This window comes from Bubalus kerabau, chromosome 10, assembly GCF_029407905.1.
Source record: "Bubalus kerabau isolate K-KA32 ecotype Philippines breed swamp buffalo chromosome 10, PCC_UOA_SB_1v2, whole genome shotgun sequence".
Taxonomy (NCBI): Eukaryota; Metazoa; Chordata; class Mammalia; order Artiodactyla; family Bovidae; genus Bubalus; species Bubalus kerabau.
Window position 1 is genome coordinate 68,261,883 of NC_073633.1, and position 144,179 is coordinate 68,406,061.

At 36.2% G+C, this 144,179-nt stretch overlaps 1 long non-coding RNA gene and 1 pseudogene across 1 annotated transcript in view; one reads left to right on the top strand and one right to left on the bottom strand.

Annotated features, from left to right (window-relative positions):
* The window catches only part of LOC129620608 (uncharacterized), a 12,060-nt gene extending 4,286 nt beyond the window's left edge, over window positions 1–7,774 (bottom strand). The window contains exon 1 of the long non-coding RNA XR_008698596.1: window positions 6,902–7,774. This is a non-coding gene — a long non-coding RNA (uncharacterized LOC129620608). The remainder of the gene's footprint in view (window positions 1–6,901) is intronic.
* Window positions 7,775–25,597: 17,823 nt separating this feature from the next.
* On the top strand, window positions 25,598–118,271 carry LOC129622112 (voltage-dependent anion-selective channel protein 3-like; annotated as a pseudogene).
* Window positions 118,272–144,179: the final 25,908 nt, after the last annotated feature.

Here is a 144,179-nt window from a genome sequence, read left to right on the forward strand (position 1 = left end):
CATAATGTCTTATTTAAAACTGTACCCCACCACCATCCTCAGTATTCCCAACCTCCCTCTTCTACTCTACTGTTTTTTAGAGCAAAAACCACTTTCTAATATACAACATAATTTACTGCTTTTTATTATCTCTCTGTCTCTGCTGTGTCCAACTAGAAAGCTCAACAGCAGTCTGAATCCTTTTCAGTTTCTGTTTAATGATGTACCTCAAGAGCCTAGCACATTGCCTAGCACATGGAAGATAATTAATATTTACTGAGTAAATAATAAAATTCTAGACTGTGCAATGTCTATTCTTAAATAAGCCTTCAATGGCTACATGAGTTTTTGCATTGTCATGTAGATATACCAGAGTGTAATCCTTAATAGTATGAGAAATGGAGGGTGAATTGTCAAAGAAAAAATCGGAGAAAGGATCTGCACTCCCCAGAAGCAGTGTTGTTCTGAGATAAGGTAGGTAGGGTATGATGTTCTAATGCCACAGTTCTAGTTCAACATCTCCAGTAACAGTTGTAAAAATTGTCTGGAAGAGGCATAGGGCTAAGAATGAGCAGCATGACATTTTAACTTACCTCACTTTCAAATAAATCCCTATTTAAAAACTCTGTCTTACAAAATTGTTATTTAAGGGCGTTCTTATGGATTTACTACTAATTTTTTTTAAATTTTAGTTAACAAGTTTATTTACTTTGAGGTAAGAATTTTTCAAACAAGTCTCATTAAAAAGCTTTAAGTGGTTAATACAAACTAGAATGGTATGATGAAAGTGATTTTTGGCCTATATCCAGTAGTAAATTAAAAAAAAAACCAAAATAAGCATGCATTAAGATTGATTGCCAGTGTCTCATGAACAAAGGACGTACGAGTGTGCCTATGTTTAACATCCTGGGCCTAAAAGATTTCTAAGGTCCCTTTCAGATGTATCATTCTCTGTGAAAGAAAAAGTATTGTTAGCAGAAATTCTGATAGGGGAAATTTCAAGTGAATATATTAAGGATCATAATTCATTGAAAAGTAAAGCAATGAAAATAAAGCATCATTGAAGAAAGAACTTCCATGTTAATATATGGGCTTACTGATATATATTACTTAATATATGAGGTCTCTTCTCATCTCATTAAAATATACCTGAAAAACAATCAAAAGACAGGAGGGGTGTGTATGTGTGTGTGTGTTCCTTTTTCACTTATTTATTATCTATTTCTCCAATGAGGCTGTATGTTTCATAATGGCAGGAACCATATCTGATTAGTTCTCTAGTCTCTAAGCATAACAGAAATTATTAAATATATTTTAAATGCATGAGTTGTAAAGATTGGTGCTTTTGCAACATGATCTAAAGGAGGAGGTCATAACATTTTGGTGGGAAAATAGTGGCAAGAAAATCATCATTTTGATTCAGATTTTTTTCCTTCTCTGACAGCTGCAATTATAACAAGTGTTTCTATTAACAAGTCATAGACCAATAGTAAATAGTTACTTTTTTCAATTTTTCACTGAGAAGTATTAAGGAAGTATTAAGGAAGTCCTAGGAGTAGAGAAAACTGGAAATTCATTCATTATGCTGTGCCCTACTCCAATTATGTGTAGCATCATTTGGGTTTCAGTTTAAATACATTTATTTTAAATGCATATTTCTAAGCAATTAACTTCAAAAAATAAATTATTAAAATATGCGAAAAACTTGACAACTTCCAAGAAATTAAAAATAAGATTTCTACCTAGCAAACTAAAAAGAAAAGCCAATTAAGCAAAGTTTACAAATTTAAAGGCAGAAGTAAAGAGTAGGTAGTAAGCAAAAAAAAAAAAAAAAAGAAGTTTTAAAACTGAGATTAAGTATATTATGACATTTATATGTGAGTTAAACTCCTCTGTTAACAGCAAATGCAAAAAAGAAAGAAAGAGATGGAGGTAGAAGTCACAATAATAATATCAAAATGGAACTCAAGGGGAAAAAGATATTGAACAAGACAGTGGAAAATTCTACTGATAAAATCCATTATAAAAGGATAACAGTAATAAATCTCCATGAAGACAAATTATAGCAAAAAATATTAGAAATAATTTGACATAAAAAACAATTACAGTAAAGTGCCTTTGCTTAGTACTATCACACTATGACTAATCAAGACACAAAGTGATTATGCACAGACACTTATGAGTAATATCACTGTATACTCACAGATAGAAAATATATATTTTGTCAAATGCCTGAGGAATGGTTATAAAATTATTCATATCTAAAGCCATTCAAAAACCTCAACTTTCTGAAAAATGGAAACTGGATGGGCAAGATTACATCTTTTGTCCAAGAATAAACAAAACTAAAAATTAATTAAGATTCCATTAGATACCAATTTACTTAAAGAGGGAATAGAAATGCAATTAAAAAGTATTTAGAACATAATTGGATTGAGAATAGTATGTATCAAAATTTCTGGGATAGTTAAAAATACACACTCAAAGGTAAACATATTCTTAGGTGCTGTCATTTAAGAAAGATAAAATAAATGAAATAAGCATTTTTATGAAGTTAGAAAGTTTTAAAGAAGGCAGCCCCAAGGAAAGCAGGAAAAACCAGTTAGAAATTACTAAATAGAAAAAAGTGTGGATAGATAAAAATTTGTAGATTTTTCTTAAAAGGATATTTTTGGGAAATATAATTATTAAAAAGAAAATTATTTTAAAAATAAAGTATTAAAAACAAAGGGGACAGATTTTAACTTTACACAACAACTTAATGTATAGTTGTATACAAGTATACCAGGAAGTCCTAGGAGTAGAGAAAACTGGAAATTCTTATTATATATGTAGCTATAAAAAGCCCTTGGTTAAGAAATTTTTACAAGCAAGTTTTTCTGAGTTTGCAAGAAACAGGTAATTACAGTGTTATGTGAAAAATTCCAGAGCCTTAAAAATACATAGAAAACAAACCAAATAATTTGTTATCTTCATATTGAAAGAAAAAAAGTATATACTTTTGTATACCCCATTTTTTCTTATGAGTACATATTACTTTTATAATCAGAAAAAATATAGGGCCAAATTTAAATGACTGAAGGAAATAAAGTTGATTCAATTGTAATACTTTGGTTTATAAACTTGAGGGCAGTATTTTGCATAGTATGAGTTGTGCCTATTTATAGCTTTTTTCTGCTAAGAAAAATAATAAGAACTTATTTCTTAGGATTGTATAATCATGAATTAAGACTTAAGAGGCTTGCCTAAATAGACATCACTTACTTGTATAATGGAGAAGGCAATGGCAACCCACTCCAGTACTCTTGCCTGGAAAATCCCATGGACGGATGGAAAATCCCTGGTGGGCTGCAGTCCATGGGGTTGCTAGGAATTGGACACGACTGAGTGACTTCACTTTATTTTTTCACTTTCATGCATTGGAGAAGGAAATGACAACCCACTCCAGTGTTCTTGCCTGGAGAATCCCAGGGACAGGGGAGCCTGGTGGGCTGCCGTCTAACAGGAATTAAATAATTACATTCTGATTATATTTAATGTTTATACTAATATACTAATATCAATTCAATAACAGTTCTACACATCTTTATTTCTTAATCCAATAAAGAGATTGTATTTTTGTCAATCTATTCAGTTACATCAACATAAAATTCTCTCACAATTCTGTTGGGTTTTTTAGATCAGACTGCTTTTTAATGGATACCCTTAGGAAAATTCCAGGGTACAGGAAAGAGTATGAAGTCCTACAGTTAGCATTTATATGATTGTGATGCCATAAAGCTAAATGATAACTCTGTAATGGGTTGGGTATGTGCAAGGGTAGTAGAACCCATTAAAACCTTATTGCCTATATTCATGGGGCTTCTCTGCCTCCACTTCAGAACATCCTGATTGAGTACTATCATTGGGTTGTTATCACCAAAAATAATTATGATAAAAAACTGGAGCTCAGATTGTCTTGATAATAGTTAAAAGAAACAGAGGTTTTTGTTGTTGTTGGGAATATTTCCTTATGTAGGTGTCCAAGAAAATGCACATATTTTATTGGGTTGGTTAAATTTTTATTAGTGCATTATAGTGATTCTTTATATGATTTGGATATGAGTCCTTTGTCAGATAAATGTATCACAAATATTTTTTTCTCAATGGATCATCCTTTCATTTTCTTGATAATGTTATTTGAAGATAAGAAGTTATTAATGTTGGTAAAGACTGTTATCTGTCTTTTTATTTCACAGACAATGCTTTTTATATCTTATCTCATAAATTTTTGCTTACCCCAGGGATATAAAGGTTTACTCTTGAATTTTCTTTTTTCATGTAGGTCTGTTGTTCATTCTGAATTAAATTTTGTGTATATTGTGATATTGGATTGAAATTAATTAATTTCTATAAAGATATTCAATTGTTTTAGCACATTTGTTGGAAAGACTTTTTAATTCATGGAACGGAATTGATATTTCTTTGAAAAATTATTTGACATAAATGTGTGGTAAAGTCAAGTAAAGTGAAGTGAAAGTCGCTCAGTTGTGTCTGACTCTTTGCGACCCCATGGACTATACAGTCCATGGCATTCTCCAGGCCAGAATACTGGAGTGGGCAGCCATTCCCTTCTTCAGGAGATCTTCCCAACCCAGGGATCAAACTCAGGTCTCCAGCATTGTGGGCAGATTCTTTACCAGCTGAGCCACGAGGGAAGCCCTCATGGTATGTACGGTATGTTATGTATATATGTATATATTATGTATATGTATATTATGTATATATGTATGGTATGTTAATGGAAACTATATTTTGTTTCCATTGCTCTGTAAGCTTACCTTTATATCAATACAATGCTATCATGATTACTGTAGCTATATTCTAAGTCTTGAAATCAGGTAGTGTACATCCTTGAACTTTGTTCTTTTTTCAAGATTGTTTTGACAATTCTAAATCCTTCACTTTTCTATATGAATTTTATAATCAGGTCATAAACAATAACAAAAAAATGCTGCTGTAAATTTGATTGAGATTTTATTAACTACATTGATCAGTTTGTGGAAAATGAACATTTTATCAGGTTTGAGCCTTCCAATTCTTGAAAATGGTTTATTTCTGTTTATTTAAATATTCTTTCAATGCCTCTCGATGCTTTTCAGTTCTAAGTATAGAGTTCTTACATGACCACACCATCATGGTTATCCAGGTCATTAAGAACATTCTTGTATAGTTTTTTTGTGTATTCTTGCCACCCCTCCTTAATCTCTCTTGCTTCTGTTAGATCTTTACCTTTCTTGTCTTTATTGTGCCCATCCTTGCATGAAATGTTCCCTTGATATGTCCAATTTTCTTGAAGAGATCAATTTTTTCCCATTCTATTGTTTTCCTCTATTTCTTTGCATTTTTCATTTAAGAAGCACACACATATTTTAACATATGAAAAAACAGGTGATCTGGTTGGTTAGTGAGGTAAATGGCTTACATATTTGAACCCTTATTAATGTTACCCTTTAAATGTTACTTTTAAAGTATTAATATCTATCAACTCAAACATTACATTTTTGAGCCTTTAATAAATTAAGGGATTTAATACTAGTATTTTGAAGAGATGTGGTCATAAGGGTACATGGAAGAGGTCATTCCCAAAACTTTTGTGTTATTTTTAAATTTAACAAAGTACTATAGTTCTCTAAAAGTTCAAACAGGAAAGAATAACAACTGACAAAGACTGACTAACAACATTATGTTTTCATGAAACATCACTATATTAAGGAATTTGGGAAGTTTATCTTCCAGATACATATGCCCATTATAAGTTTGTGATTCTTCCATTTGTACCAACCAGGAAAGTCAAGACAATCATATTATTATCCTTGCTTTCCCTGTATCCCAAATTCCCTTCATTACTAGGAATCTTTGGCACCAATTATTACACTGTGCCAGTGGCCCCATTTGTATTCCCTATAAACTTGTGAACCCTCATCTCCACCATGAGCTTTGTTTCTCACTTCTCCAGGCCTGTCTCTGGGGTGTTCTGATCTGACCTCATGGGGGTTACGTGAATGACTCCTTTCCCTTTTTGCCTTCAGTTTGTTTATGGATAAGGGAAGGGAAAGTTGGAAGCTAAACTCACAATATTTACTAGACGCACATTGGAAATACACATTTGTGTCGTCTATAGAATTGGTCTTAAGTTCTGTAGATGTAGAACTTTAACTTTAGAAACAAAGCAGGAATAAAAATAGTTCTATTGAAGAATCGGGAGCTTGCAAGAAGTTACCCCATCCTTTATGGGAGATTCCTGACATCCGGAGAGTTGGCAAGCTCAGGCAGTACTTTTGTATTTGAGAACAAAGAGTGTAAATCCTTTTATAAAGTTAGGCATCCCTGTATTCACAAAATAATCACATCCTATTTTATCTGTTTGTAGCTTTGGATTTTTGTATTCTAAGTTAAAGCCAAGCACACCCACGGTAAAAACAAAAGTATACTGCTTTGTTCTGTAGTACTTTAAAGCCTCTATTTCCTATGATCAAACTACAGGGCAGCATACAAATGCGTTCAGTATATGTAGAAACTCTTTTTTTTTTTTTTTTCAGACAATACACAAATATTTATTACTTTTGTTTTTAATTACCTGCTTACTGACTTTAAATGAGTTCTTCCTCTTAATATTTCACTTGTAAAGCTTTCATATACTATTTTTTTTTTTGGTTTCTTTTTTTTTTTTTTTTATTTTATTTTTAAACTTTACATAATTGTATTAGTTTTGCCAAACATCAAAATGAATCCGCCACAGGTATACTCTTAACATGTGTTGGGAAGATAGATTCCTTTCCAGGTTCATCTCAGGCAGAGCGACTCCCACTTCCTATACCAGACCCCACCACACATTCCCTAGTTTGTTTTCTGTTGTAATTATAAACAACAAACTTTTTACCTCTGAATTGTTATCCTCTTTAAAATCTCCATTATGTTTCGTAAGCTGTTTCTGCCATTTGGATTGTCCTTTCTTTCCTTTTTACTGATTAATTCTCAACCAGTTCTTAAGATCTCAGGTAAAATTTTCTCATCTCTGAATCCTTCCCTGAATTGCTAGTTGCTATTGGAATCCCAGTAGCAGACTAAACCCATTTTTATTGGGTATTTACAAAACAAGAGTTTGGCTCTTCCTGTTGTTCACATGTGTTAACTAGATTAAGCAGGGCATGTCTACTGAGACTATATTCCAAATGCTAAGGACAACACTGATGCTTGGGAAGTGCTGGCTGAGTGACTGAATGAATAAATGAATGAATTTTTAATTTTTCTTTCTTTTGCTTTCTTGAACTCTCATTTGCTCTAAATAGTTTTCCATGCGCTTAACACATTCTAAAATATTATGTACTTTTGTTATTTATTATATTTGTTGTCAATGTCTTCCCATTAAGGCAGAGTACCTCTCTTTAGTATGTGTTAAAATTTATTTAAGGAATGATTAAAGTAAATCCTACCGAAGCCCATGTACTCTGGAGCCCTTGAGTCACAACTAGAGAATGTGTGTGCTGCCACTAAAGATCTCCACATAATGCAACAAAGATCTCACATGCTGCAACTAAGACCCAGCACAGCCTAAATAAATAGTTCTTAAGACTATGCTGAATTTAAGTATAATTCTTATTCCTAGTTGCCCTTTAGGTCTAATATGTGCATGTCTGCTCAGTCATGTCTGACTGTGACCCATGGACTGTAGCCCACCAGGCTCCTCTGTCCATGGAATTTTCCAGACAAGAATACTGCAGTGGGTTGCCATTTCCTTCTCCAGGAAATCTTCCCAGCCCAGGTATGCAAGCAGGGTCTCCTGTAGATTCTTTAGCACTGCGTCTCCTGGGAAGCCCTTAGGCCTTAGGATCTAAAATTCCTTAGCATTTACACAGGAAACTTTGTAAAAAACGTTTTGAGTCTCTGTTAAATATTTAACTATCAGCTGAATGTGGCTTCGCTGATGGCTCAGTGGTAAAGAATCTACCTGCAATGCAGGAGCTGTAAGGAGAAGCAGGTTCAATCCATGGGTCAGAAAGATCCCCTGGAAAAGGGCATAGCAACCTACTCCAGTATTCTTGCCTGGAGAATCCTATGGACAGAGGAGTCTGGCAGGCTACAGTCCGTGGGGTGGCAAAGGGTCAGGCACTGACTTAACACTCAGGCACTCATTAGCTGAACATGATCACCTTTTTATCAGCCTGAACAAGTTAACCCAAATAAGTTTATCAGATTGGCCCTAATAGGAAACAAAGCAGGGTAAAGCACTCTTTCATTCACCTGATATTTCTCTAGCATTGCCTCTGTGCCTCTGTTCAGTAAATTGGGCACGGTATACTCTCACAGAGGGCTTCCCTGGTGGCTCAGTGGTAAAGAATCCGCCTGCAATGCAGGAGACCTGGGTTCAATGCCTGGGTCAGGAACATACCCTGGAAAAGGAAAAGGCAACCCACTCAGTATTCTTGCCTGGAGAATCCCATGGGCAGAGGAGCCTTATGGGCCAAGGTCTGTAGGATCACAAAGAGTTGGACATGACTGAAGCATCTTAGCACACATGCATGCACTCTATATCAAAGATTGAGCACCGCTATATACATCAGCATGGATTAATTTCAGAAATATATTTTCTGGTGAAAGATAAAAATCACCAAGAATACATAGGTAGGATTTAATTTATGTATAAAATGATCACTATAGATTAAGAATCTGAGAATATTGATTATACTGGAAAAAAGCTAAGGAGATAATTAACTCCATATAATCAAATTTGTATTATTTATGAGTGGGCTGGGTAGAGTGAAGGTTGTTAGATAAGTGAGGCGAACACAAGGTCTTCAAAGTGTTGGTCATAGTCTATTTCTAGAATGGGGTATGGGAATACAAGGATCCTCAGTTATTACTCTTTTTACTTCATTATAAATATAATTTCAGAAATATTTGATAATTAATAAAACCATTAAAAATCAAAACAGACTAACACCACAATGAAAAGAAAGAAAAAATATTAAATTGTACTCCAATTTAGCAAATGACTAGACTAAAATTTCATATATAAACAAATTCTTCTCAAAAAGCTAATAGATCTTGGCCATTTTCTTGAGGGGTATAAAACTTGTATGTAATCACAAATTTTCTGAAAATTGCCATGCAACTTTCTTGCCTCATGTTCTATTAATAACATACTAATTAAATATTAATAAAAGATTCGTAAATGGTTAAACACATTTAATGGTGCAATTTGCTTAGGAAATTTTACTGCAAGGTATACACACAACATATTTTCAGAGGCATATTATCTTTGGTGTGTTGTGTGTGTATTTGTGTGGGTGCCTGTGTCTAATTTCTCTATAAGACTCACAAAAAGATGCAGAAATTCAGAAACCAACCAAACTTACCTGTCTCTAAATTGTTTTCACTCTGCTTCCTAGAAAACGTTTAAACTCATCCTCTCCTCCACATTCAGACTGTCTTTACCTTGGTTTAGTAGTCATTTCTGGTTTTTACTATTTACATTGCTTCATAGCTATTTTCCCTGCTCCATCTCTTTCTCTGCCAATTCAGCTTTCACAGAACTTCTAGCCAGATTGATCTTCTAAAACACAAATCCTGCCTTAAATTCCTAATTTTCTACAAAATAGAACCTAACCTCCTCAGAAGAACATAAAAGTCTTTTAGAAATCCAGGTACAGTCTATTTTTCTGAGTCTTTGTGCTTCAGCTTTACCAAACTACTTCCCAAATAGTTCTGCTTCCCCTGCTGTGCCCTGCAGTTTCATGCAAGATCACCCCTCTTGGCAGTTAACTGTCATTGGTGCACTCTTAATGTTGGCGGCTCAGAAAGTAAAGACTCTGCCCATAATGAGGGAGATAAGGATTCAATCCCTAGGGCAGGAAGATCCCCTGGAGAAGGCAATGGCTATCCATTCCAGTATTCTTGCCTGGGAAATCCCATGGACAGAGGAGCCTGGAGAGTTACAGTCCATGGGGTCCCAAAGAGTCAGACATGACTGAGCGACCGACACTTTCATTGTTGATTAGTTTGTTTTTTGTTTTTTTTTTAATGAACCCATATCTAAATTTCTAAAACTTGGCTGCATTTTTACCTCCCTTGTTCTTATCTCTTCTAACCTTAACCCATCCTCTAGCACATTTAGGCATTTTTGTCTCCTGTACTTCCCTAATATGTAGGACATATTTCTGTGATAGAGTTTTTAACAAAATGGTGGAATCATTACTCCTTTGTCTCTTCCTCTGGGCTTTGTGCACCTTGGGAGAACAGATTGAAACCTATTAGTATTTCTGGGTCTAAACATTATCTGGAAAATAGTTTTGCTGAATAAGTAAGACAATTAAGGTGGTGAGACCAATGAAGAGGGAAAATATGGATGTGGAATTTGGCCTAAACATGGGAAGAAAGAGACATATCATGAATTTCAAGCTAAGGAGTAAGGAAATTAAACAGAGGACACAGTTAAAAAAGGTTTCATTCATTCAGCGTGAAATATTCCTTATTGGGTACCTTTTATTGACTAGAACACTAAGAAAAAAAATCACTAAACAATGACAATGAGTCCAGACAATTGATGGTTAAAAAAAAGAAACAGAAAAGAAATAAAAAGATTTTATTTTTGGTGCCTTCAATCTGTGTCTAGAAAATGCCAAGCCAATATTTTGGGAAGAAAACCAGTGCACATAGGTGCAGAAGCTTCTTTTTGGGCAAACAGAATCTATGTGATGAAATGTTTGATCAAAATGTTTATTTGAAATGGTGGTGTTCTACGAGGCAGAGGAAAAGTTTCTATCCCAAACATTTGCTTTTTGTCATTGTAAAAGAGAGTTCAGTGAATCCAATTAACTGAGCAGAAAAGAATACCTAAGGCCAGATATACTCCTTTATTCCTTCCCAGAGGGTTAATACATTGTTAAGCTTATTTGGGCACTCTAGCATTTGTCTGGGCTTCTGAGACGTCAGCTAGACTGTATGTACTTTCTGGGAGGAAAAAATAAATAAATAAATAAAGGAAGCACCTAGAGCCTGCTTGATCTGTGTAAACTGTTCCGAAGTCTCACTCTGTGGCTTCTGTCTGCAGCCCCACTAGCTACCATTTAATACAAGCCCACCTATGCCAGGCACTGTGAAAAGCACTTTGCATATAATTATGGTCTCATTTAATTGGCACAGCAGTACTGTAAGGAACAACATTTACCTCCATTTTACAGAAAACAATTTCAAGTTAAATGAGTTGCTTAAGGTCACATTTCACAACTAGTTAAGCAGTTGAGGTAAGAATCGAGCACAGGACTTTCTGAGTTAGTTGCAAGGTTTAGCAAATACAGGATACTCAAGCATTGCTTACACTACAAAATTAGTCATTGTTTACTTTAAATTCAAGTTCAATTGGGTGTCCTGTATTTTTCATAGCAGGCTTCCCAGGTGGCTCAGTGGTAAACAATCCACCTGCCAATATGATGCCCTGGAAGAGGAAATGGCAACCCACTCCAGTAGTCTTGCCTAGAAAATCCATGAACAGAGGAGCCCGGCAGGCTATAGTCCATGGGGTTGCAAAAGGGTTGGACATGACTGAGTGAGTGAGCATGCACACGTTTGCCTAACAACCTTATTTTGAGTGAGTCTAACACCCCTATCACATGGTCGCTCTGTCGACTGCTTTGGAAGATAATTCCAGGGATAGTTCTGGGTGAACATATTGACAAAACACAGTCAAAGAGCAGGCAAATCTGGAACTAACAATGAGTTGCATGTCTTCCATGTGACAGATGCAGTCACTTACCCAGGTTTTTACTACCTGTGAGTCTTGAATTAGGACCATGGGTTGAAGAAATTGAAATTCAGGATCAAACCCAGTTACAAAGGTAGATGCCTATGATGTTGATGAAGATTCGGGGCTCACTTGCATGGCCCATAGTCCCCATTTTATTTTGTTTTCACATAGAAGATCCCATAAATTATACAAGCTTTGGACCCCCCCCCCCCAACCTCAGTTTGTCCTATACAATATGTTTATGTCAGAATCAGAATGCAAAGCCAAAAAAAGCATACTCTTCTCCAAATCGTTTGCTTTTCAATTATTTCTTAAAACTAGCTCATCCCCATACCAAAAAAGTATTCAATGCATGTTTGGTAAATGGATGAATAAACAAATGTATGGATAGAATATTTGATAAAACTTCAGAAAATTCATGCTTTTAAACACACTATTGAGAATTTGGTTATTCACATTTTTATACAAGTCATGATCACCTGACTTTTTTCTTCATATTGTGCCATGTTTTCTCTCTGGAGATAAGTGCAGTTATTTAACAGTGTAACATCTGTTATGAAGAGCATGATTAAAAATGGGACCCTCCTTCATCCCATAGGCCTAGTGGATGGTGGTTACAAGGTGGTCCCAGAGTTGGTCTCTTCTGTGGCTATACTTTCTATTAATTAAGCTGGGATGTCCCAACATGATTCTATTGCAATTTCATTTGTGTTACAAGGGGGTTTCCCACTTGCTTTTACCTTATTAGACTGTTTAGAATTTATCTTCTGCCTAGTTACTCTTAACATTATAGAATGTTTGGATAAAGCTTCATCTAATATGGACTCTAGGCATATTTTTTACTCAGTTAATTACTTTCCTGCACATTGGGATAATTGCATGTTTTGCCTTCCCTAGAGCAAGGACATTCAAATCAGTATTAGGAAGGCTGGAGAGACAGGGGGACAAGTTAGGCATGGTAAGCTTGATCTTATATGTACTCAATAACCATGCAACCGGTGCAGAGTTGAAACTTGGTAATGAAGATCCTGAAGCCACCTCCCTTATAATTTGTCCTCCCAGTACTGCAATCTGGCATCATAATAAAGCAAGATTCTGTAAAGACATATAGCCTCAAATGGTAAAGTTGAAACTAAGCTATATTTAACTTTAAATCTCTTTCTTCCACCAATAACCAAACAAACAAAACCCCAAAAACCTGTCTGTCAGAATCCTGTCAATTTTAGAAATATCTGTCTAATTTTATTCTGATATATTACAATATATTTATGCATACATAGTAGATCTGTAAAATATAGAAGAGCACAGAGAATAAAATAAAAATCAGCTGTATTATCTAATAGCCACTAACACATGTATGTTGTTTTCCAATATTTTCACACTTACATATGTACATGTGAACTTTTTTTAGAGTTGAGATCATATATTATATTGAGGTTACTATAATTTTTATTGCATTCTCTTGTACAATATGTCTAGTAGAACTTAAGAAATAAGCAGGACATTAGTTTGCAAATGGGTGTGAGCCAACTTAATAATTAACATCATGTGAATACTTAGATTGTTCACTGCAATCCTCTGTTTAAATTCAGGTCTTTAATGGTTTATCATCCAATGATATCTATCAGTAAAAGAAAATATGCATAAATGTCTGGATTTAATGACTTTAATTTCATTAAATTAACCTAAATTTAAAGTATTTTTCCCTCTTAAACCTGCATTCAAAGAATGGGGTGTTACCCAATCTATAAATAACTCTGTTGCATTAGAGGTACAACTAGAACCACAATAAATGTGAAAATTATTGTTGCTTTTCAGTTAAGAGTATTAGTATTCATTCAGAAATCTGTTAATAGACTAAAAATATATAATGTGTTACTTAATTTAAAAGGATCCCAAAGCCAGTTAACACTTATGCTTTGCGAATTGACTTCTAATCTGATTTATCCAGCCATTCTTTTCTTTTTTTTTTCAAATGAGTCACAACCTAGATCCTGACATCTGAGAATTCTTTGATTAGGTTCTCACAATGGGGTCAAGGCTCTACCTTGGGCTTCTTAGTCTTCAAACTCACATAACTGTTAAGCAATAAATTATGATGTCATTGATGAAAGTAATGCCAAAAATTGTTTCTTCGTATTTTGACACCCATATGGATTAGATAGGCTGCAGAACTTTTTCTTTCAAAATTGCAAAGTAGAGCAAGGCAATGAGGTCTCTTTACCATTGCTGTTTCTAGCTATGGTTGCTTTTGTGGTCATGAGTCCTGTCAGAAGTTTGGTAGCAGCTCCAATCAGAGACCAGTAGAAACTTATGCGCATTTGCTACCATGCACAGTAATGCTATCAGGTTACAGACCAATAGCAACTCTATAAATAATTATGTATAGTATTCTACTGCTAATCTGAAAAACGTTTCAGAGTATACCATATTTATACCAGTTTCCTAACATATAGTAATTGTCATAAGAACAAATTTTAGCCTCCCCAGCTATATAGCCAGATTGTAAATATTTTAATAATTTCTATTTCAATTCCTCCATTCTCTAACTTATACCTTAAATCTTCAAAAAAGAGACTTATGGCTTAAATTAATTGCATATATATAATAAGACTTTTGAAAAAATATAAAATCATAAGAAAAGGGAAGAAGCATATTTTATAGTTAAGAAATATTGACAATGGTTTAACTCTAAATTGGGGTCTAAGTATCCTAGCAGTTAAGACAAAACTAGAAGCACAAAATGTTCTATAACCTTTTTTCCATAATAAAATAAAATCTATTAATTATTCAAGACTGACAAAAATTTCCTAGTACAAATTAGTGGAAAGAATTTATTGCAAGAGACTTTAATGAGAGGACTGTAATTGAATTATTTTCAATAAGCATTTTACAGAAAATGCTAACATTACCTCTAAAAGTTACCTTTTTTTTTTTTTTCCAATTGGCCGTAAGTTGCAGTCTTGAGTTTATCATACTCCTAGTAATTGTATATGATTTTTTTAGTGTTTGGCCTTCAAAATCAGGAATATATATATATATAAATGAAGATTTTCCAGTGGTCATGTATGGATGTGAGAGTTGGACTGTGAAGAAAGCTGAGCGCCGAAGAATTGATGCTTTTGAACTGTGGTGTTGGAGAAGACTCTTGAGAGTCCCTTGGACTGCAAGGAGATCCAACCAGTCCATTCTGAAGGAGATCAGCCCTGGGATTTCTTTGGAAGGAATGATGCTAAAGCTGAAACTCCAGTACTTTGGCCACCTCATGCGAAGAGTTGACTCATTGGAAAAGACTCTGATGCTGGGAGGGATTATGGGCAGGAGGAGAAGGGGACGACAGAGGATGAGATGGCTGGATGGCATCACTGACTTGATGGACGTGAGTCTGAGTGAACTCTGGGAGTTGGTGATGGACAGGGAGGCCTGGCGTGCTGTGCTTCATGGGGTCGCAAAGAGTCGGACACGACTGAGCAACTGAACTGAACTGATATCAATGAGGAATGATTCTAGTAAGCATGTAGCTTTCATATGATACAAATTAATAGAGGTCTAAAGAGCAGCATAGAAAACATCTTTCATGAATAAAATTAGTCTTACATTTGTTACTCCAGTGATCTTCATGCTGGAATATATACTTTCCCCTGGGAGTCCATGTTCCACCAGGTCCTTAAGCAAGAATAGCTTTAAGGAAATCTATTTCCAAATATTCAACATGCCACATGTGTAGTTTCCTAGAATGGATATGCCTGACAGTTTTCTGGTGGCCAATGCATCATACTGAAAGTTTCTTGTCTGTTATACTTTCTCAATTTCTCTTTTCTAATTGTTTTTCTCCCAGTTTGCCATAGGAAGTCATAAATTTCATACAAAGGGAATCTTCATATGGTACATTGCCTCTGTGAGAGGGCCCAATCAAAGGGATAATTTAAATGATACTAATGACTGAGAAATGATATCTTTTGCCAGTCAAGTGGCTTCTAATTCTTTGCTTTTGATAAAACTGAATGAAGAAACAAATCTAGTAATTAGATCATTACACACATATTTTTAATGAGAGATCAATATGTGATTTTGCCTTATAACTTGAAAGGAGTTCAATGAATTGTTTCATTGCCATAATGAAATTCTTTGAATTCTCATCTCTTTAGAGGAGAGCAAGTTATCTCACTGAATATGTCAAGTAAAAAATAGAAACAGAAATGAGTCTGAATTTTTAAAAGAGGGTGCATAAACTAATTGAAACAAGAGCATCCATCATGTATTTCATTAAGAAATGCATTCTTAATTATATTTTACTTCCTATCCTTAGTGATTATTGAAATTAATGATAAATTTATTTTGCTTCTGTCAACATAGATGATCATAGAAAATTATAAACAAATATATTTGTTCATATGTACAAGCTAAAATTAAGGGTTATAGGATTATCTAGAGAAGACTTTCATACATTAAATTATTTTATAAAGAATAGATTGTATATGGAAGTAGAATGGAACTATATGAACAAGATCCAAAAGGAATGATGGTAGATTTTCAAAAAAATACCTTATTCATTTTTTCTTCTTTCATAGAGGATGGTGGACATTAAAATCACAATGATAATTAGATTTCCTTGAAAATATCTGAAATATGTTTCAATTGTTTGAAATCTAATAATTTTGTTTCTTAAAGTTAGTATTTTAAAAAACACCAGATCTTATACATTTGAAGTAGTATTTTAAACTTAAAATAATGACAGGAAATTCTAGATGTCAACTTAAAATGTGCAAGGCGATTCATAGGTTTGCAAGATTATTTTAGAGAATATAAATAAAATGTTAGAAAGTCACTATTTTCATCTATGGTGTGTAGATATCATCTCTTTCACCTAGACATTTGATGAAGTATAGAAGTGCAAGGCTTTTTCATCTCAAAAGAACCAGCAGTGTGGAATTCTGTAATCCTGACTGATCTACTCTAAACACGTAAAAAGCCCAATCAGGATACAAGGTCATCATAGCTTGGTATTAAATGAGCCAATGTTTCGCCCAACAATGAAGCATCAGATCCTCCTAAAAACAAGACTTTGATCCAAAACCCACATGATTTTTGTTTTGTGTCTACAGTACATGGAGTCTTTCTCTTTTTCCAATACAACATCTTTTTCTAAGGTACACCCACTTTATCCCCAAATTTCATGGTTTAATGTTATGTATTATTTTTCTTTAAATATGTTGCTCTTGGCAAACACTATTGACATTTCTGAACTTCAATAATAAAGTAAAATTTGCAGGTTCTTCCAGACTGAAAAATCAAGAAACCTCTTCAGTGCTCACATTCCAAATGAGGGCATTCTTTGCTGTTCACTGGTTCTGTGTCCATTGGTCCTGGTCATATGTATTGTTGCATTTCTGTGGTTAGCTCTGTAGAGTGCCTAGCCTTCCCTACAGGGTGGCTCCCCGAAGGCAGTGTGGTACAGCAGAAGAGAACAAAATCCAGAGGAAGGAGATTTGAGATATTTAATAGATTTGACACTACTGAGGTAAGTAAGCATGCGTACTTTTCTACACTGCACATGACCTTGGCTTCCTTATTTATAACATAAAGACATTGGATAGATGCCACAAAATTTTCTTCAAGTCTTAAAAGTTTGTGACTTTATGTGGGAACATTTTAGGATGATGAAATGTTCTATTTTATGGTGATTGTCATGGTTATGTTTTTGTATACATTGTAAAAATTCACTGGTGAAGTTGGTTGTACAGCTGACAAAAAAATTGTGACTTTCAGAAATAACACTAATAGTAACACTTAATGACTGTTGTGTGTCAGCTACTAATTTCTTTACATGTATTGTTTCATCAATGTATCATATATTCTCTAAAAATTTGATACAATTTTTATCCCCATCCTAGTGAGGGGTAACACTAAGATCTAAAGATGCTGGTGACCTGACCGAAATCTCACACATGGTGAGTGGCAACGCCAGAACTCAAATATATGTCTGCCAATCCAAAGTCTGTGCTTAAATGATTTCTTTACTATTAGAAGAAAACCAGAGAATGGGGCATATTTACTGACTGACTCCCTCCCAGGTCCACATATCAGGAGCAAGACAACATTTTTGTTTGTTTCTTTATTTTGCTTTGGTTTTAATCCTTACCAAGGATTAGTGAGCATTTCTAGGATCATCCTAGTTTTCTCAGCAGGCCTAGGAATCCATTCCTTTCTTTGTGGACTCAAAAACATCACTACTTACATGGAAAAATGCAGAAAATGGGGCATGCAAACTGAAAAAAAATCATAACAGAAATTTATGTTTTTGTTGTTGATGTATATACATGTTTTAATTTAAGATGCACTCAACTGATTGTAAATCAGTGTGTACACATAGAGCCTTAAGGGAATGCTAAACTTTGCCTCCTTCCTAACCTGTATGTTGTCATATTCCCCTATAAATCAACTCTGCAATGTGTGCTTTTGTCAGAATATGTGCTGTGTCAGGCGGTTTTAGCAGTGAACTTCTATAATCAGCAAGGTTATGTGGGACCTTATTTTAAGTAGCAGCAGACAAACATGTCTAAAATAACCTATAGACGAAGGCTTGGCTAACAAAACCAAGTTCCAAAAAGTGGCCATTGAATTTTTTTTTTTTTCCCACTAGAATTCCTTATAGCAGCCCATATTGTTTTGGGTATAGTTAAATGCCTTTTTGAAGAAAAATGTAATGATAATATATGTATTTTAGTGATATATGGCATGAAGCAATGACTAAAATACTCTTTTTACAAATCAACATGAAAGATGCCTAAATTGGGAGAACTGATGTGTAGTGTTCAGGGGGACTGAAATGTGTCTACACATTAAAGATTGATACTGGGAGTCTTTCCCAAGAGAACATTAACTGTATTTGAGTTCTAAAAGTTCCACCCTCAGTAATTTTGTCTGAGAAAGTATCATTGGATTTCTTTGGGTCATTGATTTTCCTAAAGTACAAGTGCTATCTGTTTCAATCTTTGAGATCTAATTATACTCATTCTTACAAATTAAGAGTAAGTTTTTATATTATGCCCAGAAATTCTTAAGTATAATTTCATATTGGGGTTCTAGAATTAAATCTAGAAGATTTAATTGGTAATGTTAAAATACATTTAGAAGTATTACAGGTTATCTTTTTTTGGGGTTGGGGCAGAGGAAGCTAAGATTACGTTAAGGTTAATTTACAAAATGTGCTAGAAGGAAAAAAAAAAAAAACAAATGCTCTCATTCGATTTCTCAAAATTTAGTGTCATCCATGTTAAAACCACCCAGTGAGATTCTCAAAGGACATGTCCTACCCTTGGCTTGCTTTTAAATCAAGCCTTATTTTTGTGTGCAGAAGCAGAATGAATTATAAATGATTATAACATTTAAATTCTAGGTTTATTTTCAAGTGTAGTTGATTTGACTTAAATGGGAATTCTGTAGCTATTTAGTAATTAGGAATGATAGTTCTCTGCAATTCATAATTGGACCCAAAACAGGTGTTTTCTTTCTTTTTTTAAAATTAGAAATATTTTCAGCATTGCCAGAAGAATATATTTTCAAGTGGCTATGAGGTAATGAAATTTTAACTGAATGTAAAAGACAGAAGGTTCCACTTTTGCTATATTTTTAGAATGTATTTTTATTGAACAAATCAAAGGAATCTGCATTCCTAATTAACCAGTTTAAATAGCAGTTAATCAGCTAGAGGTGGTGGTTTAAATGGGCATTAAATAATAGTGATAAGAAAATTAAAAGGAAATAAACTGATACAACTATGTGTAACTGGTTATTCCAGAATATATAAATATATGTACTCATGTGTGTAAATTTGAACTATTCATGTTATGAACTAAGTGTTAATTAGAATAAACACATATTATTTCACAATCAGAGTCAAAATCATGGATTGTAATTTATTTGAGACCATTAATGACCAAATGAGTCTAAGAATTATGTAATCCTAATGTTATTAATAAATGGCCCTCAGCAATTTCCCAACCTAAATTGTCAATTTAAAAACAGTTTAGATTGAGTATTTCCAATTACATTCCCAAAGTAGGATATACTTAAATGGTTTCGGACCACAAAATAGAATTAAGAGGAAGGTTATTACAAACTAGACCTATGAAGAGTATTCTTCCCCTCATTCGAATGCACCCTTTTTTACTAATAATACCAGTTGGCTCATGAGACTGTTCCCAAGATTGACCACAGAAACAAAACAGATAGTCTGCAACGAGCAATGTTACCGAGATAAAGATTTCCTTCTTCTTTCAAAGTAATGTAAAATAAAAAGTCTCTGATTTACATGAAATGATGAATTAGGAACCAATGACCTAAACTAAAGATGTTTACTGGAAGGTTACAGAGATTTGTCAGATGGTAGGTCATTCCTCTTCCTGTTTTGCTTCATTATGTATCCAAATAGTCATATGTATGCTGCTGCTGCTGCTGCTAAGTCGCTTCAGTCATGTCCGACTCTGTGCGACCCCATAGACGGCAGCCCACCAGGCTTCCCTGTCCCTGGAATTCTCCAGGCAAGAATACTGGAGTGGGTTGCCATTTCCTTCTCCAATGCATGAAAGTGAAAAGTGAAAGCGAAGCCACTCAGTCGTGTCTGACTCGCAGTGACCCCCGTGGACTGCAGCCTACCAGGCTCCTCCGTCCATGGGAGTTTCCAGTCAAGAGTACTGGAGTGGGTTGCCATTGCCTTCTCCGGTCATATGTATAATGTCCATTTAAAGTTTCCCTGTAATTAACTACTTTTCTGTGTTTAGAATTTACCATATTTTAAAGTTTTCTTTGGCTTTTCCTCTTTGAAAAATTAGAGCAGACTCATTTGAAATATTCTAAATATAGAGTAAAGCAGAAAAAAGAAAAGAAAACCCACAAAGGGTCTTTTTTCTCAGTGATGAACATTTTGAAGAATTGTGTGATTTAAATGATTCGGAAAGCCCCTGATATTAGTACTATACTGTGTAAATACAGACTGTCGTGTTATCAACTGTATGTCCACAGGTAGAGCATAAATGACTACAGAATTAGAGACAGGTACAGGGGTTGTTTGGACTCAGTTCAGTTCAGTCGCTCAGTCGTGTCGGACTCTTTGCGACCCCATGAATTGCAGCACGCCAGGCCTCCCTGTCCATCACCAACTCCCGGAGTTCACTCAGACTCACGTCCATCTGGTGTTATCTGCATATCTGAGGTTATTGATATTTCTCCTGGATTCCAGCTTGTGCTTCTTCCAGCCCAGTGTGTTCTCATGATGTATTCTGCATATACGTTAAATAAGCAGGGTGACAATATACAGCCTTGACGTACTCCTTTTCCTATTTGGAACCAGTCTGTTGTTCCATGTCCAGTTCTAACTGTTGCTTCCTGATCTGCTTTCAGGTTTCTCAAGAGGCAGGTCAGGTGGTCTGGTATTCCCATCTCTTTCAGAATTTTCCACAGTTTATTGTGATCCACACAGTCAAAGGCTTTGGCATAGTCAATAAAACAGAAATAGATGTTTTTCTGGAACTCTCTTGCTTTTTCCATGTTCCAGCAGATGTTGGCAATTTGATCTCTGGTTCCTCTGCCTTTTCTAAGTTGGGACTAGGTGTCCATTAAATTGAAAGGGATCACTCTGTAAGTCACCCCATCTACTGCCAGTATCCTTAATTAAGGGGAAAAGGCAGGGGCAAGAGGGAATAGCTTTGAACCATTCTTGGGCTGTCTTAAGTCCAACCACATTGCTTTTCAAGGCAACAGTGCTTTCTAGCATACTCACTGGTGGTTTTATTCTAATTCCCTTTTCACATATTTTACATTCAGATTCTAGCTAAGTGAGAACCCTTGGGCTCTACATAGAATTATGACCTCGTCCTGGTTAGTGATGCTAATCATAGAAGAGGTATGAATGAATTTTCAAATAGGTTAAAGAATGATCTGAGAATTAACCAAATTGTATCACAGTCCTGACATAAATTTATTAAAATCCTAGTATGATAACCCATTGGGCAAAACTTTCTCCTCCTTTCAGTTGCTGCCTTATAAAATATCTATTCTTTTTTGAGCTTAAGAAATGCAGTAGCCTCAGAGAAATTCCGAATAATTCTGCTAATACTGAACATAATGGCTAAGACAAAGTTCATTCCAGAACTCTAAAAAGCTCATCTTGCCAGACAGACACCAGATGTATATAGTTTTGTATTAAACAGAATTCCTCCTGCTAGCAGGGTTTCTCAGGTGGCACTGGTGGTAAAGAACCTGACTGCCAATGCAGCAGACTTGCAAGAGGTGGATTCGATCCCTGGGTCAGGAAGATCCCCTGGAGAACGAAATGGCAACCTGCTCCAGTATTCTTGCCTGGGAAATCCCATGGACAGAGGAACCTGGTGGGCTACAGTCCTTGGGGCTGCAAAGAGTTGGACAAGACTGAACACACACACACACACACTAGCCTTCTAGCATACTGGTTATTGAAATATGAAATATACTGTGATCTGTTTATATTGGATCTTTATCAGAGCACACACCTTAGTCAATGTCAGAATGTTGCTGTTGTTTAGTCACTACTGCTACTGCTAAGTCACTTCAGTCGTGTCCGACTCTGTGCTACCCCATGGACAGCAGCCTACCAGGCTCCCCCGTCCCTGGGATTCTCCAGGCAAGAACACTGGAGTGGGTTGCCATTTCCTTCTCCAATGCATGAAAGTGAAAAGTGAAAGTCAAGTCACTCAGTCATGTCTGACGCTCAGCGACCCCATGGACTGCAGCCTACCAGGCTCCTCCATCCATGGGATATTCCAGGCAAGAGTACTGGAGTGAGGTGCCATTGCCTTCTCTGTGTTTAGTCACTAGGTCATGTCTGACTTTTTTGCAACCCCAGGAACTACAGCCCACCAGGCTCTTCTGTCCATGGGATTTCCCAGGCGAAAATACTGGAGTGGGTTGTCATTTCCTTCTCCAAGGGATCTTCCTTACCCAGGGATCGAACCCATGTCTCCTGCATTGGCAGGCAGGTTCTTAACCACTGAGCCACCTGAAGCCCCAGTGTCAGAAGAGTGAAAGAAAAACCTAATATTGTGTCTGAGGCCTACCACTAGGAGACTAAGAGTTTGAACAGCTTCCTAGTGACATTTTCCATGTCAAGGTTTAAAAAAGAAGAGAACAAAGGTCACTTTGACAACTTACTTGATTGAATTACTTGGCTGAACCCACAGTATATGAACATATTGATGAATATTTTTCCATGATAGACAAAAATGATAATCCTCAGGTTTGTTTTGAAAAATGGGTTTCCATCTTATTTCAGCTCCTAACCAAAGAATCAGCCTATTTCTCAAGGAAATTTGTCTCTTGGCATTTCTGCCTTCAATGCATCAAGCTTGTACTCATATATATTTGTGTCTGGCCTTTTAACAGCTATGCCATCTAGCAATCAAGTATCTGATTTGATTTTCTTCAAATATCTAATCTCAGGTACTGTATCCTCACAGCAGGCAATTTTTATGTAAAATACTGGTAGCAAATCTAATGGATCTGATGACAGTTTTAAAACCTTTCTACATTAATGACCTTTCTATTGTATTTGTGTCATGTCTTCTATATGCTGTGATGAATGAAACACTGCCATTATAATGTCCTAAGTAACCACTCTGAATGGGACACCATCTATTCTTCAAAATTGTGATTACCTAATGCAATATATTGTTACAATTTATGACTTCCAGGGAGAAAAATATTCCTTTAACTTAGATGAGTATTTAGTTATAAATGTGTGATTATGTGGTTACTTTGTGATCTGAATATATTTAGAAAATGTAGACCTGTGAGAACTGGTCCTGTTTTGTTATTAGAGCTCCATGTATTGATTCTGTCGTGAAGTCTTCAAATTCCTCTTTTGGGAGAAAATATGGGACAGGTGATGTAAGGGATATTAGTGTGTTGTCAAATATGCAGAACTAAATTTAGCAATACAATGTAAAACAAGCAAGCTTCATTGAGTTATATGTGTCATAAAATAAATTGTAAGCACTTAAATCGTATAATTTGATCAGTATTGATCTATGTGTACACCCATGAAACCATTACCACAAAAGAAGGAACATATCCATCATCCCCCAAAGTTTACCTGTGTCCCTTTGTAAATCCTCAGTTCTACTCTCTTCTGTCAACCTCCAACCCATACCCAGGTGACTACTGATGTTCTTTCTGTCAGTATTGATTAGCTTTTCATTTATAGAGCTTTAAATACATAAAATAATACAGAATGCAGTATTTTTTGACTGACTTCTTTCATGGAGCATAATTACTTTTAAAATCCAGATATGTTCTTGTGTTTCTATCAATAATTTCTTCTTTTTACTGCTGAGTAGTATTCCACAGTACAGAGACCAAAATCTGTTTTCCTATTCATGTATTGATGAGCATTTGTTTGAGTGGTTTCCATATCTGATTGAAACAAATAAAGCCTCCTAATCCTACAAAACACTGATAAAAGAAATACAGTTTCTGCTATGTATGCCTTGAGATGAGAGAGATATAATCTGTGTTCTGGAATTGAAGATGAGAATTAAGATGTCACTTCTCTCCAGTTTGATCTATATATTTATCTCAATATCAATGAAAATTTCAGCAAGCATTTTTATAGATATTGACAAGAAGATTCTGAAATTTATATGGAAAGGCAAAGCAACTAGAATAAATAAAATGATTCTGCATAAAAGTATGAGGTTAGAGCATTCAAAATACCTAATTTCAAGATTATTCATAAACTGTGGTAACTAAAAAAGTATGGGGTTGTTGAAAGGATGTAATGCATAGAAAATGGAACAGATTACAGAGGCCAGAAATTGGCCCACACATATATGATCAGTTTATTTTTGATAAAATTGCATAGGCCAGTTAATGGACAAATGGTTGTCTTTGAACAAATAGTGTTAGAACACCTGGATATCTCCATACTTAAAAAAAAAAAAAAAGATGGGAGAAAGAAAAGAGAAACCTCAACACATATTAACACATGTTTCACACTTTAAATGAGAACTGACTTGAAATGACCCACACCAGTCTTCTTGCCTGGAGAATCCTATGGACAGAGAAGTCTGGTGGGCTACAGTCCATGGGGTCACAAAGAGTGGGATCTCCCCCTCCCCTCCCCTTCCCGTGTTGCTCCTCCCACGGATGATAGCTTCTCCAGGCGCAAGCTGCACCTGCGGAGCTCCCTGGTGAGCGACTGGGCACACCAACTGTAGGTTAGTAAAGCTCTGTGGTTTAAGAAATGCCTGCAATGAAGGAGATGTGGTTTTGATCCCTGAGTTGGGAAAATCACCTGGAGGAAGGCATGGCAACCCACTCCAGTATTCTTGCTGGGAGAATTGCATGGACAGAGGAGCCTGGCAGGCTACCATCCATAGGGTTGCAAAGAATCAGATGTTACTGAAGTGTCGTAGCATGAGCAATTATGTATATATTTTGCTCATGCATCTATTTCATTTCCTTAGTGAAGACATACTTTGAATTTATTGTTGGAATTCTCAGTGGTTTATTCTCTCTTGCATGTCATTAGAAAGGCTACTTAGCAGTGTACCAAAAGGCATTTTAAATGAAATGCACGTTTGTCTTAACCAGTTTTTGAATATGAGTTATCTTAGAAGAAAATGGTGGTGAGGTATTTCTAATTAAGTTGGCCTGATCCATGTCACTTTTCCAAGTCTCTTTCTAAAGAAACTTGTTGCTTTCCTTCTTAACGCATTAGAATTTTGCAAACAAAGAATGATTTTAAGTAATCTGTTTTTGAAGAGCAATGTAGAATACCTCCTAAAGTTTAAGACGAGCATGCTCTATGATATATTGTACGTGTTTAGTCACTAAGTCGTGTCGGACTCTTTTGTGACCCCATGGACTGTAGCCTGCCAGGATCCACTGTCCATGAAATTTCCCAGGCAGGAATACTGAAGTGGACTGACATTTCCTTCTCCAGGGAATCTTTCCAATCCAGAGATCCCCAGGGATGGAACCTGTGGCTCTTGCCTCTTCTCCTGCATTGCAGGCAGATTCTTTACCACTAAGTCACTGGGGACGCCCCTATGATATAATAATTTCTCTTATTTTCTATCCTAGAAAAAATTTTGCACACATATACATATAGTAGGATTTCTTTATACAGGAACATTTTAACAGGAAAAATTGCAAACAACTTTTTAATAACACAAGATATATTTAATCAACCAAATATTACACTGAAATCAAAGTGATTTAACTAGCTCTACTGGCTTTTTCTCTGGGTGAGGCTAGACTGCAGAGCCTGTCTTGGTGTGGGACCTCTTGGAGGCCGTGTTCTGGGCAGAGCTCAGGGACAAACCACGCCCCTCCAAGGCCTCCCCTGCGCTTCCGGTCTTCCGGTTGCTCCTCACCTGATTGATAGCGTCTCCAGGTGCAACCGGCACTTGTGCTCTCTGGACGCAGCTATGACCGCTTCCCTGTGAAGGCCTGCCCTGTGAGCGTCCCGCCGCCACGACGACTTGGTCTTGGCACCCGAAGTCCTGTGGTCCTTGGTCGGTGTCTACAGGTGCGACTCCCTATCTTCTGAGCTCTGGGTCAGGTAGTTGGGGCACGCAGGAGGGGGAATGGGAGGAGACGAGGTTTTCCACCACGCGCATTTGCCCTGGCAATACTTCTGGAGCCTCCCCACAATTCCTAGTCTGGATCCGTGAGTTCTGAGCTCCCAGATTTCTTCTTCTCAAGTTGTCCCCTCAGGTTGTCTTGTCAGGCTGACTGTTCAGGATGCCTCCGGTAACCTAGCCAGACTCAGATGAGGTTTCTTGGCTTTTTGTTTTTTCCAAATCTATACAAATAAAATTCAAAAACCTGATACAGAGTGAAAAAAAGTTTTTAAAAAAGAGAAATGCCCTTTATGTAAATAGCCGCCCCACATGTATTGTTTCAAGATGCCTACATACTTAATAGAACTATATAAACACGAATTAAAATCATATTTCCTAGCCTTATGATAGTAGTTCCCTTTTAGAAGAGAAGAAGAGAAATAGATCTGGGGTGGGTTTAGCTGTATCTGTACATTTTTATTCCTGTAAATAAAGAGTATAATCTGAAACAAATACAGTGAATTATAAGTGTGGCTTAAATATGAATAGTACTTACAAGGATTTTTGTTACATAATTTGTTATATGATAAATAGTACTCTGTGCTTTAAAATGAAAGGTATGTTAAATAAATAACCTGTAACTTACATATCAATTTATTTGCCAGTCCAGTTGGAAGCTTCCAGATACCTTTGTATTCCACTTATTTTGAGAGCACAACCCTTAGTGGTCTTACAGTACGTTAATTCAGTTTTTAAAATTCATTCATTCATTTTTGGCCATCCTGGGGCTTCATTGCTGTGTGCAGGCTTTCTCTAGTTGCGCCAAATGGGGGCTACTCTTCCTAGCGGTGAGTGGGCTTCTCCTTGCAGTGGCTTCTCTTGTTGCAGGACATAAGGTGTGTGACTTTCAGTAGTTGTGGGGCAGGAGCTTAGCTGCCCGGAGGCATGTGGGGTCTTCCCAGACCAGGGGTACAACCCATGTCCCCACATTGGTAGGTGGATTCTTAACCACTGGACCATGAGGGAAGTCCACAATTTTTTTATTGTCATAAAATACACATACAATTTTATCTTAAGCATTTTTTAAGTGTGCAATTCAGTGGCATTAGGTAAAATTCACATTTTTGTGCAGCCTTTATCACTATCCTTTCCAGAACTCTTTTCTGCTTTTCTTCTTACAATACTGAAACTGTGCCATTAAACAATAACTCCCCATCCCATTTCCCTGAGCAACTATTAATAGTATTTCATTTTCTATCTGTGTGATTTTGACCTCATATAAATGGACTTACATAGTATTTGTCTTTTTGTAACTGGCATATTTTACTTAGTATATGCCCTCAGTGTTTGTTCATATTGTAGCATATTGCAGTGTTTCTTTCCATTTCCTTCCTTCTTTTACTGCATTTGCTTATCTGTTCATCCGCCAATGGAGACTTCAGTTGCTTCCACTTTTTACTATTGTGAGCAATGTTGCTATGACCATGGATGTACAAATATCTCTTTGAGATTCTGCTTCAAATACTTTTCAGTATACATCCAGAAGTGAAATTGTTTGGATCATTTTATGATTTTTATTTTTTTGAGGAAGCATCATACTGTTTTCCTTAATGGTTATATCATTTTGCATTCTCATTAGTAGTGCACAAGTGTTTACAGTTTCTCCACGTCCTCACCAATGTTTATTATTTTCTGTGTTTGTTTTGATAGCAACCATCCTACTAGGTGTGCGATAGTACTTCATTGTATTGAATAGTTTTGCTTTGCATATTCCTAATGATTGATGATATTGAGCATCTTTTTGTGTGTTTGTTGGCAATTTGTATATCTTCTTTGGAGAAATGACTGTTCAAGTTCTTTGCCTGTGTTTGAATTGCGTTGTTTTGTGTTTGTTTTTGAGTGTTAGGAGTTATCTATACATTTTAAATATTAATTCCTTATAAGAAATGTGATTTGCAGATATTTTCTCCCATTCTATAGGTTGTCTTTGTACTCTGTGGATAGTGTCTTTGGATATACGATTTTTTAAAAAACATCATGAATATGTTTATTTTTCCTCTTGTTATCTGTGCCTTTGGTGTCATACCCAAGACATTGTTGCTAATCTGACATTGTAAAGCTTGGATCATGAATCTGTTTTGAAGTAGTTTTTGTATATGGTCTTAGGTTAAAATGCAACTTTTTTTTTGCATGTGAATATCCAGTATTCCTGCAACCATTTGTTGGAAAAACTGTCTTTTTTCTTAATGGTTTTAGCATCCTTACTGAAAATCATTTGAATATATTGACCAGTACTATACTCTTCTGATTACTGTAGTTTTGTTTTGCACTTAGCTTTAAAATCAGGAAATGTAAGTCCTCTAGCTTTCTTGATCTGTTTTAGGATTCTTTTAGCTATTCAGTGTCCCTTGAGATTTCCCATGACTTTTAGCAGGGGTTTTCCATTTCTGCAAAAAACTCACTGGGACTTTGATAGGTTTTGTATTAAATCTGTAAATCGTTTCAGGTAATATTATCATTTTAAGAATGTTAAATAATATTAAGTCTTTTAATCCACTAACATGAGCTTTATTTCTATTTTTAAAAATATCTTTAATTTCTTTCACCTGTTTAATAGTTTTCTTTGTATGCTTTTCAATTCTGTGGTTAAATTGATTCCTAAGTATTTTAATCTTTTTGATACCATTGAATGTAATCATTTTCCTAATTTATTTTTAGTTGTGTTCATTATTACTGTATAAAAATGGAACTGAGTTTTGGGTGTTCACTTTCTATCCAGTTACTTTGCTGAATGTATTAGTTCTAACAGGGTTTTTTTGTTAACTTTTCTTTTTAATATTTGAAGTTTTATATATATAAGATCATAGCATCTGTTAACAGGGATCATTAGACTTCTTCCTTCCTATCTGGACGCTTTTAATTTGTTTTTCTTGCCTTATTGTTCTGACTGAGTGTCTCAGTACTATGTTGAATAGAAGTGGGAAAATCAAGTTAACTGCTCCGCTCATGACTTTGTAGGAAAAGCTTTCAGTTTCTTATAATGAGTATGATATTTTCTGTGAGTTTTTCATATATTGGTTTTGTTATGTTGAGGTAGTTTTCCTCTATTCTTAATTTTTTGAGTGTTTAATTGTGAAAATGTGTTGAGTTTTGTCAGATGATTTTTATTTTTATTTTTGGCATTTATTGAGTTGATTGTGTTGATTTGGTCCTCTATGCTGTTAATATGGTCTATTTCATCAACTGGTTTTTTTTATGTTAACCATCTTTGCATTTCAGAAATAAATCACACTTGGTCATAGTGTATAATCTTTTAATATGTGATCAAATTCCATTTGCTAGTACTTTATGAAGGTTTTTGCCTCACAATATTCTTAAGGGATATTGATCTGTAGTTTTTTCCCCAGTGTCTTTGTCTGACTTTGCTATCAAGGTAATGCTGGCCTCACAGAACTAGTTGGGAAGTTTTCTCTTCAGTTTTTGGATAAGTTTGAGAAAGAATTTTAGTTCTTTGAATGTTTGGTACATATCTCCTTTCTAATTATAGGTCTATTCAGATAGTCTATATCTGGTTAGTCTCAGATTTTCTGGTTTAGTCTTGATAGGTTTTGTGTTTCTAGGATTTTCATCTAGATTATATAACTTGTATAATTGCTCTTAATACTTTTGTATAGTCCTTTTTATTTCTATAAAATTGTTAGTAATTATTTTGGGTTTCTGGATTCAATCCCAATGTTCATGTGGGGATTTCCCACATAACATCAAGCGATTTTCAGGTGTCAGCAGGTTATCACCCGTGTTTCTGCTCCATTTGCTATAGATTGGAGGTTCCAAAAACAGCTTTCTTGAACTTAAGATACCAGTGACAAGTCCAGGTTGTTGCCTGTATTTCTGAATGACTGAGTATAATTCAGAAGTTCCCATGACTTCCTCTGTAGGTTTGACTAATTTACTAGTGCATGCATGTGTGTTCAGTTACTCAGTTGTGTCCGACTTTTTGTTACACCATGGACTGTGTCCCACCAGGCTCCTCTGTACATGGGATTTTTTAGGCAAGAATATTGGAGCAGGTAGCAGGTAGCATTTCCTCCTCCAGGGGGTCTTCCCCACCCAGGGATTGAACCCATGTCTCCCGCATCTCCTGCATTGGCAGGTGATTCTTTACCACTGAGCCACCTGGGAAGCCCTCAATTTGCTAGAGTAGCTCACAGAACTCAGAAAAACGTTTTACTTACTAGATCACTGGTTTATTATAAAAGGATATAACTTGGGAGTAGCCAGATAGAAGAGATGTATGGTGCAAGGTATGGGGGTAGTGTGTGGCACTTTCATGCCCTCTCTAGCTGCAACGCTGTCCCCTAAATTGCCAGGTATTTGTCAACCTGGAATCTCTCCAATCCTCATTATTTTGGGTTTTTATGGAGGCTTCATTACATGGGCAGGATTGATTACGTTGTTGGCCATTGGTGATTGATTAATCTCCAGTCCTTCTCTTCTCCTCTTCCTAGAAGTTGGGAATGGGACTGACTAAAAGTTGGGAGTGAGAAGTTGGCTCCACTGACAACCAACCAATCCTGTTCCCAAAGTAACCTCATTAACATAACAAAAGACACATTTATTGCAAGAAATCTCAAGGATTTTAGGAATTCTGTGTCAGAAACTGGGCCAAAGATCAAATATATATTTCTTATAGATCTCAATACCACAATAATGTCCTCCCTTTCATTTCTGGTTTTAATATTTAGAGTCTTTTTTCCTCTTAGTTCATTTAGCTAAAGGTTTGCTAATTTTGTTAATCTTTTCTGAGAACCAACTTTTGGTTTTGTTGATTTTTCTATTCTCCATATTGTTTATCTCTGAACTAACCTTAAATCTTTATTATATCTTTTCTTTTGGTAGCTTTGGGTTTAGTTTGTTATTCTTTTTCTAGTTCTTTAAGTTATAAAGTTAGGCTGCTGATTTGAGATCTTGTTTCTTTTTATAGCATTTATACCTATAAATTTCCCCCTTAGCACTCCTTTTGGAGAAGGCAATGGCAAACCACTCAAGTACTCTTGCCTGGAGAATACCAGGGACGGCGAAGCCTGGTGGGCTGCCGTCTCTGGGGTCGCACAGAGTCGGACATGACTGAAGCGACTTGGCAGCAGCAGCACTCCTTTCATTGTGTCCCATCAATTTGATATATTGTATTTTTGTTTTCATTGGTCTATCAGATGAGATCAGTCGCTCAGTCGTTTCTGACTCTTTGCGACCCCATGAAGCACAGCACACCAGGCCTCCCTGTCCATCACCAACTCCCAGAGTTCACTCAGACTCACGTCCATCGAGTCAGTGATGCCATCCAGCCATCTCATCCTCTGTCATTCCCTTCTCCTCCTGCCCCCAATCCCTCCCAGCATCAAGTCTTTTCCAATGAGTCAACTCTTTGCATGAGGTGGCCAAAGTACTGGAGTTTCAGCTTTAGCATCATTCCTTCCAAAGAAATCCCAGGGCTGATCTCCTTCAGAATGCACTGGTTGGATCTCCTTGCAGTCCAAGGGACTCTCAAGAGTCTTCTCCAACACCACAGTTCAAAAGCATCAATTCTTTGGCGCTCAGCCTTTTTCACAGTCCACCTCTCACATCCATACATGACCACAGGAAAAACCATAGCCTTGACTAGATGAACCTTTGTTGGCAAAATAATGTCTCTGCATTTGAATATGCTATCTAGGTTGGTCATAACTTTCCTTCCAAGGAGTAAGCGTCTTTTAATTTCATGGCTGCAGTCACCATCTGTAGTGATTTTGGAGCCCCCAAAAATAAAGTCTGACACTGTTTCCACTGTTTCCCCATCTATTTCCCATGAAGTGATGGGACCGGATGCAATGATCTTCGTTTTCTGAACGTTGAGCTTTAAGTCAACTTTTTCACTCTCCACTTTCACTTTCATCAAGAGGCTTTTGAGTTCCTCTTCACTTTCTGCCATAAGGGTGGTGTCATCTGCATATCTGAGGTTATTGATATTTCTCCCAGCAATCTTGATTCCAGCTTGTGCTTCTTCCAGTCCAGCGTTTCTCATGATGTACTCTGCATAGAAGTTAAATAAACAGGGTGACAATATGCAGCCTTGATGAACTCCTTTTCCTATTTGGAACCAGTCTGTTGTTCCATGTCCAGTTCTAACTGCTGCTTCCTGACCTGCATACAGATTTCTCAAGAGGCAGATCAGGTGGTCTGGTATTCCCATCTCTTGAAGAATTTTCCACAGTTTATTGTGATCCACACAGTCAAAGGCTTTGGCATAGTCAATAAAACAGAAATAGATGTTTTTCTGGAACTCTCTTGCTTTTTCCATGATCCAGCAGATGTTGGCAATTTGATCTCTGGTTCCTCTGCCTTTTCTAAAACCAGCTTGAACATCAGGAAGTTCACGGTTCACATATTGCTGAAGCCTGGCTTGGAGAATTTTGAGCATTACTTTACTAGCATGTGAGATGAGTGCAATTGTGCGGTAGTTTGAGCATTCTTTGGCATTGCCTTTCTTTGGGATTGGAATGAAAACTGACCTTTTCCAGTCCTGTGGCCACTGCTGAGTTTTCCAAATTTGCTATAAGTATTTTCTAATTTATTTATTTTATTTTTTTTAAATTTTATTTTATTTTTAAACTTTAGAATATTGTATTAGTTTTGCCAAATATCAAAATGAATCCGCCACAGGTATACCTGTGTTCCCCATCCTGAACCCTCCTCCCTCCTCCCTCCCCATACCCTCCCTCTGGGTCGTCCCAGTGCACCAGCCCCAAACATCCAGTATCGTGCATCGAACCTGGACTGGCGACTCGTTTCATACATGATATTATACATGTTTCAATGTCATTCTCCCAAATCTCCCCACCCTCTCCCTCTCCCACAGAGTCCATAAGACTGATCTATACATCAGTGTCTCTTTTGCTGTCTCGTACACAGGGCTAATTTATTTTTTGAATTCTTTGATTAATTGATTTTTTAAAAAATTTCTAATGATTTGTGAATTCTGCAGTTTTCTCTCTTATTGGTTTCTAACTTCATATCATTGTGTTGAAGACTTTATTTGTGTCCTAACATTGTCCTGTATGGAAAAATGACCCATGTGCATTTAAGAAGAATATATATTTGGTTGTTATTTGGTAAAGAATTCTGCATATACCTGTTATACCTGGTTGGTTTATTGTGTTGTTCAAGTCCTCTATTATCTTTTGTCTGTTTATTTTATCTATTATTGCAATAGAGGTATTGAAATCTCCACTTCCTCTTGTAGAACTGTTTATTTCTCTGTTCAGTTCTGCTAAAACTTCTTCCTTGCCTCCAAAACCTCACAGTTGTGAAATACTACTGGAAATTTGTGTAAAAAGTTGCCAATTTTTATTGCTTTTTTAAAGCTGTATTTTCATAGTTTGGTTAAATTTGATGGCTTCTGTATTAATTCATTAGTGTTAAATTATATATAAAGCTTCACTTTTTTGTGTATATATAGTATATAGTAATAATTATTTTGGTAATTAAATTTTTTAATCAATTAAGCTAGATTGATTTAATTTTATTTAAATATATATAACAATCATTTTTATTTTTTAACAAATCAATAAAATAAGAGTTTAAAAAATAAAATTAGAAGAAATAGAAAATACCTCATTTTAAAGTTCATGTTTTCAATCTTTACTTTACAATTTGTTAGCTTCCAGACAATAGACATTCTTGTTGAGAAAAGAAGTAATAACAATTTCATATATGTATATATATATATTTTTCATCAATGTTCAAAAATTTTGTCATCTTTCCATGACCCCTGACAGCTCTGCCAATTACTCTGTAGAAGCTTGAAAACAGGAAATATAGCAATCTCTAGTGTCAATCATGAAAATTAGGATTCAACTCCATGAGCAGCTCATGTAAGAACCTGTAGACCAGGAGACACAGCAGTGAGATAGGAGACAAAAATTATTATTCCATTTTAATTATCCTAAGGAGACTAGAGGTATAAGAGAATAGTCCACTTGACTAATGCAGAGATGGGATGGGGAGAACCTACTATAATCTTCCTAAAGCTGAGCAGAAATCTCCAACATGATCTGGAAGGCCCTGGGTAGCTCTGTTTAAAAGTAAAGCATTGTTCAATCTATCAGCAAATTTTAAAGTGTGATCTAAGAGTTACCCCACTGAAGATCAAATTTTGAATTTGAGGACTTTATCCTCCTATATCTCCTGAATTAGTATCTATGATATTGAGTTTTAATAATTTGCATTTCTAACTAGATAGCCAGTAGATTATTTCTAAATAGTACTTTATGGAGACATAACTGTATATAGTAAATTATGTGTGGTGACCACCCAGAACAAGATGTAGAACAATTTTATTGTTATCCCATAAAGTTCATCTTGGTCTTTTTCAGTCAATTCTCAGTACTCCAACTGTGTTAAGCACAATTCTGACTTTTCTCAACATACATTGGTTTTACCTGTTCTTGAGCCTTAGCAACATGGAACCTACCATAGATAATTGTTTCTGTTTTCCTTCTCTCAGCATGCTATTTTTGAAGCAAAGTAATTTTTAGGTACGCTAGAAGTTGAAAACCAAAGTTCTCTGGAACAGAAATTATCATAAGGAAGCCTGTTTTTGGAGCTCCTCTGTGATGGGATGGACTCTTTTCAAGCTATTCCATTTTAAGGCTGTATTGTACCTGAGACAAAATCCATTACATGGTTGCCAAATAGTCTGTTATGTTCCTCCTGCATTCATGATTTCATACACAGAGGCCAAATCAGCTGAAGAAATCAACCATTGATTTTTATCATCCTGCTTTTCACATTTCTAAAGTTATGTTTGTCTCCATCTTGAAATTCTTCAAGAAGTTTAATAATAGTACAATGACAGCTTGTCAAAATTTTAGTAATATTTGGCTTTAAATAAAATAATCACAAGTGGCTGAATAATTCAGCATTCATCATTTCTTCTCAGAATCCTCTCAGCTTGATTTCTACAAGATTTCACTCAAGAATTGTAAGTAGTTTCTCAGAATGGGAAGTATAACATAGCAGGAAAGCAAAGTTACAATTATCAGAGAAGCGTGAAAATTATGATGGAAAACACCTATTAGACCACCTAGGCTTCAGCTCTGCAGAGGAGATTTTGGTTATTGTGGTAGGTTGCCAGGGGTTTTGCTAAATTTAGTGATTTGAGCAATTTGGTTTCTGCTACTCTTTTGGCTAAGTTTTCTGTAATTGATTAATTGTTGCAGGATCAAAGTTTTACTGGGTATGTAACTTAATTTTTGCTTCTAAGTTGTAAAAATATCCTGTGTTTCTCCTCTATTCTCACACTACTACCTACTTCACTTCTGACATCAGATATGTGGCTTTTTACACACATCAAGCAGTTCTCCAACACCAGGTGGATGTCCCATAATTCAGTTCAATTCTGACACTATCTGCCTCAATATATCAATAGCTTCATATCTCGCAAGTAAATCTGTCCCACAAGACTTCCCCCACTTCAGATGCCAATCATAAATTCAGGTTGTCACTGTACTTCTGTCAGGCTGTATACACCAAGATTCCTATAATCCCTTCCTTGAGTTTTATTATTTGTTAGAATGGCTCACAGAACTCAAGGGAAACTTACTTATGTTAACTGGTTTATTATAAAAGATATAATTAGTGATATAGATAAATAGCCAGATGAAGAGATATGTAGAGCAAGGTACAGGAGAGTTCTGAGTACACTAACATCTGTCTCCCTATAGTTGGAGTGTGCCACCCTCCCAGCACCTGGATGTATTCATCAACCCAGAAGCTCTCCCAGCTCTGTATTTTTGTTTTTTTTTTTTTTAATGGAGGCTTCATTATATAGACTTCCCTGTGGCTCAGCTGGTAAAGAATACCCCTGCAATGCAGAAGACCTGGGTTCAATACCTGGTTTGGGAAGATCCCCTGGAGAAGGGAAAGGCTACCCACTCCAGTATTCTTGCCTAGAGAATTCCATGGACTGTATTGTCCATGGGATCTCAAAGAGTCGGACATGACTGAGTGACTTTCACTTCACTTCACTTTACTTCATCACACAGACATGATCAATGATTAACTCAGTCTCCAGTCCCTCTTCCCTTCCCAGAGTATAAAAGGCGAGGCCATGAGTTTCCAGCTTCTAATCATGGCTTGGTCTCTAGTGGTTAGCCCCCAACATGAAGTTATTGATGGGCCCACCAAGAGCTGTCTCATTAGAACTAAAGACACTATTGTCATCCCGTGAATTCCAAGGAATTTGAGAGCTTCAGAAACCAAGGTCAAAGAGACAAAATATTAGAAAAAGAAAGATATTTCTACTTCTCTTAGCTGTGGTTTTTCCAGTAATCATGAATGGATCTGAGAGTTGTACCATAAAGAAGACTGAGTGCTGAAGAATCAATGCTTTTGAATTATGGTGCTGGAGAAGACTCTTGAGAGTCATTTGTACTGCAAGGAGATCAAACCAGTTAATCCTAAAGGAAATCAACCCTGAATGTTCATTGGAAGGACTGATGCTAAAACTGAAGCTCTAATACTTTGGCCACCTGCTGCAAAGAACTGACTCATTGGAAAAGACCCTGATGCTGGGAAAGATTGAAGGCAAAAGGAGAAGGGGGCAGCAGAGGATGAGATCATTAGATAGCATCACTGATTCAGTGGACATGGATTTGAGCAAATTCTGTGAGATACTGGAAGACAGGGGTGCCTGGTGTGCTGCAGTCCATGAGGTCACAAATAGTTGGACATGATTTAGTGACTGAACAGCAACAATGAAACTTGTCTTAAGCCATCATAAAGGATTTAGGAGCAACATGCCAGATACAGGGGGCAGAGACCAGATTATATATTTTTCATTATTTCACACCTTCTCATAAATTTCCTTCTACATACTAAAATACTAAATACTACATAAAAACTAAATACTGCATACTAAAATAATGTCAACTTGCTTTTCATTAAATAATCATCTCCTGGCCTCTTATGTCTGAAGACTTGATGACGGAAGTTGGAAGTGACTTGTCTCACTTCCATACTGCTATTTTACTAGCACACCTCTTTGAGTGGGTGGGGGAAAGCGTGTAAGATAAATTAGAAGAAAAATCTAGACAATGGGTGATCTCTGCATAGCTAATGGGCAGCAAGGGAATACTCATTACAAGCACTAATGAGAGATGGCCATTAAAGATAGTATTAGCTAAAATTGACCCTATCAGGAAAATATACTGGGGTGATTTGGAACCTTAAATATTCCCTTTTTCACTTGCATCATTAGCACAAAGAGCCTTTTTTAAAAAATAATCTTTCCATAAATTTATATTTTGTTCTATTTAGTTTCTTTCTTAAATTAGCTATCAGTGTTTTCAGAAGAAAGATATATAAACTATCATTCAGTTTATAGATTTGTAAATTGTTCTCAACCTAAAGCAAATATTTATCCACACTGGATCCTTAACACTATCATGTTCTAAACATATTTCACCAAGAGATATATCAACTTGTATGTCTGGGACTTTCAAAATGGTCAGTAAGAGGCTCACAGATTACCATCACAGTTTTACAGGATGCAATGGTTTCTGCTCTCATTTATTGTAGGAATGAAAGCCACTATAACTCTGGGTCACTTGAATGTCCTAGTAGCCCCATTACCTTCTGCTTCAAAGAAGAATACCTCATTGAAATTGTTACTAATTCTAAGCTGAGGTCTTTTCCATCTCTTTGACCTTTGATGCTTTCCCATTGATTCAGCATGAATTCTGTTTCATAGAGATGGAGATAAAATGCACATTTTCTCTCTGTGTTCCATTTCGTACATTTCAGAGAAATGGACATTTTATAACTTTGAAGTTTGTGCTAAAAGATTAGGTATCAAAAAAAAAAAAAGGAGAAATATTTGATTTCCAGAAATCTTAAAATGGGTAAACCCTCCAAAGTGATCTATAAAAACAGAACATTTGAATTAGGAACAAAAAATATGTGGGTCAGAATTGTGGCTTTGCTGTCTGAACCTCATTTTCTTCTTCTGTGAACTGGAAATAGTAATACTTGTTCCACCTGTTGCAGAGGTTTTGGCTCTTTTTGTGTGTTTGTGTGTGTGCGTGTGTGTGTAAGAAGATCAAAGGAGGTTATCTATGTGTACTAAGATTATGTGTACACCTTGTGTACTAAGAAGTACTGTGGACATGTTACCTGTTGCTTTTACTGCTCTTGGTGCTGGTGCTGATGGTGATAGCAAGCATTCTGCCAAACTGAAAGTCAGACAGATTGGAATTCAAATCCAAGTCGCTTTTGTACTTACTGCATGTCATATTTTTATATTATAGTTTCCTCATCTATAAAATGGCATTAAAAATTAGTATCTATAATCAACTCACAGAAGTGTAACTTTAAATAATATATAAAGCATATAGTTCTTAATAAATGCTAAAGAGATAAGAGATAAATGTTACTTTTCTTTCTAATTCCTTCCTCCACACCATGTACACATATGCACACATACTGTAAAAAATAAATTTGAAACTAGGGAAAGAATTGGTCATTTATAGTCTAAATCTGTGTGTGGCTAAATCTGGCCCATCATCTATCTTAGTAAACAAAGTTTTATTTGAATAATACCACACTCATTTGCTTACGTAGTATCTATAGATGCTTCAGCAATATAATGACAGATTTGACTAGTTGCAACAGAAATTATATGGCCTACAAAGCCTAAAGTATATTTACAGGCCCATATGGCCAATAGGGGTTTCCCAGGTGGAGCTAGTGGTAAAGAATCTGTCTGCCAATGCAGAAGATGCAAGAGATGCTAGTTCCATCTTTGAGTTGGGAAGATCCCCTGGAGGAGGAAATGGCAACCCACTCTGGTATTCTTGCCTGGAAAATCCCATGGACAGAGGAGCCTGGTGGGCTAGCGTCCATGGGGCCACAAAGAGTTGAACACAACTGAGTGATTGAGCATGGCCAAGAGAAGAAATTTGCTTATCTCTGGTCTAGAAGAAGGTCTAGATCTAATATTAAAAACATAAGAAGTAAATAGTCCTGTCACCAAGTGGTTACTTAAACTTGGCGGTATAGGTGTACTCAAACTTTTTGGTGTCAGCACAACTTTACAATTTAGAAAACTTTTATTTGTGTTGGTTCTGTATTTATCATATTTGAAATTAAAAGCAGTTTTTAAATTACTTGTATATTAATTCATTTAAAATAACAATAAACTTATTATACACTACAACAAATGACTTCTTTGAACAATAACTATTTTTCCAAAGGAAAAAAAAGATCAGTAAAAAGATTAACATTGCTTTATGTTTTTGCAAATCTCTTCAAAACTTGGGTTAATGGAAGATTCTGGGAATCTTATATTGTGTCTGGATTCAATCTATTCTAATATCACATGTATATAGCCTCTGTGAAATCCCACTGCACACTTACAGCAGAATGAGAGTGCAAAAGGAAAAGAATTTCCTAGCATTATTAAACTGTGGTGTCGGTGAAGACTCTTGAGAGTCCCTTGGACTGCAAGGAGATCCAACCAGTCCATCCTAAAGGAAATCAGTCCTGAATGTTCATTGGAAGGACTGATGCTGAAGCTGAAGCTCCAATACTTTGGCCATCTGATGTGAAGAACTGACTCATTGGAAAAGACCCTGATGCTGGGAAAGATTGAAGGCAGGAGGAGAAGGAGACAACAGAGGATGAGATAGTTGGATGGCATCACCGATGCGATGCACAGGAGTTTGAGTAGGCTCAGGGAGTTGGCAATGGACAGGGAAGCCTGTTGTGCTGCAGTCCATGAGGTTGCAAAGAGTCGGACATGACTGAGTGACTGAAATGAATTGAGCATTATTATGAAAATAGTTTTGAATTTGGGGGCCCCCAGTTGTCCCAGATTGCACTTTGAGAACCATTTTTATGTGGTTGCATGTATGGGGTTTCCCAGGTGATTCAGTGGTAAAGAATCTGCCTGCCGATGCAGAACATGCAAGAGATGTGGGTTCAATCCCTGGGTCAGGAAGATTCCCCTGGAGAAGAAAATGGTAACCCACTCCAGTATTCTTGCCTGGAGAGTTTCATGGACAGAGGAGCCTGACGGGCTACATTCTGTGGGGTTGCAAAGAGTTGGACGTGACTGAGCATGCACATACGTGAACTTATAGTAAAATCCAAACGGAGATAATAATCTATAACTCCTCAAAAAATAAATTTAAATGCTTTGGATACTTGATCAATTTTACTCTGCTTCACAGCAAATCATTTTTTTTTCTGAATACAGATATATTTTGTTAAGCAAAAGAATGTCTAAAATGTAGTCCTTAATTTGAAATCCAACATATAAAACCATGTATTTTCTATTGATCTGCATTAAAAAAAATAAGGACAGATACACATATGCTGGGCTTAAAACAATTTTACAGCTATAATGCTGTGCTTTCACTACTGAGGAGGCACACTATATATCTAGCCCAGAATCGGGGTTTTATGAGGATCCATTTTTAAATATAGTTGCTTCTACTATTACAAAGTCTCTGGTGTAAAATGAAAGAAACATATAAAGTTTGATGTAAATAAAATGATCTTTAAAAATTAAAATATAATACATGCCCGTTGCAGATGACTTTGAAATATATGTAAGCAAAACCCCAAATAAAAATATATCCTAAACCACTAGAAACAATTACCTTTTGAATTTTTTTGGTATTATTATTATTGTTTTAAATAGATACCTGTGGTTCTATGTATCCAAAACTTAAAAACTGGTACTGCATTATTTTATCTTTCCTAAGATGTTCACTTGGTTAAAAACCTCCAATACTCTCTTAACAAAATCTCATAATAAATATTCATTTGAAAAAATTAAAGTATTTTAAAACATTTTCCTTAAAAATTATTTTGTTTAGGATCTATAAAAATTATTTAGGAAAACATTATTTTTGCATTTAAAGTAAAAGTACACAGTTCTTTTTTATTAGAGGATAGAAAAATTAATGAAATTCTCCTTAAGATTTAAATAAGGTATAATAAACTTGTGTAAAATGCATGACTGCAATAAGTTTGACATTATTTCAGTCAGAAAAGATTGGGTAATGAAATGAATAATGTTGGGATCCTGATCAGCTGAACGGTGAAAATTTAATTTTTTAAGAATAGATTGAATAATGCTAAAAAAATAGAAAAGAGATTTTGACTTATAGCCATTAAAATCCCCCAGTCATATTTAGGATAATTAAACTTAAAAATGACAGTGAACTCAAGAATTGTATTAATAATAAGCTGCTATGATGTATGATATGTATCACTGTACATTATATGTACATTTTCAGTTTTGAAAGTCTGCAGCTTCAAACTACCTCTCACTTCATCAGTATAGTCAACACATGGCAAATTGTAATAATAGCATATATTAATGAAAGCATATGTTTACTGAATATCTGTTTCATGAAAAATATAGTCTTATTTTAAGAAAGCATATAATTTATCTTATAAAATATTTTCTTTTCTGCCAGCCATGTATATCTTTTACAAAACGGATACAATAGCAGTAGTGGATTAATAGTCCATCCTCATTAATATCAATAGAAATTAATTATCAAAGGAATGTGAATTAATATAAATTTCTCAGTGAAATGCAGAAGACTGTTTTGGACTCAGAGACCATCCATTTTGTAACTGAACTAGGTTTTGTGCTTCTACTGGGTATTGCAGCTATAAACATGAAAAAGAGATTCACATTTCAGAAGAAGGAACTTTAAAGAATCAGGTGCAAAGTGCAGGGAGCACTAATTCTGCATAGATGGAGTAGGATAGTCTAAGTTGTGGCATGTGGAAGAGAATCTTTTCACACATGGGGCATCTACTGGTGTAAGAAAACTTCCATCAAAAAGTGGCGTCCTTCTAGGTGTTTCATATGACATAAATATTATCATTTTTTCCCATTCACAAATCATCTTTTCTTCTGGAGTTTTCTCCTTCTGGAGAAGGTAAGTCCAGGGTAGGAAATGTTTAATTGTTACAATCATAAAGGGTATGTTCATTCGCTAAGTCTGCACCAGAGTAAGAGAGACAAAGTTCTACCTTTAGCAATATGTCCATCAAATTCTCTTTTACCCTGAAGAAATGATATAGGAGTGAAAGTAAGTGATGTTATTCTGGGGGTAAACTTGAAAATCCTCTTTAATTCATGAAAACTAAATTATTCATAATTATGAGACCTTATTAACAGCAGTACATCTTTGTGACACTTTGTGTGCCTCAATACTAAAGGTTGAGACTTTCTGTTAAAAATGATGCTATATGATTCCCACTCACTTTGCTTCATAATCCTCATAGACTCTTGCTTCCTGATTCTTCCATGCCTTGTATAACTGTTTGTCAGGTCTAGCCAGTTCTTACTCCTTTGAAATGTATTTAGTTTCTATCCTTTCATTATCATTTTCATTGCCACATCTTAATACAAATTTTTGTTATTTGTTATCTGGAAAAATCACAAAGTTTTCAAGCTATGGCACATTGGGAACTGAGAATATCTGTGTGGATATTTTGCGTTTTTAATGCAGTTGAATATCAGTGTACTGATATTTCACAGTGCATGCATGAGGTCACTCTTATTCTGTTACATAAAAGTGATGTTTCAATGGGGACATTGTGTTAAAGTAAAGTAATGTAAAAATTGGAATAAATATTATAAAGTTTTTGAGCAAAACTCAAGATTGATTTCTGATTAAAAACGAAACAAAAAATTTCTTGAAAAGTAGAAATACCAGTATTCTTAAAGATGTATCAAGCATGCCAATAAAATTCCTAAACAGTATCATTTTATTAAATTCATTACTATTGAATGAGCAGGAATCTTAGAATTAATAATTAGCATTTGGTATTTCTGAGAACTCAGATCAATGCAATCAAATATAAAACAAAAATAAGTAATTACAAACAAGTGATAGCTTTTATTAATTATAAATAATACAGATACCAGTTCAGTTCAGTAACTCATTCATGTCTGACTCTTTGTGACCCCATGGGCTGCATCATGCCAGGCTTCCCTGTCCATCACCAACTACCAGAGCTTGCTCAAACTCATGTCCATTGAGTTGGTGATGCCATCCAACCATCTCATCCTCTGTCATTCCCTTTCTCCTCCTGTCTTCAATCTTTCCCAGCATTAGGGTCTTTTCTAATGAGTCTGCTCTTCACATCAGATGGCCAAAGTATTGGATCTTCAGCTTCAGCACCAGTCCTTCCAATGAATATTAAGGGCTGATTTCCTTTAGGATTGACTGGTTTGATTTTCTTGCTGTCCAAGGGACTCTCAAGAGTCTTCTCCAACACCACAGTTCAAAAGCATCAATTCTTCGGCACTCAGCTTATCGTCCAACCTTCACCTCCATACATGACTACTGGAAAAACCATAGCTTTGACTAGATGGACTATTTTCGGTAAATAATGTCATTGCTCTTTAATATGCTGTCTAGGTTGGTCATAGCTTTTCTTCCAAGGAGCAAGTGTCTTTTAATTTCATGGCTGCAGTCACCATCTGCAGTGATTTTGGAGCCTCAGAAAATAAAGTTTGCCAGTATTTCCATTGTTTCCTCATCTATTTGCCATGAAGTAATGGGTTGGATGCCATGATCTTAGTTTTTTGAATGATGAGTTTTAAGCCAGCTTTTTCACTCTGCTCTTTTGCTTTCATTAAGAGGCTCTTTAGTTCCTCTTTGCTTTCTTCCGTAAGGGTGGTGTCATCTGAGTATCTAGGTTATTGATATTTCTCCCTGCAATCTTGATTCTAGCTTGTGCTTCATCCAGCCCAGCATTTTGCATGATGTATAAGTTAAATAAGAAGGGTGACAATATATACAGCCTTGATGTACTCCTTTCCCAATTTGGAGCCAATCTGTTGTTCCCTGTCTGGTTATAATTGTTGCTTCTTAAGCTGCATACAGATTTCTCAAGAGGCAGGTAAGGTGGTCTGATATACCCATCTCTTTAAGAATTTTCCACTTTGTTGTGATCCACACAGTCAAAGACTTTGGCATAGTCAATAAAGCAGATGTTTTTTTCTGGAACTCTCTTGCTTTTTTGATGATCCAACAGATGTTGGCAATTTGATCTCTGGTTCCTCTGCCTTTTCTAAATCCAGCTTGAACATCTGGGAATTCACAGTTTATATATAGTTGAAGCCTAGCTTGGAGAATTTTGAGCATTCTTTGCAAACGTGTGAGAAGAGTACAACTGTGCAGTAGTTTGAACATTCTTTGGCATTGCCTTTCTTTGGGATTGGAATGAAGACTGACCTTTTCCAGTCCTGTGGCCACTGCTGAGTTTTCCAAATTTGCTGGCATATTGAGTGCAGCACTTTCATAGCATCATCTTTTAGGATTTGAAATAGCTCAACTGGAATTCCATCACCTCCACTAGCTTTGTTCGTTCGGTATCTCTAATTTTCTTAAAGAGGTCTCTAGTCTTTCCCATTCTATTGTTTTCCTCTATTTCTTTGCATTGATCACTGAGGAAGGTTTTCTTATCTCCCCTTGCTGTTCTTTGGAATTCTGTGTTCAGATGGTGTATCTTTCCTTTTCTATTTTGCCTTTAGCTTCTCTTCTTTTCTCAGCTATTTGTAAGGCCTCCTCAGACAACCATTTTGCCTTTTTGCATTTCTTTTTCTTGAGGATGGTCTTGATCACTGCCTCCTATACAATGTCAAAAACCTCTGTCCATAGTTCTTCAGGCACTCTATCAAACCTAATCCCTTGAATCTATTTGTCACTTCCACTGTATAATCGTAAGGGATTTGTTTTAGGTCATATCTGAATGATCTAGTGGTTTTCCCTACTTTCTTCAATTTAATTCTGAATTTTGCAATAAGGAGTTCATGATCTGAGCCCCAGTCAGCTCCTGGTCTTGTTTTTGCTGACTGTATAGAGATATATGGAACCTTAAAATGATCATTACATCTGATCATGACGTCTACCTTAAAAAATAATACTAGGGTAAAAAGGTATCAATAATGATGATTTTTAAAGTTATTTGTCTTAACAAAAATTTTGAAAAATCTAAATGTTTAGTTATAGGCAAATGATTTATGAATATGACACATTTTGAATGGCATTAAACTTAATTTTAATGAGGCATTTGAATCACTCAATGTCTGTACCTGAAGACCCTGCTGAAACATAAAGAATGTTATAATAATAAATATGTAATATTATGGTAGCTATGTAAAAAGAAAAAGAACAAAATGGAAGGAACATAATGGAATCTGAATAGGGATTATCTTTGGACAATAGATTCTTAATTTCTTTTATTTTACAAATTTTAAATTTGCAAACTTACTACCATGAGAATATATTATTTTTATAATTAGAAAACATTAATCGAGTGCTAAATAAATAAATATAATTCAGCTTAGAATTCACTTCCTCCAAGGAACCTTTCTTGATTAATCTCATTGGCATTGATCATTGCTTTATACTGTGCCCCCATACTTATGTATTCAGTTCATATTATATTAATTTGCATGTTTTAAAAATCAATTATGAGCATAATTATGTTATTTCCACACATACATAGTGTAGTCTTCACACAGACTTATAAACGAGAATGCAATGAGCTGCATGTATATTTCCTACTATGTTTCTACAATAATTCATGTGATAGTTTTCAGAGATTGAATGTTAACTTACTGAACACCTGATGAAATGTGGTACTATCTGACAAGAGGAATAAACATGAAATATACATAAAATCCAATCCAACATTCTCTAAATTCTTTATTGCCGTAAACCTTAGTTATTGAATCTTAAAAAATACATATTTAAAAGTTGAATATTATACTTTGTTAGCTGTATATTATCATTTCAAATCAAAATGATAAAAAGTTTATCCAACAATACTGTCCTTGTAAAAAATTTTAAGCTCTCACTTTCTTCCACTGCTACATTTCTTTTGTATTCATGTATTTCTTAGTTCTTCCTGAGTTTTCATCAGAATTCATCTAAAGTATTTTAATGTAAAGTTAGATATTAAAGAAAAAATGGATAACTGTTTCTAGTTTAGGTAGAAGTCATTACTGCTGCATTCCCTATTAATATATATGCACTGTTTCTTTGTGTCCCAGATGTTCAAGCATATGGGAATGAAAGAAATCAATGAATTGGAACCTCTTGATTCAGTTATTCTGGTGACAAACAATCTGTATTGCTCATTGATGATTGTTTTACCCTTGACAAAGTGGCTGCAACAGTTGCTTGCAGATGTAGATACACTTAATTTCTTTTCTCCACTTCTCACCCCATTGTATTTGTTATTCTGGATCAGAGAAGAATTTAGGAAACATGGCATTAACTGCATGCACTCCCACTTATTGTTTAGCTGAGGAATGCTATTAGTATTTCCTATTGAATCCAGATGAGAAAACATGACACATTAAATGAAATAATTTAGTGAAGATTTTTACTCATTTCAGGGAGCAGGACTGAACAATAATTGTGCATCACTCTTGAAAAAGCATAAGAAAACAGGCTCCAATGAAAGTATATTTTCCTAGAAGCAAAGGAAAATTGTAGATGTATAAATTCAAATAATATTTTAAAGTTAGATAATATAAGGTATGAAATTATTGTGTCATATACAATTGATGTGAAGGTGAACAATGATGCAGAAATTCAGAAAGTAAGAAGGAAAATGAGATAAATGAATAATGGTTGCAAGGCTAATTCTTATGCAATTATCAGCTGTTTAGTTGCTAAGTCATGTCCGACTCTTTGAAATCCCATGGCCTGCAGCACGCCAGGCTTCCCTGTCCTTCACCATCTCCTGGAGTTTGCTCAAACTCATGTCCATTGAGTCAGTGATATCATCCAACCATCTCATTCTCTGTCATTCCCTTCTCCTCCTGCATTCAATCTTTCCTGGCATCAGAGTCTTTTCCAATAAGGTGGCTTTTTGCATCAGGTGGCCAAGTATTAGAGCTTCAGCTATCAGTCCTTCCAAAGAATATTCAGGGTTGATTTCCTTTAGAATTGACTGGTTTGATCTTGCTGTCCAAGGGACTGTCAAGGGTCTTCTCCAACACCACAGTTCTAAAGCATCATATCCTCATTGCTCAGCCTTCTTTGTGGCCCAACTCTCACATCTGTACCTGACTTCTAGAAAACCCATCGCTTTGACTAGACCGACCTTTGTCGGCAAAGTAATGTCTTTGCTTTTTACTGTGCTGTCTAGGTTGGTCATAGCTTTTCTTTCAAGGAGCAAGCATCTTTTAATTTCATGGCTGCAATCTCTGTCCACAGTGATTTTGTAAAATCTGTCACGTTTTCCATTGCTTCCCCATCTATTTGCCATGAAGTGACGGGACTAGATGCCATCATCCTAGTTTTTTGAATGTTGAGTTTTAAGCCAGTTTTTTTCACTCTCCTATTTTACATCCATCAAGAAACTCTTTAGTTCCTCTTCATTTTCTGCCATTAAGTTGGTATGATCTGAATATCTGAGGTTGTTATTCCTGCTGGAAATATTGATTCCAGCACAGAATTTCACATGATATACTCTGCATATAAGTTAAATAAGCAGGATGCCAGTGTACAGCCTTAATGTACTCCTTTCCCAATTTTGAACCAGCCCATTGTTCCATATAAGGTTCTAATTGTTGCTTCTTGACCTGCATATAGGTTTCTCAGGAGGCAGCTAAGGTGGCCTGGTATTCCCATCTCTTGAAGAGTTTTCCACAGTTTGTTGTGATCTGCACAGTCAAAAGCTATAGCATAGTCAATGAATCAGAAGTAGATGTTTTCTGGAATTCTCTTGCTTTTTCTATGATCCAATTGATATTGGCAATTTGATCTCTGGTTCCTCTGCCTTTTATAAATCCAGATTTTGCATCTGGAAGTTTTTCATTCACATACTGTTGAAGGCTAGCTTGAAGGATTTTGAGTGTTATCTTCCTAGCATTTGAAAATGAGCACAGTTGTGTGGTAGTTTGGACATTCTTTGGCATTGCCCTTTTTTGGGATTGGAATAAAACTGACCTTTTCCAGTCCTGGGGCCACTGCTGAGCTTTCCAAATTTGCTGGCATATTGAGTGCAGCACTTTAACAGCATCTGCTTTTAGGATTTGAAATAGCTCAGCTGGAATTCCATAATTTTCACTAGCTTTGTTCGAAGTGATGTTTCCTAAGGCCCACTTTACTTTGCAATCCAGGGTGTCTGGCTCTAGGTGAGTGACCATACCATTTTGGTTATCTAGGTCATTAAGACTTTTTTTTATACATAGCTCAATCCAAATTTAAAAGAAGTAGAGTGTTGATAATACTACATTTAATGTATATGTGATATTATAAAGGTTAATATTGCAACATAGTTTAAAAAAGAAGTGAAAAACAAGTGAAAGTGGAGACTGAAGATAATTGAACTTGTCCCGCTTGTTTTAATGAAAAATTTCCTATAACCAGCATATATGCTTGAAAATAAAATATTGAGAATAGAGAGCATACTTGGCCATTGTAAATGTCAGTCACCTATTAGCTGTTTTGGTTGAGACTGTATTTCTGCAGGCAAATTTTTGCTAAAATATGTGATTCACTACAAATATTATTTGTTTTTCAAAAATGTTTCTAGCCCAAAGGTTGAAACTTTGAGATTCTAAGCAGACAGCTTAGAATGTTAAATGGATCATAGTAGCAGAGGCAAATTCTAACAACAAAATGGAAAAGAATCAAACAAAGAATCACATAGAAGAACATTTAATTTCAACATTGAGGAAAAACTTTAAACATGAGTTCTATTCAATTATACTTTAGTTCAATAAACACAGCAAAACACATTGTTTTTCAAGTAAGATAAAATCTTTCTGATTTGCATGCAATGTCAGGAGAAGGATTAATATTTTGGAGGCATTGCAATAAACTAAAGCATTTATTGGGTCCTGTTTGCACTTGCTACACATTGTTTTTAATGTGTGTATTTTGGCAAGTTTTGATGTCTAATGTGGACCTTGGGTATGATGTTTGAGCAATTGTTAGCAATATGTAACTGACATAAAAAGTTATCTTCTGCTGTTGTAAGTGAGCATAGACATGTGGTGTTTATGTAGGTTAAGGATCTTGGAACAATTATATGTTTAGTTCAGTTTAATGAACATTTATTCACAATGTGCTAATCTTGGGGAGGAGTGAAGATAACGGTAGAGGATAGGGATAGATTTAAGTTTGGTAAGCCATACTGCTAACCTCAAGGCCTGACAATACATACAAGTCAGAAACACAAAGAACTTATTGAAATGCAAGGAAAATTTCTTAGAAAATTGGCATCAGTTTTGATTGGTGCTTAGGGATTGCAGATTATGTTAGAAGAAAGTCATAGCAAGACATAGGATAATTTCCTTCTTACACAATATCAGATTTCCTAGTTTTAGCAACAGGAAGCTGCTTTTAGTTTCCTTGAACCCTTGAGATTGTCTGGGAGGGTGGTGGTAAGTAAGATTGCTACTGAATGAAGACTTTGGCAGAGAAAGGAATTATCCATCAGTTATTGGATAATAGCTTCTTATAATTATGCTACTTTCCCATTTGAAATGGGACTGATATTAACTCCAGGTCAGGTTTTCCAAGCATTAAATAGTGCTTCTCCTGGCCTCTTACAGCTCCAGGTAGACACCTGCACACTCAACTACCTTCAGTATTGAGCTAGTCCCTGCCAAAACTGAAAGCATTTGAGAATATTGAACCAGAATTCAGGCAGATCTGGAAATAGGATTGCTGCTCTAAGTCCAGTATCAAGGTTCACAATGAATCATCAATTTCTTACTAACTGAGTCTAATGGATTTTCCCATTAGTTATAATTCATTTTGCCTTGATTACATATCAATACAATTCCCCTACTGGATCTACATTACTCTCCCAAATGTTTTGATTGATATACTGACAAGTCGCCTATGGACTTTTGGTTACATGTTCCAGTAACTAGTGTGTCCATGTATGCTTAGTCACTGCAGTTGGTATCTGACTCTTTGTGATCGCATGGACTGTAGCCCACCAGGCTCCTCTTGTCCATGGGATCCTCCAGGCAAGAATATTGAAGTGGGTTGCCATGCCCTCCTCCAGGGGGTCTTTCCAACCCAGGGATCAAACTCGCACTGCAGGCAGGTTCTTTTTTTTTTTTTTTTAATATAAATTTATTTATTTTCTGCTGAGTTACTGGGGAAGCCCTCCAATAGCTGAAGTCTCCTTTAAAATAAAATCACTCACATGGCCATGCTTGTCTGATACTATCTCTATGTATCAAATAAATGTTTCAGTATCAACAGCAGCTTCATTCAAGCTTGAATTTGTTTTGCTTTGGGTGACAGATCTGTAACTAAGTTGAATTCACCTTTCCCGTCTGGTTCAATGTTATCTTCTTTCTCTTACAGTTACCAAGATGCCGTTTTTCCTTGAGGCTAGGAGAAGGCAATGACAACCCACTCCAGTACTCTTGCCTGGAGAATCCCAGGGACGGGGGAGGCTGGTGGGCTGCTGTCTATGGGGTCGCACAGAGTTGGACACGATTGAAGCGACTTAGCAGCAGCAAGTCTGTTAGTATCTGTGTTGCTGCTGCTGCTGCTAAGTCACTTCAGTCATGTCAGACTGTGCAACCCCATAGACGGCAACCCACCAGGCTCCTCTGTCCCCGGGATTCTCCAGGCAAGAATACTGGAGTGGGTTGCCATTTCCTTCTCTAATGCATGCATGCATGCTACGTTGCTTCAGTTGTGTCCGACTCTGTGCGACCTCATGAACAGCAGTCTACCAGGCTTCTCTGTCCATGGGATTCTCTAGGCAAAAATACTGGAGTGGGTTGCCATTTCTTTCTCCAAGTATCTGTATTGAGAACCTCTAAACTATGTCTTAGTTGACTCTCATAATATTCTTCATTATGAAAAAAATACATTCTAAACATTATTCCCATTCTAAGAACCTCAGCTGTTTATTTGCAACAAAAATGAAGTGGAAACTTGCCAAGTGCTGTGGTAGTAAAAGAAGGTAAAATCATTGTTCTGAATTATTCATAAAATCACAAAATTTAGGGGCAAACACTAAACAAGAAAGCATTACTCAATGACCTGAAACAGAGATTTTCTCTAGTTTCTCATGTAATTTGAAATGTACCGCAATTCACATTCTTGCTATTATAAATGTACGGATGATTCTCTTAGTGAAAAGCCCCAATAGAATTATTAGACAAACAAGATGAGCTTTTCTCCTCTTCCCTTCTCTGAAAGCAATTTTCACACTGACATGTCTACAAATGTGTGTTTTAATAGACCCAGTCTCTCCATGATGTCATTTTCCCCCTGAATATCAGAATATATATTTATTTCTGTAGAATTATTTAGCTCTCAGGTGCTGAGTTACTATTTCCCTGGAGTTGCATTGCCCAAAGTAATATGGACATTTTTCTCATTTTAACTCTCACCTCATATGGTCCCTTGGTTTGTAACATTTTGCAGCTGTTTTGATTTCTTTTCCTCTCCTTGGAAATTCTTTGCAAATTCAGGAGAAAAGGTGTTGATGTTTTTTCCTTATTCAGAAATTATGGTGGATGAAAAAAATCTGATTAGGTGACTCCATTGCAGCTGGTCCCAACTTTTCACTAAAATAATTGTGAGGGAACTGAAAAGGTGAGAACTCAGGCCATGAAAAATTTAGAATATAGGACGACAGTATGCCACAATTTGAGGAAAAGCATCAATAACTTAGTGAGAGATGGTGGTGAATTTGTAAAAAGCAATAAATAGAAGAAAAATGCCTTGATTCCTTTTTTTTGTGACAAAGAAAAGACATCCTGAAAATAAGTAAGAAAACTCTTTTATTTCATTTATATTCAATAATTGTTTCCTAACAGAATATGAGGACCTATGCCAATAGGAAAACCGTGTAGATATATCTCTTTATTCTTCTGTTGCTGGTGTTGACATAGGAGAGGAACTTCCGTCTTCACTATTCCTCTAACCTCCATTTTACTGTACTCTATATTATTATATCAAATAATATCAAAACATTTAAACTGAAATAGACTGCTGACTCTCTAAACAGGATCTCGATCTAAGATGTAGCAGAAGTAAAAGGATTATGTTTGCACATGAGAAATGAAAGTAAGAACTGTGAAGAAACTCTGGAGAGTCCATAAGTCTTTGAGCCTAATGTCTGGAAGAAATGGCAGCTGGAGGCGGATGACCTCTCATCACCTTTACTGTTTCTCACATAACAATATTGCAGTAAGCACCTAACTGATTGTGCTTCTAGCTTTGCGGTACAGTATCTACTCCTTAAAATAGAAGAATCCTTTTGAAATATAAGGCAGATCATTTCACCTTTCTGCTTAAAAACACTATTCTGCTTTCTATGGCTTCCCATTTTATCCAGCATAAAATTCAAAGTTCTTACTGAGCCTATAAATGCCTTTAGGGTACTGTCCCTCAGCTAAGTCTCTGAAAAACTCACCAGCCTCCCCACTGATCATTCTTGTCAGTCACACCAGTGTCCTTGGTGTTGTTTTGAAGTAAGCCAAGCACGATTTCCCTTCACAGTCTTTATCCTCATTGTTTTCTCTGTATGTCTTACTGGATGCCTTGGGCATTCCATATGGTTTACCTCCTCACTCCCCAGTTCTTTGCTTATATACTATTTTAATACAGATATATTTATGAACTAAAATTGTACTCACACATTCTTGATTCCTCTTTTTTGATATGCTTACAGCATTTAAGACTACTATTTACTAGTTTATTTGTCCTTTCCCATAAAATGTCAGTTCAACAGAAATATTTTTATAGTAATAAGAAACATATAACCCTCAACAATTTTTAAGTGTACAGAACAGTATTGTTAACTATATTGTCAACTATTTTCATCTTCCTATCTAAAACTCATTGAAAAGCCAACTCTCTATTTGTCTCTCCTGCCTTTCCTTGGCAAATTTAATTTTACTTTATCTTGAGAGTCATTTGGATTGCAAAGCGATCCAACCAGTCCATCCTAAAGGAGATCAGTCCTGGTTGTTCATTGGAAGGACTGATGTTGAAGCTGAAACTCCAATACTTTGGCCACCTGATGTGAAGAGCTAACTCATTTGAAAAGACCCTGATGCTGGGAGGGATTGGGGGCAGGAGGAGAAGGGGATGACAGAAGATGAGATGGTTGGATGGCATCACTGACTCAATGGACAAGGGTTTGGGTAAACTCTGGGAGTTGGTGATGGACAGGGAGGCCTGGGTTGCTGCAGTTCACGGGGTTGCAAATAGTTGGACATGACTGAACAGCTGGACTGACTGATCTCTGTAAGTTTGACTAACTTTGTTGTTGTTCAGTTGCTAAGTCGTGTCCGACTCCTTGTGACCCCATGGACTACAGCACACCAGGCCTGCCTGCCCATCACCATCTCCCAGAGTTTGCCCAATTTCATGTCCATTGAATTGGTGATGCTGTCCAACCATCTCATCCTCTGCCACCCTCTTATCCATTGATTTGTTTTTATATATTGCACAGATTTCTGCAGTGAAATCATCTGGATCTGGGATTTTAACCAACATGTAATAAAGATTCATGTAAAAATCAGCTACTTACTAATTGGTTGTATGTTCATTTGGTGGAAGAATTTATAAATTCTGCTTTAAATAAGTTCTCCACATTGTTAGGGAAGATCTTATTTCAGATAAGCTCTGGTTCCATCTTTCAGTTTTGAATTTGAACATCTTTTCTTCATTTGCTTTATCAGGACCTTGTCTATTTTTAATTTAAAAATCATTCACTGTCTGTAGTCATTGAGTTAACAGAGAGAGCCGGTTTATCCAGAAATACAACAATTTCTTGGGTGAAGGTAAGGTATACTTTGCTTTTAAATCTCTAACATATAAATTCTAAAAATAAAGTTTGGGCAGTTTGCTTGATTCCTGAACATATGTAATGAATAATTTTACCAAAGTAAGCAGGCATTCTTAGAACACTTTAATATAATGAATAACTAGAGAAAGTTTTTAATATAATGTTAGCAATTCTATTTAAACAAAGAGAATCTACCAAAATTTTCATTTTTTATAAGACTAAAGTTCACATTAAAGTCACTTAGTACTCTTCATTTTCATTATTTTAGAAAATTTCTATTAGTTTCTGATTTTCTATGTATATGATGTACAGAACACTAGTATTATATAAACATGGTAATTCAATATCTATTTTTCACATTTTATAACAATGAGCTTTTAAAATTCTTTTTTTTTTTTTTTTTTACCGTTATATGCCTCTTACCCTTATCCCTCAGAGGGCAGACAGAATGAAAACCACAATCACAGAAAACTAATCTGATCACATGGACCACAGCCTTCTCTAACTCAGTGAAATTATGAGCCATACTGTGTAGGGCCACCGAAGATGGATGGGTCATGATGGAGAGTTCTGACAAAATGTAGTCCACTAGGGAGGGAAATGGCAAACCACTTAGTATTCTTGCCTGGAGAACCACATGAACAGTATGAAAACGCAAAAAGATAGGACACTGAAAGATGAACTCCCTGTCGGTAGATGCCCAAAATGCTACCGGAGAAGAATGGAGAAATAACTCCAGAAAGAATGAAGAGACAGAGCTAAAGCAAAAACAATGTCCAGTTGTGGATGTGACTGGTGATGGAAGTAAAGTCCAATGCTGTAAAGAACAATACTGCATAGGAACTTGGAATTTTATGTCCATGAATGAAGATAAACTAGAAGTGGTCAAACAGAGAATGGGAAAGACTAGAGATCTCTTAAAAAAATTAAAGATACCTAGGGAACATTTCATGTAAAGATGGGCACAATAAAGGACAGAAATGGTATGGACCTAACAGAAGAAGAAGATATTAAGAAGAGGTGGCAACAATACACAGAAGAACTATATAGAAAAGATCTTCATGACCCAGAAAATCATGATGGTGTGATCACTGATCTAGAACCAGACAACCTGGATTTCGAAGTCAAGTGGGTGTTAGGAAGCATCACTTTGAACAAAGCTAGTGGAGGTGATGGAATTCCAGTTGAATATTTCAAATCCTAAAAGAAGATGCTGTTAAAGTGCTGCACTCAACATGCCAGCAAATTTGAAAAACTCAGCAGTAGCCACAGGCCTGGAAAAGGTCAGTTTTCATTCCAGTCCCAAAGAAGGGCAGTGCCAAAGAAAGTTCAAACTACCACACAACTGCACTCATCTAACACACTAGCAAAGTAATGCTCAAAATTCTCCAAGCCAGGCTTCAACTGTACATGAACTATTAGCTTCCAGATGTTCAAGCTGGATTTAGAAAAGGCAGAGGAAGCAGAGATCATTTGCTAACATCTGTTGGATCATCGAAAAAGCAAGAGAGTGCCAGAAAAACACCTACTTCTGCATTACTGAATACACCAAAGCCTCTGACTGTGTGGATCACAACAAATTGTAGAAAATTCTTAAAGATGTGGGAATACCAGACCACCTGATCTGCCTTCTGAGAAACCTGTATGCAGGTCAAAAGCAACAGTTAGAAGCGGACATGGAACAACAGACAGGTTCTAATACAGGAAAGGAATATGTAAAGTCTGTGTATTGTCACCCTGCTGGTTTAACTTATATGCAGAGTTCATCATCCAAAATGTCAGGCTGGATGAAGCACAAGCAGGAATCAAGATTGCAGGGAGAAGTGTCAATAACTTCAGATACACAGATGACATCACTCTTACAGCAGAAAGCATAGAAGAACTAAAGGAATGCTTGATGAAAGTGAAAGAGGAGAGTTAAAAGTTGGCTTAAAACTCAGCATTCAGAAAACGAGGATCATGACATCCCGTCCTATCCCTCGATGGCAAATAGATGGGGGAAACGATGGAAACAGTGAGAGACTTTATTTTTGGGGGCTCCCAAATCACTGCAGATGGTGACTGCAGCCATAAAATTAAAAGTCACTTGCTCCTTGGAAGAAAAGCTATTACCAACCTAGAAAGCATATTAAAAAACAGAGACATTACTTTACTTACAAAGGTCCATCTAGTCACAGCTATGGTTTTTCCAATAGTCATGTATGGATGTTAAGAGTTGGACCATAAAGAAAGCTGAGCGCTGAAGTTTTTATGCTTTTAAACTGTGGTGTTGGAGAAGACTCTTGAGATTCCATTAGACTGCAAGGAGATCAAACCAGTCATTCCTAAAGGAAATCAGTCCTAAATACTCATTGGAAGGACTGATGCTGAAGCTGAACCTCCAATACTTTGGCCACCTGATGCGAAAAACTAACTCATTGGAAATGACCTGATGCTGGGAAGGATTGAAGGCAGGAGGAGAAGGGGATGACAGAGGATGAAATGGTTGGATGGCATCACCGACTCAATGGACATGAGTTTGAGCAAACTCCAAGAGTGGTGATGGACAGGGAAGCCTGGCATGCTGCAGCCCATGGCGTAGCAAAGAGTCAGACACGACTGAGTGACTGAACTGAATTGAACTGAACTGTTACCAAACTACACATTGGAAAAGTTAAAACATCTCTATTTATATTTTTATGATGATATAAAGGTCTTTACTTTCTTCCCCAGAATAGCATGGGCAAAATCTGTAACTCATACATTGTGATTTTAATTACTTAAGGCTCTTTCCATTCTGTGACAAATTTTAATTTTCTCTTTTGCATTTCATGTCACTAACTTTTAAACATTCAATTTTCACCCAATTTTGTGCACTGTAGGACATATATTAACCTTCCTGTCATAATAGTTTCTACCTTCTTTAATGGACTAGCTCTATTATGAAAACAAAATAGTTGGATATTCTTTAAACTAAAGAAGAATTTAAAATAATTTCATTGTAGAGACTGTAATGAAAATGTAAGTTAATTCTAAAGATTCCAGTTAGAAGGGAACCATTTGAAGATGAATGTTTTAATACACAACTGTTATGTTGAAGCTGAATTTGGCTATGAGCCACATTAATTATGCCCCTTTGGTCTGAATGACGGAGTAACAGATAATACCTTTTTGAAAGGAAATCAAATCTGAAACATGGTAGTGAAGTCTAATCCTTAACCAAGATACTTTTGAGGAAGACATGGGTTGATCTATAATGAATATTACTTGAAGTAATAACAATCTCCTATTTTATTTTTTCAGAAAACATGCAATTAAGAAGTTTTCTAAATGTATACATAGATACTTTTGTGTAAATCGTATACAGAAAGTACCTGATTAATTTAGATATGTGAATTCTTTAGTTTCTAAAGTAGACTTATAGTCACTTAAAAGAGAAACTTCTGGTTAGTTTCTCTGACTTTTATCCCTTTCAATCCATCGTTAATTCTGTGGATAGAATAATTTATAATGTGGCTTTAATCATTGCATCTTTTGATCAGAAACCTACAAATATTCTCAATTTTCTTCTTTTTATATTTAAATTCTTCTTCATTGCTTTAATCTTTCTCCTTTCCTTGGTCCCATAGTACTTAACTAAGATTATTATTTTTTAAGCTTTTTAAACTCTGCTCCTAAGCACATTGGTTATTCTTTTCCTTCCTTCCTATTTGTTATCCTTAGGTCAAACCCATGACCTCTTTTGTGTTCTCCTGGCCAAGAATGTTCTTCTCCATCCTGCCATATAACTATTAGCCATCCTTCATTGATTGGATTGCATTTTTTCCCCATTCTTAACTATTCCCTCCTTGATCACTGTCCTTTTTGAATTTTTTTCCATACTTATAAATCATCCCCTAAAACATAGAGCTTAATTGTATACTCTTGGATGTTATTTTAGTATTTGTTTTTGTTTAAATTTTGAAATAATAGTGAATAGGTAGGAATAAGCAGGCCAGAAATCATTCTGAGACAAACTTAGCTTGTATTATTGCTGTAACTACATGATCTCAAAAGGGACTGAAAATGTCCCTGAGCCACAGTTTTTCCTCAGCATAGTTAATGTACCATTTTTTTGTACCTAACATGATGTTTTCACCACCAAGAAAATGTCCTTTGGCAAAAATAACGTTTCACTAGTGTATATGGAAACTTGGATTATGTGGCTTCCCAGCTTGCTCAGGAACTGGTGAAGCCAGGGCACATAGTTGGGTAATCCTCCTTTTGTTTATCTTATATCCTCACTACATGCAGTATGGAATCTGTCTCTTTCCCTAATATGTACCCATTACCATGACATGAAGGCATGAAATAGTCATTTATGAATACTAGAATGGCTGCAGCTGTTACCTGGTATTCCCTTTAAAAAAAAATCAAAATACCATTTTATAAATGATTATTGTAAATACTCTAATAGTCCAGAATGGACTAAGTGGATTAAGTATAATAAGTTAAAATATAATTTTCTCTGTAATTCCAAGTGCCATATCCTTTTCTCTATCTCTTCATAATTACTGGTAAAAATTTAGATTATATCATATATATACATGCATATATAAAAATACTATTTATGATATGTAGTTTCTGACATTTCATTAAAAAATACATTGAACATCTTACCATTATTTGAAAGTCTGTAAAGTGCTATTTTTTAACCTATATTTATTTTTCTAAGTTTTTTCTGATTGGATCATTTTTTTTTTTTTTTTACAGTCTTTCTTGAATTTGTTGCAGCATTGCCTCTGTCTTAGCTCTTTAGCCTTGAGGCATGTGAGATCCCAGCTCCCTGCCTGACGAGGGATCAAACCCACATCCCCTGCATTAGAAGGCAAAGTCCCAACCACTGGCCCACCATGAAATTCCTTTTACCTATATTTAAATAAGTCATAATTGATGAAAATTTATGGCATTTCCATTTTATCCATTTTGTAAACAATTGTATAATGAAAAACCTGTCATCTATTGGTTTGCATATTTATTCCATTATTTAATTGGGTCTGAAATGAGAAGGGGAGTTGACAATTTTCAAATGTTTCTCAGGACCACTCCCCTCACATGCTTTTGGGAATGTAGGTCATCTTAGGTTTAATCAGTGACAGGGACATGACTAGTATTTAGGTTTAATCAATGACAGGGACATGGCTTGCTTTTACCAAGTAGAGGTCAGAGACGGTGTGCATCCTGCATTGGGCCAGACAGTCCTAGACAAGGAAGAATTGTTTAGTCTGAAGGTCCAATTGTGTAACCTTTGGAGAAACATGGCAGCAGGAAGTATTTCACTATCTGCTTTAAGAAATGTTGCAGTAAATATGTATTACTCATAATCTGGAAAACAATATGCTTCCATTTAAAATATTAACCTTCCTCCATAACAACCAATAGAATTTTAATATAAATGAAAGGCTGTTTTTTTTTTCCCCATACAAATGCATTAGACACCCCCTCACCCAAAAGAGAAAGAATATAAATAGATAAATCAAGAAGAAAGAGAAACTGGATGAATTTAAATGGTTCTGAAGAATACAGAATGTAAATATTGGCCAACATATTTAAAGTGTATGTGAAAAGGTTAAGTTTTAGAAAAAATGTAAAAAAAGTCTGAATTAAGAGAAATTAAAACTTTTTAAATATTCCAACAACATAGAAGAAATGGAAAAAGTTGCAAGGTCATACCACCCAAATAGCTTAAGGCCTACATGCATATCTCAAGCAGGTCCTATTAAACTTAACGGAAAAGTTAATTCTTATGCTGTTTAAAGGTTTTTTCTTGTTAGTGAGAGCACAGGAAATAAATATAGCTCTGCCTTTAAGTGTGTGTGTGTGTATGTATTTAAGATTGCTTTCTTTTTTTTTATTTTCATAGCAATATGCATATCTAATTAAATTGGAGGAAATATTTCCCTTTAACTTGATTACAGGATCTCACAAATTTATTTCCTTTTTTCTTTTTAATTAAAAAAATTTAACACATTTCTGTTACCCTTTACCTCATGCCTCTGGTAACCAGCAATCTGTTACTGTTATCTGTATCTCTGGGTTTTTCATTTTTTTGATTTTTTCTTTGATTTCACATAAGGAGAGCTCATATAAGCATTTGTCTTTCTCTTTCTGACTTATTTCACTTAGCATCATGCCCTCAAAGTCCATCTGTGTTGTCTATGTTAAATATTTCATTGTTTTTTATGAATCAATAATACTCATATTATTGAGTATTGAGCAGAGACATTACTTTGCCAACAAAAGGTCTGTCTAGTCAAGGCTATGGTTTTTCCAGTAATCACGTATGGATGTGAGAGTTGGACTATAAAGAAAGCTGAGCACTGAAGAATTGATGCTTTTGAGCTGTGGTGTTGGAGAAGACTCTTGAGATTCCACTGGACAGCAAAGAGATCCAACCAGTCCATCCTAAAGGAGGTCAGTCCTGAGTGTTCATTGGAAGGATTGATGATGAAGCTGAAACTCCAATACTTTGGCCACCTGATGTGAAGAGATGACTCACTGGAAAAGACCCTGATGTTGGGAAAGACTAAAGGCAGGAGGAGAAGGGGATGACGAAGGATGAGATAGTTGGATGGCATCACTGACTCAGTGGACATGAGTTTGGGTAAACTCCGGGAGTTGGTGATAGATAGGGAGGCCTGGCATGCTGTGGTCCATGGGGTCCCAAAGACTCAGACACGACTGAGTAACTGAACTAAACTAAACTGAATACTCATATATATATGAACTTGAATAATACTCTTGAACAATATTATATATTGAATAATATTTCTGAATAGGCTGAAATGTATTTCAATTAGGTTATTTTCCTATCTTGGCTATTGTAAATAATACTCAGTGAGCAAGGGACATTACTAGAACATATGGTAGTCTATTTTTAACTCTTTGAGGGCCCTCCATACTGTTTTGCATAGTACATACACCAGTTTACATTCCCACCAGCAGAGCTCAATGGTTCCCTTTTCTCCAGATTGTTGCCAACACTTGCTGTTTTCTGTCTTTTTGATAATAGCCATTCGAAACAGGTGTGAAGTGATATCTCATTGTGGCTTCAATTTACATTTCCTTGATGATTAATGATGTTTGCTGCTAAGTCGCTTCAGTCGTGTCGGACTCTGTGTGACCCCATAGACGGCAGCCCAACAGACTCCTCCGTCCCTGGGGTTCTCCAGGCAAGAGTACTGGAGTGGGTTGCCATTTCCTTCTCCAATGCATGAAAATGAAAAGTCAAAGTGAAGTCGCTCAGTCGTGTCCTACTCTTAGCGACCCCATGGACTGCAGCCCACCAGGCTCCTCCGTCCATGGGATTTAGCCATATAAATTTTTTTGTTTTAGAAAAATGTCTATTCAGATTCTTTGCCCATCTTTTAAATTGGATTGTTTGTTTTTTGGTTATTGTGTTTTATGGATTCTTTATATATTTGGGTTATTGTCCCTTTATCACCTATATGACTTTCAAATATTTTCTCCCATTCAGTATGTTGCCGTTTTCCTTTGCTTTTATTGCTCTTGTTTTGTTTTGGTGTGAGATTAAAAAAATCATCACCAAGACTTATGTCAAGGAGCTTACCACTTATGTTTTCAGAAGGTCTTACATTCCTGTCTTTAATCCAGTTTGAATTAAGTTTTGTGTATGGTGTAAGATAGTGGTCTTGTTTCATTCCTTTGCTATAACAATCACATTTTCCCAACACTACTTATTGAAAAGACTGTCCTTTTCCCATTGAATATTCCTAGCTCCTTTGTTATAAATTAATTGACAATATATGTGCAGGTTTATTTCTTTTCCATCTGTTTCACTGATCTGTGTTTTTATGCCTGTACATACTTTTATTAGGAGAAGACAATGGCACCCTACTCCAGTACTCTTGCCTGGAAAATCCCATGGATGGAGGAGCCTGGTAGGCTGCAGTCTATGGGGTCGCTAAGAGTCAGACACGACTGAGCGACTTCACTTTCACTTTTCACTTTCATGCATTGGAGAAGGAAATGGTAACCCACTCCAGTGTTCTTGCCTGGAGAATCCCAGGGACGGGGGAGCCTGGTGGGCTGCCGTCTATGGGGTCACACAGAGTTGGACATGACTGAAGCGACTTAGCAGCAGCAGCATACTTTTATTTATAATAACTATACCTTTGAAATATAGTTTGAAATCAGGTACCTTGAGGCCTCCACTTTTGTTCTCTTCTCAAGATTCACTTGGCTGTTCTGAGTTGCTTGTGGCCCATACCAGTTTTAGGATTATTGCTTTGAATCTATAGATTGCTTTGGGTAGTATGTTTATTTTAACAATTTTGATTCTTTCAGCCCATGAGCATGGGATATCTTTTCATTTGTTTCTTTTATATTCATTTCTTTTTGTATGTGTCTTGTACTTGTCATGTCCTTGGTTAAACTTATTTATAGATATTTTACTCTTTTTGGTGCAGTTATAAATGGGATTGTTTTCTAAATTTCTCTTTCTGATAATTCATTATTAGTGTGTAGACATGCAACACATTTTGGCTGTTTATTTTATATACTATAAGTTTACTATAAGATTGATGGCTCAGACAGTAAAGCATCTGCCTACAATGTGGGAGACCCGGGTTCAATCCATGGGTCCGGAAGATCCTCTGGAGAAGGAAATGGCAATCTACTCCAATACTCTTGCCTGGAAAATCCTGTGGATGGAGGAGCCTGATGGGCTACAGTCTGTGGGGTCGCAAAGAGTCGAATGTGACTGAGGGACTTCACTTGTTTACTACTATAAGATTTATTTGAAAAAAAAAAAGAGAAGAATTTTAAAAAAGATTCATTTGTTTTAACATCTTTTTGATAAAGCCTTTAGATTTTTCCACATATAATATTATGTAATATGTTAATAGTGACAGATTTACTTCTTACTTTCCGATGTGAATGTCTTTAATATCTTTTTCTTGGCTAAGTGCTCTTGCTTATACTTCCAACACTATTTTGTATAAAATTGGTGAGAGTAGCATCCTTATCTTGTTCTGATCTTAGAGGAAAAGCTTTTAGCCTTTGACCATTGAGTGTGATGTTAGCTGTGGGCTTGCCATGTATGGTATTTTTATGTTGAGGTATGTTCCCTCTATACCCACTTTAAAGCTTTTAGTATATATGACTGTTGAATTTTGTCAAATGTTTTATCTCCATCTATTGAAAAGATCATATGAGTTTTATCCTCTTATTGGATTGACCCTTTTTCTTTATGTAACACCTACCTTATCTCTTGTTACTCTGTTAAACTCTATTTTGTCTGATATGAGTATGTTACTGAAAGTGGGGTCTGCTACTCATCACTCAAAAGCTACTACAGAGGCAAGGTTGGTGGAAAGGAAGATTTGCATTATTTCAGGTGCAGGCAACCATGGAGGGTGACAGACTCCTGGTCAAAGGCTGACTCCTCCTTTGACAATCAGTGGGCAAGAGCTTTTATAGACTGAGGGAGGGGGCTCCAGGCAGAAACAGCACAGTCAACTCTAATAGTCATCTTGATATTAGTCATGCAATGGTCTGATCAGCATCATCTTAATTGTTTTAAGAACATTTAGTCGTTAGTTCCAGGGTCAGTTTGTCTCCATCTCTTTAAGACAGGTCATTGGAATTGTGGCAGCTTATATCATAGTCACAGTCTGGTCAACATAGTTAACTTCTTGTACCTGAAGGGGTTTTAGTATCTATAAGATAACTCAAGAATATGGCTCAGAATATTATTTTAAAAATAGCCCTTGCATAGGAGCTAAAGGTCCTTGACTAAATGACTAAACTATTATTATTTAGTCTTGTTGGACTGTTTTCCTTTGTGTCTGCATTTTCTCATTTCTCTGATTAAAGTTATTCTTTGGCTAAAATTATTCCTCAGACAAAAGGCAGGCTGTAGACATGATCAGGGGAGGACTGTAGGTTCCTGCTGTATTTCATATGGCTACCCCAGGGATTTTTTTTTTTTTTTTTGCATGAAATATCTTTCTCCATCTCTTTGCTTTCATTTTGTGTGTATCCTTACATCTGAAGTGAATCTCTTGTAGGCAGCATATAGATGGATCTTATTTTTGCATATATTCAGCCACTCTATCTTTTTATTGGAGAATTTAGTCCATTTACATTTAAAGTAATTATTGATAGATATGTACTTATTACCATTTTGTTGTTTCTTGACTCTTTTAGTAGGTCCTCTCTTTTGCTCTCTTTTGCGGTTTAATGACTTTCTTTAGTCATATATTTCTTTATCTTATTTGTCTTTATTACAGGTTTTTGCTTTATGATCACTGTGAATCTTATGTATAAAAACTTCTCAGAGAAGGAGTAGAGAGAGGAAGGGATAGAAATTTTAAATTTGAAGAAATAATGGCTGAAAACTTTCCATATCTTGTGAAGGAAACAAGCATCAAGATCCAGGAAACATGGAGAATTTCAAATAAAATGAACTTAAAGAGATTCACATGATGACATATTAAAATTAAATGTCAAAACTTAAAGACAAGGAAAGAATATTAAAAGCAGTAAGAGAAAAACAACTTATTATGTACAAGGGACTAACAACAGGTTTTTCAGCAGAAGCTTTGTAAGCTAGTAGGCACTGGCACAATATATTTAAATTGCTGAAAGGAAAAAAACAAAAAACAAAATTTTAACCAGGAAAACCTGGAAAAGCTATAATTCAGAATTGAAGGAAATATAAAGCTTTTTCCAGAGAAGCAAAAGCTAGAGTTCATCAGCACTAAGCCAGTCTTATAAGAAATATTAAAGGAACTTTTATAAGCTGCAAAGAAAAGGTGCTAGTTAGTAACAAGAATACACTGAAGGAAAAAAACTCACTGGAAAAGCAAATATATGGTAGAAGTAGTGTATTCATCACTTATAAAGCTGGTATATAAAAGACAGTTCAGTCACTCAGTCATGTCTGAAGTTTTGCGACCTCATGGACTGCAGCACACCAGGCTTTCCTGTACTGTACCATGTCCCGGAGTTTGCTCAAACTCATGTCCATTGAGTCGGTGATACCATTCAACCATCTTGTCCTCTGTCATCCCCTTCACCTCCTGCCTACAATATTTCCCTTTTCCAATTTTGAACCAGTCTGCTGTTCCATATAAGGTTCTAACTGTTGCTTCTTGACCCACATACAGGTTTCTCAGGAGGCAGGTAAGGTAGTCTGGTATTCTTGTCTCTTGAAGAATTTTTCACTGTTTGTTGTGATCCACACAGTCAAAGGTTTTAGTGTAGTCAGTGAAGCATAAGTAGAAATTTCCCTGGAACTCTCTTGCTTTTTCTATGATCCAACAGATGTTGGCAATTTGATCTCGTGTTCCTCTGCCTTTTCTAAATTTAGCTTGTGCATCTGAAAGTTCTCAGTTCATGTACTATTGAAGCCTGGTTTGAAGGACTTTGAACATTACCTTGCTAGAATGTGAAATGAGTCTAATTTTGCAGTAGTTTGAACATTCTTTGGTATATAAAAGAAAAAAGTAGTAAAAATAACTGTGATTATAATAAGGGATACATAAGATAAGAGGTAAAATGTGACTTATAACAGTTTTTCATCATTAAAACAACTGAAAAAATGAATATAAACGAGAAAACACAAAACCCAGTTATGTTAAAAATAAACACCATGAAAAAAATTCTTAAGCAAACTCTGAGGAGTAGTTGGGCAATGCCATGACAATTTATTCTGTTCTTCAAAATAAGGCAACAGTAGGTGCAGACACCTGAACAAATATGTCACATCAAATGCATATAGATTAGTCTCTCTTGAAATTCCATAGTTTGATGGTAAATAGTTTAATAAAATGGTATAAACTTATAGGATCAAAGAGCAATATTTTTGAAGATAGGATATGTAAATATTAAAGAGACTGAAGAGAACCGAATTTTACCCTGTCAATGGGGAGATCTGATCTCCCTAAAGTCTCTTGAATTAATGGTATAAGATACCATTGGAAGTATAGAGAAAAGCAAAGATAAAACTCAGGAAAATTGGTTAGAAGTATGTTTTTAATGCTCAGATTACCAAGTCTAGTGAATGCCTTTTGGCCCCTCTGGCAGAATAGTGAAGGTTTATCCTCTGAAGAGGTAAAAGGGAATCTTGGGATGGGTGAAATCAACTTTTTGGTGATACATGAAATAGGGGCTAAAACAAACATGTAATACTAAAAGCTGAGATATCTCCAATCTTTAATCCTCTGTGGGTTCACAATATCAAGATCTATTAGTTTTGTACCCTCAGAGGAGGAAACTGAATCTGCTTTGAAGAATCTACTTTAGTCCAGTGAAATAGACTAAAGGATATGTTTATAAGGGGCAGTCCCAAGGAAATAGTCCACTTAGATTAGCCTGTAGTGAAGCCACAGTTGAAAAGTATTCCTCATGAACTGAGAGATTATTGTCAACATTTGTTGCACTGTTCATAACCGTTATGAAAATCTAGGAATAACCAGTAAGGTAAAAGAGACAAAACTAAATAAAATCTCTAGAAATATACTAAGTTTATACAGGGGAGGAATGAGACTTACAAATAATCTCCTCAGAGATAATACACCTACACAACAAGAATAAGATGTGACATAAAATGAATCACTAAAAACAAAATTATTGAAAATTAAAAAATATTGCAATAATATAATTTAATAGTATTATAGATTTGGAAGATAAAGTTGACTGAATTTCCTGAGAAAGTGAGAAAAATATAAGAGATGAATATTAGGAGAGAACTGTTTGGTAAAGTAAAGCATCAGTCCAAAAGGGCAGCAATACATAGGGGAATAATTCTATAATTAAAGAGCAATTAATACAATGGAGTGTGGTATACATAAATTAAATAATTTGTAATGGATAACAATTAGAGTTCATAAGTTTTCACATTGAATTTATACACTGGGGTTCAACCCAGTAGATGAAAATAGACCTACCAACACTAAGAATAATAATGAAAAAATCAGCTCACTGAGAAAAAGAATAGAAGATAATTCCTGCTGTTTGAGAGGAAAAACAAAAATAGGTCACTAGAAGTCAATGAAGCAAAAGTTTATAAATTGGAAAATTATTTCCAATGTAGTATAATGTACTTAGCCAAACTGTTAAACAGATATGAGAAAAATCACAAAAAGCATTTTTGACATTAAAATTTCCAAAATGGTACTTCCACTGCATAGTATGTTAGAAAGTTACTGAAGAATGTTCTACTAAATTGAACAGTAAGTGAGGAAAGAGAAGGGCACAGTGTATAAGGAATCTCCAGGTTGTTAAAGAAGTAGAATATATTTAAGTGATTATCCGTGTATATTAGCAGTAAAGAAAAAAATCTTCAAGGAGATAAAATTTGTCTTTTGAATGTATTGATAGACTCATTAGACAATGGAATTGAGCTCATTTTTTGATACATATATACAAAACTAAACAAAACAAAAATAAGAGAATTATCAACTCAAGGAAGGAAAATATTGAAAAGAAATACGATCATTTATACTTAAATGGATCGGTTGTGAGTAACATTAACATAGTCATAATAATATGAACACTAACTATTGAGCAAACAACTTTAAGATATAATTATATTGAGAGGATGGGAAGAAGAGTTAAATCTTTAGTTGTCAGAATAGTGATTGATAGAAAATACTTAATGATGAACAATAATGAAGTTTCAGTATTAGACTATTATTTAGAGATATAAAAACGAAATTCAAAAGCAATGCTAAAGTAATTGAAAGTCGTATTTTCTGAGGAGGGAGAAATGGGATGCAAGGAATAGGATATTGCCATATTCCATAATAAGATTTGAATAATTATTTGACCATTTAACCTGTGTGATATATTAATATAACATTTTAAAATTAAAAATAAAATAAGAAGAAAGAATTGATGTGTGATCTTCAGATCATGGAGATTAGAATCCATACAGGAACTATAGCCTACAAGAGTTTTACAGTAGTTTTATAAGTTTTACACTGATAAGTGAGCATGTCGAGCTGTTTTTCACTGTGATTTTGAATATATAAAGGAGTCTTAACAGTAAGTACAAATTTTAAGTTAACATGCAGCATATTAAATTTTTTTAAACACTTAAAATTTTATATTTTAAACTAGGAAGATTTATTCTATATAAATCTAATGAATTTAAAAATAATTTTAAAGGGGGACTTTGATTAATGTTTGGTTCCATTTACAACTTTTTAATTAGACTCCCTTAAAGTTTTTAAACTGCATTTATAAATTTAGTGTGCTCAATTATCTTTGTGAACATTTTAATTATCTAATAAACAAAACCTTCCAGAGTACTTAAACAGTCCTGATAAAGATAATAAATCAAACTAATAACATGGTGAATCTTAAGGTGTCTTAAATGTTAAAACACTACTGCCAACTTAGTAAAATTTCTTATATCTTTCAACTCAAAAAGCAATGCTTAAAATAATCACTCGGTTATGTACTTACAGTGTGAATTTAAAGTGCTAATCTGTAGATATTTAAATTACTAACATCAATTATTGATGTGTATACCATCTTTAAAATATGAATATTATAGTTTTGATCTATTTAATCATTTCTCTACTTTGAAAAAATTCTTTTCACAGGGAAAAAATTACCATGAAAACAATTAAGCTTTCTTAAGCAAATGGGGTTTTCAACTCAAGTAAATTGTAGCTACCATCACAGGCTGCTTCATTAATGGACATTTCACTTGGGTATTGATTTCTGGAGTTGCAGATATTCAGGGTGATTGCCTTTATAAATATGGTGAACAAAATTTGAACCTTTTATAAAGTTATACTAATAAATAGAGATTCCAAGTCTATGAACTCTGAAGAAGGATGAAGTGACGGAGGGACAACTCGTGTTTATTAGATTCACCATACCAATGTGTCTTCTTCACATTATCTTACATCCAGTTTGATTTTAATTAATTTCCCTGCTCAGATTGTGTAAGGACTAAGTTGGATTAAAAATCTATTGTATGATTCTTGTCAGAGTACTTCTTATATTCTTATTATCTGCCCAAGTCATAACTTTTCTAGATATTTAAATGACATTAAATGGATTTTTCATCTCATATCTATATTGAGCTCAGTGGTCATAGTTTCCAAGGCTAAATTAATGATAAAGCCAGACCAGTTTACTGCTGGCCATGAAAAGAATGATTCCCACAGATTACTGAGAAATTGCTGAGAATTGCTGAGAAAATGTTCAGGGAAAATAAAATGAAATTGAGGCTGCTTGTTGACATAATTTACTCTACAAATCTCCTCCTTCACCATAGGTATATCAGTAAATGTGATCCTCTAAATACCAAAGCGATTATATAGAGAGCAAAATCCAAACTATAAAATGTTCATCTTTTATAGCAAAATGCTCCCAAACTGGGAATTAGAACACAAAATTTACATAAGGAAAACTAAAACCATCAGTCAAGATTAAGAACTGAAATGATGCTGAATATCAGCAAATTGAGAGGTAACAGTTTTAAAGTAATAGGTAATCTAGAGAATAACGAAAGTGAGAGCCCTAAGACTGTAGACAAAATGAGACCTTCGAAGGGGAAGCTAAAAGAAAGAGCATAACTAATGTAATTCAGGAAATTTCCAACACTGTGTTTTAGAATTTTGGTGAAGAGACCATAGCTCTACATAGAATTTTGTGTATAGCATTAAACAGCTGCCATGAGTGAAGGAGAAAATCAAAGCTAAAGAGAGGAATTCATAACTAATTCAAAACAATCTCAATGACACTAAGAAAAGTAAAATAAAGATGATATTATTCAAACACACTTTGATATAATACAAAACTGAAAAAATAAAAAATGAACAACTAATAAAACTAATCAGAATTTCTTTAATAACAATAATACAAAACCTGAATTTCCCTTCAAACATCTGAACAACTCCTAATAAAATTAAAGCATAAATCTCCCCCAAAATGTAAACTTAAAGCATAAAGAAATAGAAAGAATGATAAATAGAAATTCACTTTATAGCTGGAGGAAACTGTAAAAATGTATCTTAAGGAAATTACTAGAACTGTATTAAAAATGTATGCTTTTAATTTCATGGTTGCAGTCACCATCTGCAGTGATTTTAGAGCCCAAAAAGATAAAGTCAGACACTGTTTCCACTGTTTCCCCATCTATTTCCCATGAAGTGATGGGGCTAGATGCCATGATCTTCGTTTTCTGAATGTTGAGCTTTAAGCCAACTTTTTCACTCTCCTCTTTCACTTTCATCAAGAGGCTTTTTAGTTCCTCTTCACTTTCTGCCATAAGGGTGGTGTCATCTGCATATCTGAGGTTATTGATATTTCTCCCGGCAATCTGGATTCCAGCTTGTGCTTCTTCCAGCCCAGCGTTTCTCATGATGTACTCTGCATATAAGTTAAATAAGCAGGGCGACAGTATACAGCCTTGATGTACTCCTTTTCCTATTTTGAACCAGTCTGTTGTTCCATGTCCAGTTCTAACTGTTGCTTCCTGACTTGCATATAGGTTTCACAAGAGGCAGGTCAGGTGACTGCAGCCATGAAATTAAAAGACACTTACTCCTTGGAAGAAAAGTTATGACCAACCTAGATGGCATATTGAAAAGCAGAGACATTACTTTGCCAACAAAGGTCCGTCTAGTCAAGGCTATGGTTTTTCCAGTGGTCATGTATGGATGTGAGGGTTGGACTGTGAAGAAGGCTGAGCACCGAAGAATTGATGCTTTTGAACTGTGGTGTTGGAGAAGACTCTTGAGAGTCCCTTGGACTGCAAGGAGATCCAACCAGTCCATTCTAAAGGAGATCAGCCCTGGGTGTTCTTTGGAAGAAGTGATGCTGAAGCTGAAACTCCAGTACTTTGGCCACCTCATGTGAAGAGTTGACTCATTGGAAAAGACTGATGCTGGGAGGGATTGGGGGCAGGAGGAAAAGTGGACGACAGAGGATGAGATGGCTGGATGGCATCACTGACTCAATGGACGTGAGTCTGAGTGAACTCCGGGAGTTGGTGATGGACAGGGAGGTCTGGCATGCTGTGATTCATGGGGTTGCAAAGAGTCGGACATGGCTGAGCGACTGAATTGAACTGAACTGAAGTGAAAAATGTATGCTAAAGTTCTCATCATAGCACTATTCATAAATCTAAAATGTTATTAGCAATAATTGGATATGGTTATATTGATTATGGTGTTTGAATATCCTGGGACATAATGTGGTAATTTTTAAAAGTTCATGAAACATTTTTAGTAAATTGGAAAAATATTTTTGATTTGTCAAGTTCAAAATTCTGAAGACTAACTTACATATAGTGTGTAATTTCAACTATTTTCTAAATTGCGTAGAACAACCCTAAAAGTAAATGCAACAAACTACCAGTAGTGGAATTTTATAGTAAAAAATAAAACAAATCCTTTGAACTACTACTTATGTTCTTATATATTTTCTCCCTACAAGTAAGTTCAAAATGTATGTTTTACACCATTGACTTCCCACTAAGCGTTGTGGCTTTATCCCTATTCCATTCAGTGGACTATAGGTCACATAACTGTATGTGTCAGTTTATGGCTGTAGTTCTGATATTAATATTAACCCTCTTATTACTATTGCCCCTTTCACAGTGTCCTAGTTTGGACAATAAATTATATGAATATCTGACCTATAGGAAACCTAATGTTCACCCTGATTTTACATTGATAGCTTACAAAATTCTGGATAAGTAACTGATATATTACCATTCAGTATCACAATTCAGTATCACAGTAATCCAAGTCTATGCCCCAACCAGTAATACTGAAGAAGATGAAGTTGAACTGTTCTGTGAACACCTACAAGACCTTCTAGAACTTGTTTTGGCTGATTGTATAGAGCTTCTCCATCTTTGGCCACAAAGAATATAATCAATCTGATTTTGATGTTGACCATCTGAAACACATGGTCAAACACATGTGTTTTTGTGTGGTCAAACACACAACACATTTTGTGTGTTTGACCACACAAAAAAAGAAGTCCTTTTCATTATAGGGGACTAGAATGCAAAAGTAGGAAGTCAAGAAACGCCTGGAGTAACAGCCAAATTTGGCCTTGGAGTACAAAATTAAGTAGGGCAAAGGCTAATAAACTTTTGCCAAGAGAACACACTGGTCAGAGCAAAACCCCTTTTCCAACAATAGAAGAGAAGACTCTACACATGGACATCACAAGATGGTCAACACCGAAATCAGATTGATTATATTCTTTGCAGCCAAAGATGGAGAAGCTCTATACAATCAGCCAAAACAAGACTGGGAGTTGACTGTGGCTCAGATCATGAACTCCTTATTGCCAAATTCAGACTTAAGTTTAAGAAAGTAGGGAAAACCACTAGACCATTCAGGTATGACCTAAATCAAATCCCGTATGATTATACACTGGAAGTGACAAATAGATTCAAGGGATTAGATCTGATAGACAGAGTGCCTGACGAACTATGGATGAAGGTATGTGACATTGTACCGAAGGCAGTGATCAAGACCATCCCCAAGAAAAAGAAACGCAAAAAGGCAAAATGGTTGTCTGAGGAGGCCTTACAAATAGCTGAGAAAAGAAAAGATGTGAAAGGCAAAGGAGAAGAGGAAAGATATACCCATTTGAATGCAGAGTTCCAAAGAATAGCAAGGAGAGATAAGAAAGCCTTCCTCAGTGATCAGTGCAAAAAAATAGAGGGAAACAATAGAATGGGAAAGACTAGAGATCTCTTCAAAAAATTAAAGATACCAAGGGAAAATTTCATGCAAAGATGGGCTCGATAAAGTACAGAAATGGTACAAACCTAATAGAAGCAGAAGATATTAAGAAGAGGTGGCAACAATACACGGAAGAACTATATAAAAAAGATCTTCATGACCAAGATAACCATGATGGTGTGATCACTCACCTAGAGACAGTTATCCTGGAATGCTAAGTCAAGTGGACATTAGGAAGCATCAATATGAACAAAGCTAATGGAGGTGATGGAATTCCTGTTGAGCTATTTAAAATCTTAAAAGACGATGCTGTGAAAGTGCTGCACTCAGTATGCCAGCAAATTTGGAAAGCTCAGCAGTGGCCACAGGACTGGAAAAGGTCAATGTTCATTCCAATTCCAAAGAAAAGAAATGCCAAAGATTGCTCAAACTACTGCACAACTGCACTTATCTCACATGCTAGCAAAGTAATGCTCAAAATTCTGCAAGCCAGGCTTCAACAGTACATGAACCACGAAATTCTACATGTTCAAGTGGGATTTAGAAAAGGCAGAGGAACCAGAGATCATATTGCCAACATCCATTGGATCATTGAAAAAGCAAGAAAATTCCAGAAAAACATCTACTTCTGCTTTATTGACTATGCCAAAGCCTTTGATTATGTGGATCACAACAGACTGTAGAAAATTCTTAAAGATATGGGAATACCAGACCACCTGACCTGCCTCCTAATAAATGTGTATGCTGGTCAAGAAGCAACAGTTAGAACGAGACATGGGACAGCAGACATTTTTCAAATCGGGAAAGGAGTATATCAAGGCTGTATATTGTTACCCTGCTTATTTTACTTTATACAGAGTACATCATGAGAATTGCTGGGCTGGATGAAGCACAAGCTGGAATCAAGATTTCCAGGAGAAATATCAATAACATCAGCTACACAGATGACACCACCCTTATGGCAGAACACGAAGAAGAACTAAAGAGCCTCTTGATGAAAGTGAAAGAGGAGAGTGAAAAAGTTGGCTTAAAACTCAACATTCAGAAAACTAAGACCATGATATCCGGTCCCATCACTTCATGGCAAATAGATTGGAAAACAATGGAAACTGACAGACTTTATATTTTTGGGCTCCAAAATCACTGCAGATGGGGACTGCAGCCATTAAATGAAAAGACACTTGCTCCCTGGAAGAAAAGCTATGACCAACCTAGACAGCATATTGAAAAGCAGAGACATTACTTTGCCAACAAAGGTCCGTCTAGTCAAAGCTATGGTTTTTCCAGTTGTCATGTATGGATATGAGAGTTGGACTATAAAGAAAGCTGAGTGCTGAAGAATTGATGCTTCTGAACTGTGGTATTGGAGAAGACTCTTGAGAGCTCCTTGGACTGCAAGGAGATCCAACCAGTCCATCCTAAAGGAAATCAATCCTGAATATTCACTGGAAGGACTGATGCTGAAGCTGAAACCCCAATACCTTGACTGCCTGATTTGAAGAACAGACTCATTGGAAAAGACCCTGATGCTGGGAAAATTGAAGGTTGGAAGAGCAGGGGACAACAGAGTATGAAATGGTTGGATGATATTATCAACTCAATGGACATGAGTTTGAGTAGCCTCCGGGTGTTGGTGATGGACAGGGAAGCCTGGCCTGCTTTAGTCCTTGCGGTCACAGAGAGTCAGATGTGACTGAGTGACAGAACTGAACTGATATATATATATATAAGATTTTGATCCCTATTATAAAACAGAAATAATCTCTCTGCTGGTTAATGTCATAGGAATGTTGTAAGGATTAATGAAGATATATTTGGAAAAAAAAACTTTGTGTTCCTCAAAGAAAAGTACTACGTCATTTTCACTATTACTTTTCTTTTCTTTTTTTTTTTCATTTTCACTATTACTTTTCTCTACTAGGCTTGCTTAATGGGAAGTCAGAGGAAATCAAGATTTTGTGAGTATCAGCAGTGAAACCAAATCAATCACACATGTTCTGGCAGCACATTTTATACAACTGCTTCAGAACCCAGTGAACTTAAAACTCTCCTAAATATATAAATTATTAGAGAAAAATAGACTAAATTTTGACTCTAAATTGGCTGTTCAATTAGGAGTTATGAGTAAACATATTGAACTTTCCTTTCTGAATGAAAATATTGTGCTCTATCAAGTATGAACCATAAGGTGTGTTTGGAAGCTGAACAAAGACTGTTCATTAAGCTTGAAAGGGACAGATCTAAGCCATCCTGCACTTTGTAACCTGGCATCAGGCCTCTAAATCAAACTTATTATTTTAGGGGCCAATTAAATGTTTTTCAGTAACTCAGTAGAAAGACAGCATCTTCACAAAATATTTCCAGCACCTTTTAAATTGGATACCTTGTCTGGCACTAAAAGATTTTTCTTGAAATTCTTACAATTCAAAATCAAAATCAATAAATCAATCCAGTTCTGAGACAGCAAAGTAGATGAAAGGCAACACCAAAGTCGATTAAAGTTCTAGTGGTGATTTCCCAAGTGTAACGGGTCCTTAGTTTGATTAAGACTCAGAGGAGGCAAGTCTGGCTCTTGGTCGCTTTGTTCTCCCTAAAACTAACATCCCTTGAGTTAACTATCATACCATACCAGATACTTTGAAGCTGAAACGTAATACTTTATTTTTTCTGACATTGCAAGTGCATTACATATCACCAAGTTGTTTTTTTTTTTTTTTTTATCTTTTCACAAGAGAAACTGTTTCCCTGTCTATCTAAAATTCATACCTTGACCTTACATGTTTGTCTTTGAGAACAAATCATCTTTCTTCCACTGTCTGTCAATTTTGTCTCTTACTCTTTGCTGTTTACTGGAGGCAAGGATGGCATATCTATGTATGATAAGTTGCTTCAGTCATTCTGACTCTGTGCAACCCAACGGACTATGTAGTCTGCCAGGCTCCTCTGCCCATTGGATTCACCAGGCAAGAATACTGGAATGGATTGCCATGCCCTCCTCCAGGGTATCTTCCCGACCGAGGGATTGAACCTGCGTCTCTTAAGTCTTCTGCATTGGCAGTCAGGTTCTTTACCACGAGCGCCACCTTGAAAGCCCTTATCTGTATCATTTGACTATTTGTCAGAATGAAATGAAGGCTTTCCTGCTAGCTCAGCTGGTAAGGAATCCACCTGCAATGCAGGAGACCCCGGTTTGATATCTCAGTTGGGAAGATTCCCTGGAGAGGTATAGACTACCTACTCTAGTATTCTTGGGCTTCCCTGGTGGCTCAACTGGTAAAGAATGTGCCTGCGCTGCAGGAACTGGGTTTGATCCCTGGGTTGGGAAGATCCCTTGGAGGAGGGCATGGCAACCCACTCCAGTATTCTTGCCTGGAGAATCCACATAGACAGAGGAGCCTGGCGGGCTACAGTCCATGGGATTACAAAGAGTCGGACATGACTCAGCAACTAAGCACAGCACAGAGTGACAGTTCTTGGAGAGTGTTGAGTGGTTATTTATGCAAAAGTGAACTAGTTATTTACTATTACACTAGGTGCAAAAGAGAAATAAATGCTGAAAACTGGCATTTCTTAAAATGTTCATTTTCTTCCATTTTATTTTACTTGGAACACAGATAAAAGGCACATCTTAATTCAATTAGGAGTAATATTTAGTTATTAGTCTGTAAGAATGTTTATATCTTAGAATTCTTTCCACATTTCTGATTCTAAGAAATTTAATTGAGGAAAATATTTTTAGAGCTCAATATTTCTAACTAAGAGTTACATGAATATATATAGAAATTAAAAAAAAAAATACAGCAATGAGTGTTACCACACCTGGACTTGGATCTGCTTGCCTGCTGGCAGTAAGTCAATCTACTGACACCAGGTTGTGGCAAAGGAAAGCACCGTGTTTACTGCGGGGTGCAGAGCAAGGAGAATGGACAGCTTATGTTCAAAAGACCCAGCATCCTAATGGCTTTCAGGGAAGGGTTTTTAAAAACTCAGTGTGAGGGAGGGGGCTTCAGGACATATCATCAACTCATGCTCAAGTCAACGAATTTCGTGTGATGTCCTGGCATCAGGTGAAGTTTCAAGTGTCATCAGTCTGCTGGTGTCAACCTCTCATGGTGCTACATGCTTTCAGGTAGCAGTTTTCACCTGGGCTGGGGGTGGGGTGGGTCTGCTTCATGTGAAAACAACTGAGGAAGTGTGTCAGTCTTTTATATCTTTCAGGGAACTGGGATTTCAGTGACTCTGTTGTGTGGTTGGTTTATAGTCTAAATTTTAAACTCTTGAACCAGCTGTTTGAGACTCAGAAGAGGCTTGGGAAAATAAAGCAAAAGCCTTCTACTTCAAAGAAAGGGACACAGGGTTTTGTATATGGTTTCAATCCCTCCTTGCCCTTGATAGTTCTCAGTCTTGAGGGGAACAGATTTGGGACAAGAAAGGGAATATTTTAGATAGAGGGATTAATCATAAGCTCAGCAGACAAACTCAGTTTTACGGGAACTTGATTTTATGAGAAGATCATCTGAACTTGAGAAAACATTGCAAATATGAAAGGAAATCATTTGGTGCATTCATTTTAGTGATTTTTATAAATACATTTAGTAAATTCTTGCCTTTCAGTTCAGTTCAGTTCAATTCAATTGCTCAGTTGTGTCTGACTCTTTGCGACCTCATGGACTGAAGCACATCAGGCTTCCCTGTCCATCACCAGCTCCTGGAGCTTGCTCAAACTCATGTCCATCAAGTTGGTGATGTCATTCAACCATCTCATCCTCTGTTGTCCCCTTCTCCTCCTGCCTTCAACCTTTCCCAGCATCAGGGTCTTTTCAATAAGTCAGTTCTTTGTATGAAGTTGCCAAAGTATTGGAGCTTCAGCTTTAGCATCAGTCCTTCCAGTGAATACTCAGGACTAATTTCCTTTAGGATGGACTGGTTGGATCTCCTTGCTATCCAAGGGACTCTCAAGAGTCTTCTCCACCATCACAGTTCAAAAGCATCAGTTCTTTGGTGCTCAGCTTTCTTTATGGTCCAACTTACACATCTATACATGACTACTGGAAAAAACCATAGCTTTGACTAGACGGACCTTTGTTGGCAGAGTAATGTCTCTGCTTTTCAATATGCTGTCTATGTTGGTTATAGCTTTTCTTCCAAGGAGCAAGTGTCTTTTAATTTCATGGCTGCAATCACCATCTGCAGTGATTTTGGAGCCCAACAATATAAAGTCTATCACTGATTCCATTGTTTCCCCATCTCTTTGCCATGAAGTGACAGGACTAGATGCCATGATCTTCGGTTTTTGAATGTTGAGTTTTAAGCCAGCTTTTTCACTCTCCTCTTTCACCTTCATCAAGAAGCTCTTTATTCCTCTTTGCTTTCTCCCATAAGGGTCATCTGCATATCTGAGGTTATTGGTATTTCTCCAGGCAATCTTGATTTCAGCTTGTGCATCATCCAGCCTGGCATTTTTCATGATGTACTCTGCATATAAGTTAAACATGCAAGGTGACAGTATATAGCCTTAAAGTACTCCTTTCCCAATTTTGAATCAGTCCATTGTTCCTTGTTCTTTTCTAATGGTTGCTTCTTGACCTGCATGCAGGTTTCTCAGGAGGCAGGTAGGGTGGTCTGGTATTCCCATCTCTTTTAGAATTTTCCACAGTTTGTTGTGATAACGCATTCAAAAGCTTTAGCATAGTCAGTGAAGCAGAAGTAGATTTTTTTTCTGGAATTCTCTTGCTTTTTCTATGATCTAATGGATGTTGGCAACTTGATCTCTGGTTCTTCTGCCTTTTCTAAATCCAGCTTGAACATCTGGAAGTTCTCAGTTCACATAATGTTGAAGCCTAGCTTGGAGAATTCTTGCCTGTAGGGTGTTTTTGTTATTGGAAAGGGCTGCATGCTCTTTCATTGACTGTTACTTAATTTGGAATAATTAGGAATATTAAATTTGAGTTCATTGTTTTTATGTTTTCCCATGCAGGTTGAACATTGTGGCTGTAGCTGCTTTGCATTCATATTGGCTTAATAAGTACTAGTTGGAGTTTTGTGAAAATACAGACTTATGCACTTTCTCTGATAAGAGACAGTTTTGGTTCCTGGTGGTTTTCTTTTGCCTACATTTATATAGCACTAATCTCATGAAGTCAAGCTTTAGACTAGCATGTTACTGATTTACATATTAAATAAGCAGTTACCTCTGAATTGCTTTCCTTTATGATATTCTCAGATGCAAATTCTTGAAAGAGAGAATGTGGTCAGAGTCTTATTTGATTTTGTTTGATAATATTTTTGCCTCTTCTCAGTTTAATTTGACCTCACTTAATGGAAACTATGACAATAGTAGTGAGAGCTTTTATAGTGGCGCTGTTATAACCTCTGGATATGGCAGCTATGGACTTCATGGACTTGAACTTTTTGTATAGGAAGTAGGCATGAGATTACTTGCCTACTACCCAAGCTCTGGTTTTGGTTCCAGCGCTTCTGCATGTATATGTGTGTGTGTGTGTGTTTATATATATATATATATATATATATATATCTCCACACACATTCATTTGCTTCAGTCATGTCTCTTTGTGACCCCATGGACCATAGCCCCCCAGGCTCCTCTGTTCATAGGATTTTCCTGGCAAGAATACTTGCAGAAAATTCTTTACCCCTGAGCCACCAAGGAACGAATTGTTCTTTGTTATGTATCATGTGTATTTTGTGGGAGGGGTTAGGTAATGGAGGATGAAGAAGGAGTGCAAGATTTAGGGAGATCACAGAAGTGTACATAATTCATGATGGGTTCACTGAACAATTATACCTATGAAATGCCAGCAACCTCATCTGATTCAGTCGTAACTGAATCCAAATACTTGTAGGTGGAGCATATCAGAGTCTTTTCTTCTCATTCTGAAGCCAGATGACTCGAGTACCATATCCGAACATACCTGTTTTTTGGTCATGTCACTTTTACTTACAAAGCACTTCTGCTTCCTCACCTATAGTATAGATGAGACATTCTATTTTACATGTCTCTCATCAAATTATTGTCATGTTTAGAAAACAATTAAAATCACATAAAATAATTCATAATATACTTTAAGTGCTAAATAAGTTGCTTTGTAAATAGCAATCCCTCTTTTTGTTATTCTCACTGTTATAATCTATGAAAAAAGTGAAAGTGTTAGTCACTCAGTCACGTTTGACTCTTTGTGACTCCATGGACTATAGACTGCCAGTCTCCTCTGTCCATGGGATTTCCCAGGCAAGAATATTGGATTGGCTTGGCATTCCTTTCTCCAGGGTACCTTCCTGACAGAGGGATCCAAATCCTGGTCTCCTGACTGCAGGCAGATATTTTTACCATCTGAGCTACCAGAAAAGCCAGTTTCACTTAAGTGATTTTTGTAGTAATAACTTTCCCTTTGAATACTACATGCTTATCATTTTAAAAATTTGAACAATATCCAAAAAGTGCAAAGAATAAACCAACATATTATCCAAAATTACCAGATACAATCGTGTTAAGTGTCAAAGTTCATTTTTGGTGATTTTTCTGTTTTCTGTTAGTAGCTTTTGGTATTGTTTAAATTTAAAAAATAATACTCATGTACTATTGTTATAAGGCTTCTCTGATGGCTCAGTAGTAAAGAATCCGCCTGCCAATAGAGGAGATACAGATTCAATCCCTGGGTCAGGAAGACCTCCTGGAGGAGGAAATGGCAACCCACTCCAGTATTCTTCCTGGGAAAATCTCAAGGACAGAGAAGCCTGGCAGGCTACGGTCCATAGGGTTGCAATGCACTGGACTTGACCGAGTACACATGTGTGCATGCGTGTGCATGCACGCACACACACACACACACGCACACACACACACACACAACTATCATTATAAAAGCTATAAAATTGTATCTGGTTCAAATTTCATATATTCTAAAAATTTGAATGGATTGATTGCTCTGTGTGTGTGTGTATGAAAGATATACATATACAGGTAACAAAAGATAAGAGATATTTCTGAGAATCTATTTTAGGTAAAAGTAGTACATTTATTTCCTTTAGTGCATTATTTCCTATAAAATTCACATTTTCATTAAGAGAAGATAAATCAGATGATTGAGTCATGATGGTTTGTTAAATTTTAATTATATTTGGTGGTGTCAGTGGTAATGAACATGCTTACCAATGCAGTTAGATGTAAGAGACTCAGGTTTGATCCCTGGGTTGGGAAGATTCCCTAGATCTTGCCTGGAGAATCCCATGGACAGAGGAGCCTGGTAGGCCACGGTCTATAGGGTCACAAAGAGTCGGGCACAACTGAAGCAACTTAGTATGCGCACGCACACACACACATTCACACACACACATATATATATAGCAAAAACTTAAAAGTACTCAAAATCTACCCTATTAAAGGAACTATCACAAAACAAATACCTCAATAACTATTAGAAACATTTTCTGCAAAATAGACCATTACTTCTTACTTTGTTTTCAAAGGTATCCACTCTTCAGGGTATTCTTTCCTTGGTGCTGTGGAATGTATATGTCTACTATGTGGCAGGCTGAGAATGGCTCCCAAAAATATGCCCACATTTTAATCCCTGTAAAGTTTATTTGAGAAAAAAGGGTCTTTACAAATGTAATTATTCAAGGATTTTGAGATGATATTGTCCTGGGTTGTCTTGGTGGTCTTTAAATGTCATCACAAGTTTTTTTTCATAAAAGAAGGCAGGGAGCAATGTGACAGTGAAAGCAAAGAGATTTGAAAGTGTGATGCTGCTGGTTTTGAAAATGTAATATAGGGTCACTCATCAAGGAATGTAACTTGATAGGCTGTAAGAGGTGATGAGCAGATTATCTTCTAGAGTCTCCATAGGGAGTATAACTCTGTGAAACTGAGCTAAGGAAACTGACATTAGACTTCCAGCTTCATCTAGCCTGAGCTATGAAAGAATAAATTTCTGTATTTTAAGCTACTAAATTTATTGTAATTTTTTAGAAGAACCACAGTAAACTAGTACAGAGTCCTTTTTTTAATCAGTGAAGTTGCATGCTATTCTGATTTGTTGGATTTTTGTTGTTGTATAATATTCAATATAGAGTTTTAAAATTTTTTCTACCTTTTCTTTTTTAAGGCAAATAATGCTGTGAATATCTGCATATATATGCACATGATTTATAGTGTAAATGTGTAAGTGGGTAGCTCACACATTTATTTTCTTTCCAACATTGTTTGAGAATTATTGTTCTGTGTCTTAATAGTTATTGTTGTTAGTATTTTAATACAAGTTAGTCTGGTATGTGTACAGTGGTATCTCTTTATAGTTTAAATTGAATTTCCCTAATGAATAGTGAACAATTTTTGTGTTTATTGGATATATCAGGACCAATACCAGGATGAGTCAAGAGAAGCATGTAGGTACACAATATAAGGATGGAATTATTTTTTCTCCTTTCTTTTCCCATTTTTGGTGCATTATTTCTAATTTGCAAGCAAAAAACACATAACTTATAATAAAATAACATATTGTTCTTTCTCCTTTTTCCCCAACTTTGTTGTACCTTAGATGTACATTTAAAGCTAAATCCATATAGGTATCTATGATAAAAGTGTTGAATATTGAAAGAATAAACACTTTAAACGTTAGCAGCAGCAGGCACTTTAATATTATTCAACCCTCTAATCCTTCAGTATGGTCTATTTTGTTTGTGGATCTGATTAATTTTTTCGGTACTCTTTCATAGTTTTCAGTGTAGAGGTCTTCCACATCTTTTGTTGATGTTGTGTATAATTATATAATTTTGTTGTTCTTTAAATGACATTTAAAAAATTTCATTACCCACTTGCCTGTGTATAGGTAAGCAATTTTTACTTTTTGTGCATTTGTCATAATTTCAGCTACCACTTTAAACTTACTTTTACTTCTGATTTTAGTTAATTTTGAATCTTCTTTGCACATAGCCAGGTCCTCTTAAAAATATTTACATTTTCTTTGTAGTCTTTATAAATGTAAATTCTTTTTATTGTGTAAATTCTTTTTATTTTATTCTTTTATTTACATTCTTTAAATGTAAATTCTTTTTTATTGCACTAACTGGGACCACTAGAATATCTTTGGTAAATTTTTTGCTTTCTATAGAATCTGTATAATGTTCTCTCTCATTTATTGGCAAACTTTGTTCTTTCTCTTTGTCTCCCCATCTTTTTTTCTCTCTCTTTCTGAAATAAATACATGATTATTCAAGAATTATAAAGAGTATTTATTGATTTTTCAAGGAAAAACTATTTCTCTTGATTTTTAAAAATTGTATGTCTGTTTTCCTCCTAGTGATTTCTTTTCTTTCATATCTTCACATGTGCCTATTTATTTCTATTTGTTTTGAGTACTAGGCACTTGAAAATAATTTGAAGTCAAGAAAAATGTTAACTTTCCTTAGAGTAATTAAATTGCTCCCCAGTCCCTGGGATTCTCCAGGCAAGAACACTGGAGTGAGTTGCCATTTCCTTCTCCAATGCATGAAAGTGAAAAGTGAAAGTGAAGTCGCTCAGTTGTGTCCTACTCTTCGCGACCCCGTGGACTGCAGCCCACCAGGCTCCTCCACCCATGGGATTTTCCAGGCAAGAGCACTGGAGTGGGGTGCCATCGCCTTCTCCGACAGGAAGCTAAAGGCACTAGCATTTCAGTGTTATTTTAATGCAACTATAGAAGTACACAATCTAGAAACTGATTTTGTGTACCTGTGTAGGCTGGTGTTTCTATAATGTGGTTCTTGACCCCAATTCAAAGCTTTGAGGGCCCTTTTTACCTATTATCTCTAGCAGATAATCTTAGTTATCTGACAGGATTGGTAACACTACCTTGCCAAGCCACGTGGAAGCCTGAAGCAAAAGGAAAAATCAGTAATATTGATTGTGTCTTAAAAAAAAAAAATTGCTATGTTGCTTATCATAGATTTTTAAAAAATGAACTTTGATTTAATGAAATATTACATTAAAATATTGTTTACTTTGAGTGCTTAGCTTTTTTGGCACCACACCTGTGGCAAGGGCCTCCCTGGCCGACCCGAGATCAGGGCCTGCACAAGACCTAGAGATTTCACATTTATATCCACTTAGGAGCATTTAACCAACAGATGAGACCTTGACCTTCTATGTTTCTCTGTAGCTTATTACAAAGAAATAGTATATTACAAAGACATGGTAAGAGATACTGGGAGAGGGCTAAATTTTCATGTGTAGTAGTTCCAGAAAGATGCCTATATAATCCTGACTGAATTACAGAATTTAGAGATTCCTTATTCACTGCTATATTTATTCTTTATCCTCTCCAGTTTGTTGCCCTTCCAGAGAGCCAGATAATGGGCATTGGTATTAGACAAATATGGATAGAAGTTCCACTTAATATGACCTTGGATGAGTTACTTTACTTGTCTGAGTCTCAATTTTCTTGTCTGTAACATGAGAGTGATTTTCAGCTTATAAGGTTCTTGTGTGAATAAATAACATGTACAGAAAAATCCATCACAAACCTAGTCCATAATGTAAGCAATAAATATCATTTTTCTATTCTGCTCTTTTGCTTCCTACTCAATTTGGTACAATATGGTACATGCAGTGTATTATTCCATTCTATCATATAGAACTGAAAAAAAAAATTCAAATGCTTCTGCCAGTGTCTTTTATTGCTGTGATCATAAAGTGTTATACAGACCTCAATGATAGAATTTCTTCATTTGGAGTTGACTCGGTTATATATATGAACAGTTTAATACTTCAAACATAGCAAGAGGAAGGAGTTGGTTTGTTGTATATAACAGAAGGAGAGAAATAATAGGACTATTAAACCCACTCTAACTCCTGATCTAAACCCCAATATTCAGTTAAATTATTATGGCAATGCACAAGTTTAGGAATTCATATTGCTGTTTCTAAAATCCCCATGTGTTTTTAGTTGTGGAAAGAGAAACAAAGGAAAAAGAGAAAACTTATTTATTTTACTCCCTAAGCTTGTTCTCACTCTGTGGGGGTATAAAAAGATATTTACATACAATAACAAAACCATCAGGAACTTCATCTTAAATAAACTTCAGCAAACCATTTTCTAATATTTGTGTAAGAAAATATAAACCTCACTTCTTGAATTATTTTGAAATTACATACTGCTGCTACTGCTAAGTCGCTTCAGTCGTTTCCGACTCTGCACGACCCCATAGATGGCAGCCCACCAGGCTCCCCCGTCCCTGGGATTCTCCAGGCAAGAACACTGGAGTGGGTTGCCATTTCCTTCTCCAAAGCATGAAAGTGAAAAGTGAAAGTGAAGTCGCTCAGTCGTGCCCGACTCTTAGCGACCCCATGGACTGCAGCCCACCAGGCTCCTCCATCCATGGGATTTTTGCCTTCTCCGTGAAATTACATAAGCTTTTGTTTAAAATTTTAATGATATTACTGATATATCAAATAACTATAATTAATATCAAAAATATGAAAAATTGACACTGAGTCTCAGATACCCTGTGTAGAAACCCAGCCTCATAGTAAAAAAATAAACTGGCCATAATTATTTAAATTTGTTTACAAGTAAAACAATACTATCTGAAAAGGAATTACTAACAAATGTAATGAATGATATATAAATTAAGAACTAAAAATCTGAAGGACAAATGTGTTAAAATCTTTGCTTCAAAGTAAAAAAAATCAGAAATTTTGTAGTTTTATTTATCTTATTCATGTTTACTTGCAATAGAATATGAATATTCATATGTAGACAAGTAAGTCAGTACTAACATGCAAAGAATCTTTTCTGTGGATTTTATTTAAATTACATCAGTTCTGAATAAAAATATATAATTAAAACCAATAAATTGAGGTATCTTTCTATAACTACCCTTTTAAAAAATGGTAAATAGCAAACATGTTCATGAATAAACCATCATTTAATGTTTCATCAAGAAAATGTTTCTTCATTAAAGAACTTTGTGGCCTAAACTTGTGATAGTGCTCAGTCATGTCCGACTCTGCAACCTCATAGACTGTTGCCTGCCAGGCTCCTCTGTCCATGGGATTTCCCGGGCAAGAATACTGGAGTGAGTTGCTACTTCCTTCTCTAGTGAATCTTCCTGACCCAGGGATTGAACCTGTGTCTCTCACATCTCCTGCACTGGCACTGTCACCATGGATAGCGATATAAACTTGGGGGTACTGACATGCTTAAGTTGGCAAGGTACATGTCCACACACATGCCAGTCTTTGTGCCAGTGTGCTTGTATCCATTTATTCCTGTTCTTTGATACATCTATCATGCATTGTATTTCTACATTGTTATATCAGTTCAGTTCAGTCACTCAGTTGTGTCTGACTCTTTGCCACCCCATGAATCGCAGCACACCAGGTCTCCCTGTCCATCATCAACTCCCGGAGTTTACCCAAACTCATGTGCATTGAGTCAGTGATGCCATCCAGCCATCTTATCCTCTGTCGTCCCCTTCTCCTCCTGACCCCAATCCCTCCCAGCATCAGGGTCTTTTCCAATGTGTCAACTCGTTGCATCAGGTGGCCAAAGTATTAGAGTTTCAGTCTCAGCATTAGTCCTTTCAATGAACATCCAGGACTGCTCTCCTTTAGGATGGACTGGTTGGATCTCCTCGAAGTCCAAGGGGCTCTCAAGAGTCTTCTCCAACACCACAGTTCAAAGGCATCAATTCTTCGGTGCTCAGCTTTCTTCACAAACCAACTTTCATATCCATACATGACCACAGGAAAAACCATAGCCTTGACTAGATGGACCTTTGTTGGCAAAATAATATCTCTGCTTTTAAATATTCTATCTAGGTTGGTCATAACTTTCCTTCCAAGGAGTAAGCGTCTTTTGACTTCATGGCTGCAGTCACAATCTGCAGCGATTTTGGAGCCCAGAAAAATAAAGTCTGCCACTGTTTCCACTGTTTCCCCATCTATTTGCCACGAAGTGATTGGACCAGATGCCCTGATCTTTGTTTTCTGAATGTTGAGCTTTAAGCCAACTTTTTCCCTCTCCTCTTTCACTTTCATCAAGAGGCTTTTGAATTCCTCTTCACTTTCTGCCATAAGGGTGGTGTCATCTGCATATCTGAGGTTATTGATATTTCTCCCGGCAATCTTGATTCCAGCTTGTGTTTCTTCCAGCCCAGCGTTTCTCATGATGTGCTTTGCATATATACCACACAATAAATTAATAGTTTTTAATTGAACAGTCATGTTTTTAAATAAATTATGAAACTATATAAATGTATCCACATATCTCTCATTTCTGATACTCTTTATATCTTTATACTCTTTATCTTTATACACTTTATATCTTTAGTATATTTGAGTTTACATTTTGTATCACTATTCTTCTTATACAAAGATCTTTTTAAAAATATTTCTTCTAGTGCTGTTCCACTGGTAACAAATTTTCTTACCTTTTATTTTAACTCTAAAATCTTTAATTTTGCCTTTACTTCTGAAGATTGTTTTTGCTGGGTGTATAATTCTGAAATGATATTTCTTTTCAGTGCTTAAAATATTTTTTCAGTTATTATCTGGCATAAATTTATTCTAATAAGAAGTTAGTAGTATTCTTTATCATCATTCACTTCTGCATTATGTGTATTCCTAGCTGGATATATTTACAATATAAAATTCTCATTTCTCTCCTGATATTCTCTCCTTATATCTTCTTTCTCTTTCATTTTTTTACTTTAAATCTTTGCCATATTTTAACATTTAATATGAGCTTGTCTTCTACTGACAATGTTCTGTTTATCTGCAGGTCTACTTCTATAGCTTATTTGTTCTGATTATATCACAGTTTCCTCTTTTTTTGTTTTTTTTTCTTTGTTTAATGACTTAAACTTTACTGCTTGATATTTTTCAGGCTATGTTATTGAATGTCTTGATTTTTGTTTTCTATGAAATTGTGTTGAATTTTTTCTGAGCAGGTAGGTAGTTTACTATCAGGTAAACTTGATTCAGTTATACTTTATTTTAAACTTTCTAAAACTTAGATCATTTCTTTTGATAGGGCTAGATTGTCCCTAATTATGCATTACTTTTCTGAATTTTTAAACACCTGAGGATGTTTAGTGAGGTCTTTTCACTTTGACTAGTTGAAACTCGAATATTTCCCAACACTGTATAGCCTCTAAGTTAATTGGTGCTCAGTAAAGTTTTTCTCTCTGGCCTTGTGAAATCTTACTCAGTGTCTATACAATTTAGTATTCAGTCGAAAACTCAAGAAGATTCATATGTATGGTTTTGGATTTCCTCCTTGCTGCAGCTCCTTTCTCTCTGGGACCTTGCTCATATTTATAAATTCCAGTCATCTCAGCTTCATCCTATAATCTCTTTCCCTATCTAGAAAAATTACTTTTATCTATGGGCTTCTCCTTCCTTTATTGCAGTTTTAAAAGTAACTATATATATAGAAACTCAGCCTTGAATATGGAGTTCACTTTAAGAATCACAACTCTGTATTGTTTGCTGTACAATGCTTGAAAACTATTGCATCATATATTTTTTCTAGTGTTATAGTCGTTTACTGCAGAAGAATAGTCTGAAATCCATTATTTTGTTATGACTAGAACCAGAAATCAAACACTCTGGTTTTAAAAGAGCACGTATTATGTACCTGCTATCTGCTGTGCACCATACTAAATGTTTTCAAATATGTAATCAAATCAGATTTACTATTTGCTATTCACCAAATAGGGTTTACATTTTATTATTTTGGGAGAGAGGGACACCTTGAGCAGACTGTTTTCACCACTATGCAGTTTCTCATGCTGAATATTTTTGGTATGTTATTTGCATACTGCCTAAATTCTGTTTATCTTAAGGGATTTATGGCACCTTTTTTTTTCTGCATTTTCCCCCAGTTCATTTTCCAAACCCACCCTCCTTTCCCAAATTTATATTTTCATAAAATGCTTTTTGATTCACCTCTATTATAGCATTTACCCTGTTGAATTATAGCTGTCTTTTATGTGCCATAAACCCTAGCAGAATTTTAGGCTGTAGTTGCATCTTGCTCATCTTTGAGTCTATGCCTGTAAGACTGTATTGCACACATTAGGTCATCTTTAAGTGCTGCTAAATTGAATATGCTCTATCTGACTTAACTCACATAATAATCTTGTGAGATAGATAGTATAATAATCATCATTTTTAGCATAAGAACTAAGGCCCAGATTTGGTAGATATTTTAATTTCAAGTTGCTAGAGTCAGTGCTGGAGGAGGAAATGGCAACCCACTCCAGTGTTCTTGCCTGGAGAATCCCAGGGACGGGGGAGCCTGGTGGCTGCCGTCTATGGGGTCGCACAGAGTCGGACACGGCTGAAGCGACGCAGCAGCAGCAGCAGCAGAGTCAGTGCTATAATTTCATACAATTGCAAAACGTCAGAATTGAAAGTGTCAATAAAATGAATTAATGTAACTCCCCAAATGCCCAAATTTCAGTGCCCAAATTTCTTCTTCTTTTAACAACAGAACTCTATTATGACCTTTCTATTTGTATTCCTAACCCCTTAAAGCAATCAATATCTGATTGATACCATTAATTCCTTATAGTAGTTCAAATTTACTACTCTAAAACTCCTAGTTCCTTTACTCATCATTGCAATATAAAATTTGTCTCCAAGTTCATCTACTGTCAAGCCCTCAAATATTTGAAGACAGCTCTGATATCATAAAATCTTTCTTTCAAGCTAAACATCTTTAGTTGTTTATCTGCTCTTGGTGTGTATAACCTGGTTTCTGCTCCTTACATCAAACATTCCACAGTTGTAGCTCAATTTTTTAAAGTAATCTTAAACTCCAAAACAGATTATTTTATATGATTACACCGATTACTATGAGACTGTTATGTTAGGTGTAATTCCAAAGTTCCTATTTTACCTTTCCAAGTTAAACAATGTATAACATAGATAAAAGAAAGTTTCCCTCTGGTAACTGGAAGAATTGGTTATGATTTACAGATGGAAGTGTAGGATAGTGTTCCTGTAGGACATTCAACTACCTTTTCAAGAGATGGACCATACATATATTTTTTCAGTTATCTGCCCTCTTCCCCCGGTCCTGTTGCTCCCTGACGCTCCTTTGTCTAGTGAACAAAAGGAAATAAGAGAGGCAGTGAATGAGTTATATGTGAAACACACTCTATCTTATTTCTGACCACTGTTTCTAGATGGATAAGCAATGAAACAGAGGTGAATATGGATTTTATGAGTCTATAGAATTAGGCAATACAAGTTCAAAAATTAATTCTGCTATCTTAAAAAATAGCTTTCACTGTAAATCAACAGCTGATGGGTGGGAGTTGTACATAAAGGGGGAAATATGGGCTTAAAGAGATTATGAATAGGTATTATAAAGAATTAACATTTTAAGTGAGTGAATTAAGTAAACTCTTGGCTGGATTGAAAGTTTAGATTCTGGTTGGCTGTAGTTTTCTCTTCAGTTCCAGAAATATGACAACTCCTAATTTAGAACAAAGACCCAAATTCACAAAAATTGGGAAAAGCACCCTTCCTCTTACCAGGTGGAGGATATTAACAGAGCCATCAAATCATCCATAATGCCATTATTTTGAGATTTTCCTTCCACTATAATAGTCAGTGAACTTTCAACGATACCTCACTTAATTATTTGATGTGTATTGGAAACTCAGAATCTTTCTCTGTGAATTTGGTTTAGCCCATGAACCAGTATATCCCATGCATAAAGAAAACGTCAGTGTTCATGTGTTCCTGAATAGGCTATCTCAGCCACTACTTTTCCAGGCCCTGGAGAATTCCTTTCTCATATAAGCACATGTAGACACTCACATGTGTGCACAGTCACAAACCCACACACACATGCTCACACACATGAAGAATGCACCAACGTGTACTCCCCTTGGTGGTGCAGTGGTTAGGCCTCTGCCTGCCAATGTGAGGGACATCCTTGGTCCAGGAGGATTCCACAAGCCTGGGAGCAACTGAGCCCATGTGTTGCACCTACTGAAGCCCATGCCTAGAGCCTATGCTCCACAACAAGAGAAGCCACCACAACCAGAAGCCTGTGCTCCACAATGAAGAGTACCCCTCTACGCTCCTGCACCGCTCACTGCAACTAGAGGAAGCCTGCACAAAGCAACAAAGAGTGAGGACAGCCAAATAGAAATTAAAAGAAAGAAAGAAAAAAAAAGTTACTGAGTTGAATTGTACCAGCTTTGCAGGAAAGCTAAAAAATGTGGATATTTACAGTTATCTTCCTTTTAAAAAAAGAAAATGCATGAACATTTGGCTTTACACTCTGTGTTGGCTCAAATCTCCACTTGCCTTCAGATTTACCCTCAGATTTTGGGAGACCAAATTAGACAAACCTATTCTACCTTCATTTCTGTCATCCTTGATCTTGCCTGGGAGCAATAATATTATAATCCTTCAGATTTACTATAAATATTTGAATATTTACTTTCAAAGGTTGATTTGTCTAGGTAGAACCTTAAAATCTTCAAACATACTATGTGATGTGCATACAATCTCAGAACTGGTTTATCACGAATCTGTGTAATATGAATCAGCAACAATTACACATTACAACATCTGCTGGACCATACCTTAATAGCAATACTTTGCATAGAAGGACTTGTTGACATGCAGTGCCTGTTTGCAGAGAAGTTAATTATTTGCTGGAATTTGCTGAGGAAATATCCAATGCAATATGCCAATATAATGTACATATTTCTTATAAAATACCTGCTGTGAAGACCATCTTGCTATCCTAACCTGGGTAAAATAGTGTATATGACGAAAGTTTCAATGTGGCTGAAAACTCAGGGGCAAGTGTTTTATCCTGAAAATCAATTTCATTCTTCCATTGCCACATTTTAAAAACTAAGAGACAATTATTATGAAGTGATTTCATGGAGCAACTAGTATAGGCAAATATAGAAATAAGAAGATTTAAGTCAGGGTAAAATCCTGAAAGATGATGCTGTGAAAGTGCTGCACTCAATTGGCCAGCAAATTTGGAAAACTCAGCAGTGGCCACAGGACTGGAAAAGGTCAGTTTTCATTCCAATCCCCAAGAAAGGCAATGCCAAAGAATGCTCAAACTACTGCACCATTGCACTCATCTTACATGCTAGTAAAGTAATGCTCAAAATTCTCCAAGCCAGGCTTCAGCAATATGTGAACCATGAACTTCCTGACATTCAAGCTGGTTTTAGAAAAGGCAGAGGAACCAGAGATCAAATTGCCAGCATCTGCTGGATCATGGAAAAAGCAAGAGAGTTGCAGAAAAACATCTATTTCTGCTTTATTGACTATGCCAAAGCCTTTGACTGTGTGGATCACAATAAACTGTGGAAAATTCTGAAAGAGATGGGCATACCAGACCACCTGATCTGCCTCTTGAGAAATTTGTATGCAGGTCAGGAAGCAACAGTTAGAACTGGACATGGAACAACAGACTGGTTCCAGATAGGAAAAGGAGTTCGTCAAAGCTGTATATTGTCACCCTGTTTATTTAACTTCTATGCAGAGTACATCATGAGAAACGCTGGACTGGAAGAAACACAAGCTGGAATCAAGATTTCTGGGAGAAATATCAATAACCTCAGATATGCAGATGACACCACCCTTATGGCAGAAAGTGAAGAGGAATTCAAAAGCCTCTTGATGAAAGTGAAAGAGGAGAGTGAAAAAGTTGGCTTAAAGCTCAACATTCAGAAAACAAAGATCAGGGCATCTGGTCCCTCCACTTCATGGGAAATAGATGGGGAAACAGTGGAAACAGTGTCAGACTTTATTTTTTGGGGCTCCAAAATCACTGCAGATGGTGACTGCAGCCATGAAGTCAAAAGACGCTTACTCCTTGGAAGGAAAGTTATGACCAACCTAGATAGCATATTCAAAAGCAGAGACATTACTTTGCCAACAAAGGTCCGTCTAGTCAAGGCTATGGTTTTTCCTGTGGTCATGTATGGATGTGAGAGTTGGACTGTGAAGAAGGCTGAGCGCTGAAGAATTGATGCTTTTGAACTGTGGTGTTGGAGAAGACTCTTGAGAGTCCCTTGGACTGCAAGGAGATCCAACCAGTGCATTCTGAAGGAGATCAGCCCTGGGATTTCTTTGGAAGGAATGATGCTAAAGCTGAAACTCCAGTACTTTGGCCACCTCATGCGAAGAGTTGACTCATTGGAAAAGACCCTGATGCTGGGAGGGATTGGGGGCAGGAGGAGAAGGGGACGACAGAGGATGAGATGGCTGGATGGCATCACTGACTCGATGGATGTGAGTCTGAGTGAACTCCGGGAGTTGGTGATGGACAAGGAGGCCTGGCGTGTTGCGATTCATGGGGTCGCAAAGAGTCAGACACAACTGAGCGACTGATCTGATCTGATCTGAATAATCCTAGTTCTGCTTCTGAAAATATTGTCATTGTGCAAAGCTTTGGTTGGTGGGATCGTTACCACAAGGGGGACTCCTTCCAGGGCCCCAAAGTGGGCTCTTTAACGCTTGGAAATGAATTGTCTAAGGAGATACACACACTGACAAAGCAGAAGACTTTATTGAGAAATGGCACTCAGGCAGACAGTAGCAGGGTAAGGGAACCCAGGAGAACTTCTCTGCCACGTGGCTCATAGTCTCTGGTCTGAGGGTGGTGGTTTGCTTTCTAGGTTGTTTCTGGCCAGTCTTCTTGCCTGTGTCCGTATTTGGTCTGACTCAGGTTCCTTCCTGGGGACTCATGCATCTCTCAGCCAAGATGGATTCTAGTGTGAGATGTTCTGGGAGATTGGCAGGACCTATGATGGGCTGGCATCTCCTCCCTGCTTGTAGCCCCTCCCAAATTCTGCCAGTTAGTTTTCTGAGGCGGCACCATATTTCTTCTCAGGTCATTCTGTTGTGAGACAACTCATGCAAGTGATTATTATTGTGCTTGGCCAAGGTGGGCGGTTTCAGTCAACAGTTCCCTAACAGGATTGCACCAATAAAACTGTATCAGTACCATCAACCACATTTGAGGATCCAGAATGTTCATACCTGTACCCTAGTTCTTTAATATCATAAAGGGAGAAAATGTAATAATTTGGTGGCAATGTCATCATAAGTACAATAATGGAAAATGTAGTCATTAGCAGAATTTCTGTAACAAAATTAGTTACAACTGAATTTAATAAGATTTTGGATTCATTTTATGATAGTAATGTTTAGCTTCAGGTGAACACTGAATTTGATGCTCAACCTCTGACCAAACATTTATTTGGTTCATGTCTACTTAATAGATATTTGCATATTTAAAAGTCAGTTTTAAATTTTTTTGCTAGCAACCTTCATAACAAAGACATGCACAATTGATTCATAGTCTGATAATATGATGGGAAATAAATGCAAATGTATACATACAGGGATATATTATAGGAACATGTAAAAAAGTAGAACCATTCAAAGGAGAAACGATTTCATAAGATGACAAAACTCAAACTAAACATATATTTACTAGTATATGTAAATGAAATAAAATGAAAGAAAAAAATACTCATATTGGACAAGAAAAAAAGTGTTGGTTTTCCTGTTTATTCCACCAGATCCCTTCTCCAACTTTTGCTGCTCCTTTGTGTACTCCGGGAGGCAAACTTCAAACTCTATCACTTGGTTCTCCTGCCAGCTGGCTTCTAGTCAAATTGGGTTAATTCAAGTTACTAGTAAGAGATCAGAGAGCATGAAGAGAAAAAAATCATGGCATTTCTTCTCTATTTCCCTGCTGATTCTGCATGACTATACTTTCTACCAAATAACCCTTCTTAACATGACCAGCTCTTCCTGAGCTTTCATAATGCTATCTATACCCTTTGTCTCTTCAGGTCTAAGTTAAAAGTTTTTCACTATTTCTAGTCTCTGAGTATTGTAGCATCCTTTGCTGAGTCCCTAAATTCTGCTCACATTGAGGAAAATAGACCCTTAACTTAAGTCTGTAAGGTGGACCACTGAAGCAGAAATTTGTTTCTTGCAAGGATACTGACTGATATAGTGGCTGTTACAAAGTGAAGTATGGAAGAATATCTTTCTTACAAAGAACACCAAGCAATGGCATTTTGTACTGCCCAACATGCAGAAAGAGCACTTTGCAGCAGGTCCAGTTGGTCCTGTAAGCTCCCCTGCCGTGTAGGCAGTATGACTCATTAGATCTAATAGTGCAGAGTCTCTGAGACTGAGAGTGATGCTGTTTGAAGTTCCAGCTAGGTCCTAGAGGAGTATTTCAGTTCATTTGGCTAAGATTTTGAAGCAAAGCCACACCTGCTTTTCAAATATTCTCTATATGAAAAGCAATTTCTGACTTGCTAATGGGCCCAGGGATAAATAAAATGCTTGAGAATGGGATACTGGGTAACTATGTGATTTGAAGTGTTTATACCAACTAGGTGTTATTGCTCTCTGAGTTATCAAATCCTAAAGTGCAGGTACATTAGCATTATAAGTTATAAAATGGAATTATTTATATGAAATGGCCTGAATAGGTATGGGAATCACAAATCCATTAAATAAGCAGATAATTCAGTCTCCTACAGTATATGCTTACTTATTTGCTGAATCTCCCTCAATCCACATTTGTATTTATCAGAATAATTGTCTGAAGAGAAGGTGTTCAGTAATCAGGTGAGTCAGATGTGTGACCTCTCCATGGATGGCTATCTGTAAACTTCTTTTACCAGTGACTCTGGTGCTTACTTAGTGGGTCCATGTGGTGATCCTGGTAGCATGGATGGTGAATATGCATCAACTGAACAAAATGGACTACCCTGTAGTAAGTCTGACCTGGCAGCTATCGCCAGTGTCTAGCCAACTACTACCAGAGGTAATGCTGAGCTCCTAATATGCTACCATTCCTTAGGGACCACCAGTCTGGTGGCAGGGTGATTACATTGAACTCTTTACATTATGGAATAAGCAATGACTTTCCACATAGAAATAGATACACATTCTGGAAATGGGTTAATCTTTTCCTGCCCTCAATGCTTCTACCAGTATCACCATACATAGCCTTATAGAATACCTTATTCATTGCCATAAAGTCCAACATTGTGCCTTTGATCAGGATACTCATTTTACAGCAAAGGAACTGTTACAACAGATTCATAGCCATAAAATTCAAGTTTTCCCACATGTCCAATCACCAGTAAGCTGCTGGCCTGATAGAATGATGGAATGGCTTCCTGGAGGTTCAGTTACAGTGCCAGCTGGGAGACAATATTGTTTGAAATTGTAGTACTGCCTAATGGATTATACCATCAGCCAATTCATATTTCCATATGCCCCAAAGCCAGATCATGAAGGTCCTGGAACTAAGAGGTATAATTGAGAGAAATCTTTCTCATTATTTTACCTAATATTCTAGTTATAAAATTTTGTTTCTCTTCCTGAAACCTTGTACATATTAGGTGACTTTGGGGGTTTCTTTTTCCAAGGAAGGAAGACTTATGCCTATGTATCTATTAAATTGGGTTTTAAAACTATACTCTTATGATGTTTCACTTCTAATGCCAGTGACCTAACTGGCAACAATGAAGTTTACTCTATGATTAATTCTGTAACAAGAGAAAATTGAGCTAGAAGGACTGGTCTGGAGTCCAGGGGATTCACTATAGAGAGTTTTATCAGTTACATGTGCCATAAAAATAGTCAGTGAAACAACCTGGCCACCAAATAAAGACAGACTTGCCAAAGACTGTGAAAGACTATGAGACGAAGATTTGGGTCAACTCATGAGACAAATATTCCTGTCCTTCAGAAGTTTAGCAAAGTGTATTTTGAAAATGAAATGGATACTAGAAAAAAATTCTAATAACCAAATTGGCTTCATGATCAAAGGCAAGAGGGTAGCATCTAATTATCTTATTTTCTGTTAATTGAGCATTTCTTTCTTCTTACCATACTCTTTGCTCTCTTATGTGAAGATTACTGATGGTGGGTAATATTAAAATTTAAATTTCAACTGGGAGTATGGCTGAATTTCTGATACCCTGTCACAGTTTAAGTCATCATGGAACTGTAGTTTTCCCTGCACTGGGGATGCAATTTTCTTAATCTTAGTAAAAGCCAAAAATGGATAGTGAGTGGGCACAGTGATTTGGTACTTTTCTGTTTGCTTCCTAGGTCTATTTTCTTTCCTTCTCCATCTTCTTTTAGGTCATGGATGCAGAACTGGACATCCAGGTCCCTTTGTGGTCTGAATTCTAGCAGAATACTCTCAGTGGGTGACTTCAGTAGGGTTCAAGTTGGGAGGAGGGAGAAGAGGGTATTTCTTTCTTGTTTCCTCCCTGCTTTGGTCCTGTGCCTCTGGCAGCATGTCTCCATGTATGGCTTCTGCTGGGGGCCTTTCCTCATAGCTCCAGCAGTCACTTGGCTTTGGTGACACTTTCCATCCCTTTGTCCCTTTATGGCTTACTGCAGTTGCTGTGTCTCTGTTCCCAAGCATCTCTTGTTTTCTCTCATGAATTTTTTAAATCCTAGCTATAATTCTGTAAACAAGCTCTTTATTTAGTTCTCTACAGTTGAACCTCAGAGAGGAATCATGATTTCTTTCAGAATTATCTCTTGTATCAATGCCAGTGATTTATTGTGTATAAGAAACATAATAAAATTTAACTCAAAAAGCTTGAAAGGGAAACTTTAGGCAAAGACATGGCAGGCAAATGAAACTAAGAGAAAAGCATGGATCATAATTTTAATATCAAGTTAGATTGATTCATGGTTGGTAAAAAAAATATTAAAAGGATAAATTGTTGTTGTTGTTGTTCTGTAGTCACTAAGTCCTGTATGACTCTTTTGTGATCCCTTGGAGTGCAGCCCACCAGGCTCCTTTGCCCATGGGATTTCACAGGCAAGAATACTGGAGTGGGTTGCCATTTCCTTCTCCAGGGGATCTTCTGGACCCAGGGATCGAACCCACATCTCCTGCACTTTCAAGAAGGTTCTTCACCACTGAGGCTCAAGGAGGCTAAAATGGACAAATACAGACATGTTTTAATACGAAGATAATATACACAAATAACTATTATAAATATTAATTTACCAAATACTGTGTCTACAAAATTTATAAAGTAAAAACTTCAGGAAGTAGAAACATATTTTTAAAAGAAAACTTACAGTGTTCTTTTCTCAGCTAATAAATGATCAAGTGGGAAAAACAGTGAGATTAAGGAGGGTAAAAATAACTGTTGGGGGGAGAACTAATAGGTGGATATTCATTTGTATGTTCATGGACTAAGCTAAATTCAACAAAGTATTTGGCCTCAAGAAAGACCTCAGGATATTCAAAAAAGGAGAAGCAATGCAGAGCTTAATCCATGATGATAATGTAATATGACAAGGTATTAATAATAACAATTGTAAGCAAATTATCTATACCAGTTGGTGTAGAAGATTCTGTCATCTCATTGGATCAAAGAACAAATCAAAATTATAACTGAAATCTAACTAGAAAATAATAATGAAACACCATGCTTTAAAACATTTAGCATAGCTGTAGCAGCATTCAGAGGCTATTTACTATAAATAATTTAACATAAAAAAGAAAAATTAACAGTATTTAATTAAAGAATTAAATTACAGTGAAATGGATCAAAAGAAAGGATACATGAGGATTAAAAATGGAAATGGAAAGGAATGAATTAGAAAATAGAAAAGGATATAACTATTGAATAAACCCAAAAGCCAATATTTAATTTAAAATGAATTTAATCCAAAATTTAAAAATTAATATATATGGGGGCAGGAGGAGAAGGGGACGACAGAGGATGAGATGGCTGGATGGCATCACTGACTCGATGGACGTGAGTCTGGGTGAACTCCGGGAGTTGGTGATGGACAGGGAGGCCTGGCGTGCTGCGGTTCATGGGGTTGCAAAGAGTCAGACACGACTGAGCGGCTGATCTGATCTGATCTGATCTGATGTATAAACTAATAATTATGCTCATTATGGCAACATAAAAGAGGAAACATACAAAATTATAACATAGGGGAAGTTACCATAGGTTATACATAAAGATATAGTTCCATTTCTATCTATCTATCTATTATCTTAAAATATAGTTTTTTACTGGAAGGGCAATGTGAGTACTTAAATCTTTTATCTTTTGTTATCAATTTTCAAAGTAAGGAGTTGTTTTAATAGCTGCCTCAAAAGATAAAAGGTGACAAATGAATTTTTTTAGCTTTTCTTTTTTAAAAATTATTATGGACTCTTGGATTTTCATTGATCCAGTGTGTTCCAACCGACTAAAATCATTTTTCTTTTTGAGGCTAAAGTTGTCACGTGGTTGACCTGTGGGAAACCTTTTTTTTCTTTTTTTTTTTTTTTTGTTTTCTTATTTTATTTTATTTTTTAACTTTACAATATTGTATTGGTTTTGCCATATATCAAAATGAATCTGCCACAGGTATACATGTGTTCCCCATCCTGAACCCTCCTCCCTCCTCCCTCCCCATACCATCCCTGTGGGTCGTCCCAGTGCACCATCCCCAAGCATCCAGTATCGTGCATCGAACCTGGACTGGTAACTCGTTTCATATATGATATTATACATGTTTAAATGCCATTCTCCCAAATCATCCCACCCTCTCCCTCTCCCACAGAGTCCAAAAGACTGTTCTATACATCAGTGTCTCTTTTGCTGTCTCATATACAGGGTTATTGTTACCATCTTTCTAAATTCCATATGTATGTGTTAGTATACTGTATTGGTGTTTTTCTTTCTGGCTTACTTCACTCTGTATAATAGGCTCCAGTTTCATCCACCTCATTAGAACTGATTCAAATGTATTCTTTTTAATGGCTGAATAGTACTCCATTGTGTATATGTACCACAGCTTTCTTATCCATTCATCTGCTGATGGACATCTAGTTGCTTCCATGCCCTGGCTATTATAAACAGTGCTGCGATGAACAGTGGGGTACACGTGTCTCTTTCCCTTCTGGTTTCCTCAGTGTGTATGCCCAGCAGTGGGATTGCTGGATCATAAGGCAGTTCTATTTTCAGTTTTTAAAGGAATCTCCACACTGTTATCCATAGTGGCTGTACTAGTTTGCATTCCCACCAACAGTGTAAGAGGGTTCCCTTTTCTCCACACCCTCTCCAGCATTTATTGCTTGTATCTTTGTGACATAATCCTGTTTCTCCACCGAATAAAATGATACCATTTTCTCATTATGTTTCTCTTTTTGAAACTTTTCATTGAAATATAATATACATACCTTAAATTATACAAATCATAAGCATACAGTACAGTGAATTAGGGCTGGGTGAATAGACTGTTGAATCTACAGACTAGGTTAAGAAGTGGAAGACTAGCAGGATCTCAAAGGTTCCTCCTGCCCCATCCTAATCACTATCCTAGCCCTTCTGCCACAATGTAGCCTCTATCCTGATTTCTAATGGGACAGAACAACTTAAACCTAAAAAGTTGATATAAGTGTATTAATGCAGAATGTGCTTGTTTTTATTTACTCCTCTTGCTCAATGACTGAGAATCACATACATAATTGTATCTTTATCATATTTATTTTGCTAGATGTATAGTAGTCCAATATATGTGTATAATACTATTCTTTCTTTCCTATCTATCTTGTTAGACATTGTTTTCAGTTTGAGGCTATTATAAATAATTTTTGTGAATATTTATAAATATTTCTAGTAGTGCATATATACACATATTTCTATTGATAAGATACCTAGAAATGAAATTCCTGAGTCACACAGTAAGTGTAAAATGTAGTGGATAACACGAAACCCTTTCCCAAAGTAGTTGTTCAGGTTGTATCCCCAAAAGCATTGTGAGAGATTTCCAGTTGCTCCAAAACTTCATCAACACTTTAAATTTTCTTTTTAACTTTTCAATTTGTATTTGGGTATAGCCAATTAATATATGTTGTGGTAGTTTCAAGGGAACAGCGAAGGAATTCAGTCATACATGTATCCATTTTTAAAAGGTATTCTGGTGGGTGTGTAGTGGTTTCTCATGATAGATTTAATTATCATTTAGTTGGGGATTAGTGAACTTGAGTACTTTTACAAGTATTTATTGGATATTTGTAGAGCCTCTTTTGAAAATGTTTCTTCAAAATTTTTACCATTTTTCTGATAAGTTGCCTCATTGTTGGAGACTTTGTGTATTCTGCATGTAAACCATTTGTCACCTGTATGAGTTGCAAATAATATTCTAATTGGGTTGCTTTTGAACTCTTACTGGCACCTTTTGCAGGACTGTAATATTTAATTTTAATATAGTTCAAATGATTGATGTTTTATTACCTATTAAAAATCTTTGTCTGTCTGTGCCCTGAAGATATTCTACTATATTATCTTCTAAAATTATAATTTACATTTCCCATTTAGATCTACAATAAATGAAAGTGATTCTGAGGATTGATGTGTGGTAAAAAATCTACTTTTGTTTTTTCTTATGGATAGTCAATTGCTAAGAATTGTTTATTGAAAATATCATCTCTCCTACACGACATTGCCCCTTTTGTCAAAGAACCAGATTGTTCTCCTTCTGGACTCTATTCTGTCATATTGCTTTATCCTTCCTTGCAATATTCCTCCCTCTCTTCATTAAATAGTTTATATGATACGTCTTTATATCTTGTACTATGAATACTTTAGTCTTCTTATTTAAGATGTTAGTGACTCTTAGCTTTTGTATTTTCATCTAAATTTTAGAGTTAATGTGTCAGTTTTGAAAATAAATAAGTCTGCTAGAACTATGATTGCCACTGTAACCAACTGATTACTTTAGGACAATGAGCACATTTATACATTTGGGCTTTAAATATGTGAACATATTTTATCTCTTCATTTATTTAGGTTTGATTAAATTTTGCTCAATAATGCTGTATAGTTCCGTTGGAATTTTACATAAATTTGATTAGATTTATTTCAAGGTATTTGATGTTTTGATACTATTCTAAATAGTATCACTTTTTATTTTAGTATTCTCTCTGTTGTATAAAGAAATAAAATTTTAAATAATGACCTTACTGCCTCACTGTGTTATTTATAATGTTATTAGAAAGTTCTCTTGTATATGAACACAAACGTATAGACTGCAATCAAAAGTAAAATTTTTCCCTTTCTCATCGTTACTCTTTTACTCCTTGTCTTTGCATTGGCTTTGGATAAAATAGAATGAAATGGAATGAAAATGATGATAGTAACAAATATTGCCTCACTTTTTATCTTGGAGGGAAAACTTTTAACATTTCAGATTTTTTTCTCATATTCTTTGAAGATGATATTTATCAAATTAAAATCTACTAGTTTTCTGAGCTTTTGTATAAATTGGTTATGACTTTGAATTGGTTTTTATTTCTATGCCATTCTTCATAGATATTTCTTTTTATTCACTAGTGAATTATACTGATTGATTTTTAAATGTAACTTTGGCAAATTTGGGGAAAGGGGGTTATGTTTAAAATTAATAGGAAAGTTGAAAGAAAAATATAAAAAAATCCCATACATTCAGATTCTCCAAATGCATAAATTTTCCCCGTTATGATTTTCTCTCTTTTTCTTTCTGAAGCAGAGTAATTGGCAATATTGTTCCCTTTATCCATAGTTCAGTTCAGTCGCTCCGTTGTATCCAACCCTTCATGAACCCTTCATGAACCCATGAACCGCAGCATGCCAGGCCTCCCTGTCCATCACCAACACCCAAGTCCACCCAAAACCATGTTCATTGAGTCGGTGATGCCATCCAACCATCTCATACTCTGTTGTGCCCTTCTCCTCCTGCCCTCAATCTTTCCCAGCATCAGTGTCTTTTCCAATGAGTCAGCTCTCTGCATCAGGTAGCCAAAGTATTGGAGTTTCATCTTCAACATCAGTCCTTCCAATGAACACCCAGGACTGATCTCCTTTAGGATGGACTGGTTGGATCTCCTTGCAGTCCAAGGGACTCTCAAGACTCTTCTCCAACACCACAGTTCAAAAGCATCAATTCTTTGGGGCTCAATTTCTTTATAGTCCAACTCTCACATCCATACATGACCACAGGAAAAACCATAGCCTTGACTAGATGAACCTTTGTTGGCAAAGTAATGTCTCTGTTTTTAATATGCTATCTAGGTTGGTCATAACTTTCCTTCCAAGGGTTAAGCGTCTTTTAATTTCATGGCTGCAGTCACCATCTGCAGTGATTTTGGAGCCCCCCCAAAACAAAGTCTGACACTGTTTCCACTGTTTCCCCAACTATTTCCCATGAAGTGATGAGACTGGATGCCATGATCTTAGTTTTATGAATGTTGAGCTTTAAGCCAACTTTTTCACTCTCCGCTTTCCCTTTCATCAAGAGGCTCTTTAGTTCTTCTTCACTTTCTGCCATAAGGGTGGTGTCATCTGCATATCTGAGGTTACTGATATTTCTCCCGGCAATCTTGATTCCAGCTTCTGCTTCCTCCAGCCCAGCGTTTCTCATGATGTATTCTGCATAGAAGTTAAATAAGCAGGGTGACAATATACAGCCTTGACATAATCCCTTTCCTATTTGGAACCAGTCTGCTGTTCCATGTCCAGTTCTAACTGTTCCTTCCTGACCTGCATACAGATTTCTCAAGAAGCAGGTCAGGTGGTCTGGTATTCACATCTGAAAGAGAAAATTCTGAAAGAGAATTTTCTACAGTTTATTGTGATCCACCCAGTCAAAGGCTTTGGCATAGTCAATAAAGCAGAAATAGATGTTTTTTCTGGAACTCTCTTGCTTTTTTGATGATCCAGCAGATGTTGGCAATTTGATCTCTGGTTCCTCTACCTTTTCTAAAACAAGCTTGAACATCTGGAAGTTCACAGTTCACGTATTGCTGAAGCCTGGCTTGGAGTATTTTAAGCATTACTTTACTAGCGTGTGAGATGAGTGCAATTGTGCAGTAGTTTGAGCATTCTTTGGCATTGCCTTTCTTTGGGATTGGAATGAAAACTGAACCTTTCCTGTCCTGTGGCCACTGCTGAGCTTTCCAAATTTGCTTGCATATTGAGTGCAGCATTTTCACAGCATCATCTTTCAGGATTTGAAATAGCTCAACTGGAATTCCATCACCTCTACTAGCTTTGTTTGTAGTGATGCTTCCTAAGGCCTACTTGACTTCACATTCCAGGATGTCTGGCTCTAGGTCAGTGATCACACTATAGTGATTATCTGGGTCATGAAGATCTTTTTTGTACAGTTCTTCTGTGTATTCTTGCCACCTCTTCTTAATATCTTCTGCTTCTGTTAGGTCCCTACCATTTCTGTCCTTTATTGAGCCCATCTTAGCATAAAATTTTCCCTTCATATCTCTAATCCATAAACTATTAATAATTAGCCTGTTTTCCTAAGAACTGAGGCATCTCCCCAGCAACTGTCAAAATCAAAAGTACAACTATAAAATCAAAGTTTACTTATCTATATTTAAGAATTAAAACATTTTTGTATATAAACACCAATACCATATATTAACACATATGTATGGAATTTAGAAAGATAGTAATGACAATCTTATGGCAGCAAAAGAGACGCAGATGTAAAGAACAGACTTTTGGACTCTGTGGGAGAAGGCAAGGGTGAGATGATCTGGGAGAATTGCACTGAAACATGTATATTACAATATGTATAACAGACAACCAGTTCAAGTTCAATGGGTGAAGCACAGCACTCAAAGTTGGTGCCCTGGGGCAACCCAGAGGGGTAAGATGAAGAGGGAGGTGGGAAGGAGGATCAGGATGGGAAGACACATGTGCACCCATGGCTAATTCATTTCAGTGTATGGCCAAAACCATCAAAATAATATAAAGTAATTATACTCCAATTAGAATAATAAAGTAATTTTTTTAAAAGGAAATCTTTTAGGCTGTTTTCAATTTTTTATATGTTACTGGCATTTTTCTGTAAAATTTTTGTGTATGATTTTTGCATTGCATCAATTTTTATGATAAGGCTAGATTGTACTTTTCTTTCATGTGGTACATTGTCAGATTTTCTATCAAGATTATTTTGGTTTCATAAAATGTTCTGAAAAGGGTTTTCACAGTTTATATTTTCTGTATTTGTCTACAATTATTATTATTTTCTTAAATCTTTAAAAAATTTTATAAGTGAATTCAGGCATTAGTATTCCAAAATTAAAAATAGTAAACATTTAATTTCATAATACATCACTTAGCTCAGAGTTTCTGTTTTTCTTGTGTCTATTTTAGTAAGTATTTTTCTTGATATTTATCTATTTATTATGTGTTTAAATTATTGGCATAAAATTAGTCATAAGTCATCTTAATAAAGTCATTTTAATTAGTCATTAGTCATCAATAAAATTTTAAGAGCCTATTTGTTAATGCATAATCTACATTTATTAAAATTCACCCTTTTTAGAAATATGGTTCTTCTGTTAGGTCCTTATCTTTTCTTTCCTTTATTGTGCCCATCGTTATATGAAATAGTCCCATGATCTCTCAATTTTCTTGAAAATATTTCTAGTCTTGCCCATTCTATTTTTATCCTCTATTTCTTTTCATTTTTTCATTTAAATGTACATCAGTCAGCTAGAGATAAACAAATTGTAATACATAGAAACAATAGATTGTTAGCAATTATAAAAGGACAAACTTCAAATCAATGCAAGAACATGGATGAATCTTACAAAAGACATGAAGAAAGACAAACAATTTCATTCCATTTATATGATAGTCTGGAGAAGGGAAAACTATAGAAACAAATCAAATCAGTGATTACCAGGGCCCATAGGTAGGAGTTGGGGATTTAGTACATAAAGGCACTTATTGGCATGATGGAAATATTCTGTATTTTGATTCTGATGGCGGTTACATGATTGATCACTGCCCCCTGTACAATGTCATAAACCTCCATCCGTAGTTCTCCAGGCACTCTATCAGATCTATTCCCTTGAATCTATTTGTCACTTCTACTGAATAATCATAAGGGATTTGATTTAGGTCCCTCCTGAATGGTCTAGTCATTTTCCCTACTTTATTCAATTTAAGTCTGAATTTTGCAGTAAGGAGTTCATGATCTGAGCCACAGTCAACTCCTGGTGTTGATTTTGCTGACTGTATAGAGCTTCTCCATCTTCAGCTGCAAAGAATATAATCAATTTGATTTCGGTGTTGACCATTAGTGATGTCCATGTGTAGAATCATCTCTTGTGTTGCTGGAAGAGGGTGTTTGCTATGACCAGTGCATTCTCTTGGCAAAACTCTGTAAGCCTTTGCCCAGCTTCATTTTGTACTCCAAGGCCAAATTTGCCTCTTACTCCAGGTATCTCTTGATTTCCTACTTTTGCATTTCAGTTCTCTATTATGAAAATGACATTTTTGGGGGTGTTAATTATAGACGATCCTGTATGTCTTCATAAAACCATTCAACTTTGGTTTTAGTGTGCATTTTTCTAATGAATAATAATACTAATCATCTTTTCGTGTGTTTACTGGCTATTTGTAAATCTGTTTTGCTCAAGTGTTTGTTCAGATCTTTTTCTCCTTTTAATTTTTAAATTTAAAGATGATTATTTCATATTCTGCTAATATTTTACATCTTTAGTTTTCAAATAACTGAAAGGGTTAATTCAAACATACTGGCAAAATGTATAGTATTTTATAATCTATATATTTCCAATAAAATGTGTAAAGTTGTGATACTGATTAAAAGTCTGAAGAAGTAAAAGAGACAAGAGCTTTTCGAGCTGTTAGAGAATTTATCATTTTTTCTGGACTGGATATAAAAACCAAAACTTATCTTTTGGTATTGGTCATGCTGAAAGAACATCTTCAGGAGGTTTTCCCAAACATACTAAAAAATGTTATTTTTATTTTCAGTCTACTTTGGTCCCTTTTTTTTTTAATTTAATTTTATTTTTAAACTTTACATAATTGTATTAGTTTTGCCAAATTTATAATTATTTATCCAAGTCGCCATACACTTATTCTAGGCAATTACTTTATGATTCTCTAATTCATTTTCAAGTAGAATTTTAAGCTCTTTTTCCCCCCTTGGATTTCTTGAACTGATGATATCTGTGAGAATTATGCTTTAAAAAGCAACACAGAAAGTTAACCAAAAGTAAAAAATTTTATGAGCAGTGAACACTATCATAGCAAATATTAGTACTCCATACTGTCAATATGATTCTATAGTTTGTTTGCAGATCTAATGAAATAACATATGACTCTCAGAAAATAAGAAGTTAAAGATTGACTTCTTAAATATGTCATGTCTTAGACCTAAGACTTTTTTTTGGCTCCAGGTAGGAGGCTGTATCCATTTGCTTCTTAGCTCTTTCTCCAATAAGACTATGTCTTTATCAGGTGGAGAGTTTGTGTTTTTCTTTCTCTCTTTTTTTTTAATAAATGGTAGTTAAAAACATGTAAGAAATGAGCAGGTCTCTTTTACTGCACCAGTTACATATAACCCCGTTGTAACTAATCGTCTGGAAGGAACCAAGGGAGGGCTTTATCATGTGCAACAGGGCACTCTATAGTGTGTAACATGCATTTCTTTCTTTGGACATAATCTGAATTAAAATGTTACTATTTCATTAATAAATATAATATTTAAATCAGCAAATTAAAAATCACCACTATGTGTTAAAACTCCCTTAGATGACACTTCACTAGTCAGAACACGGTAATTATTTTGAAAAATCAGCTATTCCAAGGTAACTGGGAAGGTACAATATTTTATAAAGTAAATTACCAGTTACCATCAACATTCATCAGGGACTCATTTGGATTTTATTACAGGTTGACATTTACTTATTTGCCCAATTTTAAAAATTACAGCGGTTGCATGACTGCCCCAGGGCGCAGCTGTAGAAAATTAACACACTAATCACATAAATTATCATAAATAAAAGGTTATAAAAGTAATAGCATACAATTTTTTAAAAGCAACTTATGACATCCCTAATAATACCTTAAATTTATATAGCACATTGAAATTGTCAAATCTCCTTTATCTCTATAGTTTTGAAGTTTAGAAACTCTGGCATAGGAATGCTATTATTGATACCATTTCAGAAGTGGGAAAGCAGAAAACCTAAAATAGCTGTTCAGTTGACCTAGGATTAAACAGCTAGATAGGTTCAAAGTCAAGTCAAGAGTTAAATCTCCTGAACTCCCAACACTCCATTTTTTCCCTCTGTATTTCTCTTTCATTGAAGAGTGGAATCGGAGAAGGCAATGGTACCCCACTCCAATACTCTTGCCTGGAAAATCCCATGGATGGAGGAGCCTGGAAGGCTGCAGTCCATGGGGTTGCTGAGGGTCGGACATGACTAAACGACTTCACTTTCGCTTTTCACTTTCATGCATTGGAGAAGGAAATGGCAACCCACTCCAGTGTTCTTGCCTGGAGAATCCCAGGGATGGGGCAGCCTGGTGGACTGATGTCTATGGGGTCGCACAGAGTCGGACACGACTGAAGTGACTCAGCGGCAGAAGAGTAGAATATCACTTACCCTCTGTGCTCCAATCTATCAACACATTTAGTGAACTGAAGATCACGAGTATATCCTGATCTACCTCCAGAGCCGCCAGTCTTGTCTAAGCAAACATTGTCTCTTGTCTAGACTACTTATTGTGATAATTTTCCTCCTTCTCGCCCCCATAAAATGCATATACTACAGAGTACCCAACTGATTAAAAAAAAAAAAATACAACTGAGTTTTACCATTTTAATTCTTATAGTGATCTATGGATCCATGTAATGTTACTCCCTCTTCAGTGTCATCTCTTATCACTCTCTACCACCCCAGCTCTGCTTCCTTTTCTCTGACTGTTGAGCATGCCAAGACTGATTCTCAGTTCAGTTCAGTTGCTCAGTCATGTCCGACTCTTTGTGACCCCATGAATGGCAGCATGCCAGGCCTCCCTGTCCATCACCAACTCTCGGAGTTCACTCAAACTCACGTCCATCAAGTTGGTGATGCCATCCAGCCATCTCATCCTCTGTCGTTCCCTTTTCCTCCTGCCCCCAGTCCCTCCCAGCATCAGAGTCTTTTCCAATCAGTCAACTCTTCGCATGAGGTGGCCAAAGTACTGGAGTTTCAGCTTTAGCATCATTCCTTCCAAAGAACACCCAGGACTGATCTCCTTTAGAATGGACTTGTTGGATCTCCTTGCAGTCCAAAAAGCATCAATTCTTGATGCTCAGCTTTCTTCACAGTCCAACTCTCACATCCATGCATGACCACTGGAAAAACCATAGCCTTGACTAGATGGACCTTTGTTGGCAAAGTAATGTCTCTGCTTTTGAATATGCTATCTAGGTTGGTCATAACTTTCCTTCCAAGGAGTAAGCATCTTTTAATTTTATGGCTGCAGTCACCATCTGCAGTGATTTTGGAGCCCAAAAAAATAAAGTCTGACACTCTTTCCACTGTTTCCCCATCTATTTGCCATGAAGTGATGGGACCGGATGCCATGATCTTCATTTTCTGAATGTTGAGTTTTAAGCCAACTTCTTCCCTCTCCTCTTTCACTTTCATCAAGAGGCTTTTGAATTCCTCTTCACTTTCTGCCATAAGGGTGGTGTCATCTGCATATCTGAGGTTATTGATATTTCTCCCAGCAGTCTTGATTCCAGCTTGTGCTTCTTCCAGCCAGCATTTCTCATGATGTACTCTGCATAGAAGTTAAATAAGCAGGGTGACAATATACAGCCTTGATGTACTCCTTTTCCTATTTGGAACCAGTCTGCTGTTCCATGTCCAGTTCTAACTGTTGCTTCCTGACCTGCATATAGGTTTCTCAATAGGCAGGTCAGGTGGTCTGGTATTCCCCATATGCTACTGGAGATCAGTGGAGAAATAACTCCAGAAAGAATGAAGGGATGGAGCCAAAGCAAAAACAATACCCAGTTGTGGATGTGGCTGGTGATAGAAGCAAGGTCTGATGCTGTAAAGAGCAATATTGCCTAGGAACCTGAAATGTTAGGTCCATGAATCAAGGCAAATTGGAAGTGGTCAAACAGGAGATGGCAAGAGTGAACATCAACATCCTAGGATTCAACGAACTAAAATGGACTGGAATGGGTGAATTGAACTCAGATGACCATTATATCTACTACTGCAGGCAGGAATCCCTTAGAAGAAACGGAGTAGCCATCATGGTCAACAAAAGAGTCTGAAATGCAGTACTTGGATGCAACCTCAAAAATGACAGAATGATCTCTGTTTGTTTCCAAGGCAAACCATTCAATACCACAGTAATCCAAGTCTATGCCCCAACCAGTAATGCTGAAGAAGCTGAAGTTGAACGGTTCTATAAAGATTGATCCTACCTCTGAGTTTTTGTTGTTCTTATATTTTGCTCTCTTTGGAATGTTCTATTCCCTGATTTTTTGCGGAACTTATTTCCTCTTTCTCAGAGACTTCCTTTGATAACCGAACCTAATCTGGCTTCTCCTCTTTCCTTTTTCTTTCCCTCATCCTGGCTTCCAGTCATTCTTTATCACAGGATTCTGTTTTATGTGTATAGCATATGTCTTTTGTTACCAGGAATTATCTCACCCATCTATTTATTTACTTGTTGATTGTACATCAATTCCGATGAATTATAAAATCCACAAAAGCATTGATTTTGTATATCTTGGTCACTTCCTGTAACAGATGCTGTTCATCCTCTACTCCTCCGCTCATGTCTCTTGAGGCCATCCTAGAAATCACCTGCACCTCCAGTTGACCCTTGTTTTATATTCCCAAAGCTTTCTATTTCCACACCTTCCTGCCTGAGGGCATTCTTTGGTCATTCTTCCTGGAAGACAAGAAATGCTGGAAAGTTGATGCTTCCAGGTACAATACTCAGTCAGTAAATAAAATCAGGAAATCATAAGTAAAATACACAGTTTTCTCTTTACTTGGGTAGACAATTATAAGGTCAAATTTATAGGCATGTTTTATATCTTTCAGAGTCTCCAGCATAACCACACACAGTAGTAAATAACTTATTCATGCACATTTCATTGACTCTTATTTATTTCTCTTTTCTTTGTTGTTCTTAATTAAAATCGAGATATTTTTACATTTCCATATCTCCAGTGCTTGTTCAGATTTGTCGTTCATTGTACTGTCACTCTCCCTGCTTTGTTTCTATCCTCCTTTTTTCTACCCTAGCTTGTCTTGCCAATGCTAATGATTTTTCTTTATGATTTCCTCCTCTGGTTTGTAGTAATTTATTTTTCATCTGTATGATGTTTAAGAGCAATTTATGTTAGTATACAGTGAGCACTGAATACTTTGGTGATTGGTCAGCAATTCTTGTAGGGTATATTTAGGTAAAAATGAGAATGAATCCCTTATGACATTCCTTTCCTATACAAAGGAATGGATTTTCATGGCAAATGCCTGGTCACTCCAAATGAATTTGGCTCCTTTTCCTCAATACCCATGCTTTCTTCTTCTGTAGTTGAATTTATGGCCACCCCCCAAAAGACTATATTTTCTTGCCTCTTTCAAAAAGATGTGGCCCTATGAATAAGCTTTGGACAAAAGGATGAGACAATGAAGGAGATATGGGCAATTTCATATATATGCCTTTGAAAGGAACAGATGTGTCTTTTCCTTTCCATATTCCCCTACTTTCTGGCTATAATAAAGATGTGGTGGTGCGATGTTCTTGGGCAACATAGAAAAAAAAGTTGGATCCTTGCAACATGGATGGAACTCCATATCCATACCTGGTTTCTTAGGACCCTGTGAAGCAAGCTGCTATACCGGTGTAGGCTTAATGTGAAGGAGATAAAAACTACCTAGTTTCAGCTAACCATGTTTTGCATCTTAGTTCCGTGGAGCTGACCCATGGATGGTCCTAATGATTAGGGATGTCCAGCAGAAGATCACACTGTTACAGTCTCTCTCTTTTCTTCCTTTCTCTTCATTCTCTCTTTCTTTATCTTTCTCTCTCTCTCTCTCTTTATATATATATATATATATAACATACATTTATTTCTATATTAAATTGGCACACACCCATAAAAATCAAAACACATATAACTAGAACATGTGATGTATAAAAAGAACACATTTCTTAAAAAGGATGGATTATTTGGAATGTTTCTCCTCAAAATAATGTGATACAGATTTACTCTCTTTGAGGTTATCTGTGAGATCTATGCATGGGTGTGATAGTATGCAGGAATAATAGCAAGGACATATTCTGTAGTATTCTCCCATCATAGTAGGGATCCCTAGCCTGATTCTTTTGACAGATGTTAATATAGAATTTGAATTACAAGTAATCTAACCATGGGTGAAAGATAATAGTGTTTGACATAGCTGTTTCAAAGTATCACTGGAGAAATTGTAACACATGAAAATTAAAAGTTATTTTTCATCTTTTGTGGTTACCTCTGAGTTAGTTGTATTATTCAGCCAATTACACTCTCAGGTATTCTAATTCTGTTTTTAACATTATGATAGCGAAACTCTACATGTTTGTGTGAATTGTAAATAAGAAAGTGTATATACTAAGTAGTGAAAGTGAAGTCGCTCAGTCATGTCCGACTCTTTGCGACCCCATGGACTGTAGCCTTCCAGGCTCCTCTGTCCATGGGATTCTCCAGGCAAGAGTACAGGAGTGGGTTGCCATTTCCTTCTCTAGGGGATCTTCCTGACCCAGGGACTGAACCTGGGTCTCCCGCATTCCAGGCAGACGCTTTAACCTCTGCGCCATCAGGGAAGCCTACTAAGGTCTACTAAGTAGACCACCCCACAATTCTATAGCCCTCTTCCACTTTCAAACCATGTCCTGAATGGCTCAAAACAAAGCAAGTGGAGTGTGTGAACATGCTTGATTCTTTCTCATGTACTCCTGTAGCTTAGGAATCTGTTGATATAGAGCATCTCAGTGTGCTTACTTGTCTTCTGACTTCTGGGTAGGCACTGTCAGTGATCATCAAGGAGGGAGATAAAAGATCTGACTTCTTCTGGGTGATCACAGCATGAATTGTCCTCAAAAGAAAAATCACTGCTCTTCAAGGTGGCTCTCTTCACATAGACATTTTGTTTCCAGGTTGTGATGAGTCTGTTATTCTCTGCCCCTTTAGGCCTAGAGACAGTACCAGCTGCAGTGTACATACAGCATTATTTTTTTTGGTGTATCTACTCACAACTTGTAAATAGCTCATTTTTTTAATATACTGTATTCAGATATCCCCATTTAAGTGTATCATATATTTCTTCCCAGAACCTGACTGCTATAGTTTGAAAAATCAGCTTTTAGTGAATATTTCAAGGGAGATTTCTTCTTTCTTTATTCTTGCAATATTTCTCACATATTCTTACACTTGTTTAAATGTTACAGTAGATTCAGTAGTTAGAGCGGAAAAGATTTAGGACTGAAAATCATTATGCCAAATTAGAAAAGCACATCATGCTGAGTTCTGTGAAGACATTAATATTACTTTGCTATACACTATGTTCATAAGGATCTCAATCATTTTTATCTATTTCTGCTTTTTTGATTCCCAGAAAAATCACTCCCCCCCCCCAATATATATTCTTTCCTTGGGCTTCCTGGTGGCTCAGCAGTAAAGAATCTGCCTGCAATGCAGGAGCCACAGGAGATGCGGGTTCAATCCCTGTGTCTAGAAGTACCCCTAGAGGAGGGCATGGCAACCACTCCAGTATTCTTGCCTGGAGACACTCATAGACAGAGGAGCCTGTGGGCTGTAGTCCATGGAGTCATGAAGAGTCAGACATGACTGAAGTGACTGAGTACACATGCATATTCTTTCCTTGGAAGCCTTAAATCAAATCTAGCCTAAATCAAATGTCTCTCAGACTTCTTTTTTTGGAGGCAAACCTCCTATTTAGATTAGCATGGAAGTTTTTCTTTTATTTACCTCTCTTCAATGCTTGTAATGAGTATCATATTTTCATGAAGACTCTTTTTAAAAAAAAGTCTTTTATTACTTTTAAAAAAATTCCTAAAAGGTTTATGGAAGACTGTAATTTCAAAGCTTTCGGCAGTTTTCTGTATTAAAGAGGTTGTGACATGAATTTACCTTTGCAGTTTCTCTTTTTAATAAAAAAAATTACAAAACTGTGATCTTTAATTATGCAAATATAAGGCAAGTATTGAACAATTATTCCTGAGAAAGGCATGCGTTAAAATAGAATCCTTTTATTTTTAACAAGTTTTTCTTGGTGTTACTAAAGGTCAAAAGTTTTAATGTAGATTATTAAGAAATGTTACAGATTATCCTTGAAATTCAAAAGAAATATAAACTTGCCTCCTAAAAATCAGTGATAAAAGTAAGAAATCAGTGAATAGACATTTTAAGACTAGAAAGCCAAGTATTCTGGTTCGTACATGTGAATGGGAATCTAGTCAGATATTCTGCAAATATTCTGCCTTGTGGTCAAGTAATGGTTTCTTTTTTATGTAACAATTTAGATTTCATCATCCCTGAACATTTTCACTTACTCTTGGGAGGAATGCTTGTATTTTGTCTTGTCCAACAAGTCATTTTATTAGATTGGCAGCAGGTGTCACAGAGAGAGTAAGAAAAGATGTGCAAGCCTGATTTTCATCCCAGAGCAGTGGAAATATAGTCAAAAGGAGATTGGGCTGGGCAACAGAAACTCGACCTGGACCAGAACTGATGTCCCAAAACTGGATCAGTACTTCGCTTTAGGATACAATATCCTGCAACTGTATGTGCCAGAATCATTCTATGGTTATTCATCAAGTAGGTTCGCCTTAAGATGTGGAGATGGGTATCCTCTGAGAGCTTTAGAAATACTGAGTATAGATCTTTCTTGTGAGAGGAGACAAGAAAGGAGGGCTGGAGAGATGAACTGGGGTTTTGGCCATGAGGTGTTTTCCTCTCTGAGCTCTGTGGGTATTGCCCTTGGAATAAGGGCAGTTGGGAGAGAATATGTCCTTGTGCAATAGGTAGTTCACCTGGTGCTTCAGGTGAAGTGAAATGTATACGCCTACTCTGAGGAATCTAGAAACTATTTGGGGAAGTAAGACTAATGAAGAAATTGCTACAGAATACTGAGATGCAATTTTGAATTACTGTAATTTCAGGACTAACAAATAATATGACCTTGTTTTGTAACTCGAGAAAGAAATGGCAGCTCACTCCAGTGTTCTTCCCTGGTGAATCCCATGGATAGAGCTACCTGGCAGGCTGCAGTCCACTGGTCTCAAAGAGTTGGAAATGACTGAAGCAACTTAGCACATTATATAATTAAAAGCTTGCCATATATAATTATTTTCATTTAATTTTGTAGAAGATAACCAATGAAGTTTGGTTTCTCCATTCTTGACCAGGCTTGATTAGAATAAAGGTGATGTTTTCTGCATAAGCTTCCTATCTTTTCTAAGTATCAACCAGAGTGGGGGTTGGCATTAGCAGTAGAATACAAGGTTCTAGAAATTCAAATTACTTTATTTTCTATTTTCATTCATTTATACATAAGTGCAATCCAGTTAAACATAAAGGGCAGCCTCCCAAGAGAAAATAATCTTAAGGGCTCTCAAAATTGGGCAATTTGTAGCAAGGGGTAATCATCGTATTATCAGTTTATAAGAATAGCTACCATTTATGAAGTACTTACTGTTTTGCTAATATGCTTTGCATATTTTATCTGTAGTCCTTTTTAAAACAATGCAGATGAAGTGTTATTATTCTTATTGATGACAAAGCTAGAGACTCAGAGATGTTAAGTGACTTACTATAGATAGCATGGCTAATAAGTGGCTGTGTAAAGATTCAGACTGAATTTGGGTTGGATCCCATGCCAATGAGTTCAGCCAGCCAGAGTACTGCCAGAAAGTTTTGTTCAGATGATGTACCTATGAGTTCTTTGGTCTTTTTTTTTTTCCCTTTTCTTTTCATTTTTACTTCATAAGCTAACCAAGCTATCTTCTTTCCACAATACTGTCTATGACTTGGTCATCCAAATGATAAATCTCTTTTGTCATTACCTATTGATATATCTCATGAATACCACTTAAGTTAGTTTATGACTTCTAGTGAGTAGCCAGTCTCTTTTCAGAGAGTAAGAGGCTGCAGGTTCTTTGACTGACATAACATCATTTACTACATCAGTTCCTAAATTATTTGAATTGTTTGCCTTATTCATCTTCACTCACAGCTAATCCAAAATTGACTAGAGTTGGGATCAATGAGATTCAAATTAAATCTTATACCTTTATTTGAATCATTAGTCAGATAGATTTGATTTACATCTTTCTATTCCCTACTCCACCAGAAGCATTTACTTGACACAGCTTAAGCCATATTACATAATTTTCACAAGTCAGACAAGAATGTCAATTTAAGTTTTAGAAACTACACCGTGTACATTTGCAGTGATTTATAATGTTATCTTATTAGATTAATTCTACAGCTGTATCAGAAAACTGCACATCTAGATTTGTACATCTAGACAGTTTTACATTCATCATCTTCAGTTTCTTCCAGAAAGATGCATTTTTCACAAGGTTTGAGCTGTTTCTTAGATGAGCTGCTTGAATTTTGCATAAATGAAGTCTCTCAAATATGGTGGGAAACTTTACTAAAATATTCTGAAACAGAAAGATCACTTTTGGGTTATACTGCAACTGTTGGTTTTGTTTCATGCCATCTTGCCATTAAGTCTCAAATGAATGAAGGCTAGTACGTAGAAATACAAATAGTTATTTGCTAGGTACTGTGCCAAATGCTTCACCTCCATGATTTTATTTAATTCTTATATGCACATTCAGAGGCAGGTTTTATTATCCGTGTTTTATTTATCAAAACAAAACAAAACCACACACAAAGAGGTAAGCGATAATATGCCAAAAGCCACAATGTCCAAATGACTCTCAAATTCTTTCTTTAGCCACTACACTACAGTGTGTGCCTCCCTGGGCCGCACTCGACATCTAACTCATTATTTCTGGACTGTTTATTTTAGTGGTTGCCCTGCCCCTTCTTTGCACCTTCCGTCCTTGATTTGATCCACATCATTTTTGAAAATTATGTTACTCTTTTGAAATTTAGCAATGTTTAAAACTGCTCAAATTTGGTAAGAAAGGAGGGAAACATAGCTCAATCTAGCCTACTTATTTACCAAGGTAAGACAAAAAAGATATGCCCATGTTATGTGTGAGATAAGATGATGTTCTAAAATATCAAGTTACTTATCCAGGTATCAGCAAGGAGGACTAGGGCCAGCAAAGGAAGCTGAGGTCTCTCTTCATTTTAATTCTTTGGAAAGTATATGTTGTCTTTGTCCTTGTGAGAGTGAACAGCTAAATTATGTTCTTTAACGATAGTTGTTGTTGTTTAGTCACTAAGTCGTGTCTGACTCTTTTGTGATCCCATGGACCATAGCCCTCAAAACTACTCTGTCCATCCATGGGATTTCCCAGGCAAAAATACTGGAGTGGTTTGCCATTTCCTTCACCAGGGGATTTTCTTGACTTAGGGGCTGAAACTGTGTCTCCTGCATTGGCAGGCAGATTCTTTAACCCTGAGCCACCCGGGTAGATATCACTTAAAACTTACTGTCAGGCCCTCTGATTGGAGATATGTGTAACACTGACTTACTGTGACCTAGGAAAGGCTGCCAAGGATGTCTTCAACAAAGGATATGCGTTTGGCATGGTCAGATAGATCTGAGAACCAAGTTATGTAGTGGAGTGGAATTTTCTACTTCTGGTCATGTTTATACCAATATAGGGAGGGCAACCTAGAGGTCAAATACAAAGTCTGTAACTGTGGGCTGACCCTCACCCAAGGTGGTACACAGACAGTACTCTTGGAAGAGAAATCTCTTTGGAGAATAAGTTGGCTGAAGGGTTGAAACTGACTCTTGATACCATTTTTGTACTAAAAATGGTATCAAGAAAAGAAAAGAAGAGTGGAAAATTAAAGGCCTCATATAAACAGGATTGTTTCAGTCTTGACAGTAGCATTGATATAGATTTTTCTAGACCAACCATCTATGATTGGGCTATGCTGGCCTTTGAAGGTTGGTTTGCAGGCTATCAGATGAATTTTGACACAGCCAAATCCAAACTGTCACAGAATAATTTTCCACTGGGTTACGAGGCCACAGACTTCCAGCTGCACACTCACATGAACAATGGCACTGAATTTGGAGGGTCCATCTACCAAAAGATGAACGAGACGATTGAAACATCAATAAACCTAATGTGGACGATCAGCAGTGATGACAGCCTTTAAGGCATCCCTGCTAAGTACAACCTGGATATAGAACTTCTCTATCTGATAAAGTAAATAGTATCAGTCTGATTGAATTGGGTTATACTCAGACCCTTTGACCCAGAGTGAAACTCACCCTGTCAGCTCTAATTAATAGAAAGAATATCAATGCAGGAGGCCACAAGTTAGGGCTGGGATTTGAACTAGGTTTTAAGTAAAGCATCAGCATGTCCCTAGAGATGAAGAGAAATGAACCCACTATATTTTGACCTTAAAATTCTTCTGTGAAATTTCAATAGTGCGAACTTTTTATTATTCTGAAGAATTGTAATCCTCTCCACACTGAGGCCTACCTAATAAGTCCATCCTAAGGGAGGTACTTGAAGGAATGTCTAGAAGTTGTCATGTTCCTGCTGCATTTCAGTTCAGTTCTGCAGTGTTATTTTAAACGTCTTCCTCAGCAATAGTGTAGTGTCATGTTAGAAAGGAGTTGACCCAACCCTCCAGTTGTCCTTCACGTCCTACATGTCATACACCACTTTTTTATGACCTTGTAATGTATTTGCCTCTGTACTATAGTGGAATCTTTGGTTTTGCATTGGAATAAAATAAAATAAACCCATCATATTTGGAACATAAAAAAATAAAAACAAAAACATATTGTGTAAAAGGATAAAGTTTAGAGGTCACCATTTCTAAAAAGGAAGGACAAACTTGGATTTTCTAAGGTTAGGATCCAAAATACAGTTTGTGTCATAGTATATGAAGCTAGGTTGATAATGAAAATGAAAGAGAATGGAAGCAAGTATTACCTTTATTCATAGTCAGATGTCACAGATAAAAGAATTTATAATGCATTAATAGAACAAATATTAAATACAATTGAAGGATATAGGGAGATTTTCCAAGAAAAATTAACATAATGTGATAAATTCAAAGATTTCAACAAGTCATTAAATCTGTTTCAAAGTAGCTGTATAATTGTACCATCAGAAGAATTTTAATTATCCATAAGAGTTCATGGTAACTGAAGCATTGAATGAAGATGAAAACTTTTTTTTTAAGATTTCTTACAATTAGATAATATATGAAAACAAATGTGCAGTTAGCATAAGTTACAAAATTTTTAAAAATGTTTAGCTGGTATGGTCAAGAAATTCTGCACTCCTCTGAATTAAGTAATGTTACTAAATAGACAAGTTTTTAGAAAATATCAAATCGCTAATGATGACATAGCACTCCTTAAAGGGAATTGACACTATTCTAACACCTTGAAAAATGAGGAACAAATTTAATTTCATGATAATAAATCTTAGTTGTTTTAAAGCGTGAAATAACATTGTGTTTTCTAGTATTTTAGTTTCTTCTTACATCATAGATAATCCACACAAGAAGTATGACGACTCTCAAAAATGACACATTATCATTCTCTTATTATAATAGTGGTTGTAGAAGTCTATTAGGCACAGTTAATTTGTCCCTAATCACTTTTGTGTGCTTAGTCGCTTCAGATGTGTCCGACTGTGTGCGACCTTGTGAACTGTAGTCAGCCGAGCTCCTCTGTCCATGGGGATTTTCTGGGCAAGAATACCAGGGTGGGTTGCCATGCCCTCCTCCAGAGGATCTTCCTGACCCAGGGTTCGGACTGGTATCGTTTATGTCTCCTGCATTGGCAGGCAGGTTCTTTACCACTAGCACCACCTGGGAAGCCCCTCTAATCACTTTTACTTTCCCCCATTTGTATTCAGCTTCAGAATGAAAACCCCGTTGTTCCCCATCTGTGGCTAACCTTGACTGCTTTCTCTGCCCATTTTATTTCAGCAGTTTGGGCAAGCCAGCTAACTAAAAAATTCTGTGTAGTGCATAGAAAGATGACAAAAAATAAATTTCTCAATTCTATACAAAGTTCCTTAAAGAGATTGAAAAATACTCAATTTTTGTATTGCTGCATAGTTTTACAAAGAGGGACAACCAGTTTTAAGTTTTATATGCTACTAGAAGTATCTCACTTTGTTGTATTTATTCATGGTTATTGCATTTTTAATCCCATAAACACGGAACTGGAAAAAATATATAGATAATATCATAATGTATTATTATGGAATATATTTTTGTATTTATATAAAATTTATATTTATAAATTATATGTGCTTAGTCACTTCAGTCATGTCTGACCATAACCCATGAGGCTCCTCTGTCCATGGGATTTTCCTGGAAAGAATATTGGAGTGGGTAGCCATGTTCTCCTCCAGGGGATCTTCCTGACCCAGGGATCAAATCTGTGCCTTCTCTTTGCAGGCAGGTACTTTACCTTCTAAGCCACTGGAGAAGGCAGATAAATCATATATTATAGTATATTATTATATAATACATTTTTGTATTTATATGAAATTTATATTAATAAATCATAGATACATTTAAGGAAAAACTCACGTACCCTCATCTGTCTTTGGATTTATCTCAATCCAAAGGTAAGCTATAGAATTTAAAAATGTGTGGAAGTTTAAGGCTATTGGATTAATGAATGGTTTAAATAGAGATAAGTATTATTTCAGTTATGTGTCCATAAGGTTCTTTTGCAATTATTTTAATTCAGTGACCTTTTATAGTTCCATCTGAGTCAAAGAATTCTGCAGTGCTGGTAGAAACTTTGTAACATTTTATAAATAGAAGTTGAATGAAAAATAGAAGAATAGAAGAGCTAACTGTGTCTACAGATAAATAAATATTCTTCAAAATAGTGATTGGTCTTGGGTGACAAAGCTTTGCTTTTGTGATAAAAAGCTTGCTAACAGTGTTTTAATTGAAACTTTTAATCTGAATGTTGTCTGAATTGTGTTAAATGTTACTTTCCTACCTTAATTCAGATTTTCTTAATCTTCATTTTCACATTGAGTATTGTTACACTGTCTGCCTCATTATGCTAAAGAAAGATGAAGTAAGCTATTAACATTCTGAACAGCCTATGAGATGTTATGATATAGAATGTCATTCATTTTTATGAGTTGGCTGTCAGTGTGGGCTGCAATAAAGTTATAATTCCTTCCTGGCATTATGTGATAGCTGATATTGCTGCAAAATCCTTATTAAAATTTCAATAATTGTAAATTAAAACAAAAATAAATGGTGTTTTTATGAAATACTTGTTTCTGAAAGTCAGGTGATACAGAACAGGGCTCTCCAAGATGGACATTATTTGCTTTGTAGATTTAAAACATAATTTCACTGTTTTTCTCTTTACTAAAAAAATTAGAATCATTCAAAACTTTTAGCAACAGAAGCTGGTTTGCTTATATTGAGAGAAGTGAGATGACGAAGTTGCATTATTGCTTCACCAAATCTACTCTTAAATTGCTGCATGATGTCATTTGACAGAAAACTTGAAAGTTACAATTTGAATATTTTTTTTCTATTTAAATATTTGGTAGGGAAGGGACAGTGTTTTACATGTCATCTCATGGCCTCATTAAATGAATATGTTAATGTAGCATTCAGCTTGCAAATTTCCTCATGCAAAATAGAAAACAACTACAAGAGAGAGCCTCTAGGACAGTTAATGCTGTATTATTTAGCAAAAGTTATCAAAACATGCACATTATCATTCAAAACAAAGGAATTTATACTCAAGTTCACTCATATATATTATTTATGAAAAGTATGTATTGAAAGAAAGGAAATGTTTTATTTTATTTTAATTTTTTCACTGAAGTATAGGAACTATTTTAAGTTAAGTAGATGATAAATGTCATTATAATGAATGTGATTGGAAAAGAGTATATAAAGGAGGAACAATCATTTTATGTCATATGTTTCATAGCGTTTATTCTCATCTCTATCATCTTCATAAATTACTGAAACTTGAGGAGAGAAATTTGGTGCTTTTAAAGATCTGTCTAACTTTGTTTAGTAAGATACCACTAGTAAGATACCATGGACTTCCCCAGTGATGCAGCGGTAAAGATTCTGCCTGCAATGCCTGTTCAATCCCTGGGTCTGGAAGATCCCCTGGAGAAGGAAAGGGCAATCTACTTCAGTGTTCTTGCCTGGAAAGTCCCATGGACAGAGAAGCCTGGTGAGCTACAGTCCATGGAGTCACAAAAGAGTCAGATACATCTTAGCAACTAAACAAGTAATATACCCAGAGTGAACTTGACAAATTTGTATAGGTCCATGAAATAAGATTAAGATTTGTATAGGCCCATGAAATAAGATTAATGTGCCAGTATAAAGGCAGTCTACCTAAAAATAGATTGATCCACTGAACTGTCATAGCACCTTAATTCTATCACTTAATAAAGTATCTTTATTATGAGTCTTTATTTTGAATCTTTACTCATGTCTTTGTTATTCACTAATACTGTATATTGTTTTTGTTATTGTTTTATTTTGTTTTATGCTCCATTGGAGGTGAGACTTTCCACTACACTCCAGAATATGCCTGTCTTCTGGCCACCACAGTTAACATTTCCATTGCTTCTATCAACAGAACCTAATTGCACCTGGTGATGGTATGGATAATTGAGAAAGTAAAATATTATGGAATGAGCAAAAGATATGCCAATCCTATGAACCATCAGTAGAGTAATAGCCTAGTTGTGTCTCTAAGTGTAATCCATGGATCTTGTGCATCAGCATCATCTGGAATGCCTATTAAAATATTGATTCAGGATCCCACCTCAGAGCTACTGAGGTAGAATCTGTATGTAATTTGCTTGATGATCAGCATGTTACAAACTCCAAGATAATTTCAATGGACATGGAAGTTTTTATAAGTGGTGTAAATAATTGTCAGTGATGATGCCTATGCTGCTAAAAGCTCTGAATCCAATGGTAATGTTCAAAAAACACACAAGGAAAGAGGCACAATGGTTTTCAAATCATTCCAGAATAGACAGGTAATTTTGTCATGGAAATCAACTTGGCAAATGCTTCTTTTTTTTTTCTTATTATTTTATTTAAAAATGTGTTGCTTCTAAATTGAGTCTCTTAGCCTTGACCCCATGGTCATCATTTGGCAAGGCCATTTAACTTACTCTTTCTGAGCATTTTAGGAGGCAGAATAGATCAGTAGATCATGGTTAGAACATGTACTGGTCAATGTCTCAGCAAAAAACAGATGGAATGCTAGATAGTGAGTGACCAGGGATGGACCTAGGGACTGAAGGCACAAAATTTAAGAAGACACTCAATCTGAAGTGTGTGTAAGCACTCTAGGTGCATTATCTTTTAAAGAACAAGTGTTATACCTAGAAATTCCAGAGTAATGAGGTCAGGGCAATAGTTACCAGAACTCAGAGAGGATATGTCACCTAATAGAAGTAATCTTAGATGGAGGAAAGCCTGATGCCAGCAGCCACCTTACAAGGAGGAAGCCAGAGGAATAAATATGCACGTATCCCTCTCCTCCACTCTCTTTATTGGTTGAACATAACCAGAAGCTGGAGGGAAAGAGACATCTTCACTGGAGTCCATACTCCCAAGTCAGCTTTCCAGGGTCCCAGCAGGGTGGCAAAGACTGGGAAGTGCATCTGTGGTGAGGGAGACAGAAGGCACTGGGATAAGACAAAGAGCCAGAGTGCCTAGGCCTCCCAGTTCACCATCATCTGTCTTAATGTCTTAGGGCCTTGCTCATGTCTTCTACATGCAGGAGTAATAGCATCTGCCTCATAGAACTATTTTTAGGAATAAATTCATATCTATAAAGATTTTATTTACCTTTTTATTGGAGTATAGTTGATTTACAGTGTTGTATTAGCTTCAGGTGTATAGCAAAGTGAATCAGTTATACATATATCCACTCTTTTTTAGATTATTTTCCCATATAGACCATTAGAGTATTGAGTAGAGTGACCTGTAGGTCCTTATTAGTTATCTATTTTCTTGTTTTAGTTATCTATTTTATATATAGTAGTTTGTGTATCTTGGAGAAGGCAATGGCACCCCACTCCAGTACTCTTGTCTGGGAAATCCCATGGATGGAGGAGCCTGGTAGGCTGCAGTCCGTGGGGTCGTTAAGAGTCAGACACGACTGAGCGACTTGACTTTCACTTTTCACTTTCATGCATTGGAGAAGGAAATGGCAACCCACTCCAGTGTTCTTGCCTGGAGAATCCCAGGGACGGGGGAGCCTGGGTGGGCTGCCATCTATGGGGTCGCACAGAGTCAGACATGACTGACCCAATTTAGCAGCAGTAGCAGCAGCAGTTTGTGTATCTTAATCCCAATCTCTCAGTTTCCCTCTTCCTTCTCCCCTTACCTGGTAACTTTAAGTTTGTTTTCTATATTTGTGACTCTACTTCTGTTTTGTAGATAACTCCATTTGTACCCTTTTTTAGATTCTACGTATATGAGATATCATATGATATGTCTTTGTCCATTATTACTCAATATGACAGTCTCTAGGATCATCCATGTTACTGCAAATGGCAGTATTTTATTCATTTTATCACTGAGTAATATTCCATTGTATATATGTACTGCTTATTCATCCATCCCTCTGTTTCCTAGGGATATATGCCCTTGTATAGGATTGCAGGATCATGTGGTAGCTCTATTTTTAGTTTTTGTAAGCAACCTCCATACTATTCTCCACAGTGCCTGTACCAGTTTACATTCTGACCAACAGTGTAGGAGGGTGGACCTCTGCTTTTTGAGGTAAAAAGTAATTCAGAGATTCCCTATAACCTGCCAAATAAAGTCAAACTTTAAAGCAAGATATGGAGTCACTGACATGAGCTTACTTTCTGATTCAGTGTTCTACTGAACCCAATAAATTTTCTCAGCAATTGTTTATCTAAAAAGAAGAAAGTCCTTTATCATGCCCTTTTTAAAGATATTTTTGCTGTATATAGGATTCTAGTTTGACATTTTCTTTTAGAACTTTAAAGATATTTTATTTTCTATGACTTGGAAAGTGTATGATGAGAGGCGTGCTATAATTTTAATTTTGTTCCTCTGATTGAAATGTTTCACCCTATGCAGTCTTCAATATTTTCTATTTATCTTTGGATCCTCACCTTTTAGCTAATAAACGCCTAAGAGTGTTCTTTATTTTATTTTAATTTATTCTCTCTAGGATCCATTGTGCTTCTTCAATTTGTATACTATTGTCTTATGAAAATATTGGAAAATTACTGGCCATGGGTCTCTTTTTCTTTAAATAATTTTTTATGTCCTGTTGTGTCTGTCTCTCTCTTCAGTTCTCTAGGATTCCAGTTATAGGTATTTTATTATGTTTTATTTTGTCTCACAGATTTTGAATGCATTTTTCTCTTCGTTATTGTTAGCTAACTTTTTAAAAAAATTGTTTTCCCTCTTTGTTTCATAGGGATCATTTCTATTAAACTATCTTAAAGTACAATTTTTTTTTCTTTACTATATCCAATCTGCTAATAAAACCATCAGAGGAATTCTTCAGGTCAGATATGTTTTAAAAAATTTCTAACATGTACATTTGATCTTTTTTTTTTATAGTTTCTTAACTCCATTTAAAATTTCTGATTATGTTTATTGTCTGGTTTTTCCACTAGATTAGTTTACATATTAGTTAGTGTTAGTCACTCAGTCATGTCCAACTATGTGACTCCATGGATTGTAGCCCGTCAGGCTCCTCTGTCTATGAAATTCTCTAGGCAAGAATATTGGAGTAGGTTGCTGTTTCCTCCTCCAGGGGATCTTCTCAACCCAGGATTTGAACGTGGGTCTCCTGTATTGCAATTGGATTCTTTACCATCTGAGACACCAGACATATTAATTATGCTTATTTAAATATTGTTTCTATATCTGGGCATATGCAGACCTTGTTCTGTTAACTTCTATTTCTTGACAATTGGTTCATCTTTTTGACTTTCTTCTTTTGTCTGTGTATGTCTTATAATTCTTGAAAAATGATGTACATTGTGATAAAAGAACAATAGAAACTGAAGTATATATTACTTATGCACAGTAATGGGCATAAATAACACTTCTGTTAAGCCATTTGTGTATAGCTAAAAGCTCAACATTCAGAAAACTAAGATCATGCATCTGGTCCCATCACTTCATGGCAAATAGATGGGGAAACAGTGTCAGACTTTATTTTTCTGGGCTCCAAAATCACTGCAGATGGTGATTGCAGCCATGAAATTAAAAGATGCTTACTCCTTGGAAGGAAAGTTATGACCAACCTAGATAGCATATTCAAAAGCAGAGATATTACTTTGCCAACAAAGGTCCATCTAGTCAAGGCTATGGTTTTTCCTTGTGGTCGTGTATGGATGTGAGAGTTGGACTGTGAAGAAGGCTGAGCGCCGAAGAATTGATGCTTTTGAACTGTGTTGTTGGAGAAGACTCTTGAGAGTCCCTTGGACTGCAAGGAGATCCAACTAGTCCATTCTAAAGGAGATCAGCCCTGGGTGTTCTTTGGAAGGACTGATGCTAAAGCTGAAACTCCAATACTTTGTCCACCTCATGTGAAGAGTTGACTCATTGGAAAAACTGATGCTGGGAGGGATTGGGGGCAGGAGGAGAAGGGGACGACAGAGGATGAGATGGCTGGATGGCATCACCGACTCGATGCACATGAGTTTGGGTGAACTCCGGGAGTTGGTGATGGACAGGGAGGCCTGGCGTGCTGCAATTCATGGAGTCGCAAAGAGTCGGACACAACTGAGTGACTGAACTGAAAGTCAATCTAGTTAGTAATTGTACTGGGTTTACATTTTTTGTTTCTATGATTGCCTTCAGTGAACCAAGTCAAAGTGAAAGTGAAGTTGCTCAGTCGTGTCCAACTCTTTGTGACCCCATGGACTGTAGCCTATCAGGCTCCTCCGTCCATGGGATTTTCCAGGCAAGAGTGCTGGAGTGGATTGCCATTTCCTTCTCCAGGGGATCTTCCTGACCCAGGAATCGAACCCGGGTCTCCTGCATTGCGGGCAGACGCTTTACCATCTGAGCCACCAGGGAAGCCCTCAGTGAACCAAAGGCTTCAAATTTCTTTTGTAGTGAACTGTCTTAGCTTGCCCATGTCTGTGGGCTGGAGTTCCAGAGGATTTCCCCAGTATTTCTTCTCTACCCTAAGCTTTCAGCAGGCCCTGTGTGCTGCCCTGCATGCTTTCATAACAAAGTCACTCTCTCTGCTTTAGTTCCTTCTTTTGTCACAGGCTGCTATTGCTTATGATTTGGTAAAGGATAATGGTTGATATAGGGAGATATCTCTGTTCTAATACAACAGCAGTCTTAAGCAGACATTATGTGTGTGAGGCAGACAAAATCACAGGGGTAGATTTTTTTTTCCAATTTTTCCCATCCTCTAATGGTAGACAACTTGTGACTTTTACAAGGATGGGTTATCTTTCCCTTTGCCTCCATTCCCATGGCAGTCTAACTTTGTCTTTTATTGGTGGTGAGGGACAAGTTGAGTGCAAGTGAGATTCCCTCACTACCATCAGTGGCAGTAGCATTCTACTTTATATGAATATTGTAGCAGCATCTGGAGAACAAAAGGATTTTTTTCTCCTCCCCCAGTGGCAGCCAACTTTTATGTGGTATTAGGATAGTAACATCTGGAGAAGGAAATGACAACCCACTCTAGTATTCTTGCTGGGGTAATCCCAAAGGACAGAGTAGCCTGGTGGGCTACAGTCCATGGGTTTGCAAAGAATTGGGTGTGACTGAGCAACTGAGCACACAGGTAGTGACCAGATATGAAAGTGTTTCCTTTCTCTCTCTCATTGACAGATGGCTTGTGCCTTATGTTAGAGCTGGTCTGCTGTATGGGTCAATCTCCTGCTTCTCACTTAATGTAAGCCAATATTTGCTTTATAGCACAGAAAAGCCTAGCATGTGGGATAGTATATAGCCTTTTCTCTAGGGACTGCTGATCCTCACTTTATTTTCATACAGGATCCAGAGATCTGAAGGCTTCTACAGATTCCCCTATTCCACTGTAAAACCTACACAGACGTTCTGTGTGTCTTTTGAGGGGAATTTTTTCTGGTCTCCTGCCCTGTCACCATTTCTTTTCGAGCACCTATTACAGAGGCCCTTGGAAAAAACCTAACAAGTTGATGTAGCTTGTATGTCTGATACTTCTAGAGATTTTAAACCGTCATACTGAAGCATAAACAGATTTAAGAGTTTGTTAAAAATACTTAACTGTTTTGTTATCAGCTACTTTTTCCTATGCTCTGACAATAGTAAGAGTTTATTAACATCATCTCTCACTGGAAGAGACTCTCATTCTTTGAAATCCACATCATCTGGTTGGCTTGTAATCTCAATTTTCTGAAGGATTTGAATTATGATTTTATACATTACCTAAAGGTTTTTCCAAAATCACTGCAGATGGTGACTGCAGCCATGAAATTAAAAGACATTTACTCCTTGGAAGGAAAGTTATGACCAACCTAGATAGCATATTCAAAAGCAGAGACATTACTTTGCCAACAAAGGTCCGTCTAGTCAAGGCTATGGTTTTTCCAGTGGTCATGTATGGATGTGAGAGTTGGACTATATAGAAAGCTGAGCCCCAAAGAATTGATGCTTTTGAACTGTGGTGTTGGAGAAGACTCGTGAGAGTCCCTTGGACTGCAAGGAGATCCAACCAGTCCATTCTGAAGGAGATCGGCCCTGGGATTTCTTTGGAAGGAATGATGCTAAGGCTGAAACTCCAGTACTTTGGCCACCTCATGTGAAGAGTTGACTCATTGGAAAAGACTCTGATGCTGGGAGGGATTGGGGGCAGGAGGAGAAGGGGATGCCAGAGGATGAGATGGCTGGATGGCATCACTGACTCGATGGACATGAGTCTGAGTGAACTCTGGGAGTTGGTGATGGACAGGGAGGCCTGGCGTGCTGCGATTCATGGGGTCTCAAAGAGTTGGACGGAACTGAGTGACTGAACTGAACTGAACTGAAAGGTTTTTCATTGTTAGGAAGAGTATGATGTTTTATTCAAGCTTTTTGCATCTTATGTGGTTGCAGAACTGCCCTTAAGTTACATTATTTTCCCCTCTAATTACTTTTAACTGCGGTTTGTACATGTAGCTAGGCGGAACAAAGGAATAAAACATATACAAAGCCAGATGTTATGGGAGTCTGTCTTCCCAGTTCAGGTCCCCCATGCTGGGAATACTAAAGTGGAGTTCAGACCCCTTCCTCTTCCGGGGACCATCTTGCAGTTGTGATATTCCTCTTGCTTATGGGTGGTTGTGACAGGTGTGTGGGCTCTGCCTAGATTTCATCTTGACTTCTCCTATCTATCTCAGTGTGGCCTTTTCTTTATATCCTTAACTGTACAAAATCTGTTCTGTCAGTCTTAAGGTAATTCTCAGAGATAGTTGTTCTATATGTATTTGTAGTTTTGATGTATCTATTAGAGAGGTCAGCTCAGAATCTTCCTATTTCGCAGTCTTGATCTTGAAGCAAATTATTGTGCTTTGAAGGCCCAGAGATAAGATGTACTTGAAGGAATCCTGGAGAAATGAAATCAGTACTAGACATACCTTTTGTAATCAATATATTTTATCTAGATGTTGCCAGCAGCACTGAGACACTTTTTATGTAAACTCTTGGCGTTGCTTATAGCATTGACTTAGTGTATGAAGGGGCTTCCCAGGTGATGCCAGTGGTAAAGAACCTGTCTGCCAATGCAGGAGACATAATAACAGGATTCAATCCCTGGGTGATGAAGATCATGGAAAGAGGGCACAGCAACCCACTCCAGTATTCTTGCCTGGAGGATGTCATGGACAGAGGAGCGTGGAGAGCTGCAGTCCAGGGGGTCGCAAGGCATTGGACAGGGCTGAAGCGACTGAGCATGCACACATGCAAGTGTAGGAAGAGTCAGCGGAGAGCGAGATGGAGAGATCCATCCGACAGAAAAGCATTGCTATCCACATCACACGTGTCCAGTCTTCACATTCCGTCCCTAGTTAATAGCAAAAATTTTCTGAGTGCTCACTTTGTATTCAGTAACCTCTTAGTTCACACTATAATATTTATATTTAAAAATCTTATTCAGTCCTCATGATAGTCCATTTTGCAGGTGAAAAACAGACTCAGAAAGGTTAACTATTTTTCCATAATGAAACACCTAGTAATAATGTGTCTTAAAGACTCGCCAGCCTGGACTCTGGAGGACCTCCATAGCAGTCTCCCTTGCAGTCTCCTTTTACCATCTGAAGTTTTATCTTTCCCTTTCTAGTTTTTGTGGAAAAATAGCCACGTTTAGTTCTTCACTGACTATAATAGCTCTCCTGAGCTAAGATTCTTGCATCATACTTAATAGAAAAAAGTTACATTTCCTGTTCTAAGTTCTGTTATCCCTCTTCTTGTTGACAATAACTGACGAGTTTAGGCCAACTTTTCATAATGAATAATGGCCTGTCAGTGTCTCTCCATCAGTGACGAGTTCACCATCCCTTCCTGCTCTGAGACTCTGAAGATCTCAGATAAAATAAAATTAGTACTCATCCTCTGAGGCAATCTGATGAAACTCCCACCCCAGCTGCACTTGTTCCTTTGGGAGATCAAAATGAGCTGCTCTGACCACTTCTCTTAGCTCTCAGTCCCCATGGTTGATTCTATTCTGGGACTTATATCTTTTGGCCTCTTATGTCCAGTTGAGAGAATATTGTTTTTCAATTATCTGTTAAGTTTATGAATATTGAAAACCAAGAAGTTTTCTCCAAGTAAATAATGTTTTTTAAAGATAGTGGTTAAGATTTCATTTTATAGATAAGTTTAAGTTATGAATTTGTCTTTCAATTTTGATATGATTTTGGTTGACTTAGGAAATTATTTAAAGTTGTTAGCATATCTACTGATATTTGGAAATATCTCTGGTCAACCACATAGCCACCATTAATTTAATAAATAAATTAGAAAGAGAATAATCATGGATTTTGCAGATGAATTTCTTCACAAGTTGTGTAATGTTGGGCCAGCTGGCTCATTTCCTTCATCTTTAATTTTACTCACCTCTAAAACAAAGATAAGAAAATGGTGAAAAAGTGATTAACATTTTAAGTTGTCTAACACAGTGCATAACAATTAGGTGATACTCAGTAAATGTCAGTTCTGTCCATTTGTCTTACCCAACTCTTCCTGTCCTTTCCATCATTAATGTTTTCCTCTTTTGAATGCATGAATTAAAAAAAAAATCACATTTTGTTAAATAGCCAGGTGATTTTTTTAGCAGATATTGGGTAAGATCACAAACACTAGTCTTTCTTCCTATCAGCCCTTTTTCACAGGAAGTCTGGGATTGTGTTTGTCTTCTATCTGTGAAATTTCTGCTCTGTGATAGCTTGCCAATAACTTTCTTTCTGACTGTTATGGTACCATGGAGCTTAGAATCACCAGTCCCCTTGGCCATGAGGGCCAGGAAGTCAAGGAGTATCCCTTGTGTGGATTGCATATACCCATTTTCTTTGGCTAGGAAATTTGAAAGTGTAGGGGGAAGACTTGCTCTCTTGCTGTAGGAAATCACTGGGAAAATGATGTGCCTGTGGGCTTTAGCACTGCAGTGCGATAGTACCTTGTCTGTGTCTGCAGGTCAGCTTTTTGATTGTAGCAGGAGGATGCCATGACTGCTTGCTTTTGTTGGCCCCAACCAGAAGACTGAAGAGTGTTGAATTGACTTTTGGCAGGAAGAGGATAATGCTGAGACTCCTTATACTTGCTAGCCCCAGCCAGAGGGTGGGAGAGTGTCACGGTGGCCAACACTTGCAGATTTAACTAGGAATCAGGAGAATGCCTCAACCATTCATGCCGGGCCATCCCAAACAGGGAGGAAGGGAATGCTGCAACTGGCAGAGCTCTCTGGTTTCAGCAACACATCAGGATTGTACCTCAGTTACTTGTTCTCATGTCCAAGATTTTCTGCTTTGTCTAGCAGGTTAAGCGAGGAGCACAATGTTATCTTCATTGTCTCCATCAACAGGAAGTGTTTCCACCATCTCCTGACACTCCAACCAAAGCTTTTAGATTCATAAACAACTCTTTTTAACATATAGAATTGGAAGTTTTCAGACTGCTGGTTATTGGGATAAGTAAGAACACACACAATCCCTTTTAGAATATCCCTAAACTTTGTATGTTAACTTGACAAATTAGCCTAAATCTTCTAAAAACACAAATTACCATAACTCACCATTATGAAATATACAATTTAAATTGCCTAATTTAAACTCCTCTTAAGGAATTTAACTTGTAGTTTGAAAACTACCAAAAAAGAAATCTTCAAGTCCATATGGTTTCACTACTGAAATCTACCAAATGTTTAAAAAGAAGTGAAACAGATTCTATGTAATGTCTTTCAGAAAATAGAAGAGAGAAGACTTCCCAGTTAATTTTTAGAAGCTAGTACTAGATTGATGTCAAAACCAGACAAAAACTGTACACAAAATGAAAACTATAGACTGATATTCCTCATACATATAGTAGTAAAAGTCCTTGACAAAATATTAGCAAACAGAATCTAGCAGTAGTAAAGATTGTATATGGTATCTATGGTATGTTTATTCCAGGCATGAAAGGCTGATTTCACCTTGGAAAATAGCTTGTTAGATTAAAAACACAAAAACAAAAAACTAAACATGCAATTTTCATATGACCCAGCATTTATATTTCCAGGTATGCACCCCACAGAAACAGACTTACATTTACAGAAAAATCTGTACATGTAAGTTTTTAAAAAGGCTTTATTTATAATTGCCAAAAACTGGAACACATGTAGATATCTCTCAATGGGTGAATGTTTAAATAGACTATGATACATCTACAATGTGAAATACTATTTTAGAATAAAAATGGGCAGATTATCGATACATGCAACAGTCTGGTTGAATCTTCTAAGAATTATACTGAGTGAAAAAGCTAATCCCAAAGAGTTATATACTGCATGATTCCATTTATATAACAGTATTTAAATGACAAAGTTATAGAACTGGAGAACACATTACTGTTTGCCACAGGTTAAGGAGAAGGTGGCTGAGGGAAGAAGGTGAGATCAGATCAGATCAGATCAGTCGCTCAGTCGTGTCCGACTCTTTGCGGCCCCATGAATCGCAGCACGCCAGGCCTCCCTGTCCATCACTAACTCCCGGAGTTCACTCAGACTCATGTCCATCGAGTCAGTGATGCCATCCAGCCATCTCATCCTCTCTGTCATCCCCTTCTCCTCCTGCCCCCAATCCCTACCAGCATCAGAGTCTTTTCCAATGAATCAACTCTTCGCATGAGGTAGCCAAAGTACTGGAGTTTCAGCTTTAGCATCATTCCTTCCAAAGAAATCCCAGGGCTGATCTCCTTCAGAATGGACTGGTTGGATCTCCTTGCAGGTGGCTATAAAAGGCAACTGGAAGGTTCTGTGATGATGAAAATCTTCTGTATCTTGACTGTATCACTATCAGTATCCTAGTTGTGATAATGTATTATGGCTTTTCAAGATGCTTTTTGAGGTGGTGGGGGATTAGTAAAGTATACATTGGATCTCTGTGATATTTTTTTACAATTATATGTGCATCAGCAGGTATCACAAAAAAAAATGTTAATTTTTTTAAAAAAAGCTTAGATCTTAGTTAAGTCTGATTGGATTTTTTAATTTTAAAAAGACCCCCAAATTATGCCTACTTTCACCTTCTGAATAGAGAAAAATATAGAACCAAAAGAGTACAACAGATATATAGTAGATTTGAGTCCTATGATTAGATGAGTGAATGTCATAATTATTCACAACTACAAGAAATAAACTTTGATTTGCAGAGTTTCCAGTATTTAAGGATGTGAAAAACATTTGTATACTTCAGTGCATTAAATAGTATAAGAGATCTTTTCATTGCTATATACCTCTTTGGCACCTAACATAGATATTATCAATAAAAGTTTATATTTTCTTTCTTTAATTGACATCTTATTGGGAATTTCTATAAAAGATGTGTGTGGTTATGCTCACATTTGTGTAACAAGATAAGTATTTTACACTTTAACAATATGAATAAAACAAGACTGTGAAATGACATGAAGTGAAGTTGTTTAGTCGTGTCTGATTCTTTGCGACCCTGTGGACTGCAGCCTACCAGGCTCCTCCATCCATGGGATTCTCCAAGCAAGAATACTGGAGTGGGTTGCCATTTCCTTCTCCAATAATAATTAAGATATTTAAAAATAAGACTGGCTATTATAAGTTGGGACAAATTAAAAATGATGAGCCTTTTTTAAAAGAATATATTTATCTTAGTGTTTTAAAAGGATAACTTTTTTCCTTTTCAACATCTGATTGTGCTTTTAATTAAAACTAGTACCCATCTGTGTTTTGGCCTTGCAAAATGCTGATAGACTTTGGTCTGAAAGCCTAGAATGGATTTGCTACCTCATTTGCTACTGGCAACAGTAAAGGAAGAGGTGATAAAAATATACCTGTGTAACAGCTCTGGTGGATATGATTTTGAGGAAGAAACAGGAATGTGGCACGTTGTGCTATGCGTGTGTGTGCACTCAGTCTTGTGAAGATATATAAAAGGAACATTTGTGCAGTAGACTGATGGCTGAGATCTGTGTGCATATGTGTGTGTGTAAACCAACAATGCCCCTTGTAATATTCCAAATGCTTCCAAAAAAAAGAATAGAACCAATTTATATGTCCATTCTTAGCTTCTCCATGAATTTACTTACAGCCTCCACCCACATTAATACAATAGGGGAATAGTCAGAAATGTCACCAGAAGTAAATAAGAACTCTACCAATACTTTTTGGAGAAGGAAATGGCAACCCCCTCCAGTACTCTTGCCTTGAAAATCTCATGGACGGAGGAGCTTGGTGCAGGCTACTATCCATGGGGTCGCAAAGAGTCGGGCATGGCACTGAGAGGTAGTGGAATGGCAAAGTTGGGTTACTCTATTGAAAGAAAACATTCCCTCTACCAGCACCCAGCACCACATATACAGTATAATCACACATATACTTCTATGTATTAATGCACCAAACTTTGTGAAATATTATAAAACAATGGTATGAAGCATTAATTATTTTAAAATATGATTATTTTATTTCAACTACCCAGTATTATTTGACTTCCCAGTCTTTTCATGACCTCTAGCTTAATTTCACAAAAGCCTTGTGAATTACTGATGTAAATTAAGAATTATCCATGGGTCCATTAAATCTTTGAAAGCTATATTGATCAGATTTCAGCTGAAATAGCACTGCATTGAAACAATTAAAATTCCACGGTTCACCATGAAGAGCATCTGTTTCTTTCTCACTTTGTGAGAAAGCTGTGTACTTCTGCTAGCTTTGGTTGGGATTGACTGATGTCTGCTCCTGGCTGACATTTTGGTTCAAGACTGTCTTTTTGTTCTCTTTGGATCAGTGATACCAAGGACATGATCTTCTCATGACTTGTGGCAGAAACATGAGGGACTAAATTAAACCATACAGCATATGAAAAGCTTCTATTGAGTAGAGCTCCTTAACATTGCAGGATCAAAGCAGTCACATGAGCAAACCAAATAAAATGGGACAGGACAATATACTGTACCTTCAATAACTAGAGGTGCTTCAAATATGGATGGTACTCATAATTCAAAGATAGAGAATGCATGATTGGATAAAGTAACCTAAAAAAGCAAGAAAATAAATAGGGAGAATTTTGTCATTCACAATAAAGGACAGAAATGGTATGGACCTAACAGAAGCAGAAGATATTAAGAAGAGGCGACAAGAATACATAGAAGAACTATACAGAAAAGATCTTCACGACCCAGATAATCCGAGCCAGACATCCTGGAATGAGAAGTCAAGTGGGAGTTAGAAAGCATCACTATGAACAAAGCTAGTGGAGGTGATGGAATTCCAATTGAGCTATTTCAAATCCTAAAAGATGATGCTGTGAAAGTGCTGCACTCAATATGCCAGCAAATTTGGAAAGCTCAGCAGTGGGCACAGGACCAGAAAAGGTCAGTTTTCATTCCAATCCCAAAGAATGCTCAAACTACCGCACAATTGTACTCTTCTCACACGCTAGCAAAGTAATGCTCGAAATTCTCCAAGCCAGGTTTCAACAGTACATGAACGTGAACTTCCAGATGTTGAAGCTGGATTTAGAAAAGGCAGAGGAACCAGAGATCAAATTGCCAACATCCATTGGATGATTGAAAAAACAAGAGAGTTCCAGAAAAACATCTACTTCTGCTCTATTGACTATGTCAAAGCCTTTGACTGTGTGGATCACAACAAAGTGTGGAAAATTCTGAAAGAGTTGGGAATACCAGACCACCTGACCTGCCTCCTGAGAAATCTGTATACAGGTCAAGAAGCAATAGAACTGGACATGGAACAACAGACTGGTTCCAGATTGGGAAAGGAGTACATCAAGGCTGTATATTGTCACCCTGCTTATTTAACTTATATGCAGAGTACATCATGTGAAATGCTGGGTTGGATGAAGCACAAGCTGGAATCAAGATTACTGGGAGAAATATCAATAACCTCAGATATGCAGATGACACCACCCTTATGGCAGAAAGTGAAGAAGAATTAAAGAGCCTCTTGATGAAAGTGAAAGAGGAGAGTGAAAAAATTGGCTTAAAACTCAACATTCAGAAAATTAAGATTATGGCATCCTGTCTTATCACTTCCTGACAAATAGATTGGGAAGCAATGGAAACAGTGGCTGACTATATTTTTGGGCTCCAGAATCACTGCAGATGGTGACTGCAGCCATGAAATTAAAAGGTACTTTCTCCTTGGAAGAAAAGTTATGACCAACTTAGACAGCATATTAAAAAGCAAAGACATTATTTTGCTAACAAAGGTCCATCTAGTCCAAGCTGTGGTTTTTCCAGTAGTCATGTATGGATGTGAGAGTTGGACTGTGAAGAAAGCTGAGCGCCGAATAATTGATGCTTTTGAACTGTGGTGTTGGAGAAGACTCTTGAGAGTCCCTTGGACAGCAAGGAGATCCAACCAGTCCATCCCAAACGACATCAGTCCTGAATATTCATTGGAAGGTCTGATGCTGAAGCTGAAACTCCAATACTCTGGCCACCTGATGTGAAGAACGGACTCATTGGAAAAGACCGTGATGCTGGGAAAGATTGAAGGCAGGAGGAGAAGGGGACGACAGAGGATGAGATGGTTGGATGGCATCACCAACTTGATGGACATGAATTGAGCAAGCTCTAGGAGCTGGTGATGGACAGGGAAGCCTGGCCCGCTGCAGTCCATGAGGTCGCAAAGAGTCAGACGCAACTGAGCAACTGAACTGAACTGATGTTCAAATGTATTTATCTGTTTATTTAGAATATAAACTTACCAGTGAAAATTAGAATGTATACAAAAATGTTCACAAAGTCATAAGTGTATAGTTCAATGACTTTTTTTTACATAGTTTGCTAAGAGTTTCTATCACAAATAACTAAATTGATGAAAAACTTTACTGCATGTTAAAATTATTTCATATTTTTTCTTTTAGCACAGTGAATTACATTTATTATTATTATCGTTTTTAAGTGTTGAACCAAGCTAATACTCAGGGAATAACTTAAACTGTTTGTATTTTATATAAATTATGAATTTCAGTTAACTATTACTTGGAATAGAATTCATGACTAGTAATGAGAATATTAGTTTTACATGTTTATTTCTTGTGGTCTTTTCAGGATTTTTGAGTTCATTTTGGCCACCTAAAATGAAGTGGGAGTATTTCTGCTGTTTTTTATACTCTTAAGTTTTTAGAAGATTGAGATTATTTCATTATTAAAACTTTGAAGAACCTGAAAGGAAGCATCCGGGCTTTATTTGTGAAAGTGAAGTCACTTGGTCGTGTCAGACTCTTTGCGACCCCATGGACTGTAGCCTACCATGCCCCTCCCTCCATGGGATTCTCCAGGCAGGAGTACTGGAGTGGGTTGCCATTTAGGAGCATTTTAAATGCCATTTTGATTTATTTAATAAAATAGACTATTCAGGTATTTACTAGCTGAATTTCTCCAGAGTCTGTTTTTATTATCTTTTTAACATCTGTAGAATGTGCAGTAGTGTCCCATTTTTAATTTATGTGATTTTTTTCTTCATTACTCTTGTTGGAGGCTTATCAATTGTATTTCTCTTCTCGAAGACCAATATTTATCACTATTTATTTTTCCCATTGTACCTTTCTTTTCTTTTTTTTTGCTATTAAGATTTTTCTTTTAATATGCCATGAGATATCTTGATTGTATATTTTCCAAAGTACTATTCCAGCTGCATTTCCCAACCCTTCCAAAAGATTTTGCCAGTCTTTCCAATGCAATAAAAGATGCTGGATTGTAGTTCTGTCCACCTTCTCTTTTCAAAAGCAAAACACAATTTTGTAAAGTGTAAAAAAAAAAAAGATATCTCCTATAAGTATTAAAAAAAAAAAAAAGCAAAATAATCCTAACAACTTTAATGGTCATACATTCTTATCTAATAAGGAAAAAACATTTACAAATATCAGAAACCCAGTTTTGAGACATTTGCATTAATCTTGAACTGAATCAGCATTTTGTGGGTTTTAAAAAAGGCAGCAGTTGGAATTCACGACTTGCTGACAAACACATTTCTGCTGAGGGAAGGGGAAGACAGGGAGAGTGAATGCTGCATTTCTTCATTGGCCCCAAAGTGCTAACTCCACAAAGGGATACATCAAAAGCAAACATGCAACCGTGGTTTTTATAACTTTTTACTGCAATATAACAATGAAGTAAACAGTAATTAGGCAGCTACCAATTTACCCCCCAAAATAAACCAAAAAAAAAAAATGTAAACAGAAAAATAACTCTGCCTATACTTGTACAGCTTCGCAAATCATGTTAGAAGGGTCTCACATTCAATGATCAAGAAATTTAAAATAGCAGTTAATTATTTTCATCTTAAGAAAATGTTCTCCCATCTCCCCCCTTCAACCCCAAGTATTTATCATGAAAGAATGGGCTTTCTTACACATTAATTTTATACTTATTTGAAGCAGCAACAATAACCATCAATAATTTGGCATTTCTGTTTACAGTCACTCCCATTTTTTTTTTTCCCAATTTCACAAAGCCATTATCCAGTGTTGCCATAAAATAGGGACTGTAGATTCTAGGTAGCAAAGATTCTTTCTGAAACCAATGTTAAGTCAAAGAAATATAAAGCAGGGTATTACACTAAATTTCTGAATCGAGTACACTAAAAAGAGTGAAACCTAGGAAAAGTTACCTACTGTTTTATAGAAGAAATAAAGACCTGCAAAAGCTGATTTTTGGTTGTATAATATTTTACACACTGTGTGGATTTGCGGCATCTGCTAATTGAAGCAGACATACACTCTATTTATCCCTGCCCTATATCCTAGATCCCTCCCTCCCCACGCCCAACAATCTACTACCTTATACCAAGTATTGTGGATATGAGCCCAAGTCATCCCAGACAATCCAGTGAACAAAGTTAGTGTAATGCACTGGTGTGAAGTGTGAGATTAAAAAAAAAGTCCCTTTCAATCTTCATCAAAGTTTTGCTTGTACCTTTCTTTTCTTTTTCATTAATAGCTGCTATTATTTTGTCATTTCCATTTAGCAATTTTCTTTGAATTTCATTTTCTGGCATTCACTAACTCTTTTAAATGAAAACTTAGGTTAATTTCTAGGCCTTATTTCTTATATATGAATTTTAATCTGTTTTTTTAAGATGATTTAACTGTATATATCTAGGATTTTTTCATGCAATACTTCAGCTATTATTCAATTTTTAATGCCCTCATATTATCTACTTTAGCCATTGTGTTATGTAGAAGTAAAAGACTTACTTTCTAAACATCTAAGGGTTTTCCAGACATCATTTTATTATAGATTTCTCATTTATTTCTACTTTTATCAAAGGTCATCTTTGAGGATTTCTTTATGATTCAGCATATGGTTATATTTGGGTAAATAATCTATGTGCATGGATGTGTACTCTTGACTTTTTATGAGTCCAGTATTCTTCCCCTCATGCAGGTTTGATCCTTGGGTCGGGGAGATCCCTGGGAGAAGGAAATGGAAATATGCTCTGGTATTCTTACTTGAAAAAAATCCCATGGACAGAGGAGCCTAGTGGGCTATGGTCTATGGGGTTGCAAAGAGTCAGACAGGACTAAGTGACTGAGCATCTTCTTTCCCTATGATTTTATATCTCCCTATAACTTCTGACTTTAAATTATCCAGTGCATACAGATTTAGAATATCTTTCTGAAAGATTGATCCTTTACTATTTTGAAAATAATTTGCATATCTAATAATGTTTATGTGTTTATGTCGCAGTGTCTCCTGTGTCTAACAGCACAACTGTACTAGCATTTATTTGGTTAGTGTTTGCATGCAATACATTTTTGCATTATTTTAACTTTTTCATGTTCTTACATTTATGTTATCTCATATGCACAACAATGTTGTTTTCAAATATAATTTGAACATTTAATTCATTCACATATAATTGTACATATATTTGGAATTAAGTGTTTCATACTACTTCTTCTGTGCAACTTCTATATTGTTTTGCTGTATTTTGACTTTTTTGGATTAATCAATTATTCTGTAAAATTCTGTGTTTCTCCTCTATTGGCTTTGTAGTTATATGTATATATTTATAATTCTTTCAATGGGTACCCATTAGATTAAAACATATATCTTTGATTTATTAAAACTTAAATTAGAACATTTACAGCTTTACTGACAAAACAAGAACCTTTACAACACTGATCTACTTATCTGCCTACAGCTTTTGTAGTTTAGGGTTTTGGATTCTAATTCTTCATAAACTTTAAACCCACAAAATTATATTATTGTTTGATATACTCAATAATTACTTGTATTTAGCCACATGTATACCATTAAAATCTGCCTTCATTTTTTTGTATTTCCATTGAGCATCCATTGTACTTCCATCTATTACCCAAAGAATTCATTTTGTGCCTTTATTACATCTTTTACTAAGATTCAGCAGGTGAAGAATTCTTTCAGTTTTTCTTTTTTCTGAATAGGATCTTCCTATGGCTTTTTTTTTTTTTTTTTTTTTTTGCCCCCCCACCACCCCTGCCCCCACCCCATAGCTTCTAGGATTGATATTGTAGTTCCCCTAGGAGGGATCTAACCTGGGTTCTTGGCAGTGAAAGTTGGAGTTCTAACCAGTGGACTGCCAGGGAAGTCCCATGTGGCCTTTTTTTGAAGAACATTCTCACTGCATATAGAATTCTAGTTTGGCAGTTGTTTTCTTTCAGCACTTTAAAGAAAATATTTCTTGTTTTTCTGGCCTCCATCATTTTTGTTAGAAAGTAAGCTGTGAGTTTCTTGTTATTCTGTTAAGGCAACATGCCGGTTTTTTCTTTTCAATTGCTTGTAAAATTTTCTTCTGTCTTTAGCTTTAAGTAGTTTGACTCTGCTTTGTCTAGGCATGCTTTTCTTTGTATTTTTCTTTGTTATGATTCATTGAGCTACTTAAACCTCTAAGTGTATTTTTTCTTCTATTTTGGAAGATTTTTGCCCAGTATTGTTTCAACTATTGTTTTTATCCCATCCATTATTTTATTTTCCTTTGGAACTTCTTTTATAGGTATTTTAGAACTTCTCTTCTCTCACATGGTCCACAAATCTATTACCTTCTTTTTGTTAATTGGTCATACCCTTCTCTCTCTGTGCTTCAGTCTGGATATAATCTATTGAATTATTATTAATCAATTGACTTTTTCATCAGCTACATTTCAATGTTTTAAAATCTGTATGCTACATTTTCATCTTCAGTTATAGTAATTTAAGTTCTAAAATTCACATTTGGTATTGTTATGAGTCCTCTGGCACAGTTTTCTACCTTGTAAGTTATTTCATTTAGCATATTAATCATAATTATTTTAAAGTCTAATTTTGCAACTTTTAATATTTAAGTTACTTTTGAGGCTTAATTTTATAGTGTCCCAACTTCCCCTCACTCCATGTTATTTGGTCACGTATTTCTAACAGCTTGTATGTACGTGATATGTTATTAGTGTCAGATTTATAAAATTTTAGTGGTAGAAGTTTCTTGTGGACTCTGGATTTGTTTTTAGGTTATTTGATATGTTGTTGAATGTTGTTAATCAATTTAAGTAGGGCATTCTATTATTAGTTTATTGCTAATTTAAAAAATTATTACAGTATCAAATTTCATCAAATATTTCTTCCTCATAAATTGAGAAAACTTGTAATTTTTCTTTAATCTGTAGTGATTCGCATAAATAAATTCTTATGCTTTTTTGAAATATAAATTACTTAATACACAATTCAGCCTTTTAAAATATATGAGTGGTTTCCAGTTTATTCACAATAATTTACAACCATCATCACTGAATTCAAGAACATTCTTCTCAGCTCAGAGCTTTCACTCCCTGACAACACTCCCAACCTTCATCATGACTGATCTACTTTCCGTTTATATGGATTTGTTATTCTGGACATTTCAAGTAAGTAGAATCATGCATTTGTGGCCTTTGGTGACTGGCTTCCTTCATTTAACATAATGTTTTCAAGATATATTCATGTTGTATCAATACTTCATTCCCTTTTTCTTTGTTTGATCTTTTTCTTATTATTTTCCATTATGGTTTATTACAAGATACTGAATATAGTTTTCTGTACTATCCAGTAGGGCCTGTTGTTTATTCTTTATATGTATAATATTTTGCATCTGCTAATCCCCAATTCCCAATCCATCCTTCTCCTTCCCTCTTCTCCCTTGGAAACCAATAATCTGTTCTCTTTGTGAGTCTCTTTCAATTTTTAAGTAGATAATTTTTTATCTAATTTTTATTGAATTAAGTAAATAATTTTTGTCATATTTTGTATTCCACATACAAGTGATATCATATGGCATTTGTCTTTCTGACTTCACTTAGTATGGTATTAATTTTAATTACTGAATAATAGTTCATTCTATGGATATACCATATTTTATTTCTCCATTCATTAGTTGAAGGACATTTGAATTATTTCCATGTTTTGGTTACTATGAATAAAATTGCCATAATATTCATAAATGTAAATTTTTTAAAATTAGGACTTTGCTTTTTAAAAACAGTTTGTTTTACAACAAAATTGAGTTGAAGGTACAGATATTTCCCATATATTCCCTGTCCCCCATACATGCATGTCCTTCCCCATTGTCAATATCACTCACCAGAATGGTAATTTTTTTACCAAGGATGACATAATAACACATCATAATCACCCAAAGTCCTGTAGTTTCCCTAGGGTTCACTCTTGTACATTCTTTGGGTTTGGAAACTGTACAATGACATTTCGTGTGTAATTTTTTGTGTGGCGGTACATATATATATATATTTTTTTTTCTTTTTTCTTGTTATGTACTGAGGAGTGAAATTGATGAGTCACATAACTCTCTGTTTAACTTTTTGAGTTACTTACTACTGCCCTACACTTTTCTAAAGTGGATACATTATGTCACATTTTCAAAAGTAATATGTGAGAATTCTAATATCTTCACAATCTTATCAGTACTTGTTATTGCTTGTCTTTTGATTATAGCCATTCTAGTGGGTATGAAGTGATATCATGTTGTGGTTTTGAATTATATTTCCCTGATAACTGATGATGTTGAGAACCATTTCATGTGTTTATTGGCCATTTGTTTATCTTTGGAGAAATTACTATTTAAATTCTTAGAACATTTTAAAGTTGGATTATTTGTGGTTTATTGTTGAGTTGTGAGAGTCCTCTGTTGTCTTTGTTCTAGATATAAGCCCCTTATTAGATTTATGATTTACAAATATTTTCTATTTCTGTGACGTCCCTGGTGGCTCTAAAGCATCTGCTGGTGACAGTAAAGCATCTGCCTACAATGAGGGGGACCCGGGTTCAATCCCTGGATCCAGAACATCTCCTGGAGAAGGAAATGGAAATCCACTCTAGCTTGCCTGGAAAATCCCATTGACAGAGGAGCCTGGTAGGCTACAGTCCATGGGGTCACAAAGAGCTGGACATGACTGAGAGGTTTCACTTTCTTTATTTCTTGACTT